This window comes from Canis lupus, chromosome 13 (assembly GCF_011100685.1).
Source record: "Canis lupus familiaris isolate Mischka breed German Shepherd chromosome 13, alternate assembly UU_Cfam_GSD_1.0, whole genome shotgun sequence".
Classification (NCBI taxonomy): Eukaryota; Metazoa; Chordata; class Mammalia; order Carnivora; family Canidae; genus Canis; species Canis lupus.
The window spans coordinates 4705812-4849990 of NC_049234.1; the positions used below are offsets into that span (position 1 = coordinate 4705812).

General features: G+C 44.7%; 2 protein-coding genes, 1 long non-coding RNA gene and 1 pseudogene across 8 annotated transcripts; 3 read left to right on the plus strand and 1 right to left on the minus strand.

Annotated features, from left to right (window-relative positions):
- The first annotated feature begins 6396 nt into the window (after positions 1 to 6396).
- BAALC (BAALC binder of MAP3K1 and KLF4) lies at positions 6397 to 113583 on the plus strand. Of its 6 annotated transcripts, XM_038555255.1 has the most exons (6): positions 6397 to 7015; positions 7248 to 7429; positions 8987 to 9117; positions 26986 to 27092; positions 100478 to 100644; positions 111216 to 113583. In XM_038555255.1, exons 1-6 carry the CDS (start codon positions 6964 to 6966, stop codon positions 111324 to 111326), a joined length of 750 nt encoding a protein of 249 aa, XP_038411183.1. In that variant the 5' UTR covers positions 6397 to 6963; the 3' UTR covers positions 111327 to 113583. The 6 variants fall into 6 exon arrangements, 5 of the variants coding, with proteins under 5 accessions (XP_038411183.1, XP_038411184.1, XP_038411186.1 ...); XM_038555256.1 differs by lacking the exon at positions 7248 to 7429 and having other exon boundaries at positions 6404 to 7015; XM_038555258.1 differs by lacking the exons at positions 6397 to 7015; positions 7248 to 7429; positions 8987 to 9117; positions 26986 to 27092 and adding exons at positions 32160 to 32262; positions 34402 to 34450.
- Positions 27329 to 30136, plus strand: LOC111098506. Its single transcript, XR_005368477.1, has 2 exons — positions 27329 to 28774; positions 29218 to 30136. It is a non-coding gene; the product is annotated as an uncharacterized LOC111098506 (long non-coding RNA).
- Positions 66184 to 66420, minus strand: LOC119864693 (40S ribosomal protein S29-like). The gene has a single exon (XM_038555260.1). The coding sequence runs from the start codon at positions 66418 to 66420 to the stop codon at positions 66250 to 66252; it is 171 nt and encodes a 56-aa protein (XP_038411188.1). The 3' UTR covers positions 66184 to 66249.
- A 21518-nt stretch (positions 113584 to 135101) lies between the features above and the next one.
- LOC100688962 lies at positions 135102 to 135787 on the plus strand (annotated as a pseudogene).
- Positions 135788 to 144179: the final 8392 nt, after the last annotated feature.

Consider the following 144179-nt stretch of genomic DNA (forward strand, 5'->3'; position numbering starts at 1 on the left):
CTTCCTCACCCCTGGAAGGAATTCAGACTGTCCTTTGTGGGGCCTATGGACAGAACTCCAGAGTTAATGTATGTGATGTGATGAGAGCCGTGCCTGGCACAGAGTGAGTGCCGTATAAATGTCTGTCTGCTGTCGTTATGCTGTTATGTTAGGCCCCAGATGATCAGCCAGTGGTATCTGAATTTTTCACTTGAGTAACCACTCGTCAGTGGTGGGAGAGCTGGTCTGAACTCTATGCAGGCCACCTCTGGGCAGATGGTCCATCTCTACACCAACCCCTGCTAATGTCATGTGACTAGATCCTTCTGCTGCCTGTTTTAGAACTGACCTTCTAAGTGGAAGAGGATGGGGGAAGCCCCCCAGCCCCATTCCTTCCTCAGAGCAGGGCAAAGTGGGGACATGAGGTGTCGGCCATGAGTAGTTCTGGTTAGCATCCATGTAGCAAAGAGCCCCAAAGACACCACAGGTACAGAGGTGCAGCAAAAGGAGGCTTGACTCTGAGGAGGTGAGGAGGATGGAGGTTCCTCTCTGGAGAAGATGCTCTGGAGCAATCAAGAAGCATCGAGAAATCCCGTGATTTCCTGCTCTTAGAGAGCATGCCCCGTGATTATGCAGAGGGCAGCTCTTCTCATGTTCTTAGCAGTTGGGGAACTGTTCTCATGGGTTAACCAATCCTCCTGAGCCTTACTAGGATTCCTTGAAGGCTCCCAAGAGTTTGTCTGGAAATTGGATTAAAAAAAATACAAAAACAAAAACCAGGTAGTTGGGGGCTCCCCTGACAGCAGGGGGCTCCAGTCACGCACATGACAAATGTAAAAATAAATGTTCTCATTATAAGAGCTTTGTTTTCGTAGCATATTGGACACAGAGTTTAAGACATGCTTAAATATCCTTCACTAAGGAAATCTTAAGAAACTGTCAGGATAGAAAGTGCCTAAAAAGTAAGACTGGACCATCACAATATTCAGTATCTACTGGATAAGTAGCATGAGACACTTATTGAAAATTTATATTATCATCAGCATTTACAGAGGGTTTAAAAAGTGCCAGTCTCTGTGCTTAGTGCTTTACGCCCTTTAGTTATCTCATGTCACCTCCCTAGCAACCCTGTGATGATAATAATCATGAGGGACTGGATGTCCCTCAAAGTCACACAAGCTTGCCTCGGCCCCAAAGCTGTGTTCTTAGAACCGTTAGAATTCACTGCTTGGGAAATCATTGTTTTCCTTATGAATAGTCTCACAAGCGTTCTGGAAACCATTCAGGCCTTTTATAGGAAGGCTCTCATTTGGGACTTTGATAGGCAGGGAGAGAATATTTATCATAGTCTGAGGTATAAGGAAAAAAAAGAAATGGTCTGATTTCTTCTGAAGTCACACATCAAGTGGTCGGATCATTTCAGCCAAAGTGGATTTTTGTGTCTGTTCACTTGACCCGCCGCAGGGATGCTTGGGGGCCCATGTTGTCAGACCCGAAGCTCCTCTCTCCTCTCTTACTGGTTCAGGAGGCAGGGAGCGCAGATTCCAGCCAGCAGGGCTGCTCCCTCCAGCCTCCCCCACTCCTGGCCTTCTAGCGTGTGACGTGGGGGTACCAGCACTGCCTCCTCAGAGCTCAGGTCAGCAACGTCAAGTGTTGCACAAACGTGCCCATGACTGTTGTCAGGAGGATGCAGAGGGAGAATTTAGGCAGCGGGCAGAGAACTAGCTGTACGCAAGATCAGCAAGATCCCCTCAGCCTTCCCTTCAGGGAGGCCTGGGCAAGGGAGCAGGCGTGCTGCTGAGAGCGGAAAGCTCCACTGAGGTATATTTTTGAGACTGATGCAAAATCCCAGGCAGTGACGTTCCAGTGACTCAGCCTAGTAGGTGGAAGTGATTTTAAATAATGGCAGTATCAGTCGTCGTCCTCCTCCCGCTGTGTCACACATCACCAAACACAAGCGCTCAGCCCGGCGCCCACTGAGTCAGCTGCTCCAGTGAGACCGACAAGGACGGAAGGACCCGCGGATCACAGCGCATCCCTCTGAGCCCATGGGGTAAAGTGAGGCATCCATGGAGCAATGTCCTTCTCATCCCCAGGAACAAGCCCAGATAAACAAGGGGTGACAAAAAGGTCACTCTGTACATCCCCCAGGTTTCAACAGTCCCCCCAGAGTGAAGTGAGCGTAGCTACAGCTGCCACCATCAGGGGAGAGGCCACTTGAGTCAGTTACGAGGGGAAGTTAAAAGCATTTAGAAAGTGGTAGCATTTTAGAGAGAAAGAAAGTGCAGTGACTGGATTGGCAGCTTCAGATGTCTCTTTGTAGACAGAACAATAGGGGGATCGGCTCAGGAAAGGGGGTGCAGGTCGTGCGGGGGTTTGGAAATAATGAGTTTCTCTGTGGCCGCCGGTGGCGGTGGCGGTGGCGGTGGTGGCGTAGAGGTGGATTCGTTGAACCGCCCAGCCACCGTGCCTCCCCGTGCTCTCCTGGACCCCGGGTGCCCCTGAGGCGAGGGGTCAGTCGGGGACTTCGCTGGGGCTTCTGGAGGACTGCACGCACCAAACAAGAATCAAAGCGCTTTGAGCTAGCAGGGGGAGGAGGGGCGAGGGTGGTTTCTTAGGAGCAGCCACCTAATGAGTAAGAATGAGATGGGAAGGCTTGGAGAGAAGAGGGTAGCCCGCAGAGTCCAGCGCCGGAGGCCACAGGGGTTTGAAGCCTTCCGTTCCGTCCCTCAGCTTTACTCAGCCAGAGCCAGAGCCCCCAGATTGGGAGTGAGGACCCAGAACGATTTATTTTGTGTGCATCATTTTAAGGACACCCAGTGTGTACCGTTGGGACAAATACACATTAAAAACAGGTTCAGTTTTCTCTGCTAAAAATAAAGGAAGAGATTTCCCTTTCTCTCTCTCTTTCACTTTCCTTCTCCCCAAGCATTGACTTTAGGAAATTTGCCATGTGAGTACCTTCTCTCGTCTGAAAAATACACAGATTGTTTTGAGGATTAGGTTGGCATTTTGTCAGTGCTAGGGCCCAGGAGTGTCTTCCTCGGGGACCCAGGTACCATCTCTTTGAAATGTGAACATTGAGGGACATGGTGTTCTGTCTCTCGGCTTAGGGGGGAGGTGGGAGCTTCAGTGGGCACTTCCCTCTGAGCTGCAAAATAACCTCCTGTCATAAAGTAGGAGGAGGTTGTTTCTCCTCTGGTTAAAGCCAATTAGCTAGTGCAGAAGGTCCTCAATTACCAGGTAAAGTTAGGATGAACCACGTGTGACCAGTGGCGCTGTCCAGTCCCCTTTCTTGAGGACTAGTCATGGTTTATCTTGAGAAAATGTATGGAATGCGTGGTAAATGCACAGCTCTATGAAAAGGTGAGATTTCTTTCTTTCTCTGCAATTCCTAGTGGGTCGTCTATGCTGTGCATCACATTCTGGTTTAACGCTGATTCAGTAATAAAACTGATCTTGTTCTCTATATTACCTTTGTGGAGAGAATTTCTGGGTTGAGAGGGGATCCTGTGTTTGATTGCATTTCTCCATCGATACTCACTTTATATCTGTTCTGTGTCTGGCCTCCTGCACTCAGTCCATATTTCTAAGTGCAATATATGGCACCTTGGCTTTTTATAGATGAAGTTCTCTTAAAGGACCTAAACGTTTGCTAAGAGATGATTTTAAAGCTCAGTGAAGAAAGGATCAGATATAACTACTTTCATGTTGTGGTGGTTGCATAAGGTGCGGGGCTGGTCCGAGTTCATGCGGACTAGAGAAAGGTAAGGAAGCATTAAGTCCCTGTACTCTGGGACACTCCGTACCTGCTGCTCTGTCGCCTAGTCCACAGGAACCCACATCACTTGATTTTCACTGTTACAGCATTATAATTTTCTAATCACCTGCAATATTCACATATCCCCCAAGTTCCTGATCATGATCTGCATCATCACATTTGATAAATTCTTAAAAATGCAATTTGTGGGGCACCTGGGTGACTCAGTCAGTACAGCATCTGCCTTTGGCTCAGGTTATGATCCCAGGGTCCTGGGATTGAGCCCCATGGTGGGGAGGCTGCTTCTCCCTCTCCCTCTCCCTCTCCCTCTGCTGCATCCCTACTCATGCTCCCTCTCTCAAATAAATAAATTAAATCTATCAAAAATGCAATTTTTTCTCCTGGATGTATGTACAAGAGAAATAAGTGTATATTTCCACAGAAAGGCTCACACAGTAATTTTTTTAAAAAGATTTTATTTACTTATTCATGAGAGGCAAGACACAGGCTGAGGGAGAAGCAGGCTCCCTGTGGGGAGTCTGATGCAAAACCTGATCCCGGATCTCCCCAGGGCAGACACTCAACCTCTGAGCCACCCACGAATCCCGGCACAGTAATGTTCATAGCAGTTTTATTCATGCTATCTATGCAATGGGATGCCACTCAGCCACCAAACTCAACTCAACTCCTGTTACATTGATACATGATAGTGAATCTCAAAAACATTCCACTGAGCTAAAGGAGCCAGATACTGGGGCACCTGGGTGGCTGGGTGGTTGAGTATCTACCTTTGGCTCAGGGAGTGATCCTGGGGTCTTGGGGAGCCTGCTTCTTCCTCTGCCTGTGTCTCTGCCTCTCTCTCTGCGTGTCTCTCATGAATAAATAAATAAATAAATAAATAAATAAATAAATAAATAAATAAATAAATAAATAAAACCTTTAAAAAAAATAAAGAAGCCAGACACAAGAGAGCACACACTGTGTGATTCCACTTACACCATATTCTACAATAAGTGAAACCAACTTCTAGTGATAGAAAGCAGCTCAGTGCCGGCCTGGGGTGGAGTGGGAGAGGTTGACTGTACGTGGGCACGAGGGACCTTTGTGGGATGGTGGAAATGTTTCTATTTCTCGATTAGGGTGGAGGTTGCACAGGTAAATCCATTTGTCAAAATTCGAACTATATACATAAAATGGCTGTAGTTAACTGTGCGTAAATAATTCAGTGAAGTTTATTCCAGAAATAGATTTTCCTGTACGCACACCATTTGAAATAAAAACACAAAATGCCGTTTGCTTTCTCAGCCACGGCGACCCGGTTGGCAGGAGGCTGGGAGCCGGGCCCTCTGGCAGCCCGTGCTTGTGGTGCTTGTGTCACAAGCCCAAGGCCGGGTTGTGGCCACCCTGGTCCGTGCGGGTCCGGGAGGCGGCAGAGGCCGGCTCACGGGAACGCGGCGGGAGCGCTGTGCGCCGGGGCCTTCCCCAGGGGCAGCCGGTGGGAAGAGGAGCGACACCCCCAGCCCGCAGGTCGGCGCGAGTCCTGCCGCTTTCACAGGAACTGCAGGGCCCTGATCCGCGCGCTTCCCAGTTGATGGGAAGATTAAGGGCTCCCTTCCCCAAGCGAGGGGGGACTGAGAACTCTCTTTAAATATTACATTTCTTTCCCCCCCCAAATGTCATTTGAGCTCCTCCCCACTGATTCATTTGAGAGAGATATGTCAGGTTCTGTATTGGTTGAGTCAGATCCTTCCTCAGAACAAAACCCTGTAGGGGACTGAGGAATCCCCACGTCTTATGCCTGTTTACCAGACGCGGAGGGAACACGTGCGTCCCTGTTACCTGAGCGGGGCCTCCCCCCGCCCCCCCCCCCCCCCCCCCCCCCCCCCCCCCCCCCCCCCCCGGGGCCGGGCAGCCACGAGGCCCTCCTCGGGTTGGTTTTCCCACGCTCCGGGGTCTGGCAGGGAAAGACCGGCCGAAGAGTAGCTCATCAGGGGGCTCGCCGATGCCAGCATGGGATCCTCAGGGGATTTTTATTTATTTTATTCATTTTATTTATTTTTTAATTTTTTCTCGGGGGATTTTTAAAGAGGCCTCTGTAAATTCATCAACTTTCCTTCTGTCTCGGGAAGGCTTGGGGGAAGAAAGAGACGAAGGGGCGATGGGGGCGCTGCACCCACGGGCTGGGGACCCCGGGATCCCTGGCTGTCACCAGAAGCCAGCAGGGAGGCGGGCACAGCTTGGCCCTCGGAGCGCTCAGGAGCAAGCAATCCTGCCAACGCCGGATTTCAGACTCCGGCCTCCAGAGCTGCGGGGGAATAGTCCCCGTTGCCTGAGCGCCCGGTTTGTGGTACTTTGCCCTGGAAGCCCTCGCGAGCTGGTGCAGAGGGAGAAAGAGAGGCTGTGTGTGAGGAAAGGCCTAGGCCGTCGTAGCTGGAGGGGACGCGTGAGGACAAGGCCTCCGGCACCCTCCCTCGGGCGGGGCTGCGGGCGGCTGTGACCGGCTCGCGGCCGGCTCCTGCGCGGGAGCCTCCAGCCCCGCCCCCGGCCCCGGCCCCGGCCCCGCCCCGGCCCCGCCCCGGCCCCGCCCCGGCCCCGCCCCCGCCTCCAGCCCACCGGGCCTTTTACCACAGGAAGAGCTTTCAAGACTCATCCAAGAGACTGAGCAGAGCCCTGGGTCCCTCTCCTCTGGCCGCCTGGAGCTCTGGAGCTCTGGAGCTCACACTCCCACTTTGCCGGTCTGTAACAAGGCGGCGGGGCAGGGGCGAGCGCGACCATGCCGGGCCTGCCCATCTCCCTGGGTGCTGGCGGCGGACACAGGGAAGTGTGTGTGAAAGCGTCCTGTGAATCGCGCCCGCCAGGGAGTTAGAGGCACCTTCTGTTGTTTCAGAGCTTCGACAGAGATCCCAAAGGGAAAGAGAAAGAGGTGGCCGCTTATTTAGGCAGGGACACTAAGAGGTTATGAAATCAGCTTTGAGAGCTTCGGCTTGTCACCAACCTGGAGACCATAGAAGAGGAGGCTGGGGGTGCAGCTCGGGACAGTCAGAGAGCAGCCTCCGCGCGGGAGCTGTCGAGGGGGAGGCGCTGCTTCTCCCCCTTTGCCTCAGCCCATCCCCACAATAAGCCTAGTGAGTCTCTGTCTGGCTTCAGAGCCCACAGGAAGCCAGACAGGTGCCCTCTCGAGTTGGAAGGACAAAGGGACTGATACTTAAGCCACATTGCAAACCATGAATGCAGAGCCTGGTTGGAGCCGTCTGTGGTGGCAGGACAAGGAGAGAGGTACAGGGCAATGAGGGCCCAAAGGGGGGCTACTTACAGCTGCTTGAGGACCCCACAGAAGTGAGCTGGTACTGGCTTTCCTTAAAGGGGACTCTGCCCTGAAGGACCATTTGCAAGGCAAGGTGACCCCAGCCGTGTGACTCAGGATGGGGTAGACCTCAGAAGCCGGGGACCGGGGATAGTTACACGTGGGCAGCTCAAGGAACATCCCCTGTCTGATATTCCTTCACAGAGAGACCTCCGGGGAATCTGCAGAAGCTCCATGTGGGGCAGAGTACCCGTTCAGGCAGGCCACACCCCTGGGCCTTGGCCCCAGACGCGAACCGACCAAGTGCTGTCCTGGGGCTTGCTACCCTTCACCACTCCCCCGTCCCTGTTCCGAGTCTGGGGGTGCCAGAACAGTTCTGGAGCATGGTGAGCAGTGGGGGGAGAAGTCCACCATGTTATTCTTCTTCTGCTTAGAGTTTCTTAGCCTGGGTCTGTCCTGAGTTTTAAACTGGTTGTGGGATTATACCTTTGATAGTAGACTGAATTGGACTTTCCAATATCTGAAGAGACTATTCACCAGTCAACAGAGTGACTGGAAAAGCTGTGGGACTTCTCTGAGTATTCATCCAGGGACAGGGAAGCACAACCCGACAGCAGTTGCTTAAAGAATCAAGATTTTTTTCTGTTTGTACCATATCTTTCAACTTATTCTAACAAAGAGGTTATAGTTAGATAAATGTTCACCTTAGAACCTCTTTTCCTGGGAATACAAGGATCAACAGAGCCCACTCTTCTTATTGTAGCTAAGGGAATATCCACATAAAGGGCAGGCCATTAATTGTCTTTAGATTGAATCCTGAGCTAGCAATGAAAACATAGGTTTCCATTAAGCATTTCTATTTGCATTCAAGGAAGGAAAAGTGACTATTCCTTAAATTATACTTTGCATGATGTTTGTGATATAACTGGATAAAATTACAATTGGCATATGTTTTTAGGCAATTTGAAATGGATAGGAATCCATTAAATCATAAAATAGTGTTAGAACAGCCTTATGTTTACAAAGAATCTAATGTGTGTGTTAAGTACCACAAATTCTAGTACTCACATCTGGTAATGTATTACTCTTGGTGTTAGTCAAGACTTCTTTGGTTGGGAGTAACAGAAACCCAACTCAGACTAGTTTCTGAAAGAGAAAGCATTGGTTCATAGAGATGGGAAGTCCCAGGGTGGATCTGGTTTCAGACATGGCTGGATGTAGGGCTGCTTCTCTCTCTCTCAGCTCTGCTAGTTACGCTTTCACTTCATTCAACAAACTTTCTCCAGTGTGGTGGGAGAGAATATCTCCTGGCCCCCCTCTATCCCCCATGCTCAGCCACCACAGTAGACAGTGAACTGGTCTCAGCAGTGTCCATGTAGCCATAAGCCCCAAAGACAACCAGGTCATATTCCACCCCAAACCAACCTTGTTAGCTAAAAGATGGGAAGCTCTGATTGGCCAGCTTGGGTCATAGGACCATCTCTGTCAAAAGAGGCTGTTGCACAATAGTTGATGGTCCATTAGGAACTCACAGAATGGTCAAAAAGTTACTGGTAGAAGGGGTGAAATAGTATACTGCCCTTAGCACATGACAAGCTCTATTTTCTTCTTTATCCACAGACTATTCAGTTAGCACTTTCTAGGTCTAGAGTCCAAGTGACATCCCTTCACCCTGTGCTACTGTTTTCTGATTCTACTTAGAGGCAGTCTACCCATCTGAGCCCAAACCATGGAGAGAGACCCTATTTTATGTATGTGTAGCTTTCTCCTTAAAAACATCAGAGTGTTATCTTTTAAATCCATCTATCATTTATTTATACATTATTTATACACATTTTTAGTTTTCTGTGAGAACAACTCATATAGTTTGTTTTCCTGACCCAATTGAATGATACACATCTCTAGGGCTGGCTGTGAATGATGAAATTTTGTTCTTGATTCAGGACACCTCCTCTCAGGGCTCTGGCTTCCAGATCTCCCTGCAGCTACGTGATGCCCCAGGCTCCACACCACCCTGCCAACCTTCCATTCTTTCCTCTCCATCAGCCACACCCAAGGGGCTTCATCCTGGCAGGTAACTATGCCTGGTCACAGATGTTGATAAGGTAACCTAAGCCCCTAGTTTGCTAGCTAGTTGAAATATTTCTCTCCCAGATAACCTACTTCCTTGGTTTAGATAAACAGGCTTCTTAAGAAGGCCTTTAGGGGATGTCAGAGATGGAGGAGATCCCAGTCCCAGGAGCTAACCAGTGGCTTCCATGCGCTTAGACACAGTTATCTACTCTGTCCACGTGTGACACAATATGAGGGTGCTTGCGTTTTCCTTCCTCCTTTGACACCTTCCCATTTGGGCCAATGGGAAGGTTAAAGCACAATCAGGCTAATGCACTGTGACATTGGTTAGTATGCTAGAGCAAGGCTGCCAGAGCCTCAAAGATGTTGTTAGAAATAGAACATTGTTTTTAGCTGGTACAGATAAATTAGTTTAATTTTCTCAAGCAGTTGGTTTGAACAAAATTTACTAAGCTTTGTTTTGAGTAATTCAATGCAATTTGAACTATGAGTTGTGTGTAACTCTTGTACATTTGATCATGAGCAACAATCCCTCCTTCCCCTTTTGGTGGAAAAGGATTTTATCTTCTGTGATTCTTTCAGATCCCCCATATCATGTCTATTTTCTTGCTCAGCTCCTAAACCTATAATTCACTCAGCCAATTCGGTGTTTAAAAGTATTTCAAAATAGTATATGGAAGTCACAAAACACATGGTAGGTGCTCAGTAAGAACACTGTGTCAGATTGTATTTTCCCAAAATGGTCATAATAGTCTTTCCCACCCCACATCTTCTTTGAGAACCTTGCCACTCCCCCATCAAGAGGTAAGGACTATGCTCCCTCCCCTTGAACCTGGATGGGCTTTTGTGATTGCCTTGACCAGAAGAGTATGGAGGAAGAGATGCCCTGAGACTTCTGCTGCTAGGTCTCACTCTCTCTCCACTTTCTCTGGAGCCCCAAGTCTCCATGTGAGAAGTATGGCTTCTTGAAGCCACCATGCTGGAGAGTCCATAGAGCAAATAGACACATGTCTCATGGAGACGGAATATGGTGGCTAAGGAGCCCTGCTCTTTCGCTGTTAGCTCTTCTTCCAGTCTTCCCAGCCCACGTGTCAGACACATGAGTGAACCTCCACGGGGTTCTAGCACCACTCACCATCTGGCTGTAACTAGCCAGGGACCGGACCCTAAGGGAGAACCCCCAAGTCTGTGAGGTAATGATAAATTATATAATATTATATAATATATAATATATACAATTAATAAATATAAATTAAGCTTTGGGATGATTTGCCACGTCACAATGGCTGATACAACATTTAATATTTGGCAAGTACTGACTGCATCAAGCCTTGTGCTAGGTACTTGGTAGGGATTACTTCATTTAAGCCTGACTATTTGTATGAGAGAAGCATTTTTACTCACCCTCAGAGAAGCTAAGTGATCTGTCTAAGATCACACAACAATGGATGACAGGAGGACCAGGGGTCCAAGCACCCAACCACCAAGACCTGCACATGTAGCATTCCCTTTGTTTATGACTCTTCTGCTGGGTGGTAGCATCTCCTCTGACCTCATGCATGTGTTGCTCTGTCACCCAGCAGCTAGAAGCAGAATGTGTGAGCAGAGGCGGGGTCAGCAGGGCCTCAACAGATCCAAGGTGATCACTTCCAGCGAATTCCCAAACCCCAATGTTATAGTTTTATACCTTCAGCTTTCAGACTGTGCGTAGTATTTTTTTTTAAGATTTTTTTAAAGATTTAAAGTCTCATGACTTATTTACTCATGAGAGACGCAGAGAGGAGAGAGAGAGAGAGAGAGAGAGAGACATGCAGAGGGAGAAGCAGGCTCCACGCAGGGAGCCCGATGTGGGACTCGATCTCGGGTCTCCAGGACCACACCCTGGGCTGAAGGCAGCGCTAAACTGCTGAGCCACCCAGGCTACCCTGTGTGTAGTATTTTTTAAAAATCCCAATGGGTGATGGCATTGCGGGGGGGGGGGGGGACATATTATATCATATTAGTCATTTATACTCAGCAAGGCTGAGTTTATAGGAAGCTTTCCTGTTAGAAGATTTTATTTTATTTTATTTTTTAAAGATTTCATTTATTTATTCATGATAGACATAGAGAGAGAAGAGAGGCAGAGACCCAGGCAAAGAAGCAGGCTCCATGCCGGGAGCCTGATGCGGGACTCGATCCCAGGACTCCAGGATCATGCCCTGGGCCAAAGGTAGGTGCTAAAATGCTGAGCCACCCAGGGATCCCCTGTTAGAAGATTTTAATGGCAGCTGGGGGTAAAGGAGGGAAAGAAGAAGAAGGAAGGAAGGAAGAGAGAGAAGGAAGGAAAGAAATAAAACGGTGAAAATGTGGAACAGATACTGAAGAGGAAAATGATTCAGAGATTGGGGTACCAGAGACAAAGATTCATTACTGTATGAATATATTTATTCACTGTCATTCATTTTTAAAACTTTTATTTTATTGTCACTCAAAAATTGTATCAAATGTCCACAATATGCCCAACTGTACATTAAATGTGAAGCATGGATATTTCCTACCCTCAGCTCATAGGAATAGAGATGCTTACAATGTATTACTGGAACTCTTCCTCTTCGATAGGCAGAAAGACCAGGGAAGGTTTCCTGAAGGAGGTGACAGCTGAGCTGAAGCTTAAAGGACAGACAGCAGTTCAGCAGGCCAACAGGAGGTGGAAGGTATCAGGTGGAGGGACCAACATGAGCAAGGGCATGGAATGGTATATGTGGGGGCCACGAGCAGTTCGGAGGTGCTGGAAGGTAAGGTTCGAGTCAGGTTGTGCTGAGAGATGAGCCTGGCTCAAAGGTCATGGAGAGGGCTGTGGCGGTCATTTACAGAGCTTGAATTTTGTCCTTGAATGATGTGGAGCTGCTGAAGTGTCTTCAGGAGGCTCCAAAGAATCACTCTTCACCAGCTCTCCCTCCCACTTCTGACAAGCTTTGCCTGACAGGATTTGTTGTCCAAATTTTACAAATTGAAGACCTCCTCTTAAAATCAAACTTGTTCAAATTCTAATGGCAAAATCAGTGGGGACTATGACCTACCAGGGTGAGGAAAGTTTCCCTGCAGTGCCTACAGGTCTTATTCTGTAAGATCAGCAAGCCCAGCTGGGTGTCCACCTAGAAGAGATGGTGTTGTTTCTAACCACTAGCATATGTCTCAAGGCAGGGCTCAATGCACTTTTACACACTTAAATGCTCAGAGAAACAAAAAAGAGGTTATTAAAAACCAGCAGCACAAATGAGATGAGGAAAAGCTGGGATATGGGCACCTGGGTCCAGAGAATCAGCCACATACCAATGTAGGGAGGGCTGGGCAAAGGGAGGTAAGGCCCCAGCAGCAGGCCCTACGAGATGGGGGGCTGAGAGGGAGGGGAGACAGAGGTAAACCAAAGGGAGGAAAGACCTAGAGTCTCAGATGACAAAGCCAAGACTGTCGAGGCCTGAGATTGGTAAACCCTAGTTTCCAGGAGTTTGGCTGGAGCAAGCCACCACACGGATGCAGTCCGCATGCTGGGGTATCAGGCTTGGCTCTCTTCACCTCTGAGCTGTGGAGGCTGGTGAGTGTAGGATGGTGGCTACAGGTGTCCATGGCCCCTTCTTCAGCTTTTCCTTCTTTAAATTCCTTTGACAATACCCCAGTCACCCATTTGCCACTTATAAAGTGTTCCCTTAAATGGTTAATTAATTTTTTACTATAGCTGGTTAGTTGACCTTTTACTATAAATACTAACTCTGGGACTAGACCATAAACTCCTTCAAGGCAGAAGTCTTGCTTTAAATATTTTGTGTCCCCATTCATCACCGGTTCAAAATGAGGTATGCCGGCCAGGTAGGCTCTAGGGGGCTGGATTATGGAGAAGGAGCAGGTCTACCCTCAGGCTGCTCATGATCTGCCTGGGGAGATAGGTAAGCCAATGGAAGACTTTGCCTGTATTTGCTTTGGGCTACACACTCGTGGTTTGGGCCATCTTGGATCTATCTCTCCACCGTCTCTTGGAAACTGTGTCTTGCCCTGAGGGGTTTTCTCCATCCCGCATCAGAGGGGGCACCCATAGTCTAGGCTGCGATCCTGCACTCATTTCCATGATTAGGCATGTGACCAATGGGGTTGGCCTGTGAGGGGTCAGGTGCCTGCTTTCCTGCTGAACTTGAACCTGGGAGGGAAGGAGGCAGGAAGCTGCTCTAGCTGCATGCCTCCCGTGCTGGAGCCTGTAATTCTTCACTTCTAGTCAGGCTGAGTTGAATTCTCTATAGAAACCAATAGAAAATATAGAGAGGTATTATGAGAGGAGGTGTTACGGGGTCATATACAATTACACGTCACGAGTGTATGTGTATGTGTGTGTGTGAAAAACTGTGTGTGTGCGTGTGTGTGTGTGTGTGTGTGTGTGTGTGTGTGTAGGTTTCTGGGAGGAAGTGATACCTGACCTGAATCTTGAAAGACTGGTAGGAGTTAAACAAAGCTGTTCCAGTCAGAGTGGCAGGTCTGCGCTTGCATCCTCAATGCAATGAATCAGTGGAGGTGAAATTCCAGAGGCTTTAAGGGCCTCTGCACTGTGTTCCAGCTCCAGCATGTCCCCAAACATCCATGGAGGGGAAGTGCTTTCAAAAGACGGGCTGAAGGGCGCCTGGGTGGCTCAGTTGGTTCAGCGTCTGCCTTTGGCTCAGGTCATGATCCCAGGGTCCTGGGATGGAGCCTAGTGTCGGGCTCCCTGCTCAACGGAGAGCCTTCTCCCTCTCCCTCTCCCTGCTGCTCTGCTCACTTGTGTGCGCACTCTCTCTGTCAAAAAAATAAATAAAATCAAGAAGAAGAAGCAGAAGCAGAAGAAGAAGAAGAAGAAGAAGAAGAAGAAGAAGAAGAAGAAGAAGAAGAAGAAGAAGAGGAGGAGGAGGAGGAGGAGGAGGAAGAGGAGGAGGAGGAGGGAGAAAACTATGAACAAAATTGCTCTACTTTGGGCTTTGCTGGTTTTCTCTGGGCCTTTAATATGTAAATACGCATCCAGCAATAGAATCCTTTGTCTGCGGAGCACAAAGTATGCTGTCTGTGTTGAAGAGTTTTAGAAAGTTTATAAAGTGCACTTTTCTATGAAGTGTGGAGTAATCATTCAGTAACACCTCCTGCCATTCTGGGTGTAATTGGTGGCATTGTTGCAAAACTTTGATTACATTGTACCAAAGACAACAATAATGTGATTGAGCAGGTAAGGAAGAGCATGATGGGTTACGGAGACTTGTCAATAGTTCCTGCATAATTCAGCCTTTCTCCATGTTGCTTATGAACGGCTCCGACGCAGGCATTATTCCGAAATCCCTGGAATCCAGTGTGGATGGCCTGGACCGCTGGAATGTGCCATGACAGGGGATGCATATTGGCTCAGCTGGTGGAAAGCTCCTAGAGATGAGCCCATTTTTATTAATTATGCTACGGGCTTCTGCAGAGCCCCAGCAAGAGATTGTGTAGAGGGACAGGCAGTGGCAGGATCCACCAGTTGAGATTTCATCCTCAGGGTAATAGGAAGCCTTTGGAGGCTCTTAACCAGTGGGTGTGATAATCAGGTATATTTTAGAGGATGTGAGGTGGGGCTGGTGCTAGAGACAAAGAAACTAGTTAGGAAGCTATTTCAGTAATGGGGGAAGCAATCATAGAGGGCTGAACTGAGTAAGTGGTGTTAGGAATGGGCAGAAGGCACAGCCTGAGACATTTAGGATGCAGAATTAATTGACTTGGCTCTGGAGCAGCTGTGGGGATGGTGAGAAGGGGGAAGTGGGGAGTGGGAGGCAACCCACAACTTCTGGCTCGTTCAACCATGTGGACAGCTGTGGCTCTACAGTTGGCAGGCAGCCTGGTATGGAGGGAGCACGGCACAAAAGAGCTCAGTTTGAATCCTGGCTGTCAACTACTTAGTGCAAGTACGTCAGCATCTCTGTGCCTTGATTTCTTCATCTGTAAAACGGGACGGTAGTCCCCCTATCTTGCCAGGATAAAATGGCACACAGTGTGCTGGAGAAGTGGAGGCTACTGCTCCCAAGACAGGAAGCAGAGAGGAGAAGCGGTTTAAGGAGAGTGTCATTTTAGAGACGTTGCCCTTGAGGTGACTTGGGCGGCAACATGGGGATGTCTGTAGGATATGAGATATCTGAGTATGGAACTCAGAAGAAGGCCTGGCTGGGCAGAGAAACAGGGAGCCATCAACCTTTCAGAATTAGACCAAGGTAGGGCAGTAAAGGAGAACAGCCCAAGAGAGAACCAACAGGGCCTACTGTAGGTTCTAACGGAGGCTATGGGGTGCACCACCATTTGGGGCCACACAAAGGCACGGACAGGAGCCCCCTCATCCATGGTTTCACTTTCCGTGGTTACAGTTCCCCAAAGTCCACCGTGGCCATGGGCAGATAGATGATCTTCCTGGGGAATCATCACAGGATCCATAGTAGCCTAACCCTGCATCACTGTGCCTGCGTCATTGACATGACTTCATCTCCTCACGTAGGCGTTTTATCATCTCCCATCCTCTGAAGGACAGGAGTGAGTACATGCAGTAAGATATTCTGAAAGAGAGAGACCACATTCACATAACTTTTATTATAGCACACTGCTGCAATTGTTCTATTATTGTTGCTATTAATCTCTTGCTGTACCTGATTTATAGATTAAATTGCATCATAGGTACGTCCCTCAGGAAACGCCATGGTGTGTATAGGTTCAGTACTATCCTCCGTTTTAAGCATCACTGGGGTCTTGCAGGGTGGCCCCTGCTGATAAGGGCGCAGCTACTGTAACACTGAGGAATCAGAAGGAAGCACAAATTGGAGTCCGAGGGCCTGGATTTGAGTCTCAGCTCCCCTTCTTACTGGCTGTGTGGTCCCAGGTAACCCACGTAACCTCTCAGGCCTCAGTTTTCTCACCTACAAAATGGGAATGCTACTGATAATAGCCACTTCAGGAGACTGTGGTAAACTAAGGTATATGAGCTTGTGTTTTAAGCTAGAAAGCTTTATAAGCGGTTCCAGGTGATCATTTCCCCCCTGGACTGAATCAGCCTGGTTCTAAGAACAAGGTAACTTTAAGAGGGACTCTGTGGCTCTGGCCTCCCTTGCTTGGTAGGAGTTCCAGTCCATTTAAATTCCTCCCAAGCAGTTCTGAAATCACTGGGCTAGAGGTGCCACCAAAGCACCTGTTTTGAGCAGCCTGGGTGGCTCAGCGGTTTGGCACCTACCTTTGGCCCAGGGCGTGATCCTGGAGACCCGGGATCGAGTCCCACGTCAGGCTCCCTGCATGGAGCCTGCTTCTCCCTCTGCTTGTGTCTCTGCTTCTCTCTCTTTCTCTGTGTCTCTCATGAATAAATAAACATAATAATAAAATGTCAAAGCATCTGTTTTGCTCTGAGCAAGGGGTTCCAAGCCCTTCCAGGGAAATGGCCCCTTATACACAGGCCCTCCCATTCTCACTCACTTGACCCTATACCTTGGCTACACCTGGTGGGACTAAGGGTGGGCCCTGCTCCCAGGGTATCTGATGGGTCCAGGCACTGGAGCCCCTGCCCCTCTCCTGTGCAGAGACTGGACTCAGGTGCCCCAGATGGAAGTGGGAGCCTGGGGGGCAGAGTGAGGGTAGCTCAAGGCACACCTCACCCCCTGTGAGGGCAAAGGCACCTGGTGCCTGGGAGAAGCTGCTCTGCCTCCTGCTTTCCTCCAGCTGTTTTCAGTTTCCCTTCTTCCCTGCCTTCACTGTGAACTCCCCCTGTATGGGGGAACCTCAAGGTACTGCTGTCTGTTCCAGCTTATAGGAGCCTGATTGCCAGGAGATCATCTCAGGGGCGCTCCGGAGCTGTGGAGTTTGCTCAAATAGCATCAGCTACTCTATTTGAAAAATGGAAACACATGAAGTGTGCTGACAGGGGGCTGGTGAACAGGATCACAGCATCCACGCACAGTAAGATCTTACAGCTGGCAAGCAGCACAAGGGAGCCCTTCCCGTACTGATACAGAGTGGTACACCGAACATTTTCCTCAGCAAAAAGTGTGAGGTTCAGAACAGTATGTATAATCTGCTATCACTTGGGCAGCAAAATGAAATCCATGTAATATCTCTGGAATATCACACATAATCTAGTGACACGAGGAGGGGCTGGCTGGCAGTAGTGGTGAGAGAAGGAATTTTCATTGAACATCCATCCAATAATGACTTTTCTAAATCTAGAACCCTGAAATTAAATCGCCCACTTAAACAATCCAATCAGTAAAAAAAATCTTAAAAATGTGCCTTATGAAGTTCAGTGGTCCTGGGTTCGAGTTTGGTTTCACAATTTATTGAATTTATTCTTGTGTATTTTCAAACAAGTTACTCGATCTCTCTGAGCTCTGCTTTCTCATCTGTAAAATGAGAACAGGTATGCCAGCCTGATGGGACTGTTGGAATAAATACTCTACCCTGTGTGGCCCATAGTTGCTATTCAATGTTGATTGGCTATTGTCATCACCAATTTGCCCATGAGGCAATTAACATGCCCCCCCTGGCCTGTCCCATGCTCCCGAAGATGCAAAATTTCAAAGCAGCCCTGTGTTTGTTTGCATTTTTGTCCATTTTGTTTGTTTGTTTTTGTCCAATATTCTCCCCAGGATAAGGGCCGTAAGAGTTGGGCCAAGTAAATTAGAATCTGCCTCTGTTGTACTCAAAATTAGTCTTCTATTTGAAATGGGCTTATTGCCTTTGTACCCAGCCTAAGCCTGTCTGTCTTCCTTTGGAGTGAGTTCTTTAGCCCCTGCTTAGGCCCTTCTGCACAGTCTCCTGAGAGCCAACCCCTGGATTCTCAAAGCACTTCTAAATGCCTGGTGAACCCATTAAGCTATGATGTTAATTATTAGGGTTCCCACTTCCAATCTGCTTCAATCACAGCATGTTATGCATTGTAGTCACTGAAGTGTGACCAGGACTCCAGCAGACTAGGGCCATATTGTTTCTAACTGGAGAAAGACAGGATCCAAGCCGACTCGGTCCCTGTATCTTGCTGGCACTAGGGGGTGCTATCGTGTCTAACCATTTTCTTAAGTTCTTCGTTAGCTTTTGCATGATGGGCCTGCTGTCATCACATCTTGAAGGGTGGGTAGTAAAAGCCACAGGAATATGATTGAGGAAAGGAAGGCCAGGTCTGTGTGTCTGGTTTTCTCTCTCTGTGGAGAGTGGGTGTGAATGCAGATTCCCAGGCTCAACCACCCAGAGCCCTGGGGTTAATTGGGTCTGGACTGGGACCCAGGAATGTGCATTTTAGTAACTCAGGTGATAGCAGTATGTGTGTTTCAAAGGCCAGACTTGAGAAAGCACAACACGGGGGTTGGTTGGTTGTTTTAATCTCCTTTCCCTATCTTTTCAGAGAAGGCACATTTTCATAAAAATGTGTCTGCTGCCTCTCACTCATGGTAGTGTTGCCTCTCCTGGGCCTGCCAATCTCTGGGTGTGTACTCATCTTCATCTGTGGGAATCTTCCAGGTTTAAATTGGGGGTGCTCTCTTCAGGAAGGATTTGCATCTGTTTCTGTCATGCGCTGCTAACTTGGAACCCCTCAGACATCTTCTAGAATAGTAGCCTAATGGAAGAGTCCAGGATTCCACTCCTCCTCCTGGCCACAGGCTCAAGGGTTAGTATCTGGATCATGCCACTGCAGTCACCATTTGCACAGAGGACAGGTGTGTTCTTCCCTGACTGATCACTGCTTGAAGCTCAAATTTCCACTTCTGGTTTGCTCCTTTTTCTGGGGAGGGGGGGTCCCTTGGCAACTTCCCTGATTTCCTACAAGCCTGGTATTTCATCAGTAAGTATGCTTTCTCTGGAAGGTAGTCATTTACAGCAGGAGGGCCTCCCAGAATATTGAATCCAGCATATTACCAGTGGAAGTCTTTATTTTCAAATGTAGACATGCTTATTCCTGTGAGATTAAAGGGTAATCCAGCCATGGTGGGAGAGTTATTCATCCAGTAGAGACAGTTTGGCATCCCACACGGTAGGAGGGTTGAAGGAGCCAGGAACATGGGGGAGGGGGGATGGTCTGTGCATAGATAATTGCTGCTGTTGTGTATTGGGTTCCACTCTGGGTATCTTGCTGAGGCCTGATGAGGCAAGAAGCAGGGTCACAACAAATTCTACAGTGTTATTTGTGTCTGCATCTATCTTTTTCTTCCCTCTTATTTCAGGGAAGGAGGTGTTCCTCCCATATTAACTTCTGTCCCCACCCTGTGGTTTTGGGATTCCATCCCTCTAGTCTTCTCAGGGATTTTGCTCCTTCTAGAATCCTCCCTCTGCTGCATCATCAGCCTCCCCCACCCCCCCCCCCACACCCCTTGGTAGACAATTTTCATGCCCAATGCGTGCCATTTCCTATCTTTATAAAACCCACTCTTGACCCAAGCTGCCATCCCTTTTAGAACCAAATTCCCTTTAGAACCAAATATCTCCAAAACACTTGGCTCTACATGCCCCTCTCACTTCTTCACTTTCCATTTACTTTTATTTTCTCTTTGGTTTTTATTTTTAGTGAGGTAATGCACCCACACTTTTTAGTCAAGTAGTTCTATAAGGCTTGTTATGAAAAAGTCCCCTGCTCTGCTTCCCCCATCAACGAGAGCTACTTATAACTCTTTTGACTGATTTTTTTTTTTTTTTTTTTTTTTGTATTTAACTCTGTGTTTTTAAATAAAATGCTAGTATCAAGTTACTTCTTGGTCCCTCAATTTCAGGCACTCTTAGGCAATTTTGTTTACTGACTCCTGCTTTGAGAGAGTGAAGACTTGACTTAGTTTTTACCATCATTCCTTCCTCTTGCCACAGCACTCACATGTACTCTTACATCAGGGTAAGGATATGGTCAGCTTACAGTTTTGCTTGATTCACAAATCAGTGTCTATTATGATATCAAAAGCTGAGTCATGTTGTAAATCTAGATGGCTTTTTCTTTCTTATGCAATCTTTAATTCTCCTTGAGAATGCCTTTTTTTATTTGCTTAGTTTCCATGTACTTATCACCAGTTCAACTGCAAGCTGTCACTATTTAACTCTTCTCTCAAACCTTTTAGCTTTCACTATCAATTTTGTTTCTTCTCTTGAGGAATTCTCTCCCAGAGCCTTGTGACCTTTGCAAATTTAGATCTTCTCCAGCTGCCTTCTTGAGTTGGTGTAGGTGGCACTGTCTTCTAGGAGGTCCCTTTACCATCAGCCTGGGGATTCTCTTCATCTGTTTCTTTGGTCTTGAGTCCAAACTCTTCTTCCTTTCTGTTTTTGTGGGACACATCTTCCAGTTGCTTCCTGAATAAAGTGGATGGGAGGTAAATTTGGGGGGAACTTGCAAATGAAACTGCCTGCATTCTAAGCTTTTGCTTAATAGGTGGTTGGGCTGGGTATAAAAAGAATCTAGGTTGAAAATAACTTCCTCAGAATTTTGAAGGCAATGTTTTAGTTTGATCTAGCCTCCAGTGTTATGAATGAGAAGTCCAAAGACATTCTGATTCTTAATCCTCTGAATGTCACCTATTTTCTCTTGGGAAGTCTGTAGGCTCTTCCCTTTGTCCCCAGTGTTCTGAAATTTTACAATGATGTGTTTCAGGATAGGTTTATCTTAATCTCTTTTGACAGTTTAACTCTAGGAAATTTTCTTGAATTATTTCATTGATGATTTCCTTCCCTCTGTGTTTTCACATCTCTTTCTGGAATCCCTATTATTTGGGTGTTGGAACTCCTAGACAGGTCCTGTAATTTCCATATATTTTCTTTCCTATACTCCATTTATTGGCTTTTTGGCCTAAGTTTTATTCTTCTAGCCCTTCTACTGAATCTTTCATTTCTGCCATCACAAATTTAATTTCCAAGGGCTTTAAGTTGTTGTTTGTTCTCTGAAGGTAAAATTACTTGCAATCTGGTTTTCTTTCATGGTTGTAGCATCTCCTCTAATATCTCTGAGGATACTAAATATATATCATTTTCTGGAAGTTTCCCTCATCTTGTATTGTTTTTATTTTCTCCAAGTAGCTCTTTCATATGACAGGCTTTCTTCGGCTATTTTGTAATAGTTGCTGTCTGCTTATGCTTGACAGTAGGGACCAAAAAGCTGATTCAAAGCTTTGTTAACATGAGCGGAGCTTATCAACTGTGAGTTTCACAAGAGGGCAATCTCACCTGGGTGTTTTCTTGGGTAACCCTGATGTAGGTATCTTGCCTCTGGACTGGACAATTTCCCAAGAGAATCTTTCCTGCCTGTGTTCTGGAAAGTGAGGAAGGGAAGAGCCCTGAGGAGTCTCAGCACACATAAACATACAATCTCTTTATCTTTCTGCTTGGTGCCCCAGTCTAGAGACCCATTGTTTTATCTTTCCAGAGAATGAAGCCTTTGGGAGGTGGGGGGGAGAGCCAGCAAATGACTCTTCAGCACGTGGTGGGGGTTTTGCAGATACAACTGTTTTTAGGACTGCTTTCAACCAATTCTCCTTGTTCTAATGCCAATTCCTAGCCCCCTTGCCTTACCTCCACATTTAAAGTTTCCTGGTGCCACCAGTCTCTGAGACTTTGAAGTGTAAATGGTGTTGGTTTGAGGCTTCCTCACTGCTGACTTGGGATCCAGCTTTCTTCAACCTACTTAATCAGCTAAAACTTATCTATGTGATTGTCAGCTTTCACAGTGTTGTGGTAGTTCTGTGCTCTCCCCTTCTCACCATACTTCTGGGTTTATAGTAAAGATGATCATGTCATTGTTGTTTATGTGGAGTGTCAAGGGGGAGTCAAGCTGGATGGGTGTGTTCACACCCTTATTAACCTACCCTCTGGGGGCACCTGGTTGGCTCAGTCAGTTAAATGTCTGCCTTCTACTCAGATCATGATCCTGGAGTCCTGGAATCAAGCCCCACATTGGGTTCCCTCCTCTATGGGGAGCCTGCTTCTCCTTCTCCCTCTGCCCATATGCCCACTCATGTACACGGTTGTGCGCCACACACACGCACACACTCTCTCTCTCTCTCAAATAAATAAATAAATAAATAAATAAATAAATAAATAAAACCTTAAAAAAAAAAAAAGCAAACCCCACCCTCTGGCTCTACCTCCACCAACATCTCTCTACCAATGTCACCAGTGACTCTATGTTCCCAAACCCAACACGCTGTTCTTCGTCCCTGACCTGAAACCTCTCAGCAGCGTTTGTCAGAATGAAACGTCCTCTTCTTGGCAGGTTCTTTTCTCTTAGCTTCTGAGACACCACTTCCCATTTCTCTGATGTCCCCTTCTCAGTGTTCTTCTAAAGTTCATTTTCCTCTACTAGTTCTCTGAAGAGTGGATTCTTTGGGGTGGATCCAGGCCATCCTCTCTTCTCTCCCTGTACACTCTCTTCTTTCTCCTTAGGGAATCCCACACTTTTGTTTGTGGTTCGAACACTGACCTTCCTTGATCTCCCATCTTCTCTCACCTCCCAGCGATGTTTGACTTCAAAGCATCTAAAATGGAACTCCTGATATTTTTTCTCTAAATTTATTTCTTATCAAATTTTCCTTACCCACCCCATTATACAAGCAGAAATCTGTCGTGTTTTCTTTTCTTTTAAAGATTTTATTTTTATTTTTTTACTCATGAGAGACTCAGAGAGAGAGAGAGGCAGAGACACAGGCTGAGAGAGAAGCAGGTTCCATGCAGTGAGCCCGATGTGGGACTTGATCCTAGGTCTCTAGGATCATGCCCTGGGCGAAAGGCAGATACTTAACCACTGAGTCATCCAGGTGTCCCCATTCTTGTTTTCTCTATCTTCCTTACCCCAGCATCCAAGACATCGGCCAGCTTTCCTGATTCTACCTCCATAATGTGCCTCCAGTCTACCCATCTTCACTGCCACCTTCCTTAGTCTCTAAGCTGCTGTCATCGGTCTCTTGCTTTGATGATTGCCAACAATCTGCACACTGGTCTCCCTACCTTTTTTCTCTTGGCTCCCTAAAACCAGTTCTCTACACAAGTGATCTTTTAAAAATGAAACAGCAGATTAGTTTCTCTTCTGAGAAAAATACTTTGTGTTGCTCTAACAACAAAATCCACACTTGTTACCATGTCTACACTAGACGTGGCTTCTCTACTGGGCACCCCTGCCACCACTTCTGAGTGCTGCAGTCTCCTATAGAACACAGAGCTCTAGGGACCCCTGGGTGGCGCAGCGGTTTAGCGCCTGCCTTTGGCCCAGGGCGCGATCCTGGAGACCCGGGATCGAATCCCACATCGGGCTCCCGGTGCATGGAGCCTGCTTCTCCCTCTGCCTATGTCTCTGCCTCTCTCTCTCTCTCTGTGTGTGACTATCATAAATAAATAAAAATTAAAAAAAAAAAAAGAACACAGAGCTCTAGACATGCTGGAGCACATGTCTTTCCTATTTTTCTATATGTTTTATCTGGTTAGTAGAGTGCCGAAGGAGTGAAATTTATGCCCTAATATCAGACCACTGCAAAATTTTAAAAATCTTATTTACTGAGGTATAACTGACATATATTAGCTTCAGATGGACAACATAGCAATTCCATGTCTGTACACATTGTGAAATGATCACCACCAGAAGTCTAGTTACTATCCACCTACACTCAGCTGTGTTTAAATATGCAATACAGTATCATTTCCTATGGTCACCATGCTCTACATTACATCCCCAGGACTTACTTTATAACTGAAGTTATGCCTTTTGACCACCTTCACCTATTTCACCCACTTTCCACCCCACCACCTCTGGCAACCACCACAGGCAGGTTTGAGTGGAACTATTTTCTCGTTTTGCTTCCAGCTGTCTCCTTTCTATAGGCTTTGGGCACAAGTTCATAGAGGAAGAGAGCTCAGAGGACTGGGGACATGCGTGAGGTGGGAGGCGATCTGGATAACCACCGTGAGGCTGCACCAAGAATCTTCCTTCTCTCTGACAGCTATGACCTTGCTTTCTGAGCAGGCTTGCTTTCCCCAGATCTTCTTCGCAGGAGGCATTCAGTCTCCCTGGAGCTTTGTCCGGAAAGATTTAACTATTTAGCTTTAACTTGTTCTCACCACGACCACTTACTTTCCTTTAATTCTCTAATCATCCTCCCACCTCACACCTTTTCCCCCTAAAATGTCTCTCCATACATTTTTGAGCCACCAAAAGAGAGACACTGTTTTGCCTGTACAGGGTTTATTCAGTCAGGCACCTTTTTTCTCTTTTTCCCCCCCACAACCCTAATTCTATTCTTGTTTGAGATGCTCTGATAAGCATGAAACCACCTGCTTTCTGACCTGTGATAGCAGCAGTTCCCTGAGGTTCCTGAGTAAGTTGTTTGCTGTTAGCTGAGAACTTGAAATGCACATCAGTTAATTCAACCTTATGAAGGAATCTATCAGGAGGTAGAATCAACAATGCACATAATCAAAACATTCCACCAGCCCACACATAATTTTTACTAGCTTGTTTCTCCCTGGTGCTGCCAGGATAAACACCCTATGCAATATAGAAAATCAACATAGAAATCAAATCCTTGTTCTCCTATTCATGCTTGTTCCTGGATTTGGTCATGTGACTGTTTATGAGGGAGTTTATTAGTGTGGAGTATTTTTCACCCTATTCCAGTAACTATTCTATTTTTCTCAATTCTGAATAGGATTACTATCCGCATAGACACTGCTTGGAATTGGAAAATTTCTCCGAAGGTCCTAATAATCTTCATTTTTCATCCTGTGAATAGTAGGAGCACATATAGCTTTCCCAAATGGGATTGCCCTTGGAGAAGTCCTCTCCTTAGATGTTTGCAGGTAGCCAGTCCCATCCGAACGGCTTTCTTTTTTTTTTTTTTTTTTTTTTTTTTTTTTTTTAAATTTTTTTTATTTATTTATGATAGTCACACAGAGAGAGAGAGAGGCAGAGACATAGGCAGAGGGAGAAGCAGGCTCCATGCACCGGGAGACTGACGTGGGATTCGATCCTGGGTCTCCAGGATCGCGCCCTGGGCCAAAGGCAGGCGCTAAACCACTGCGCCACCCAGGGATCCCGCCGAACGGCTCACATAGACCCGCGTTTAAATCTTGACTTAGGTATTATGGTTGACATGGGCGAGACACTTAACCTTTGTCAGTCTCAGTGTCTCATTATAAAAATGGGGCTTTAATATCACCTACCTCCCAGCATTGCTGTGAGGATTAAATGAGCTAATCCATATGCAAAGTGCCTATTATAGAGGGACTGGGACATAAAAGTGCTCCATAAATGTTAGCTAGAATTAGTCATAGGAGCTGGGTGGAGGACACTGCCTCCCCCCAAGTGTACCTGTTCCAGTCTGAGAAGCCTGTCGGTATGCACCAAAGGTCTGTCTGATACACTGTTCATCAGGTAGGGCGTCCTTGTGGGGATGGATGGTCACCCTCCAGAGCCCCCCGTTGGTTTCCACGGTCACCTCTGGATGCAAAACACAGCTGCATCTGTGCAGAAAGCTGATCCTGCCTATGAGCTCTGCCTCTCTGGCCAGAGGTGGAAACACAAAGGGAGAAGGGCCTCCATACTCTTGGAGCCCCCTTGGGGTTAACTTAACTTGTTCTTGCCCTGTTTTTATTTAAATAAACAAAATAAAATCTTTAAAAATAAATAAAAACAGTTTGTTTATTAATTAATTAATTAATTTATGTGAGAGAGAAAGATAGAGACAGACAGAGACAGAGACAGAGATAGTGAAAGAGCTGGAGGAGGGACAAGAGAGAGAGAAGCAGCCCCCTACTACCTGCCCCACCCACTCACCCCAGCAGGGAGCCTGCCTCAGGGCTTGATCCAGAGACTCTGGGATCCTGACCTGAGTGGAAGGCAGACACTTCACCAAGACACCCAGTAGCCCCAAGAATAAAATATTTTTAAAGATTAAAACAATAGCTAACCTCTACTGAACACTAGCAACACCATGAAGCATAGGTAGTGTGCTTATCTCCATTTCATAGATGAGAGCAAGCACAGAATGTGCCTCTGCTCTCACATGAGCAAGCATCAGAGTCCAAACTGGAGCACATGTTCATTCAAGGGGGAAAAATGCAAAAAACATTCTAAATCCTTGATTTAATGACCCTCAAATGCAAGCAGAGTCAGATCAACCTCCCTCTCATGGGCAATGTATTGGGAGCTTCATGCAAATGGACAACTTCTGTTTTCCAAATGCCCTGCAGGCTGCCTCAGCTTCTCTGCCATCTCTCCCAAGCTGCCAGCAATCTCAGGAGGCAGAATTTTTGCTGGGTTATTACAAATGAAAGACCCGTTGTCTGCCTTGCTCATTTTTCCCCCCTTCCCTCTCTTTACTGTAATCAGGAAGTCATGTTTTTCATTTAGGATAAGGTGATTACTTTTCTATTGACCAAAGACAAACAGAAAGCTTTCCATGTTAATTTTACAAGACAGGATTGAGAGATGGCCTGACTTCCCTGCGTCCCAGCCCTGTCTCTTACATCTATACCATATTTGATGAAGGCGTCAATCCCAATAGCAACAATCAAGGTGGCATGGACAGTGTAACTGACTGTGGTCCTTTTCACCCTTATCTGGGAAAGAATGAATAAAAGTCACCATCTGTCCCCCTGAGCTTTGCCATGCTGTGGTCTGACTTTATGCATGAGTACAGTTAACAGCTTGCTCCACCAAAGGAGTAATATAAGTATGAAAATTAATTTGCACTTTTTCACTTGCCCAGGATTCATTTTTATTTGCTCTGACTCAGTAAGGCAAGCAACTCTTTGCAAAGGGAAATGAATAAGATATACCACATCTCTTTAATGATTGGAGGTCCAGGTTAAGGGTCATATAGGTAAGCAAACAGCAAACAAAAAATTGTGCTTTATTTTCTTTCAGAGAAAGAGTCTCAAGTATCTGGTCTACTCTGTGCTACAGGAACATTTCTGAGAATGGTCAAGAGCCGAAGCCACAGTTTGCCTCCATGCTCCAGACCATGGTCAGAGGTGAGGAGAACATTCTGTTCCTGTCCTTGAGCTTGGCCTTAGAAACCCTGTACTCCTGGACTCCTGGACTCCTGGCATTGTAAACCAGTAGCAGAGGACAGAATCTATCCCATCTCTTTTGGTTCCTCTCTTTTCATCACATTATATTCTGAAGTGCCTGCTGATTCTCTTTTTTTTTCCCCCCAAAGATTTTATTTATTCATTCATGAGAGACAGAGAGAAGCAGAGACACAGGCGGAGGGAGAAGCAGGCTCCCTGCGGGGAGCCTGGTACAGGACTCCATCCCAGGATCCCCAGGATCATGCCCTGAGCCAAAGGCAGACGCTGAACCACCAAGCCACCCAGGTGCCCTGCCTGCTGATTCTCAAACTACTTTTCAGATTCACATGCTGTCAAAATCCTCTTGGGTTCAAGGTAAAGCTTCAGTCAGGAGAACTGATGCACAGAACTGGGATCATTGTTCTTAATAAACACTGTAGACAGCACCATGCAAAGCCATAGAAAATGCTTTCTCCAAGCTTGGGAAGAAGTTACAACCTGCCCTTCCTTTGGTCTAAAGAGAAGGAAGCCTCCTTGGGTACAGACTGAGATGTAGGCTCCAGTCTTCCTCCTCCCTACATTTAGAGTAATGTTTGGCAAATGATTCAACCTTACCTTGTTTCAGGTGAAGAGGAAGTACAGAGGCAATACTGTGAATTCACCCAGTGTGATGCTAGGGGACATAGAGAAAGATGGTGCTAAAGGGCCCTAGGAATATGTTGTGCTATGTGCACGCTTATTCAAAGCCTCCAGGCTTTCTGAATTCTCTTTGGAATTAATCCCGTGGGACAGGGCCTCTCTGGATTTCTTCCCATCCCTTTTTCTTTTAACTATTACAGTCTACAATTTGAAGTTCTGTCATTTTAAAAACATCACACATCCACTTCACCAGCAGCAGATTTTTCTCTCCAGGCTGTTTCTAGAAGAATGTGGCTCATATTCCCCAGTGAGAGAACAAATCGATTATTCACTAAATTTTTTTTTAAAGATTTTATTTATTTATTCATGAGAGGCACACAGATAGAAGAGAGACATAGGCAGAGGGAGAAGCAGGCTCCCTGTAGGGAGCCGGATATGGGACTCGATCCCAGGACCCGGGATCACAACCTGAGTCAAAGGCACTCAACCATTGAGCCACCCAGGTGTTCTTATTTGTTATATCTTATCAATTAGCTACTACTTCACAGAAAGGAAATATAATGAAATCAGAAACTTGGAAACACCGGCAATTGCGTTGTCCTGGGTTTTCCTGTGGAGTATAACAAAGCACCATAGGACATTCATCCAGGCACAGAGATAAATTCTGAAGAATTTGCTGAATCTCTTTAGAATTAATCCAGGGAGCTGGCCTCTCTTCTCCTGAGAATTACTTGGTTTAAAGATTCATGGGGATAATTTACAGTGTTTAGTTTCACATTTAAATTTAATCTTCTCCATCTGTGTTTTGGGGTAACATAGGCAAATTTTTTTTTCCACTTTCACCCTTTCTAACCTCTTAAACCAAGTCCAAAACTCATTAATCTTCTTGCTGTTACAATATTTCAGTTTCTCTTTTTGGTTTTCTCTCTGGTAGTCATGTTTACCCTGTATCACTTGAACTCCAGTGCCACATAACTCCCCAAGGATGGAGTCATTCTTTAAAGGTGAGAGATGAGGAACTGGACCCATGTGACACTTGTCAGCTTTTTTTTTACCCAGATGTGAGGAATGCAATTAGATTTTGTGCTATGGGGTGTTAACTTGGAGCTATTTTCCTTTACAATAAAATTACAATCTGTAGATCAATGAGGATGTGTCAGCCAGTCAAGATTGGAGAACAAGAGGGATGCTCAATGGGTACTACTTGATAATCCTCCAGACAAAGGGCATGGAGCTACACTTCTGGTTTGCTCACTAATTTGGAATCGTGGGATACTCACTGAAATTTGGTATTCAGGATTAAAGAGATTTATCTGGGGTCTGCATCCTGTTGGCCAGAATTATTGCTGCTATAGTTGCTGCTATTGCTGCTGCTATTTGTGTTACTTTTTCACTTGGAAAATTTGAAACTTATAAGGCAGTGAATCTGTCTGTACTCTTTTTTCAGATGACTGATCCTGCGGGCAGGTTGAGGGTCCATCTGTTCTGTGACTGTTTCCATGGAGGTCTCCCTTCTTCAACTCGTGGCAGTTGGGCAGAGCCCTGTGATGCTAGGCCACATAAATAAGATCCGTAGGTGGAAGGGCTTTGGTCCCTAAAGCCCTCTGCTCCAGTTTCCATAGAAACAAGCTAACGGTGATACCCACCACAGGGCTCTTAAAGCCACAGATACTTTATTCTGAGAATTCCATTGTGTTACAAATACCACTCAACAATAGTTTTTTAAAAAAAATTTTTAAAGATTTTATTTATTCATGAAAGACACAGAGAGACAGGCAGAGACATAGGCAGAGGGAGAAGCAGGCTCACTGCAGGGAGCTTGATGTAGGACTTGATCCCAGGACCCCGGGATCCTGCTCTTAGCCAAAGGCAGACGCTCAAACACTGAGCCACTGAGGTGTCTCTCAGCAATAGCTTTTAAAGGCATAATCTACTTCATTGCTCTGGATGGGTTTTGCTAAGGCTTTCAATTCCTTGTTGCAACCCTACCTCCTTTAAAATAATTATTTTTGTTGTTGCTTTTATTTTATATATACATGTATGTATGTAGGCTCCATGCCCAGCATGAAGCCCAATGCAGGGCTTGAACTCACAACTCTGAGATTAAGACCTGAGCTGAGGTCAAGAGTTGGGCATTTAACTGATTGAACCACCCAGGCATCTCTGCTGTTGCTTTGAAACTTCATGGGAAAAAGTGACCATTTCATGCCAGTTGAGTTATAGATTCTGAACAGATGGTTTAAGATAATTTATTATGCCTTATGTATTTACGTTTATTACATTTGTTCCTAAAGTTTTGGGAGAAAATTTAGTTCCAACTAAAGAGTCATAATTAAAAGAGCAAAGAAAAAAAAAAAAAAAAAGAGCCAAGAGCCAGCAATCAGAGGTCCCAAGTGTACTGATTGAAAATTCAGTTCTGCCAGAGATCACACTTTACTTTGTGATTTTGGGTGATACCACAAACCTCTCTGGGCTATGATTTCCTAGTTGGTAAAATCAAAGGACTAGATCAGATGATCTCTAACTTTTTCTAGATTCAAAATTTCTCTGAATTTGTGGTGTTATATAGTAAAAGAAGAGATTCCATGAAAAAATAGGATGTTGCTCTGTCGATGATTATGCAGGAATGGTGGTAAGAAATTTGCAGGAAGGTTGCTAGTAACATCATGGAAAAAGGAAGGAAGGAAAAGAAAAATATCATTTTCCTAACTTCTGTGTGGTAAGAATTTCACAGACATTATCTCATGTGAAAATACATCATTTCAGTGATTTCCTCCTTCAGGGATGCCATTTTTGCTTCTTGCCCCAAATGTGCATGATAGCTAACAGTGATTGAGTGATTGAGTGTTTTTTGGTGCCAGGCACTCTTCCAAGCACTTTACACATACTAAGACAATTTATTATCCCCATTCACAGAGAAGAAGCTGAGGCACAGAGAGGTTAGGAAACACGCCCAACGTTGTCCAGTTGGTAAGTGGCAGAGCCAAGCTCCAAACTCAGAGTTGGGCCCTAGGTCTGTGCTCTTAACCACATCCCCATATTGCCTCTTGTCATTTATTCATTTAAAAAATATATATATGAGAGGCACCTGGGTTGCTCAGTTGGTTAAGCATCTGCCCTTAGCTCAGGTCATGGTCCCAGGTTCCTGGGATCAAGTCCAGCATAGGGCTGCCTACTCAGTGGGGAGCCTGCTTTTCCCTTTCCCTCTGCCTGCCTCTCCCCCTACTTGTGCTCACTCTCTCTCTCTTTCTCTCAAATAAATAAATAAGATCCTTTAAAAAAAGAAAATATTTGATGAACATTGATTATTTGAAGGTAATGCCCTAGAATTGGTCTATCTACTGGATGCTACATAGTATAGGCAATGTAGTCTATATTCTATATGTTATGTATTACATAGTGAATACTACCCCTTTATTCTTTATACTTTATAAGATGTATTAAACAGTACACACTACAGTCTATATACAATGAGTAATATACACAATATGTTACATGGGTATTATATATATAGAAGTGTTTTTCCATAATATGTATTTAGTAAATATATATTGAATGAATGAAAACAATACTCATTCAGCATCATGTTCTGTTCTGGCAGGGCTGGGTCATTGAGGATTTATTCTTCCAATTCTTACCTTTTCCTAGCTCTCACTACGGGTAGTTTCCTTCTTTTACCAGGTGTTCCGGCTTCTTTGGGACAGGTAAATTCACTGGCCTACCCAAGTCCGAGCTCTAGTGTGCAACAAGTTGCTAAGTGTGCAACTTAGCAACTTGAATGAATGGAAGGCTGACAGCTGGGCAGTGGACACAGGGATGTCTAGGCTGCAAGTGGGACTGGAGGGAAGCCAGCCATGCCTCCCAGCCCCATCCAGAGAGGGTGTCCTGGATGCTCAACAGTTCCTGGTCCTTGTTTTGCTCTCTTGAAAACAAAGTTCAAAGTCACAAAACTGGAAAGGTGTTAGTGATAGAGTCTAGTCCAACTTTCTCAGAGATCATAGGCTCCCCCTCCTACTCTCCAAACCAGTTAAGACCAGGCAAGGGCTCTGTTTTTTAAATTCTTGTGGCATTACTCTCTGCCCATTTGGGGGGCTTGTCCTCAGCTCTACCGCTTTGAAACAAGTGGTGAGAATGCTTGGGATCCTTTCCCAAGGGCTTCATCTCTCCAGAATAGAGGAATGGGAGGAAGGGAGGAGAAAAGGGATGAAGGAAGGAAGGAAGGAAGGAAGGAAGGAAGGAAGGAAGGAAGGAAGGAAGGAAGGAAGGAAGGAAGGAAGGAAGGAAGGAAGGAAGGAAGGAAGGAAGGAAGGAAGGAAGGAAGGAAGGAAGGAAGGAAGGAAGGAAGGAAGGAAGGAAGGAAGGAAGGAAGGAAGGAAGGAAGGAAGGAAGGAAGGAAAGAACGGTGCACGGATGAATAGGTGAACAGATGAATGGACGGCCCGGCGGGTGTGCGGACGGCTGGGTGCGCCGGCCCCTGGAGGCGGTAATCCCGGTAATCCCGCCCTGCGGGGCCGAAGCCCTCTAGGGACCCCCGCCTCCCTCTCATTCCCCGGCCGCCGCCCCGGAGGGGGAGGGGGAGGGGGAGCGGGAGCGGGAGCGGGAGCCGAGGCCGAGGCCGAGGGTGCGGGTGAGGGGACGCGAGCGCGGGAGGGAGGGCCTCGCAGGCGAGGAGGAGGGCGGGGGGCGGCGGGCGCGGCTGGAGCCGGGAGCCGGGAGCCGGGCGGGCTGCGGGCTGCGGGCGGGCGGGCGGGCGGGGACGCGATGTCGCCGCCGCCTCGCCGGCCTGGGCTGCGCCGCCGGGGCTGAGCCGCCGGGGCTGAGCCGCCGCCGGAGCCGCGAGCCGCCGGGCCGCCGGGCGCGCCCGCAGCGCGGGAGGATGGGCTGTGGCGGGAGCCGGGCGGATGCCATCGAGCCCCGCTACTACGAGAGCTGGACCCGGGAGACCGAGTCCACCTGGCTCACCTACACCGACTCGGACGCGCCGCCCAGCGCCGCTGCCGCGGACAGCGGCCCCGAGGCGGGCGGCCTGCAGGCGGGTGAGTGAGCGGGAGGGGCCGGGCGGCCGGCGCCGCGGCGCGGGGGGCGGGAGGACAGACCGACCGACGCAGGCCCAGGGCGCGGGGCAGCGGGACGCCCCTGCGGCGGCGGAGCCCATCCCCGGAGCCCCGCGGCCCCGCAGCCCCGCGGCCCCGCGGGGGTCACCCACCCGGCACGCCCCGGCCCCCGGCCCCCGCCCCTCGGTCCCGCCACGTCTCCGAGCACCGGCTGCTGGCCCCTCCCTCTCTGCCGCGGTTCCCAGGCGGGCGCCTGACCCCGATCGCTCGGCTGGCGCCTTCCGTCCCCGCAGGGAGGCAGTTCCCTCGGGCGGCGAAAGCCCGAAAACCGGAGTTGGGCCCCCGCTCGCCCGCGCGGCCCTTGAGCCTGCTGCTCCATCACTCGGTCCACGGCACGGACCTGCCTGCCCACCTCGTGGTGCCGCCGTGCTCCCTGCGAGGCAGCATTACGGCTGTGGATTACATGCCCGGAACAGCCCTCTCTAGCAGAGAGCTAATAGAAGGATATGCAAAGAACTTTCTGGTCCAGTCACAAATCAGAGGGCTTTTTTTTTTTTTTTTTTTTTTTTTTTAAAGCAGATGCTAATAGCTAATAACCGTAGAGAGACTTACCTTTAGTCCTAAACATGTTGGTGGAAAAGGACAAACACGTTGTCAAAAGTCAGATCATTATTTGCATAAAAATATTTTAACTGTTTCTGGATCCCTTTACGTTGTTTTGAATTTTTGAATAATGAATTCAAAATTTTTGAATAAGGAAACCTGAGCTAGAAAATAATGTTAAAGGGCGTCTGGGTGGCTCAGTCAGTTAAGTGTCTGCCTTAGGTTTCAGGTCATGAGCTCAGGGTCCTGGGATCCAGCATGTTGGGCTCCCTGCTCAGGGGAGAGCCTGCTTCTCCCTCTGCCCCTCCCCTGCTCAAGCTTTCTCTCTCTCAAATAAATAAATAAATAAAATATTTTCTAAAAGAGGAAAACGAGGTTAATTTGAAGCATACTGTAAATTATAAGGAGGAGGAAAGAAATGTGAAAAGTTCAATAATCTTATATCCATGCTTCCTACATAAGAACTGCCACTTTAATCTTGAGAATCAGTCTCTCCATCTTTAAGGATCAAAGCTGGTTCCTTGTCCACATGAACTTGGTGATTCCCTTTTTTAAAAAGCAAGACTGTCAGTGAAAACAGTGGAAGACATAACACTGTGTCTCTAATTTTTCTGACACAGCGGCAGGCGATCATAATGGTTACTTTGTGTTGCTGGTGCTTTCAGCAAGTTTTCAAACCATGCGTTGACTCAGCTCAGTGTCAGAAACAAGGATAAGACATAAGCCTTCAAAAGGGACCTGGTAAATGTTAGATTTAACAGCATTTCCCAAGAAGGTGTGGTGTTTCTCAGCAGAGTCAAAGGCCAGAGCTGCACTCCAAGGAAAAATGGTTAAAAAGATCTAGTGTGAAAAAGAACAAAGTACAGCTTCAAGGCAAGGTTGCCCTGGTGACTGGGAGTGTCTGGTGTGTATGGGTATGAGATGCTTATTATGGGATAGCTAAATGTTCATCTCCGGTACTCATTGCTTTTTAGTCTGCCATCTTGACACATCGTGCCTCATCGGATTGGGTCCCTGCAACAGGTGCGGCCTGGGACAAGCATGCTCATTTGTGGTTCCTTGCTAAATATGGGGCAGCCTTGCCAGGCAGGTGGTCTTGAAGACGTCCTTGCTACTGAAGTTTGCCCATTTGGATCCATTTAACCTAGATTCTTCAAAGTGCCTTTCTCATCCCACAGCTGTTTTTTTTGTTTGTTTTTGTTTTTTGTTTGTTTTGATTTTTAAGAGGGAGAGAGCATGAGCAGGGTTGGAGTGGGGTAGGGAGAGGCAGAGGGAGAGAGAATTTTAAGCGGGCTCCATCTCAGGACTCTGAGATCATGAGCTGACCTGAAATCAAGAGACAGACGCGTAACCAACTGAGCCTCGCAGGCCCCATCCCGACAGCTGTTCTTTAAAACTGTACCTATTTCCTTGAAATACTCAGCCCAGTTCAAAGATTCCATTTCTTCTGTAGCACTCCCCAACCATCAGCTCCATACTCACGTCTACTGAAAAGTCCCATTTAAGTCTGTCTGCTTATCAATCTTACTTCAGTTTCTTCATCCAGTCCAGACTGAGGGCATGTCACATGACAGTGCTTGATAAATATTTGTTGGATGAATTCTGCATTTTACTGTAGGAAAGGGGCATTTTTTTCTGCCAGTCCTACAAAGGAAAGTAGATCCTGAGCCTTTGGTGCCTGTTTTTAAAGATCCTCTCCACTAGCCAGCAGAATTCAATTAACTTCTTAGATTTGGCTATTTCATAGCCTGGAATTGAAGACTTAGCTGAAACCACGGTATCTGCTATTCATTGCTTACCTGTGTCACAGCAGCCTGTTTCTTTGTTACAGGAGGAAATTAAATTGGTCTGACATGATTTAGTCCTCATAAAATCAGTTTGCTGGATTGATTCTTACTTCTGTTATCTGATGGGGGTCTTTCAAGGAGAAAAAGAGTCCCTGGGGTTGCCATACCCCAGCCTGCTCAGCCATCCTGTACACGATTAGCATCCCAATATTACTTTGATCACAAGTTCCTTAAGTTACACCCTTAAATATCCCTTCTTGTACTGTTAGGTATTTTCCTAATTTCTTTAGGGAATAAAACAATAATATAATAATTTCTCTAAAGTCCTTCTACTTTATAGTTTTAAATTGCTACAATAATTACTTAGGTAAATGAAAGATGGAGGATTATGAAATTAGGGACTCACAGCAAAATGATTTACCTAAATAAATTGAAATATGTAAAATAAAATGAAGAGCACTCAATATTACCATCAGCTAATGTTTATTGATGGCTTACCAAGGGCCAGGTACTGTACAAAGCAGCACTTAACGTAAATCATCTCACTTAATCCTCATGGCCAGGATGAGGTAGGAACTGCAACCATCTTTCTCTTACTAGTAAGGGAATGAGGCCTAGAGTGTGTGAGTGACTTTTTCCAGTCTAGTACTGGGATCCAGCTCTGCCTGAATCCAAAGCCCACACTCCTAAATACTGCCTTTCTGATTAATGGGAGATTAACTATAGAATTCTTGCTTTTACAGTTGATGGAACTCAAAGTCTACTGTGATCTCTTGATATTCTAGTCTGGTCTCAGCATAGTTTTTTTTCTGGAGCATCCCTGAGGATGGAATGTGTCTTCCCTAGGGAAGGAGGCCTCCTATACCTTAGTGGAGCAAATCCTCTTGTGAGACACTCTCTTGGTTGCTTTGTAATTTCTACCTGGTGAACTCCATGCCCTTGCAGTCAAGTCTTGTGCAGACAGCTCTCAATGTTTGAAGATGGCTGTTGCATCTCCTCTGACCATTGGTTCTCCAGTCCAAACACATGCAAATCCTTCAGTCATTTTTCAGACTTGTGGGGACCTGACCATGTTATTCCAGATATGCTGTTTGGTTTGTCAAAGTCCCTGCTGATACAAGAGACCTGTGGTTAGCGCCAAGTTCTTGGTATAGGGCAACATGTGGGCTCTCTCCTGGTGCTGGCAAAATCAGGTTAAGATTTGTTTTCCTGCTGTTGCTGTATTATCTTGATGACTCACATTAAACTTGTGCTTAGTTAAAACTCTTAGATCTTTTTTTTCTAGTCAAATTTAAGTCCTGTGAATTGGAGACATTGCCTGTGCTATATATCCAGCACCTGGAACAGTGACTGGAACATAGATGGCATTCAGCAAATGTTTGCCAAATGAATGGCTTTTTCCCCCTCATGAATCCTGCCTTCATATTATTGATTTCAGTAACCGAAAGTTGAGGTTTTTTAATTTATTCCTATTAAAACGTATCTCTTTGGTTTCAGATTAATGTTTAAACGTGCTGACTTTGATTCATTTTGATAGTGCCATTAAGATGATATTCTAGGTCTCTGTTTCCCTGTGTTGACAGACTAAAGATAAAAGACATTTATTCACTCTCTTATTCATTCAATACACATTAGACACAGAGTAGATTAAGGTATGTTCCTTGAACCGTAAGAAATGAATAATATAGTGGGAACAGACACACAGGTGGACATGCTTCAGGTCAACATGTAGACCATACTGGAACCACATGAGGGAAAGATGCTGGAGGACTACACACGACTGAGTAGTTCATTTTGCCAGGGAATAGGGGGCAAGGAGCAGTGTGTGTACAGATCCTGAGGAGGCTGGCAGAGGAAGCAGGACTGTTCTGCAGGCCCTCACTGTGGGGCAGGTGAAGGAAGGTTATCCTGCTTCCTTCCTCCAGAGAGAGTCCCAGTAGAGAGCTCACCTGGGGCTTTCTGGTGGACAAGGATCCTCCCTCCCCACCCTCCTCCCTCTGTCTACCTGTTATACTTGTGGTTATATTTTCAGATGATTTATCAGCTAATGCTTATCCCCTCAAGCATGACAAGGTAAGGGGGTCTTGTTGCTCATCATTGGATTCTTGTGCCTAACGCTGTGCCCGGCTATAGTGGGCCCTTTCTTTCTTTAATGACTGAATCTCCTGAACCTTCTCTCTGTCCTTTCTTTCTCCTGTAGTCTTCAGAGATGTTTTCTTTCCTCAGAAGTTCCATCTGTGCATCTTTTCTGGGTTCTTGTCTACCTGATTGGTTGCATAGTAAGAAAACACCCCCACTTTTCTCTGCCCCCTTTGTCAAACATAAGCCTCTTTGTTACAAGGGTTGTTTTGCAGAAATCACCTACAAAAACAGGTGGGAGCAAACCCAGGCCGTTCATCAAGTTAAGGAAGTCTCATGGGCTCATGGCCCAGGACACACCGGGGTAGAGTTATATACACCCTGCTGCAGGCTCTCCAGGGACTTTGCATAATGACACCAGTCATGCTGCATTGCTGAAGCTTGTTCATGCCTCTGTCCATCCAGTTGGCCTGTGAGCCCTGCCAGCTTGCCAGCAATCACTGCATGCCTGATGGTTGCATGCCTGCCTGTAAAAATGTAGAGTTGGACAAATGATCCAGCTGAGCAAATGAAGTTTTATCCTATCTCCTCTTTCCTGAGTCTTATCGTAGATGATTCTATCTTAGAAATCAGTCCACTGAACTGTCTTTGTTAGATACCAGATAAACTATTCTAACTCTGACAAGAGATGACTTTAAGGTTCCAAACTTGGGCCCCACTCAGAGGAAGATAGTCCCCTCTCGGCCAGCACCACGGAGTCTTTTCCTGGCTTACCATGTACTCAGCAATCCCTCAGGCTGAGACCCATAGTGGTCCTGCCTTGGCCTGGGGATCTATTTACCCACAACCCCTTCCTGCTGATAAGGCTGTTCTGTCCCTTCTGTTGGATGCATGAGCCTCTTGTCCCTGGCCAATGACCTGGGCTGACATCCCAGGAGCCCTGTGTGTCAGACCCACAGCCTCTAGCCACTCTCAAAGACCATTTGCTTCTGTTGTAAAATCCTATCTCTGCTGGGACACCTACAGAGACTCTCTGGCTAGTCTGAATACCTCTTGGCTTTCATCTGGAGAGGACACTGGATGGTGTATCCTGAGCCCACATTATGATCTAGCCCCTTCCAGCTTAGCTGCCACCAACATTCACCTTACATGTTCTCCTCCCACTCTGCCCCCCAGCTGTCTCCATTGCTCTGTTGTTAGAGGCTCAACTGTCTGCCCCCCAAATTTTAACATGAAGTCCTGACCCCTGGCACATCCAAATGTGACTTTTCAGCAATAGAGTCTTTACAGAAGTTAAAATGAGGTCGTTAATATGGGCCCTAATCCAGTGTGACTAGTGTCCTTATAAAAAGGGAAATTTGAACACCTAAACAGACACACAGGGGGAACACCATGTGAAGATGAAGGCAGAGGTCAGGGTGATGCTTCTACAAGCCAAGGAACGCTCAAGACTGCCAGCAAGCCACCTGGGAGCTAGGGGAGAGGCATGGAGCAGATTCTTCCTCACAGCCCCCAAAAGGAACTGCTCCGATCTCAGATTCCTCATCTTGGACTTGTGCAACAATAAATTTCTTCTGCTTAAGCCACCAGTGTATGGTACTTTGTTACAGCAGCCCTGGAAAGCTAATATAAATGTATTTATGAGCACTAACACTGTGAACATTTGGAAGTAATAAGAGAGAGGATTTCTGGGATCCCTGGGTGGCGCAGCGGTTTGGCGCCTGCCTTTGGCTCAGGGCGCGATCCTGGAGACCCGGGATCGAATCCCACATCGGGCTCCCGGTGCATGGAGCCTGCTTCTCCCTCTGCCTATGTCTCTGCCCCTCTCTCTCTCTCTCTCTGTGACTATCATAAAATAAATAAAAATTAAAAAAAAAAAGAGAGAGGATTTCTATTGTCACTACCTCATACTTCCTTCAGAGATTGCGTCTATTTCCTTGGTCATTTAAATTCAATTAGCATTTATTGAGCATCTAATGTATGTGAGAATTTTTCTTTGGGACATTAGTTTACATAACTCTCTAAAATAACCTTACAGATCATTGTAACCTCCATTTACTAGATGAGGAAACAGATTCAGTGAGATGAAGAGATCAGAGTAAGGTCACCCACCTAGGAAGTGAAAGAGCCCTCGATGGGAATCAGGTGCCTTGTTTCTAAACCGGGGGCAATGTCCATCATGCTATAACTGCTAAGCACGGATTTAGTGCCCTCCTCCACCCCATCTGCCTTTAGCTGTTTTGAAAAACTACTTGGAGTGGGAGCCTCCTGCCAGCATTTACAAGGCTGAGGACTGGGAACCCTTGAGCAGACCAGGCAGGCCTGGGACACTACTGCTGCACCCTCCCTGTCCTGAGCACCCTGAGAGAGGCTGCAAAGGGTGCTCTGAAAATCACCTGCTTCCCAGTCACCTGGTGGGCTTGTTAGAGATGAAGTCTTGAGGCAGATTAATATATTTTTTTTCTGGTTTCAAATGCAAGGATGTTTCTTAAGAAACTTCAGAAAGTGTAGAGAAACAATGCCTCTGTCAGCATTAGAGTTTTACCCTTCAGGTCCTGCATCTAGGTGTCTATGGGGCAGCCGTAGACATTTACTGTGGGGATTGTGTTTAAGTTTGAGGGGTAGAGGAGAACTTCCTCAAATTTCTTGGAAGCTCAGAGGCTGAGAGAAAAAAAAAAAAGTTGCTTTATTTGCATTTAGGGAAGTATTTGGAGGTAGTGGCAGCCAAAGGCTAGTCTGAATGGAGGAAGAGGTGAGGGGTGGGGAAGGTCATGGATAAGTGAAGGGATTTTTCTCCCCTGAGCAAATATAGTTGAATTCAGGTGAATTACATAGGAAGCAAATGCATATTGTGACTCCATTGTTTATAGTTACCGTGTCCCCTGTCAACTCACTGCCACCCCCAACGATTGGCTCGGGCCAAGTTTCATATTCTTCCCAGCTGTTTTCTGGGATTCCTGGTTGCTTTATGAATGTACTGACATGGCATGTGGGGTGTGTGTAGGGACCAGCTCTCTGTCTGAGCCTCAAATGCCCGTGTGGCACGTAGACGGGCTGCCCAGCGATCTGGTTTGGGTAAAACCCCATCCCTACCAGCTCCGGATCGGGTGCATAGGTGTAGAGCGTCTACCTGCGTCTTGCCACATGGTGTCTATATAAAGAAGCAAAACCAGAAGCCTTAGATATTTCTTAATCCAGCTTCATCTTCCTTCTAGATAGTGCCAATTTCTCTTAGATTATGGAATTAGGTTATCTCTTAGTCTTCATTTTGGGTGATTGTGAGTCTGGGTCTTTGTCTATCTTCCTGGGCATTTTAGTGGTGATTTGCACAAGACTGAGTGGGTAGCTCATAGCCAGAGGCCCTTCAGCCCCAGTCCAAGCCAGAGCCACTGCACCAGGCTGTAATATGTCCTCACCCAGAGACCACCCAGCCTGATGGGCTGTCCATTTACAATTTCATATGTTTCCTGTCCTTCAATGAGCCAGCTTCTCATACCCATCATGACCTCCAGTCTCTGGACTTTTCTGGGCTCTCTTTTTTATCATCATCATCTTCCTCATTATTTTGCTTGAAGAATTATGTTTCTGTGATTAAGGAATTAGACTTTGAAAGCAGATATTTACCAGATTTGTGACCTTGAACAAGTTTAGCTTGTCAGTTTCCACATTGTAGGATAGGATCATTGTAGAATGAATGTGTCCACAAATATGAAGTGTGTGGTCTTTTAATGCTGCTGTTCTTTTTTTTTTAATTATTTATTTATTTATATATGATAGTCACACACACAGAGAGAGAGAGAGGCAGAGACACAGGCAGAGGGAGAAGCAGGCTCCATGCACCGGGAGCCTGATGTGGGATTCGATCCTGGGTCTCCAGGATCACGCCCTGGGCCAAAGGCAGGCGCCAAACCGCTGCGCCACCCAGGGATCCCGCTGCTGTTCTTTTTAAAAAAGATTTTATTTATTTGAGAGAGACAGAGAGTGAGAGACCACAAGCAGGGGGAGGGGCAGAGGAGACACAGAGCCCCACTGAGCAGCGAGCCCAATGCAGGGGACCCTGAGACCAGGACCCTGAGATCACGACCTGAGCTGAAGGCAGATTCCTAGCCGATTTAGCTACCAAGGCACCCCCAGTGCTGCCATTCTTGTACCCAGGACTTCCTCACCTCTCAGTCTTGCCCTGGGCTCAGGCTCAAACCTGAGGTCATTCTTCCCTTGTCCTCCTTACAATCCCTGGTGCTGAGCTGCCTGGCATTGCTGGAGCAAGTCATGGGTGTTGGTAATTGCACCCAAAAACAATTCATGCTCTAGAACTTCAGTATTCTTACCACTTCTTGGCAATTCTGTTAATTCCTTATTAACATGCCGTGACAGTCCCTGTGTAAAGCTCCCAACACTATGCTGTTTTTTCCCTCTGAATACTAAATTAAAAAAAAAAAATCAAAGGCTTTCTGTGAATTTTCCCATGTTTCCCTCTAGTCACCTGTTATATGTTCTTCTGGGCACCTCAGCGTTTTAAAAACGTGTTTAGCTAAAAACAAAAAACAAAAAAAAGATGTGTTTAGCTACCCTGTCCTCTTATCTGCCTGTGTGGATTCTAAGTGCATTCATGAGGTTGTTCTTTGTTGTCACTGTAGGTGAGGACACATCACAGGCAGTCCCATTCCACAGTGAAGGGCTACACCACATCTCCAGCTCTTCCCTGAGCCCAGGCCACCGTCACGTTTTGCTTGAACCTCAGCAATAGCCTGCTTCTGTTCTTGCCCTTGACAAGTCATTCTTCATGTTAGTGGGAGAAAAATCTTTTAAAAACATATATCAGGTCTTGTCCCTCTCTTGTTTAACAGCCTCTGGTAGCTTCCTAATCTATTATATGTAGAATAAGACCCCAGCAACCCCTTTCCTTGATCTGCTTACACACACACACACACACACACACACACACACACACACAGTTGTCCAGCATGCTGGCTTCTTCTTTGTTCTTTGAACACTGCCACCACTTTCCTGGGGCACTTGCTGGAGGGGGGCCCCTCCCCCGCACTCTTTACCTGGTTGACTCCACCTCCCCTTTCAGCTCCCAATTCAGATGACCACCTCCTCAGAGAGACCAGCCTTCCCCAGTTACCATCTGATTATTATTATTATTTTTTTGTCCAATCACCAAGCCTGCCGTTGTCTTGTTCATTTACTGTTTATTTCTTTACTCCTTCATTCCAGGAGGTGAAGGGCTGCCGATCATATTTGCTTCTATAGCCCAAGTACTTAGCAGGGCATTCAGCAACAGAGTAGGCACTCAAAGAATATTTGTTGAATGGAAGGAACTCTCCTCATTTTTTGTATCGGTATCGGTAAGGAATTGCTTTTGGTGGTAGGGACAGAAACCAGAGGAATGTGGTTTAGCAAGTGGAGGCTTTAAATTCTGCACTTCATAGAAAGTCTGGGGGTAGATAGCTGCACTGCTCAGGAAGGCTGTCAAGGACCTGGGCTCTTTGAGTTTATTACTTTGCCATCCGTGGTATGTGGATTTCATCCTCATAGTTGCAAGCTGTTATAGCATCTTACTTTAGATAGGAGGAAGGTGAGGAGAGATGCATTCTCCCTGAGTCTGTTCCTTTTTATCTGTAAAAGTGATAGCTTTCCCAGAAGCCAGTAAGGTTTGCTTCAGTCTCGTTGGCCAGATCTGTGTTGCATGGCCACTGCTGGCTGCAAGACAGTCTAGGAGATCAGGAATTTTAGTTGGGCATACACCATTACCCTGAAAGTATCATGGTCCTTTTGGCAAAAAAGGGGAGGGAGAATGGATATTGGGTAGGCTGCCAGCAGGGTAACTACACCTTCCATTGTAAGGCTACCTCAGAGGGGAGAGAGGATTAGTAGGAGAAAGGAAGGAGAAAGGAGAAAGGAAAGTGAGGAGGAGGAGGTCTGCTAGAAACCAGAGCAGCATGATTTTTGGTATTAAGATATTAAGATTTTGCAGTAATAATAATAATAATAATAAATAGCATTTTTAGCATTACTGTGTGTTGAGTTCATAAAGGTTGATATTTTTTTTAAAAAAGATTTTATTCATTTATTAACGAGAGACATAGAGAGAGAGAAAGAGAGACAGAGACACAGGCAGAGGGAGAAGCAGGCTCCATGCAGGGAGCCCGACATGGGACCCGATCCCAGGCCCCCAGGATCATGCCCCAGACCGAAGGCAGCACTAAACCGCTGAGCCACTGGGGCTGCCCAAAGGTTGATGTTTGTTGAGAAAGTTTCATGTGCTAATACTGAACTGATTTTAGAAATAATGCAAACAATAGCTTAAATTTAAATATTTGGAATATTTATTTATTTATTTGAGAGACAGAGAATGAGTAGGGGGAGGGGCAGAGGGAGGAGAAGCAGACTCCCTGCTGAGCAGTGAGCCCCGCCATCCATCCCAGGACCCTGGTCTCATGACCTGAGCCCAAGGCAGCCGCTTAGCTGACTGAGCCACCCAGGCTCCCCTATATTAGTCCTGTAGCATCAGACTGTGTGGTGTACATGAGAGGTACAAAGGACATTCCTTTGTTTTCTGAGTCATTTTCCTGCAAAGTTAATGCCAGCCAGAAACTGACGTGCCAGCTGATATTCCGTGGCACCTATTTCCAATCAGCAGGAATGTTTGTGGAGGTTGGCTGTGCACGGTGACACTGATGCTCAGGCTGGGGCTTCTGTTGGAGAAGCAACAGGCAGCCAATTGGCTAATTTAAAGACTTGACGGTATTTCCTGCGGAAATCTACAAAACCTACCCCGCTATTGTTTCTGGGGCTTGTGTACTTGGGGCAGGAGGAAACTGAAAGGATTTGAAGCAAACAGCAGGGCTGTTTGGGAAACCGGTCGTCATAACAACAGGGCACAGCGCAGCGGCGACAATGGTGGTGGCAATTGCCTGCGCACCCTTCATAAGGGGGACAATCCAAGTGGGAGCACGAAACCGAGGCCTCATGAAATTACTACGTGCAAGAATCACTTTTTAGGGACCGTCTTCGGAGCAGCCAGGCTCAGGCGTGCTTAGCTGGGGTGTAAGTGGTGTGTGTGCAAACACAGATGAACACAGCCACTGCCTCGCGAGCGTGGCTTTGGTGAACTGTGTGCCCGGCATGTGCCAGGCACTGAATATTCATTACCTTAGCCCCCCCACACCCCGTTGGGCAGGTGGGGAGAAGCCAGAGAGGCGGGTGACTGGCTAGGACTCCAAGGCCCCAGGGGCTGAGGGGGGGTTGGAACCCAGCTCGGTCGCATTCTGAGCCCTGTGCTCTTCCTTTCATGCCGCCGCTTAACTGACCACTGGCTCTGGCCCTCATTGTCCATCAGCTGGACATTTGCAATGGCTTTCTGACCTGTCCCCTGACCCCCAGTCACTGCCACTCCAGTATCTTTCACACCATTGCCAGGTGAATATTCCTGAAGCATTACTGGGATCATTATCGTGTTATTCTCCTGCTTAGAGCCTTTCATGATTTTTCTTTGCCAGCTGAATGCAGCTGTCTTAGCCTGGCATGTAAGGCTTTCTCTTCAGCCTTATCGTCTACTAGCTGTCTGCAGGTCCCCTCCACTTAGCCTGACTCAGGGCCTGGCTTTGCCTGAAGCACCTTATCCTGTTGGGCCACCCCCCCACCCCCCACCTCTGAAAGCCCTATAGCTCCTGTGTGCCTGCCTCAGGTGCGTGTTACCTGGTAGCACACACCTAGCACGCTTACTCTGTTTTGCATTTTCTTACCGATGGCCATGTCATGTGTACGATCGCGCCATATACTCTTACAGACCGTCAGGAAATAGACTGAGATGGACTTTTACTGGGGAGAGCTTTAGGGAACAACAGGCTTGAGGGGTGAGGGGGGTGGGACTGGGCTAAAGGAGAAGTTGAATTGCTTGGGGCTTTGGAGCAGGGATGGCCCTTCAGATATTGTAATGAGAGGTGTTTTCACCCTAACCCAGCCAAGTATCAGCTTCGGGCTGCACCCAGCAAGGGGAAGTGACCTTGGGTGGGGCCCCTTCCTCCCACAGAGGACAGTTCCTAGAGAGGCGCTCAGCTGTGAGTGGTCACCTCTCCCTGCCGGCCATCAGGTGTCAGTCCTGCAGGGAAGATCGTTTTTTTTTTTGGAAACGGCCACTTTAATGAGGGAGAAACGTCGGCTCAAAATGCTAAAAAACCATCCCCGGGTAACTCAACAAATACACCTCAGAAGCTGGACACTGAGCCCAGGGCCTGGAAAGCAGGCAGGGGGAGAAGCAGGCTCCATGCAGGGAGCCCGATGCAGGACTCAATCCTGGGACCCGGGATCACACCCTGGGCCAAAGGCAGATGCTCAACCACTGAGCCACCCAGGTGCCCTCAGATTCTGCATTTTTAACAAGGTCCCAGGTGATGCTGGAGCTGCTGGCCCATGGACCTCTCAGAGAAGGGGTCCTAGACGGCAGATTGGCAAACCCTCGCTGTAAAGGGCCAGCTAGGAAACCTTTTAGGCTTCACCGCTCACGTGATCTTTGTTGCAACTACTCCACTGTTTTCAGTACCAAAGCAGCCATGGGTGATACATAAATGAATGGCTGTGGCCCAGCGCCAAGGCCCATTCCTGTCCTGGGTGATTCTGAGGCTGGGCTGGGTTTAAGAGCCACTGTCTTTAACCCTCAAGGCAGCGTGGAGGAGAGACAAGAACAGGGCTTGTAGTTACTAGTCCCAGGCCTCAAACGCACCACTAAAGAGCTTGGCACATGCTGAGCCCTTAACAATGGTGGAATGAACAGATATAAACGGGACTAAGAGTCTCACCTTGAAGGCGATTTCTGAAGGCGCCACCAGGAGTAAGGTGCTGGTTTCTCTGGGGAACAATCCCTGCCCCAGACCTCCAGGAATTGAGACTCTTCATCCCTCCAGCACAGGTACCCCTGATTCAGTGCTGTGGTTGCTGCCTTGGAGATGCATTTCTCAGCTGGCAACTCTTCTAAGGGTGTGGAGCTGCTTTCAGGAGGTGTGAGAAGAGTCATCACCCTGGGGTTTCTCTGAGCTTCACTCACCCTTCCTTAGTGCTCAGTTTCCCCCACAGGCTGTGATGCTGGAGCTGGGAGTGTTTATTTATTTATTTTTAAAGATTTTATTAATTTATTCATGAGAGACACCGAGAGGGGAGAGAGAGAGAGAGAGAGAGAGAGAGAGAGAGAGAGGCAGAGACACAAGCAGAGGGAGAAGCAGGCTCCATGCAGGGAGCCCGATGTGAGACTCGATCCCAGGACCTGAGCTGAAGGCAGATGCTCAACCACTGAGCCACCCTGGCGTCCCAGAGCTGGGAGTGTTTAAAAAATCAGCACACGTCTGGTTGGTTGTGAGTCTGGGCAGCTGATGAATGGGACGTTGTTTTTGATGTTTGCTTTTCTGAGTCAGGTGTTCCTTTGTAGAGACAGGGGCTTCTAGCCATTATGTAAGACTGCAGAAAACACCCAGTGAACTTACAGAAGAGGGGTCATTTAAATAGAAGCTGCCAAAAACATTAACAAAGAGACCCAGGGAGAATGAGCCCAAGCTGGTTAGCTTTATTTTTTTTTTCTTTTGCACAGGAATTCAAAATTCAAACACTGACTCTTGTTAGAACCCTCAAATCCCACAGCCACAAGCAAAAAATCAGTGGGAAATGTAATGAAAACTTGTGTGAGAAGGTGATTTAAACATACAAGCAGTCACACACAGACACACACACATGCACACACAAGCACACCTGCACACACACACACACACATATACACCCTAGCAATATCTTCAACTGAGCATTGCTCCTCCCAGCAGATACCAGCTGCTTGCAATTGCTCAAAACAATTCTGGAATCCCTTACCTGTAGCCTCAGGCATTTTTTGTAACATAACATTTCAAACATATATAAAAGTTTAAGACCTTAAAATGACACACACGTATTTCAAATATATAAATTAATTAGGAGAATAGTATAACAAGCCCCCACATATTCATTACCCCACATTAACAATTATCAATGTGTGGCAAATCTGATTTCCTCTCTACCTCCATTCCTTTTCACCAATTGGACTAGCTTGAAGCAAATTCCAGAAGACATGTTACTTCATTCATAAATACTTTATATGGATCGCCAAAAGTTGGGGACTCTTTTAAAAAAGATATAAGATTAAACCATATGAATGATATGGTCATTTAAGTTGAAATGATGTTATATCAGCAGTTCTATATGCTTCAGCCTTATAACCACAATACCATTATCACATCTAAAAATTAAAGAAAATTCCTTAATCCTCTAATATAACCCAAATTCACTCATGTCCAATTTTCACCGATGGTCCCATTGATGTTTTTTCTTAAACTAGTTTGTTTTAGTTGAGATACAAAAAATGTCCACATATTGTGTTTCATTTATTTCTTTCTTCAATTTCCTTCAATTTATAGATTTCTCATTTCCTCCTTCCCCCTTTTTATTTGTTGAAGAAACCTGGTTTTTTGTTCTGTAGAGTTTCCCTTTTTTTTTTTTTTTTGGATTTTGCTGATTATACACCTATGGTGTTGTTTAAAATGTGTCCCTGTGTTCTCTGTAAACTAGTAATTAGAACTGCAGGCTTACTGGGGTTTACATTCAGTTTGGGGGGTAAGAATGCATCATAAGTGATGATTTCCTTCCAGCTGCACACATCAGGGACCATGTACTATCTGGTTATCTCTCGTTGCTGTGAGGTTACCATCAGCTGTGCCAACCCGATCCATCTCTTATAAAGTATCTTAGCTTCCCATTGCTGATAATTATTCCCTACATCAATTATTTTATTAGAAATTGCAAAGCAGTAATATTCTCACATTTCAACATTTATTAGTTGGAATTCTTGTATAAAAAATGACTTTTGCTTGTTGCCCATTTGGTTTCCATGAAAAGGTGGAGTAAATGCCCTTTTCTTTCCCTTTGATGATTGGTTTTCTGTGCATTCCCTAGTTTCTTCAAAGGGGATCAATGGACGCCTGGGTGGTTCAGCGGTTGAGTGTCTGCCTTTGGCTCAGGGCAGATTCCTGGGATTGAGTCCCGCATCGGGCTCCATGCAGGGAGCCTGCTTCTCCCCCTGCCTGTGTCTCTGCCTCTCTTTCTGTGCCTCTCATGAATAAATAAATAAAATCTTTAAGAAAAACAAAAACAAAAACAAAGGGGATCAATGGTTATTCCTTAAAATATCATTATGAATTTATGGGTTTTTAGCATACTTGAGTGAGTTTTAATTCATGACATTTGTTATTATTGTTTTGTGCATGTGCTCAAATTGTCCGTCTTTGACTAGTGAGAGCCCCTCAGGTTGCTTTCTGACTCCTTTTTGCGCAACTGCACTAGTCTTTGATCGTCCTTGCTCTCTGGCATGACTCACTTTCTTAGGCTCAGCTTGTAGATTTCCTATGCTAGACTTGAAAATAGCCATTTTTCTAAGAAGCCCTGGTTTCTCTAATTGAAATATGATATTTCGAGACAACAGCCTGGGCACTTGGGATGCTCATGGCTACCAGGTTGGTTGTTGTGTATAGATCTTTTTTGTGGACAGAGCTAGGAGTTATTTATTTTCTTTTTTAAAGAGCTGGTATATTTGTGTTGATATTATCAATACAAAATTTTCAATTGTAGTGCTTTCCCTTAATTTTTAAATTTTCTATTTTTTCTTTGTTGTAGATGCTGAAAATCTTGGTTTCTAACAGAAACAAGATCCCCTTTCTTATATACTTTGTCCTATAATTCATCCAACAATGTAGTTACTGAAAATGTTTTAAGATTTTTGTGGGCTTTTTTTCGTCCTTAGTGTGTATCCCAAAGGGATGTATAATTAGAGGGAGGAGGAGATGAGCAGACTCTCTGTTGAGCAGGGAGCCCAGCATAGAGCTGGATCCCAGGACCCTGCGATCATGACCTGAGCTGAAATCAACAGTCAGATGCTTAACCCACTAAGCCACCTGGGTGCCCCTAGATGACTGTTTTAAAGTCACTTGAAATAATTTCTTTCTGTGTGGTTAAGCCTTCAACTTGCAATATAGGTAGGTTCATTTGTTTCATTTTGCTTTTGTGGTAAATTTGTTTTTGTTTTTGTTTTCATTTCAGTTTAATTTTGTCTGGCCTTATATTTGGGTAAAGAATTTACATGGTTCCAAAGGCAAATCTACAAAGAAGTTACATTTAAGAAGTCTAATTTTCATCTCTACCCCCTCTACTCTGTTTCGTTTGTCCTTCTATGGGTACTCATTTTATTAGTTTTTTTTTGTTTATCTTTTCATTTAGAAAAGTATATAAACATACTATACCCTTTGTTCTGTACCTTTTCACTTAACATATTCCAGAGATCATTTCAAAGCAGTATACAGATAAGCTCTTCATTCTTTTTTTTTTAATTTTTAAAAAATATTTTATTTATTTATTCATGAGAGACACAGAGAGAGAGAGGCAGAGACACAGGCAGAGGGAGAAGCAGGCTCCATGCAGAGAGCCCGATGTGGGACTCAATCCCAGGACTCCAGGATCACACCCTGAGCCAAAGGCAGATGCTCAACCGCTGAGTCACCCAGGTGTCCCTCTTCATTCTTTTTTATAGCTACAATTGTGTGGTGCTCAATTGTGTGAATATGTCATGGTTTATTAAACCAGTCTCCTCTTGATGGCCATTGGGATTGTTTCTAGACTTTTGCTACACAAATATTTTTATCCTTATGTTTTTTCATTTTTGCTAGTGTTATCTTTAGGTAGATTCTTAAAACTGGGGGTAAGGGGGTTGGCCAAAGGCTGAATGCAAGTGTAGTTTCGCTCGATATTGCCAAATTCTCCTCCTCAGGTCTGTACATTTTGCATTTTCACCAGCAGTGATGACAACACTTGCTTTTCCACATCCTTGCCATCACAAGGGAACTTTGTGTCAAACTCAGGGGGGCTTTGTCACTTTCACAGGTAAGACATTGGAGCTCAGTTGGTTTTACTCTGCATCTCTATGAGGAAGAGTGCTGTCTTTTTACATGATTGTGGGCACATTGCCTTTTTCCTCTTGTATATGATTTGTTCATATCTCTAGGGCTGTTCTTTTGATCATATTTAGTAGCTGCAAATCTTCATCTTTTGACATTGACTGAGATATTTTGAAAAGCAAAAAAAGTCCCTAAGTTATTTGGTAAATAAAATTGTTGGGTTTTTGCTATGACGCAGAACAGCTGGGGGCTGGCTGGGCCTCTCTCTCTTCTGGGACTGTCCAGGGGGCTTCTCTATATGGGGCTAGTTTGGGTTTCCTCATAGTATGGTGGCCTTCAGGGCAGTTGGGCTGTTTACATAACTGCTCTGAGCTCCAGCACAGTCCCAGCTAAAAAGCAGAAGCTGCCTTGCCTCTTGGGACCTAGCCTTGGAATTAAGCAGTGTCACTTTTCTCCTGCATTCTTTTGGTTACAAGTGAGTCGCAAGCCTGCCTAGATTCAAAGGCAGGGAATTAGGCCTCACCCCTGACGAGGGGATGGCAAGGTTCTAGAAGAGCATGGCAGTTTTAAGAACCATGAAGGGTCTGAGATTTTACTGGAGTAGTTAGCCTATGAGTTTCTTGGAAGCTGGTGAGACACAAGACTCCTGGGTCAGAAACAAAGGCACAGCAAGCCTCTCAGGTGTCAGCATGTTTGCATCTGATCCCCTTTCCCAAGTGTCACAGGAGCCAGGTGGACACCTGCACATGAAGCAGACTGCATTATAGGTGATTTGCGTGCCCACTGATCTGCTGAAAGTCATCCCCCAAAGTGCGGTGTTGTAAATGCAGCCAGGGCTCCCTGTGAGCTCTCTGCAGCTTTCTTCAGCTCTGTTGATCTGGCTCATCTCCTCTGCCCACACTCTCCTCCCCAGTTTGGAAATTGGCTTTTCCCCTTGGTTTCACTGCCCCCACTGTCAGGGACTTTCTCTTCTACCTCTGATTATGTCTTCTCTGCCTCCTCCTCCTTTCCTGGCCCCCTCCATCCTGGTTCCTCCTCGCCCCCACCCTTGGAGATGCAACTCTTCACACCCTTCAGCCAGTAGACTTCCCTCATTCAGCCTTTGCTCATCCATTCTTCTGACTTCAGATATCCCCTGGTGGTGGCTCTGTGATTCTCTCCCCTGACTCCAGATCCTCATCTCCAGCTGCTTACCAGACATCTGACTACAGTGGGCCAGGTGCATCGAATTCACCTTGCCCCAGGCCTGATTAAAGTCTTCTTTCATACATCAGCCCCTGCTGCTGTGTGTTCCCCCTCAGTTCATCATAGTCCTCCTCTAGTTGGCCAGGTACAAGACTTTACAGTATTTTGCTTTCACTCCCATCTTTCTTTATCTCTCTGCACATCTAATGTGGTATCAAATCCCACAAACTGTCTCTGAAATGTCTCTTGTAATGAATCATTTCCATCTTTTCAACCCCAGGAATCCTACCCTAGCTCAGGACCTTGGGAATGTTCACCTTCCAATTGTTTCCCATTGACCTTTCTGGATGTGGGAGCATCTTGACAGCTAGGCAGGCATCCCCCTCCTCTCTCATTGCTCCCGCTTATCTCTCCCAAACCATAAGCTCAGTTTAATTTTAGGCATTTCTCAGATAGAGAATGATCTTTTATTCTTCTACTTTTCCTTCCTTTCTACAAATATTCTTCAGCACCCAGTGTGGGGTGGGCACTGTTTTAAATATTGTAGCGGTAGAGAAGATGGCCAAGACTCTGCTCTTGGAGCTTATATTCAGATTGGGGATAATGCTTATGGGCCAAGAAATAAATAAGCTAGATAATTTTAGACATTGGTGAGCACCATGGAAAAAAAAACCCCAAGATAATGAAACAGAGAGTAACCAGGATGAGGATGAGTTAACAGATTGAGTGGTTGGGGAAGGCCTCTATGAGAAGTGTATTTAAGTTAAATTGTGAATGAAAAGCAGGGATGGACTCATGAATGTGAGGGGCCAGAATGCTTTGGAATTTTGGCCAGGAAGAGCCAGCAGCAAGTGCAAAGGCCCTGAGGCTGGAAGGAGCTTGACATGATTGAGGCACAGAATGAGGCCAAAGTGATGGGAGAGACCAGAGAGGGAGTGTGTGGGAGGAGAGGATCCATGTAGGGGGATGGAATATATAGGGACTATGGACGATGGGCAGGAGTTTGGGCTTCACTTGAGTGGTGGTGGGAAGGAGGGCTAGGCCTGCTGGAACTTGAAGCCTCTTACTTAGTTCTGATCTTTCTTTTCTCTGGTCATTCCTCATACTCCTGCCTGACCATAGATGTGATTCTGTCACTCTCCTGCCCCAAAACATTTTATGACCGCTGTTTCCTATTGGACAAATGATGACATTTTCAGCATGACATTCCAGGCCCTTGGCTGTCTGGCCTGAACCTTCTGTCCCTACCAATTCCACATTCTTGAGTCCTTACTATTTCCTAGGCCTGCCTTTCCTTTCTGTTCTGTCATTACAGTTTCCCCAGATGGAACATTTTACCTTCATACTTCCTCATCATGCAAGTCTAACCCAAAGGCCACTCATCACCTCTGTAAAACCTCCCTAAGTTCTCCTCAGGTGGAACTAATCTCTGTTTCGCCATTGCCCCATTCTATTTTTTTGTCCTTTTTATCATTATTTCCATGGTTGCATAGTCAGCCTTGTGTACGTATGCACAGGCCCACCCTTCTGGTGGAATGAGGGCTTCTTGGGGATAAAAATCATGTCTTGCTCATCACCTGTCCCTTATGAAGCCTTGCATGAAATAGGAGCTCCATTAATATTTTCTGAGATTGATAAGATGGGCATGCACAATTTGTTATTCTATCTTGCCTTTGAAGAAGGTGATGGGCTGTTGCTTGGCTATAAAACTGTGAGATTTCAGGCATGGCTCTAAGTTGGGTGGTTGCCCAGATATGTAACTACATGCTCCAATGACCACACCGTTGCTTTGCTGCATGATTGCATAGCTGTGTGACTGCATGGCTGCATAGTTGTGTGGCTGTTTAGCTGCATGAATTTACAGAAACATAGCTGTTTAATTCATAGTTTGCCTGGCTGCATGATATGGCTCCCTTTAAGACCTCAAAATGCTCTTGTATATTTCTAAACTACCTCTCTCTCCACCTAAGACATTGAGATCATGAGCACAAGGAGAATAAAGTGAAAATAGAGTTACAAAGAAATTGTGTTGATCAGCAGAAGTTTACAGCTGAAATGGATCCAAACAGACCCTGAGGTTTTTATGAGATGGCCAAGACCTGGGAGCATAGGGCCTTCCTGACACCCCAACGTGTCAGCAGGATGCAGACTAGAATGTATTTTCTTACCTGTGATCTGCAAATTGGAGATTTACTTGTTTTTATATAACACTTATATATTTTACTTTCTTTGGGCCAGACACTATTCTAATCATTGAATACTTGTAGCAACCCAATGAGGTCACGTTACCCCCAACTCCTTGCAGGTGAATCCACATGGCACTTTCTTTATGACACACTTGTCTTAGAATAAAACACAACCTTAGAATATTGTGGGGCAGACTGAATGGTGTAACATATGTCAAGGACTCAACTCTTGGTACGTGCTCCATGAATACTAGCCATTGTTTATTATGGCTATAACCCTGTCCCCTGTGCTCTTCCCAAGTACATTGGGAAGTTCAACTCCTTTTAGATGTTTAGGTCTAACTGTCATCCAATGAGGGCCTCTCTTGTTTGCTTTATGGGTATGGGACACAGATCTGTCTTGGGGAGAGGAGATCATCTTCACATAAGGTTTTTTAGGGACCCTTAATTTAAACCTCTGCCTTTTGTGTCCTGCTTGGTTCTTAGAATCCACTTGCCTTCTATAACCACAGAAGCACTCATTTCTGCCTATCTGCTTCTGAAATGCTGCAGGGCTCCCCTTTGGTTGTTTTTGTTCCAGAGAGTGTGAGAACAAGAGAGAAGGGAGACAGATAAAAAGGAGGCAGAAACAAAATTCGTCATTGAGAAGAGAGTAGGAGAGAGCCCTACTTTCCCAGACTGCTTCTGCAGGCTTCACAGATAGTCTATATTTCCAGGGACCTCCTTGAATCAGGGCTTGAAATGGAGAAGATATATGGATGGGTGGGGGTGGGAAGTGGGGAGGAAACACCTGAGGGCAAATACCATTTTCTGGAATGGGCATGTATACCGGTCAGGAGACTCCCATAGCCAGCATGGTGGGAAGAGGCAGGTAGTGATGTACTGTTATTCAAAAATACCTGGTTTTATTTCTTAAAAAACCTCCAGAGTGCTTATTTTTATTTATTTTTTAAACTTTTTAAAAATTTATTTATGATAGTCATACAGAGAGAGAGAGAGGCAGAGACACAACAGGCAGAGGGAGAAGCAGGCTCCATGCACCGGGAGCCTGATGTGGGATTCGATCCCGGGTCTCCAGGATCGCGCCCTGGGCCAAAGGCAGGCGCCAAACCGCTGCGCTACCCAGGGATCCCCAGAGTGCTTAAATAAATATATTTGAATATATCTCTAGGTTGTTGAATTTGTTCAAACCCAATGAACACATTAACCATTAGTGAGGTACTTGTCCCTCTTTGAAAGCCTGGTAATAATCCTCTTAAAGGGAAATCATACCCTCTTAATCTCTTTTTTTTGTGTGTAATGCTAAATACAGCATCTAAACTGGATTTATACTCTACGATGCCCAAAGTGACTTAGCTTGCCAGACACAAGGCACATTAGGGTGGTTAAAACTAAGTGGGCTCTGAAAATACATGTCTTAACAGTTAATTCTAATGATTAGTTCATAAGACAAATTCAGAATCTCATTCTAGGAGTGATAATCCTTTTGAAATGTAATCTTTTTGCCTTCATGAGTCACTTACCTACCCTATTTTGCCTCAAACAGTGCCCTAAGTATTTATTTAGTTACCTAGGTTTTAATTTTCTTTGGTCCAAGTTTGCTGTTGGGCTAATAATAGAAATAGATGCTATCAAGGGGCTGGAGACGAAGATGGATCAAATATCCATATCCTTCCAGTTAGAGGAATGACCTTACTTTTTGCTCTGTATGAATGAATGAATTTGTTTATTCAGCAATTACTTAGGGAGTATGTTCAAAGCCCTTAATATAGTCCTAGGCAGTCAGGAGATATCTACAAAGAGCCCTTGGTGGAGTTTACAGTCTAGTTCAATACTGTCTGATAGAATTTTCTGTGATGATGGAATGTTCTATATCTGCACTGTCTGATACCCTAGCCATGGCTCTGGATCACTTGAAATGGGGCTAGTGCAGCTGAATTTCTCATATTCTTTAATGTTAACATAAATGTACATAGCTCAGATGTGGCTACCATATTGGACAAGGCCTGTAAAAGAGACAATAACCTGATTCACACGATTCATTACAATTGTTGTAAATGCTATAGAGGAAAAGACAGGTACTATGGGCAGATGAAACTGGGAAACATAACCTAATCTATGGCTCGGCTGAGACTTTTCTGAGATCTTGATGTTTGTGTTAAAAACTGAGCTGCTTGGGATTCACTAGGTTGCAGTTAGTGTGGGCAACATTTTTAGAAAAAGAAAGAGCATGCACAAAGGCCTTGGGGCAGGAAGAGCTTGGACCCTCTCCCACCAGAGTGATTGAACCATCACGAAAGCAATGTATGAGAGGAGGAAGGAGAGGGGCTGGAGGGCAGGAAGTGTTGTGGGGTGAGGAGTGGAGAAGAGGTGCGACTGGATCAGATTAGGACCCATAGGCCACAGTAAGCATCATGGACGTTTTCCTAATAGTAGTGAGAAGCCCTGAGAAGGAAAGTAACTTGATCCAATGATAATCTCTTTTGAATGTTAAATATTTTCTAGTTATACATATGCAGACTTTAGAGTCAGTTTCTACAAGGCTTGCTATGAACATTAACAAGTCCCCTGCTGGGCTTCCCAGTTTTCGAGTCCCTCAAGGTAACTACTTCCGGTTCTTTCAGTTGATTCTCTTGGTTTTTTACTTCTATGTCTCTAAATAATATGCAAGTATTACTCTTTCTCAATGTTGCAGTTTAAGACCTGGTCTACTGTTTACCCACAGGGAAGGTGAAGATGCCACTTTCACCATCACCCCCACCACTCCCAATAGAGTTGTAACATGATTTGGTTAGATGGATGGTCAATGTTTGTATGAGAATGACTTTGTAAACACTATTTGCAGCTGAACCATATGATATATAGCGATTACTTCTCCTTTCACACAATATTTTATTTTTGCACTAAGAATTCTTTTAAAAATTGGAACTCATCACTAAATCATGTTAAACTATGCTCTGGTTATGTAAATCTCTTCTCAATGTGTTTAACCACATTAGGAATTCCATTGATTTTTTTTTATCTTTTTGAAGAAATTGCCCTTGGAGCTTTCTGACTTGTTCCAGTCTGGGATGCTTGCTTTCCAGGCTTGCTGCACAGCCCTTGGCTTAGTATCTTTCTTCACCATTAACCTGAGGATCCTCTTAGCCTCTTTCTTGTGTTGAATTAGTACCATATTTCCTGGACCCTGTGTCTTCCTCTTTTTCTTGGTTGGTTATTTTATTTGCTCAAGGACATGCTCTAGTAGCTGCCTGCATGAGAGGTAACATTTTTGAGATTGTATTAAAAGAATTTATGTTTTTTTTCTCTTTAACTGATAGTTTGGCTAGATGTAAGTCTGGTATGGAAATACCTTTAGAGGTCTGAGGGTATTACCTCATGTCTTCTAAGTTCCAGTGTTGCTGTTGAGAAAATTTCATTGTATGTCTTCTTCCCCTTCTTTTTGTCCTTGTGAGATCCCTTACATTTGTTTTCGTGGGGTTGGGGAGTGGAACAGAGCTAGGTGCAGTTACAATGATAAAATTCTTCTTTAAATTGGAATTCAATGAGCCTGTTTTATTTTGTTTTAAAAAACACCTTGGCTATAGTTTATAAAATGGATTTGGTGGCTCCTGGTCATTTTGTATTACATGAAGTACTATGTAGAATTTGTCCCCGCAGGAAGATATGTTCAAATCCTAATTTCCAGTGCTTGCGAATATCACCTTATTTGGGTACAGGATCTTTTCAAGTGTCATCAAGTTAAGATAAGGTGATACTGGTTTTAAGCAAGCCTTAATCCAATGACTGATATCCCTATCAGAAGAGGATATTTGGACACAGAGAGGAGAACACTATGTGAAGACAGAGGCAGAGATTGGAATGATGCATCTATAAGCCAAGAAATACCAAGGATTTCCAGGAACCACCTGGAAGCTAGGAGAGATGCATGGAACAAATTTTCTCTAGGGCCTCCAAAAGGAACCACCTCTGCCCACATTTTGATTTCAGACTTCCAGCCTCCAGAATTGTGAGAGAATACATATCTGTTATTTTAAGCCACCCAGTTTTGTGGTATTTTGTTACAGCAGCCCTATGAAACTAATACGGGTGGGTATTAAATTATGTAATTTAGTGTTCTTAGAAATGGAAGGTGCTTGGAGAAACTTTGTTTTCTTAGAAATTGAATGTGCCTTCAGAAATGAAAGGTGATTTTCCCTGAAATAGGAATTTGTTCTTTATATCATTATTCTGTCAGTTTTGTTGAGTATTTGTCTTAATTTTTCTTGAACACTATAAAAATTGTCATAGTGTAGTACACATCTGTATCTATCCTGTTTTTCTGGCTAACTTTTAAAATGCCTACCTGAAAAAAAAAATAAAAATAAAAATAAAAAAATAAAAAAAATAAAATAAAATAAAATAAAATGCCTACCTGATTTTTTTGGAAAACCATCAGGTCAAACAGAGCCATCTAAAGCTTAGGAAAGCCAGTCAGAAAAAAGAGAAAGAGGGGCACCTGGGTGGCTCAGTGGTTGAGCGTCTGCCTTTGGCTCAGGGTGTGATCCTGGGGTCCTGGGATCCACTCCCACATCAGGCTCCCCGCAGGGAGCCTGCTTCTCCCTCTGCCTGTGTCTCTGCCTTCCTCTTTGTCTTTCATGAATAAATAAATAAAATCTTGAAAAAAGAAAAAAGAGAAAGAGTCCAAATATATCTCCATTCCTCTTGATCCAAGCACTGGATCTTCCAGCAACAAGGAACCTGGTGGGACTTTCTCCTCACCTGCTGCTGCCTCTTCCTCCTGAGAAGGAATCTAAGTTGGGTCTCCCAAATTCTCCCAAGCAATCCAGATTCTAGTACCCCCGCATGGATTTTTTTAAGGATCTGATATTAGCTAATTCTGCCACCATGCCCAAGTCCTTCCTGGTGGCCATTGCAAGGATTTTTTCAATTATCTTGGGAACATTCGTTTTATTTTTTATATGTTAATTCCAGTATAGTTAACATACAGTATTATATCAGTCTCAAGGTGTACAATATAGTGATTCAAAAGTTACATGCAACACCCGGTAGTCATCACAAGTGCCCTCCTTAATCCCCACTGCCTATTTCACCCATCCCCCACGCACCCCCCCTCTGGTGACATCAGTTTGTTCTCTATAGTTAAGAGTCTGTTTTTTGGTTTGTCTCTTTTTCCTTTGTTTATTTCTTTTGTTTCTTAAATTCCACATATGTGTGAAATCATACGGTATTTATCTTTCTCTTACTGACTTATTTTGCTGAACATAATACTCTCTAGCTCCATCCATGTCGTGGCAAATGGCAATATTTCATTCTTTTTTATGGCTGAATAATATTCAATAACGGAATAATATTCCAATGGATATATATATGTTATATATTGGAATATATATGAATATATATATATATATATCACAGCTTCTTTATCCATTCATCGATCAGTGGACACTTTGGCTTCTTCCATATCTTGACTATTGTAAATAATGCTGCTATAAACATGGGGGAGCATGTTTCCCTTTGAATTAGTATTTTTGTATTTTGGGGGGAAATACCCAGCAGTGTGATTACTGGATCACAAGGTGGTTCTATTTTTAACATTTTGAGGAATCTCCATACCATTTTCACAGTGGCTGCACCAGTTTGCAATCCCACCAACAGTGGGGGCACTCATTTTAAAGAACACATTAGTAAATGCTGAGCAACCACAGGAACCCACGCAGAGCAGAGAGCAGCAACAAGAAGAGATGAGGAGAGATCTCACCAGCAGATTTTGGGCGTCTCCCATCTCTGTTTACTTCTCAGATCAGAGTGAGGACCTGGCTGAAGTCAGGAAACCTGGGCAAGATGAGTTTCCCACTCCAAATTGAGATTTCACATGAGAGAAGAATTGACTTCATCAGTCCAAAGGCCAGTTTTCCACAAGCCGATTTGCCAGGTAGGAAATCCACTGAAGGTCTAAGGGCTTTCCCCCACTGGGGTCCTGCCTCAACTTTGCTGCAGCTGCTTTGTGTTGGAATGGTTAGTTTGGGATTGTTTTAAGTACAAATAACTGAACTCATTTTTGCTGTCTGCACTCCCTCTTTGGACTGCTGCTGTGTTCCTGTATACACTCTGACTCCTGCCCCGCCCCTGCCCCTGTCTGCTCTCCTTCTGTGTAGGACCACGTACAGTTCCAGCAAACTTTCCTAACTGCATTTAAAATTGTTATCTGATAATGCTAAGGGGATCCATCATTTGGCTTCCCCTCCGCCCCCCAGTGTAAAGAGTAGTTGATCAACTAGCTTTTGGCAAATTGGTCTTTCAGTAAATTGATTTTGGGCGAATTATTTTTTTTTTACAATATGACCCAGAGGCCATCTTTTGCTTTAGGAAGTCAGTAGAAGGTTGTGAGCATTAGGTGATTAGGTATCCTGAATTCTGTTCTGCTTGCTTCTTATGACTGAGGCAAATTTCCACATCACCTAGGCTCCAGATTACCTATAAAATGGGAATAATAATGTCAACTTCTTGGATGCAAAGATTAATTGACTTTAGAGATAACCAAAATAGATTTTTAAATATATATATATATATAATCTATTTTAAGACTGTGCATACTAAACTAGGTAAAGCTACTCCTTACAGCTCATAGTCATAAAACAAAAGCAACTTACAAAGGAGAGACCTACAAACTAGAAAGCCAATAATGTTGTGAATAATACCAGTAACATTATGAATAATAGCATTAATTTAGCAGATAATTTTGTTTTGTAGAAAATGAGTTACACTGTTGATTTTAGTAGTAGAAAGATATGTTCATTTGTTTTTTATTTCACTTTTGTGCACTTGATGCCTTTAATTTGGGAGCACAGTACTCCATCAGATGAGTCATCATCATCATCACAATTATTTTTCATTTCAAACATGATGCCAGCTTTCATCATCCACTGTACTCTCTTCAAGTCAGTACTCCGAAGGATGGGAGTTGCGCACTACATCTCCTTATGATAGGATGCCATCATTTCCAGCTCAGCACCCGGTATTACCTTGCGTTGATTGATTATTCAACTTTCCCACTCTCTCCTCTATTTAAATGACTTGGAAGACTTCATCTATGATGTCATTTCCCTTTTATGTTCATAGTGCAGAGGTCTCATTTATACATTTTCTTTGCATTTCAAGACTATTAAGGGAGTTGGTGGCAATACAGCCTTAAAATCAATACCAACTGGGGCACCAGAATCATGGAATTCTAATACATCCATCTGGATGATCTTAAATATGCAAATTATATATTTTTTTCACAATTATCATCTAGATGGAAGCATGAGAATGTATCCTCAGTTCCCCTAGGAGTTTGCTGACCCCTCTACTTTTAGGCAAGTTGGCCAAAATACAGGAAAGTATCTGGCGTGTAGAAGGTACTTGGTAAAGGGAAATTTTTATGAAATGTACATCAGAACCAGGGTGCCTGGGTAGATTACTTGGTTAATCTGCTTTCAGCTCAGGTCATGGTCCCAGGATTCAGAGATCGAGCCCCCCCATCAAGCTCCCTGCTCAGCAGAGAGCCTGCTTCTCCTTTTGCCCCTCCCTCATGTTCATGCTTGCCCTCTGTCTCTCTCTCTGAAATAAATAAATTAAATCTTGAAAATAAAAAAAGAAATTTACATAGAACCATCCACCAAGGCCAGAGATCACCAACCTGTATCTTTAAGGTCAAATCAACTGGATTTCAATGACCCTACATTCCAAAAGATTAATAAGTTATTAGGAAGAATATTCCTCAAATTAAACCATGACAAAGTTGAATCTGAAGCTAAAGTAACCGGTAACAGTAGTTCCAGAAGTGAGTAATCTGAGGAATACAAACGTAGTTATCATTCTTGCCCTACAATCTTACAGTTCTCAAAGTAACCAGGAGGCCCTTGAGAAATTTCTTTTAAAAACCTATCACATGGGGCGCCTGGCTGGCTCAGTCAGTGGAGAATGCAATTCTTGATCTTGGGATTATAAATTTGATGCCCACATTGGGTATAGAGATTACTTAAAAAAAAAATAAAACTCTTTAAAAAAAATAACCTTATCACATAAAAAGAAGGAAGGTGCTGTGAAGAGGATCATCAACTGTCCTTGTGGAGAATACTGGTCCCCCTTGTAGAGAACACTTGATCCGTAAGAAATCCAGAGAATGAAAAATACTAAGTGCAGACACTGCACAGCTTTCAGGGGGTTGAAACTCCAGAAGCAGATACTAGTCTAACTAGTTTAACTAGACTCTGAAAGGGGGCTGGATCCTGAATCTACTCCTCCAGCCTTCTCCCCCAAGATGGACTTTTCTATTAGAAAGACTCAGTTTGGTCTACTTCCTGTGTGTCTCCTTTCCTACTCACCCAGAACACTTTACCTCTGACAGTTCTGGTCACCAAATGTGTGGGCACTGATAGCAGTTTGGAAATAAAGACTTGTCTCTTTTGTGAGTTAAAAAAAAAAAAAAAAAAAAGGCCCATTCTTGATGGCTTAGTCTTCCTACCCTTGGAGCTTCAGGAAAGCCCTGCTTAGGAAGAGAACATTGTTGGATTAGGTTACTGGCATCCCATCTCCAAGAAATCATGGCCAGCCAGAGAAACTTAGATGCTTCTCATTGAAAAGACATTAGGACACTTTTATTGATAGAATGCCTGTTCCAGCATAGCTTTTACCACTTTGAGTACAAAGAATGTTTTATAATATCAAAAATGTCAGTATTATAATATCCCAAACTTTCAGTATTCACTGATTGAGAAAAAATGACTCAAAAATTTGGCAAAGAGCTATTATGGATGCAGTAATGTTTTTAAATGGGTTTTCTTCTTTGAGTCTGTATTTGGAAAGTAGCGGTTAACATGTGAGACACAGCGTTTATTCAACATGTAGACCATGCTTAATATACTTTGAGTTTGCGGACTTTGCTGCAATTCCTCCTGAGCAGGGGTCCCCAAACATGGCATGTGGCCCAGTACCCTGACCAAGTTATCATTGGCTTGTAGTAAGATGAGAAACAGAGCCAATGCGCGGAGCTCTTCGTAATCTCGCTCCAATGTGAGCCCACGAGGGCAGGGCCCACGTCTCTGTCTATGTCTACTACTGTATCCTCAGCCCTAGCACAGTGCCTGCCACACTGTCAGTGCTCAGTGGTTATTGAGTAAATGAAAAACGTGTACAACTTCGAAGACAGCTCTTTATTTTGATATTGCTTTCTTAGTGTGATAGTATATAGTAGTTTGGTTTGTTTTCTAAGTTTTATGTGACAAAATAAAAAGTCTACAACCTCTGTTGTTTTCTCTATCAGTCAGGATTAGGTTTAGCTGTGAAGAAGAAACTGGAAGAGCTGTGTTTTGCAACAAGATAGATGTTTTTCCCTCCAGGACTAGTAGTGTGGCTCTAAGAGTTCTCAGGGCCTCAGGCTTCTTCTCCCTCACTGTTTTGCTGTGAGCTTACTGATCTGCTTGGGGGGACCTTTGGACTCATAGTCCAGGCGTGATGTCACCTTCCAGGATAGAGGAAGAGAAAGGGAATGACCTGCCTCCTGCCTTGAAGGAAACTTTCTGGTGTTGAATTACTGTGTTGTACACCTGAAATGAACATAGTATGTTATGTTAACTAACTGCAGTTAAAATAAGAACTTAAAAAAAAAAAAAGGAAACCTTCTGGCAGCATCCAATATCACTTATATCTCATTGGCCAGAATTTAGTCATAGGACCACATCAAGCTGCAAAGGAAGATGGGAAATGACTTTTAGCTGATTGGCAACACACAGACTAACAACCAAGATTCTGTGACTAGGGCAAAGCAGAGGCTTCCTTAGCAGTATGATCACTGTCACCCAGACTTTTTGGAATCATTTAGAAAACATGGGAACCACAGCTGAAGGAGGCTTCTCTCTCTGTCTATATTGCCTGGAATTATACAGGTTGCTCTCTACCCAGCAAAGCTCCCCCCTAAACACTGGAAAGCCCAGAGAGTTTTCTGTCTCTTTGCTTTGACTCAGTTCTTTATCTTTCTCACCTCTGGCTTCACCTTCTCTCTGTTTCCACAACCCTCAATTTACTCATTTTCCTTTACTAACATAATTCTACAATAGCATGAACTTCAGCGAAAGGCAAGTCATACTTGAATGAAAGCAAAACGCGAAAAACTGAAAATGTGTGCAAATCAAATTGCTATAAAAGAATTCTCATTTTCTTGCTTACTTACATTCCAGTTTCAGGGTTGTTTTGTCATCATTTCTGAAAAATATCCTTTTTTGGCAGTGGTTTCTGACCCGATTCCTCTCTTTCCTAGTTATACTGAGGAGAGGAATTCATGTGTAAATCTATTACTTTCTAAGAGTCTCAGAAATCACCACCCTCACACAAATACACTGACTCCAACAATTTGGAAATTGTACCTTGAAACCTTTTGATTTTATCACTCATATTGACAGCAAAGGAGTTGAATACTAAAGTAAGATTATGCTAGGAAACTGCCTTTAGGTACCCTTTGTCCAGCTGGGCCCAATTTATCAGGCTGTGGACCTGGAGCACAGAGTGCACCCCCCCAGTCAGGCTTTTGCGAGGAGGCTTTGGTGGGAAGGCCTGCCTCGGCCATGCCGAGCACACTGCTAAGAGTCATTTATTCACTGAACTAAACTTACTTGTACCAGTCCCTATATATGTCATCCTCTCAATTACTAGTTGCATTTTGTAGGTCATGAAACGGGGGCTTAAGGGCACTGGGTGGCTCAGTCAGTTGAGCATCCAACTCTTCGTTCATGAGATCAAGCCCCACCTCAGGCTCCGTACTCAGCAGGAGTCTGCTTGGATACTCTCTCTCCCTCTGCTCCTTCCCCTGTTCTTGCTCTCTCTCTCTCTCTAAAAATCAATCAATCAATCAATCAATCTAAAAAAATGATAGAAAGCAACTTGCCCAAGATCACACAGCTGGTGGAGACAGATTCAAACCAAGCCTGCTTTCCTCTAAAACCCTTCCTTGAGGCCTTAAGAGTCTCTTTTAGAGAATTCATGGGCCAGTAGAATTTTAAAAAAATTGTAACTTAAGAAATGATGTTTATGTGTACATGTTGATATAGAGTAGCTAATTTTTTCTTTTGCCATGGGGGCATGATAAAGACTCTGTCATTAATTATTATTACCATTTTGTTGGGAAGAATATCTCTCTGTCTCTCTCCTCTTTCTCATACACACATACACAAACACACACACACAGAAAACATTTCTAAATTAATTCAACAAATATTTATTGAGCATCTATTATGGGGCCAGACACTGTTCTAGGCACTGAAGAATAGGGTAGTAACAAAATAAGCAAAAATTTCTCCCTCATGCTTAAATACTAAGTAAGGCATGATATAACTAAAAAAAGAAAAAGAAAAAAAAAGAAAAGAAAAGAACACATAGTATATTAGAAATAAGTGCAGTAGGGGAAAAATAAGGCAGAGAAGAGGGATACGACTGTGTGGGGGAGGAATGCCCACTACATGATGTCATTTTTCTCACTGTACCACACACTGGGGACCTCGCCTCTAGGACCTGACATGTGGAACCTCCTACCCTGTGCTGCCCTAGCGCCGTAGAAGTGGAGATGGGAGGCAGTGGTGAGGGCGGTTCCAACTCTGCTTCCGGTTCATTTCCCCCCAGCCTTTTCTAATCATGGGTTTCCAGTTCCTCAGTTATTGATTAGCTGAGGTTTTGTCTTGCCTAAGACATGATTCAGGAAGTTTTTCATTATGCCTCAGAGCAAATCAATATTTCCAAGAAAGAACTATGAATCAAAAACTTTTACTTTTTTGAGGACAGAGGTTCTGGGGCCTTGTCCTGCCCTTCTACTGTGCTACCTTCCCTTTGCTAGACGGGCTGAGTCTGAGCCTTGTGAGTATCCATGTATTCTCCCCATGTGTTTCCAGCTTCCTGTGGGAAGAAAATTTATGCAAAATCCTTTCATGTTCATGTTAGGAAGGTTTTCCTTTGGGTTTTGTTGTTGAAGTGTACGTTCAAAGGTTTTTTCTCAAACTCTAGATATAAGATGGTGTTTAGATCTCAGCAGTTCAGTTTCTCTCTATAGCCACCTCATCCCATGCAGTGTTGCCCACCTTCTCAGCAGCCTGTGTTCCTCTAGAACCTGAGTTTCTGTCTTTTTTCTCTGAGTACAGTTGTTCCAAATTCTCATGAAGTGAGTAGGGCAACATGGCACCTAGAATCGCAGAGCCCAGAGTTCTAATCTTAGCTCTGCCTCTGACTAGGTTGTTACCTTGGGAAAGTGACTTGAACTTTCTGAACCCTGGTTTTCTCAACTGTTGTACTGAGACAATAACAGTATCTACCTCATAGAGTTGTTGTGAGTATTAAATGAGAGCAGGCACTCTAACTAAAATATACTGAGAATATATTATGTGCCACACACTAGTCTAAGTGCTTTGTGTGTTTTGCCTAGGTGACTTCTCCATGAACTCCTTCTAAGAGGAGCCATTATTGTCTCCATTTTACAGAAGATGGAGCTGAATTGTAGGAAAGTTTTTTTTTTCATAATTGGAGCATTTTTATTTTATGTACAATGAGTCAGCATTAAGGTAGGTATCTTGGATGACCCATTCAAGGGAGTTCACTTAATCCAACTTAATGAAGCCTATATCCTTGGCGTAATGACAGAAACACTGGTGGCACATATTGAGGCCGTATTTCTGGATCAGACGGTGCAGGTTTGAACAGATGCGGCAAGAACAAGAGCCCTGGCCAAACTTCCTCCCATGGCTCCAGTAGAGCTGCTGGTGACCCATCTTGCTCTTTTAGATGCAACGAGGCAAAAGCTGCAGGGAAGTTAAGTAGTTTTCTCAAGGTTACTCTGTGTTCCTCAAACAAAGAGTGATGGTTTTCATTAATACAGTCTCTGGTGAAGGAATTAGGAACCATCTGGTCTATGCTTGTCTTCAGAGCTCAGCCTGGAGCTGCTACTTAATAGGGTAATTTGACTAATGACAAAGGAATATATCAAGGCATGTTTCTCAAAATGTTAAAAACTGAATTCTCATACAAATAGCGAGCAGGTGTCACTATCTAACTCATTAATGAGGGTCGTAGGAGGATGATAAAGCCCAGTCAAAAGAGAAGATCAGGGTGTGGTTATTGAAAAGGCAACATGAGGGCTCCTTGTGGTGATGGTGATGAAACTATTCGTATCTTTTTTTTTTTTTAAGATTTTATTTATTTATTCACAAGAGACACAGAGAGAGGCAGAGACATAGGCAGAGGGAGAAGCAGGCTCCATGCAGGGAGCCCGATGTGGGACTCGATCCCAGGACTCCAGGATCACGCCCTGAACCGAAGGCAGACGCTCAACCGCTGTCACTCAGGCGTCCCAGAAACTACTCTGTATCTTGACTGTGGTAGTGGTTACAAGGCCCAACACATGCGATGAAACTGTACAGGACTAAATACTAATACATAGAGGAGTCCAAGTAAAATTTGAGAAATATGAATAAGATGGGTAGATTGTATCAATGTTGATATCCTGGATATGATCTTGTACTGTAGTTCTGGAGGAAACCGTTAAAGGACATACAGATCTCTGCATATTATTGCTTACAACTCATCTCAAATAAAAGGTTAAAGGCAAAATGAAATAAATAGCTCCGAAAAAAGAGAATGTGAGAAACTGTTTTTTTTTTTTTTTTAAATAGGCTGTGGAAAGAAGGAAAGTTGAGATAAGATTGCTAAACTAAATACAAAACTCATTATATTTTATGGGGCAAAAAAGAAACCCCAGAGACTTTGGGTTTATCCTCTCTAGTAGATAGAAAAGAAACTCATCACACACGATCAGTTCATAGAATTGTAATATACTTGGGTCACAGTGAAATGTGTGAACAGAGTTGTACACACTAGAGCAGGATTTCTCAATCTCAGCACTATTGACATTTTGGGTCTGAAAATTCTGTTGTGGGAGGCTGCCCCATGCATTGTAGGATGTTTAGTGGCATTCCTAGCCTCTATCCACTAGATGCCAATAGCTTCTCCCCAGTCAATAACCAAAATGTCTCCAGATGTCTTGGGGGTGGTGGTGGTGGTGGTGGTATAAGGCCGTTCCTGGCTGAGAACCACTATGCTAGGCTCTAAGGGCCCACAGAGCCAGAAGACCTTTAAGTGAGCTTGTTAGGAAGTGCTCCTTTCAAGACATAAATCATCTTTTGGCATTATTCCCAAGTTTTGGATAATTGTTCACAAACAAAACCACCAATTACAGGGCCATTGTGCTGGACAGAAGCACAGGAGTCCTAGACATTTAGCACAAAAAGAGCCGTAGAGATTCACTAGGCTTGGTCCAACCTCCTCATTTTATAGCTGGGGAATGTGAGTGGAGATGGCTTCCCAAAAGGCAAAGAACTAGTTTGTGGCAGAGTATGTTCAGTTAAACCCTCTCTTGTTCCAAAGTGGATTTGAGGCAGTTGTGATGGAGTCATTAATTTTTTTTGAGCACCAATTATGTGCCAGGTACTGTACTAGACTCCAGGCTTGGATGATGACTAACACTTGAGTTCCTGTCCTCAGAGTATGGAGGTCTTACCAGGGAGATGGGGCTGTGGGCAAATCATTACTGTGAGACTTGGAAGTGGTATTGAGGTGGGTGGGGGCTGGCAGAGAGTCACAATGGCCTTAGGGTCTCGGGGCTTAGGGACGTCTAATGAGGCTTACACTTCAGAGATCCTGATCAAGGAGTTGTGGTCAGATCATCCACAGGAACCCAAAGTTATTGCTCCTGGCCCCCGGGGGGAACGTGAGGTCTGGCAGTGATCTGCCCACAAGGCTGCCCTGGGCCAGGTTCTGGGATAACTGGGAGCCAGAAAAGAATGCTGAGAGAGGGGATGCAGAAATGGGACCCGTGAAGAACGAAGGAGAGCAGGGAGCAGGTTTACAGCAAAGAGAGGAAGCCAAAGGTAGGACAGGGTGGGCTAGTGGGAGGAAGGCCATCCCTGGATGGAAGCCGAGGACAGCTGGAGGCCAGGAGGATGCAAATGCGGTCAAAGCACAGCGTTCAGGCGCCGCGATGGCTGGTTGCTCCTGCCCATGGTGGGCCCGCAGGGAGCTGCCTGCAGGAATCTGAATCTGGGAGCCTCGTGCTGCTGCACCAGGGCCCACACGGCGGCGAGCACAGGAGGAAACTGCCTCTGGAACCGCGCCTTGGATGCTAAGCTCCGAACGAGAGCCTGGCGAGGAGGGGGCCCGGGGCTGGCAGGGGGGCTGCTTCGAGGTATTTTACACGCAAAGCATCAGCCTCTCACATTGTAGCCGCTAGAGGAAGGAGGCTCCACCTTCAGCCCTTGCCTCCTTCCTCGCTGATCACTGCAGGGTCAGCGAGAGGTAAAGTGGGAAATAGGCACCGTGGGGGGGTTTCAGGAAGGGCTCAGATGGAACAGGGAAGCGCGAGGGGTGCAAGATGAGGCGCTGCCTGGAAGTTCTCTGGCGTGCAGCAAGTTTTCCTGGATGAGAATTCTTTCCACAAAGAAGGAAAATATGCTGAGGTGGAATTGCAGGGATTATATGAAGGTAAAGATAGCACCGCAGGGCACCTGGGTGGCTCAGGCGGTTAAGCGTCTGCCTTTGGCTCAGGTCCTGGGATCAAGTCCCACATCTTTTCCCTCTTCTTCTGCCTCTTTCTTCCTCTGTCACTCATGAATAAACAAATATAATCTTTAAAAAAAAAAAGTACGAAAAAAATAAAAAATAAAAAATAAAAAATAAAAATAAAAAAAAAAGTACGGCAAATGAGTCAAGACGGAGATTTTCACATCCCCAGATTTTTATTGGTCCAACTTCTTTAGGCTCTGGCTGACCAAGCATCTATGTAATTAATGGTTTTTCTACTTTCCTTTCCTTTCTGGATGCTCAGAGTAGAAAACCCTGATAAGCCTCAGTAACCACATCCCCCAAAACAAAGCTTAATAGGGGAAAAGGGGAAGACAGTTGGTTTTCCTCTCCTTGGGATAGAAGATTTAGGCTCCCCTGTAAGGGTCCCTCCCTGTCTTACGGAAGTGGGTTGGTTATGCTGTGGGGGTGGAAAAGGCAGGAATCAGTCGGTGGGAAGTTGTCATTTTAGAGCATTAACCTTTGCAAAATTTTCCTGGGTGGGTCAGGCCGTGTCGTGGGAGTTGTATGAGTGGTTTGTGGTAACTCCCTGCTGCTAACTAATAAAATTCCCATGTGCTGTGGCTAAATGGTATCTATCCATCTTAGGGTATATTGATTTCCCAGGACCTAAAGGCCACAGCTACTGTGGATTTGGACCTAATAGCCATAACAGAATAAATGAGAATTTGGTTCATAGTAGCTAATACAAATACTAACATTTCTTGGCACTTCCTATGGGCCAATTCAAGCACACTGTATGGATTATTTCATTGGATTCTCACAGCCATACTATGAAGTAGGTGCTATCATATACTCGTTTCATAGATGAGAAAACGGTTAACAAGATAAGCAAGTTGCTGGAAGGTCCCGCAGAGAACTGAAAGAGCCAAAATTCAGACCCTTTAGGAATGGTGGTCTCAAAAACAAACAAACAAACAAACAAACAAACAAGCAAGCAAAGAGGAATGGTCTCTCTGCTGCTTGGAAGGTCACATTGCTCTCATGCTTTGTCCCATTGCTGTGAGGCGTGGCCCACCAGACCAGGATGAAGCTTGTTCAGACACTGCTCTGTGCTGCTGTGCACTGGGGAGAGGGCCCGCTTGGTATTGGGTTAACCTGGGACTTTGCAACAAAGGGAAGCTGAGAACCTCCAAAAACCTATGCTATAAAATAAACGCTGTTTGCTAAACATGAATACCTGTGACCATACTTCATATACCTGCTGGATTTTGCAGTGTTATTCTGGGGCCGACTCCTGATTCCTCCTCACAAAGATTTGGGGTGAGGCACTGTTTCTTCCAGAGGCTTTTCTCCTTGCATCCTCCTCATTTTGCATCCTTTGCAATCTCCTATCCCACTTTGGTTTGCCACAGAATTGATTATCATTCAAGAATTCCACGTTTCTTCATCTGCAATCGCCAAACATCTACACTGCAACCACATTTTTCCGAGGCTGTTTTGTGAGGCTCCAGTCAGCTCCCTTCCCAGTATGCTATTGTTTAGATCCACGAAATGCTAGAACATTTGACTATTTATACTCGCCTTTGAGGTGAACTCTGCAAAGTGCCGCTTCATCCACTGTTATGCCCACATGGTTTTTCTTGTTCTTTACCTCATTCTGTGCTGTAAAGGGGGATAGTGACACTCAGTGGGTGATTATGTATGAGCCACCAAGGCTTTTAAGAGCACAAATTTGCCATCAGGAAATCAATGATATCTAGTAGGACTGAAATGTGAACCTGGGGAAGAGGCACTGGACAGTGATACAAGGACCAGGTGATCCATACCTTGGAGAGCCCCTCTGGCCCAGGTGTCACCAGGCACCTTTCCTTGCAACAGGCAGACATGTAGGCTTGAGTACAGCTGCCACAGAATTGCCAGCAGTTCTTTTCCAACTCAGAGGTTGGGATGACTGACTATGCAGCCCCACCACCCTTACTCCTTATTGCCCCACTGGGAAGGCATCTAATTACCCAGATTGGTCCAAGGCATAAAAGTCACAGTTGTCACTGGATTGGCTATGTTTGCAAAACAGGATGGGAAAACCCTTGCGATACCAGGTATATTCATTTCCTGTTACTGTTGTAAGAAAGCACCACAAATGTAACGGCTTAAACATAATTTATTCTCTTCTTGTTCCGGAATTTAGAAGCCTGACCTCCTCTCACTGGGCTAAGGTGTCAGCAGGCCTGTGATCCTCCCTGGATGCTCTAGGGGAAAATTAATTCCTTGCCCTTCCCAGCTTCTAGAGGCTGCCCTCATTTCTTGGTTTATGGTCTTTTCCTCCATCTTCAACGCCTGTGACATTACACCTCTTTCATAGTCCCATCACCCTTTGCTTCTTGCTCTTCTGCCTGCCTCTTCCACTTTTTTTTTTTAAGATTTATTAATTTGTTTATTCATGATAGACAGAGAGAGAGAGAGACAGGCAGAGACACAGGCAGAGGGAGAAGCAGGCTCCATGTCAGGAGCCCAACGTGGGACTTGATCCCGGGTCTCCAGGATCACTCCCTGGGCTGAAGGCGGCGCTAAACCACTGAGCCACCCAGGGATCCTCTCCCTCTTCCACTTTTAAGGACTCTCATGATTATACTGGACCCCCTTGGATAATCCAGGATCGTCTATTTTAAAGGTCAGTTTAAAATAGCTGCCTTAATTGGATTAGCAACTGTAATTCCGAATGCCAAGTAACTTAATGTATCACAGGTTTTGGGGATTGAAAGTGGGCCTCCTGGGGGGCTCTTGGGCATTATTCTGCATGTCATGCCATGTCCATAGTCAGAGATGTGGTCAAACAGAGCTGCAGAGGAAGCGGTCTGCCCTTTAGCAAGTGCCTACTAGGTGTCAGGCAGTAACCTTGGTGCTTTATACATTATCTCATTTAGTTTCCCAACATTCAGTCCTTCATTTTCAAGTGAGAAAATACTGGCTCTCAGAGGTTTAGCGGTTTGTCCAAAGTCCATAGCTGGCGACTGTGCAATTCTGTCTGTATGTCCTCCAGTCCGTGCTGTATCATGTCACCCTTTGCTTCCTCCCACATAGGCCCAGAGGCTTCCAAATGTATGTGAGCACATGCGCACGCGTGTGTGTGTGTGTGTGTGTGTGTGTGGCTCAAGGCCAAACACCCCATGAGAAGTCACCTTCTGAACTTGAAGCTGAAGAGAATCAACTTCAAATAGTTTAGAGCAGGGGTGCCTGTGTGGCTCAGTGGTTGAGCATCTGCTTTTGGCTCAGGTTGCAATCCCAGGGTCCTGGGATCGAGTTCTGCATCGTGCTCCCCACAGGGAGCCTGCTTCTCCCTCTGCTTGTGTCTCTGCCTCTCTGTGTGTCTCTCATTAATAAATAAATAAATAAAACCTTAAAAAAAAGTAGATGAGAGCAGCAGCCAGAGGTAGTGACTCATCCGAGAGGACTTGTTGGCTCTCTAGCTGCTGATGACAAAGGCCCATCGGGGGCCGGCTCAGGAGACCCATATGGACTAAAGCACTGAGAGCGGTCATTGACTCAGCTGGTCTGCAACTCGCCTGATGCAGGGGTACCTCTGGAGTATGATCAAGGGTGAGACTGGGTCCTAAGAATGTCTCCACTGTTTATCCAGCCCTCTGTGAAGGCACAAGGGTCACGATGGAGGCTAGAACAGTCTTCCTGGCCGTGGCTTCACCACTCCCAAGCCTGGTGCAACAGCCCCTACACCTCTAACTCCTTGTGCTCTGATTCTGTCCTCACCTTCGGCCCGATGTGCTCTCTTGCAGCGGATCAGCTCTCTGGCACAACCAGGATTCTATACCTCGGCCCAGCCCCGGTTACTGCACGTGGATCATTTGATTCCATCCCTGCTGGCCTCTTCTCTTGTTAGTCTCCTCACCCACCATGAGCCTTCAGGGCCTGCGGCCCCCACCCCCGCACTCAGGGTGGGTTATAGCAAGCACAAAATTCTCCTGAGCTTTCTCCTCCCAGCTTTTCTATTTCTTTTCCTCTGTTTTCCAGTTTTTCTCCCAATTCTAGTTTGGAATTTTTACATTCTCTTTCTATCCTTGTGGTTATCCTAAAGTTTTCACACATATGTCTCATTTATCAAAATCTGACATTTGTCTATACCTTTCCTGCTCCTATATTAGCTTCCTTCCTTCCTAGAAAAAAAGACACCTGTGCTTGAGAGCAACACACGGGGCTGTACCTAGGGCCTCAAAGTTACGAGACCCCAAGGAACTGGCCAGGGATAAGCCAGTGTGTGATCTGGGGGGATGGGAAAGCAAACTATAAGGGATTCAGTCCCCTGCCACCACCAGTGATTCCTGTTAGTCTCTTCGTTTTGGTTACTGAGTGTGTGAGTTTCCCAGGGCCCCTTAACAAGTACCACAGACTGGGGGGCTTACCTCAGCAGGAATCTGTTCCCTCCCAATTCTGGAGGCTGCAAGTCTGAGCTCATGGCATTGGCAGAGTTGATTCCCTCATGGACTGTGAGGGAGAACCTGTCCCCTGCCTTTCTTCTAGCTCTGATGGCTTGCTGGCAATTTTTAGGGTTTTTTGGTTTGTAACAGCATCACCCCAATCGCTGCCTTCATGTTGTTTCTCCTTATGTGCATGCATCTGTGTCCAAATTTCCCTTTTTTATAAAGGACACCAGTTGTCTTGGATCAGGGCCCACTCCAAAGATCTCATCTTAACTAATTTCATCTGCAACCATCTCCAAATAACGTCCCATTCTGAGGTCCTGGGGATTAGGACTATAGCATTTGAATTTTGGAAGACACAATCCACTATACAAATATACTACGTTTATTACTAAGTATAATAAGTATACTAATACTTTCCAGGGCATTTGTGAAAAAAAAATTACAGTGTATCTGAAAGTTACTTTTAAACCTAAGGGTTTGACCTCAATGGTATTGATAAAGTACTACAATTAATTATTTTTGTAGCTTTATTGAGATATAATTAACATGCACCACTGTGTAAGTTTAAGGTATAAAACATTACAATTTGATATATGCATATATTGTGAAATAATTACCATAGTGAGATTAGTTAACACCTCCATCACCTCATATAGTTACCTTTTTCTGTGTGGTGAGAACTTTTGTGATGTACTCTTAGCAATTTTCAAGTATGTAAGACAGTATTATTAAGTATAGTCACCAAGCTGTATATTAGATCCCCAGAATTTATAATCGGAAGCTTGACCACATTCACACCCCCACCCCCAACCCCCACCCCCACCCCCATTTCTGGGTGTTCTGTTTTTTGTTTGTTCATTCTAGATTCCACATATAAATGAGATCATACAGTATTTGTCTTTCTCTAACCTATTTAATATAATGCTCTCAGAATTCATCCATGTTATTGACAATGGTAGGATGTCTTTCTTTTTGTGGCTAATATTCCATTGTGCATATATGCACCATATTTTCTTTTTTTAAGATGTATTTATTTATTAACATTTTATTTATTTATTCATAGAGACAGAGAGAGAGAGGCAGAGACACAGGCAAAGGGAGAAGCAGGCTCCATGCAGGGAGCCCGATGTGGGACTCGATCCCGAGTCTCTGGGATCACACCCCGGGCTGGAGGTGGTGCTAAACCTGCTGAGCCACCAGGGCTGCCCGCACCATATTTTCTTTATCCATTCATCCATAGATGGATGCTTAGGTTGTTTCCATGTCTTGGCCATTGTAAATAATGTTGCAGTGAACAAGGGGTGCAGATATCTCTTCAAGATAGTAATTTCCGGGATCCCTGGGTGGCGCAGCGATTTGGCGCCTGCCTTTGGCCCGGGGCGCGATCCTGGAGACCCGGGATCGAATCCCACGTCGGGCTCCCGGTGCATGGAGCCTATTCTCCCTCTGCCTGTGTCTCTGCCTCTCTCTCTCTCTGTGACTATCATAAATAAAAAAAATAAAAAATTAAAAAAAATTAAAAAAAAAAAAAGATAGTAATTTCCTTTCCTTTAGTTATATACCCAGAAGTGAAATTGCTGGATCATATGGTAGTCCTAATTTTAATTTTTTGAGGAAGCTCTATACTGTTTTCCATGGTGGCTGCACCAATTTACATCCTCCCCAACAGTGTGTGATGGGGCTCCCTTTCCTTCACCCCCCATGCCAGCACTTGTTATCCCTTCTCTTCCTGATACTAACCATTCTAAAAGGTGTGAAGTGATATCTCATTATGGTTTTGATGTGCATTTCCCTCATGATGAGTGATGTTGAGCACCCTTTCACATACCTATTGATCCTCTGTTATCTTCAGAAAAATGTCTAGATAGGTTATTTGACCATTTTTTTGTGATTCGGTTGTTTGTTTTTTACTAGCCCCCTTTATTAGCTCCTATCAGATACATGATTTGCAAATATTTTCTCCCATCCACAGTATGCAATTTCAGATACTAATATCTTCCTTTGCTGTACAGAAGGTTTTAGTATGATGTAGTCTCAGTTATTTATTTTTGTTTTTATTATTTGTGCTTTGGATGCTAAATCCAAGAAATCATTGCCAAGACCCATGTCAAGGAGATTCTCTCCTATGTTTTCTTGCAGGAGTTTCACGGTTTCAGGTTTTACACTGAAGTCTTTAATCTATTTCGAGTTAATTCATATGAGTTAGTGTAAGGCAGGGGTCCAGTTTCATTCTTAGCATATGAGTATCTAGTTTTACCAACACCATCTATTAAAGACTATCTTTTTGCCTTATAAAGCATTATTCTTTATGTCAATGTCTTCCCATCCAACTAGCCTATACTACTATCTCATAAGTGGCATGCCCTCCATCAAAAGCCAGGTGTGTACCCTACCCTGCTGGGCCTCTGTTCTGGAAGGTTAGCTGCATTTCTATGAAAGCTGTCTTACCTCCAGGGAATAGTTAGGTATTACAATTCCTTAGGTACCATATATGCTTACCGAGTGGTTTGTTTTATTAGGTGTAGCTGACTTAAAGTTGTGTTTCTGTGTCCTTCCCAAATCCACCTATGGCAAATAGTGCCTTTCTTAGATATGGTTGAATGATGGGACATCTCAATCCCTGAATTCTCTTTTCCATTAGAACCGGAATGGAAACCCATCCCTCATCACTTAAAGGAGAAGAACAGACAGGGCAGTTTAAACATCAGTCCCCACTGGCATCATTCAGTTGGCTAGAAAACACCTTTCTATAATTCTCAAAACTTTGCAGGTTGTGAGATCATTTTATTTTATTTTTTTTTAAGATTTTATTTATTTATTCATGAGAGACACACAGAGAGAGAGAGAGGCAGAGACACAGACAGAGGGAGAAGCAGGCTCCATAAGGAGCCCGCTGTGGGACTCGATCCCCGGACTCCAGGATCACACCCTAGGCTGAAGGCAGGCACCAAACCGCTGAGCCACCCAGGGATCCCCGTGAGGTCATTTTAATAACAGTTTTTAAGAGGAAGAAAACACTGAGCAAATTAAATATGCACATCAATTTAAAAATATACCCTAATTTCAGAAACAAAAATGTGTTGTTTGGAATTCAAGATATTCATTATTTCAGAGTATTTTCTAAGTGCTGATGCTAAGAGTTATAATGGAGAAAAAAATCAGACGCAGTCCTTATTCTCATAGGGCTTATCCTCCTACCCCGGAGACAAACATAACCAAGTCATTAATAAGATAGTCTCAAATGTGCCAAGGGCTTTGAACTTAAAATACAAGGTACTGTGGAGGTAGCCACCACGGAGGCCGTGCGTTCACTAATTCATCTCCTTTCCCATTTAGTACATGCCTACAGAATGGGGCCCACTTTCCATTTCTTTTTTTGTTTTCTAAGATTTTATTTATTTATTTGAGAGATACAGAGTTAGGAACAGAGATAGAGAGAACATGAGTGTGGAGGAGAGGGAGAATGTGGGGCTCAGTCCCAGGACCCTAAGATCACGACTCGAGCCAAAGCAGACGCCAAACCGACAGCCACCCAGGCGCCCCTCCTTTTGTTTTTTTTTGTTGTTGTTGTTTTTTTGTATGAAATGTCTTCTGTTGCCAGGGTCTTGCATTAGTCCTTATGGTAGCCCGCACACCCAGTCCTGTACTTGCACACAATTTAAATATTTGTTGAATGGGACTGAAGAATGAGATGTCAAGCCCCTTCAGTCCAGGGGCCAAGCCTCATTCATCTGTGGCCCCCAGGGCCTGCCCCAGAGGCTGCCAAGCCAATGTCCAGGGGTTATTTCCTGCTTCCCTTTGTGGAAGGTCAGCTGTGTGGGGCAAGGCACCTACTGTCAGGCCTGCTCTTGCTACTTTATTAGATGAGGAAACTGAGACTTTGAAAGTGACTTGCCTAAGATCATTTAACAACTAGGAAGGGGACAGTGAAAGCATTGGACCCCAGTTATCTCTGGTGGCGAAGCCGATTCTCAGCACCAGAAGTAGAGGTTAAGAAAACTGGTGAATAAATGAATCTGGTTCCTTCTGGAAATTCCAAAGGTTTTGTTTCTTGTCATCAAACTCGGCTTCTATTGCCCACAGGGATTATTTCCCCCGTCTGCCTCAAAGCCTCCTATTCACCCAAGCTAATCTTCCTGCTATTCTGGAGATTTTTGATCAAATTTGCCCTGAAGGTACCTCTCCACTTTCTCTGGTACACATACCGGAAGGCCTCAGCCCCAGAAGTCGAATCTAGAATTTATCCCCCTGTGGCTGTGGGTAAAGTTACTTCTGACAGAGAGAATAGTAGTAGGTAATTGTGAGCTAAGCTATTTGACAAGGTTCAGAGTTATAGGATTTTTCCAAATTTAATTCATATATCCTCAGGCCTCACTGGCCTTTGGGTACAAATAGTTTCCTCTGAAAAGCAAAGAGCCTGTGGCACTGTTTCTTGCCACTCGTGTTCTCTCAGGAACCCTGCTCTTTTGCAGTTTATCAAAGTAGTTCAGGGGTCCCTGGGGTGTGTCTCACAAATGAGATGGGGCCAGCTGGTTTTCTACTACTATTGGGGAGGGGGGGTGTCTGTCTTTGCTTTTTGTCTTTTAACATCCTGCTTTGGAGACTGCCTCCTTGCTCACCGTCCCCACTCCCTCCCCGGCCACACACCCAGGGCACTGGTCTATTTTCCAGGCACATTTCTTTTTGTGGCTGGGCATCACCGCTATGTTCAGTATGCTCTGAAGCCCCCCTTTGCTAGTGCCAGGACTACTAATATTCTAAAGCAGTTGTTCCCAGACAGGCAGTTTCTCTCCCTAGGGGACAGCTGGCAAGTAGGGGGACATTTTGGGTTGTCACAGCAGGGGGGCAGGTGCTCTGCGCATCTAGTGGGTAGAGATCAGGGGTGCTGCCAAACAACCCACGATGCTCTGGACAGTGCCCCACAACAAAGAACGATCTGTCCCCAAAAGTCAATAGTGCTGAGGTTGAGAAACCCTGCTCTAGAGCCAGGATATTCATGAAAAGCAGAGTTATAAAGTAGGAAAGAAAACCTTTGCTCCCCACTTTGTGTTATGCTGTAATTTTAGAGGGGCCCCCACATACTGTTGCATGTACCCCTCTGTCTTAGATAATTTTTTGAAAAGCAGATTTCTGAATTTTTGCTTATGGCTCATGTCCTTTCCGTGGGGTCAGGTTGTGAACAGCAGACAGATCTTAAGGATAAGTACTGATTGTCCTTAAAATTGTTCCTTCCTCTGACCTTGAGGCTTGGCTCTTCTTACTGGGTAAAGCCTGCTGGGCCTGGCTTCTCTTCCCTTAGGCAAGTTATTTTTGGGAGGCTTTTTAGGCCCTAAGGCAAATATGCCACTGGCTCCCACTAGTTTGTCCTGCTGTGTCTGGACTCCAGTGCAGATTCCAGCTTTAGCACAAATAAGAGGATTTCTTGTGAGTTCATGCCCAGGTGCTACAGAACTATTGAGCACAGCCGAAGGGTAAAGCTTTGGTTTACTCCCTGTGTAAGTTAGGACTCTTGGTGGCAAGTAATAAACCAACATCCACCAAAAAACAAACAAACAAACTCTAAGCAAAAACAAGGGACTGTATTGGTTTGAAGTGGGCTGGGTCCTCTCCTTTTAAGCCCATTCTTCTGTGTGGGCTCTATCCTTGGAAAAGGTCTTCCCTTGTAGCAGTCAGCCCACTGCCACAGGCCCACCGACCCACTGTGCAGTTCCCAGACTCATATCTACTGGGAAAGAGACAAACTTGATGATATTCCAAGATGTATTTAACTGTGATGAGTACTTATATTTTCTATATCTTAATTTGTTCATGTTTTAGATTTTTCCTAAAACTTAAGAAACTCGCATCTTTATTTCAATAGATAACTTTCTAAAACAACATTTCATTATTTTCTTTGTAAAGTCATAATGTGGCAATTAAAGTACTTTTAATTTCCATTAGACTTTAAAGTGCATTTCTTTAGCTTCATATCCAAGTACTTTTTTTAAGCATAATTTTTAAGTAAACTATTTTTAAGGATAAAAATGCTTTTATGGTTATCTCAAGATAGTAGTGAGGCGTTAAAAAAGCACCCAATTCAGTGTCTTACATGCAGTGGGCTCTTTATAAATAGAAACTCCCTTCTGCTCATTTTTAGAACCGTTAAAAATCTCTGATGAAAAAAAAGTATTCACTACAGTTTGTAGAGATGATGATATTCATGTTTGCCAAGAGATTATAAGACTTGAACCTGCCTTATAATTTCACTTTAAATAAAATATATCATTTAATAATTAAAAATGAATTAAGGAGGGACGCCTGGGTGGCTCAGTGGTTGAGCTTCTGCCTTTGGCTCAGGTCATGATCCCTGGCTCCTGGGATCAATCCCCATATCGGGCTGCTGCTCCCTCTGCCTCTCTCTCTCTGTGTCTCTCATGAATACATAAATAAATAAAACCTTTTTAAAAAGGAATTAAGGGGCAGCCCCGGTGGCACAGTGGTTTGGTGCTGCCTGCAGCCCGGGGTGTGATCCTGGAGACCCGGTATCGAGTCCCATGTCGGGCTTCCTGCGTGGAGCCTGCTTCTCTCTCTGCCTGTGTCTCTACCTCTCTCTCTCTCTCTCTCTCTCTCTGTGTGTGTGTGTGTGTCTCTCATGAATAAATAAATAAATTTTTTTTAAAAAAAGGAATTAAGGACAAATTATATGAATTGGTCACAAGTTATTGTTTTATTTCCCCACGCCCCATTTGAGAATAATATAGGTAAATGAAAGCAAAAACCAAAATGCCAAAGCTCCCTGGAGATCTTTCTTCTTCCCAGGGTAGTAGAAGTAGCTGCGCAAAGTAGTAGATTTTATTCCTGTAAAAATGAATGGCCTTGCTGAAGAGAGAAAACCTGAATACTTGGAACAAGCAAGGAATCATTTAGCACTACTGTGTGATGTTGACTGCAGACTCCTAGGGGAGATCAGTGTTGTCCCTTACCCGGTTGGAAAGAGGAAGGAGGGAGGAAGAACACTGCAGGTAGGAGGTCATCGTGAGCAGGAACACCCAAGCAAGCACAAGCCTGGCACTTATGGGGCACAAAGGACACTAGCCTACCTGGAGGATAAGGTGTGTAATTAGAACCAAGACCAGATAGTTACATTGAGCCTATTTGATGGAGCACTTGAAAGTCGGGCACAGGTGTTTGGATGTGATGCAATGAGGAAGAAAGCCATGTTTGGGAAGGATTCATCTCCTATCATGCCGTGGATATTCCAGACAGTGGAGAGAGGCTGGAATAGAGGCCAGCTGTAGACTACCATAATAATCTAGAAGTGAGGTGCATTAGCCCTCTCCAATGGGAGCATAAATGGAGGGCAAAGAGCTATATGGAAGATGTGTCGAAGAAGTAACAGGGTTTAGGGTCAGACTTGATCATAGGGAATGAAGGAAAAGAGAAAGGAAATAACTGACATGTTTTTAAGGCCAGAGGCTAGAATGTTGGTGGCATGTCTGACCTAGATGAGAGAGTCAAGCAGTAGAACCAGATTGAAGGTAATACATTTAGGTGAGCATACTGAGTCTAAAGTGACTTGAGGGACTTCCAAGTGGAAAAGTTAGGCTGTAGCTGGTTCTGCAGGACCACCAACATCTCTGTCTCCATCTCTTCCTCTCTTCTCTCATCTCTTGAACACATTCTGTTCCCCATTCCATTGTTCCTTCATCACCTCTGGCCTCTAGAGAATGTAGTGGTCTTGACCAATTTTCCTTCCTCCAGCCTCATCCTCTTTAATCTGTCATTTTCCGTGTCTTTGAGCTTTTTATCTTATATTCATTATGCCCATAATTTCATTTTCCAGATTACTAATTCAGTATTTTTCTAGGGATAGTACAAGTTGTTGCAGTGGATTATGAATGGAACTCCCTTTGCTTTTCTATTAGAAAAGCAAATAAAGGATTTAGATTACTTTCTAATAACTTATGAGTGTTGAGTGTTGTTTTCTTCAGTACAATGGCATTCTGAGACAGGACCACAAGGATGACTTGATTTATATGGACTGCATTGATTTATGCTTCTCTCTCTTTTTTTTAAAAGATTTTATTTATTTATTCATGAGAGACACAGAGAAAGAGGCAGAGACATAGGCAGGGGGAGAAGCAGGCTCCAGCTTGACACAGGACTTGATCCCAGGACCCCGGGATCATGATCTAAGCCAAAGGCAGACACTCAAGCACTGAGCCACCCAGGCACCCTGATTTCTGTTTCTGAATCTCTCACTAGAGGTGATACTTACAGGGTCAAGTATGCCTCTGTGACTCACCCTGGTGGAATGTCTGGCATGGGTTGGGATTCAGGGAATACAACAGATAAGATAAACAGAACAGAGCACTGGGTATCTGATGTGAGCTACACAAGTGAAGACAGACATAGTCTCTGGGAGAGGAATGTATTACTAGGGAACAAGATTTTTAGATAAGTGGCCATCTTCTCAGTGATGCTTCAATCACCAGGTACCATTTTTTTGAACAGAAACTACAAAGCCATGTGGATTAGTAGTGTGAGGCCTGAGTAAGCCAGTCCCAGTACTGCATCTGTGGTGTCCCTGTGTAAATTTAGGATTCTTGAACTTTTCCACAGGGCGAACTACCTTCACAAACATCCCTGAAGTCTGAGCCAGATATTTTGAATGGGAAAGCTAAAGAAAAATCCATTTTGCTTTTGTTTTACACTGAAGAAAAACTCCCTTGAAGAAAAATCCCTGGAAGGAATTTTGATTTTTCTGTCTTCACATCCCCTGGTTCTAGGATGCTGAACTAAGCAAAAACAGTTTCAGAATGGAATCTGTGCATTTAGGGTAGGATCAGGTTACACAAACAGGTTACTGACTTTACAGATGCTGTCCAAGCATCATTGCAAAAGCCACCTCCTCCTGTAAATACCAAGAATAGTAATATGATTTAAACAAAGCCAACTGCTCCTACTCCCAGAACCTTGCAGGAACTTGTTGAAAGGGGGCAGCTTGAACTTGACTTCTTAGGAGAAAAAAATAAGCTTATCCCTGCTTTTATCTGGGGAAAGCTGCACACACAGGAACCAAGGATCTAAGAGCAAGTTACTGCATTTCAGAAATACAAAATCAAATTGGCCCATTTGGAGTTTTTAAACAAACATATGCTTCCTATAGAAAGCCCACCGCATCTCTGTCTTCTGAGACTGCTACAGAAGAGGTTTTGGGTATTGCCAATTCCTTAAACACTGATAGTCAGCTACGTAGTGAGTAGGTTCTCGAGCTTAATTCCATTCAACCTTTTGAAATTGTTACCGAAATCCTTTTCATCTAGATTGTGGTTACAGATGATTATCCTATTAATTTGCTATTAATTTCCTCTTTTTTCCCCTCTTTCTCTCTAAATACTCTATTGCACTTGTCAGATGTGTGTTTTGGCAAAAGCCGTCTTTCTGAAGTGGCTTGATTACCAGTCACAGCCTTCTGAGAGTGGTTTCCAATTTGGTGAGTGCAGCTGGGAAGATAATCATCTCAAAAATGCATTCAGATGGTGAAGGGAAGCTCTAGAAGGAGGCAGATCCCCAAAGGCAAGGCTCTTTTTACTGGACTCCCTGCCTCCAGGCTTGAGTCATTCACCTGGATCCCCTACACTGTTCCAAGGCTGCCACTGCCCACAGGACGCCATCCAAACTCCTTAGTAAGGTACATATGGCTACCCATGATTTGACTTCTGCCCTTCTTTGACCTGGTTGTACTGTGCCATCAGCAATGCCCATTGGCCATCTCTCTTCCCCACATCCCAGTTATCACTGCCAAAGGGCAAAGGTGGAGCCTCCCTCCTTCACTGCTGTATCCCTAGCCCTAAAACAGAGCCTGGCACATCGAAAAGATGCAGGAGGGGCACCTGGGTGGCTAAGTCGGTTAAGCGTCTGCCTTCAGCTCAGGTCATGATCTCAGGGTCCTGGGATTGAGCCCCACGTCAGGCTCCCTGCTCGGCTGGAAGTCTGCTTCTTCCCTTCTCTCTGCTCCTCCCCCACCTCCTGCTCTCTCTTTCAAATATATAAATAAAATATATTTTAAAAAGACATTTAGAGTCTTCAATGTGATTTGATATCCGTTATGAAAGGATCCCACCATTGAATTAATTAGCCCATTCCTCACCTCACATATTTACCTTTCGTTTGTGTGCGAGAACACTCAAGCGCTAGAGTCGTAGCAAATCTCAATGACACGTCCAGTGTTATCAACTGCAGTCACCACGATATACATTAGATCCTCAGACCACTCACCTTACAGCTGAAAGTTTGTGTCCTCTACCAACCCTTCCTCTTTCTCCCACTCCCAGCCCCTGGCAGCCACTTTTCCTGCCTTTTTTCCCCCCCAGATTCCACATAGAAATGATACTATTTGTCTTTCTCTGTCTGGTTTATTCCATTTAGCATAATGCCCTCCAGGTTTAGCCACATTGGCACAAATTGCAGGGTTTTGAAAGTTTACTTTTGGTGCATAACAAAACCTTTTTGAAATCTTCTCTCAGACATTTTTTTTATACAAACCAGGCAGTGACTTCTCTCCCTCTCTCATTTCTCCTTCTGTCCCCAGTACCTCTCTTCTGCTTCCTGCTCCTTCTCCACCTAAACCCTATTAAGTAAATCAACTTAATGTTTCTGTTTCCTTTGACTGCTTTTCCACTGTTTTGTTTTTAATATGGATTCTTAAACCCAGAAGCACCTGTGAGATCATTCTAGCAAACAAGAATTTGAGAGAAGGGGTAAGAAGTAAATTTAAGTTACCATATCTCTCCTGGAATTAACTACATTTTAAAAAATATTTTTTATTCACAAGAGACACAGAGAGAGGCAGAGACACAGATAGAGGGAGAAGCAGGCTCCCTGCGGGGAACCCTAGGTGGGACTTGATCCCAGGACCCCGGGATCACGACCTGAGCCAAAGGCAGATGCTTAACCATTGAGCCACCCAGACGTCCCTGTTCTAACCTATTTGAAGTTGATTCTCTTTAGCTTCAAGTTCAGAAGGTGACTTCTTACTGGGTGTTTGGCTCTGAGCCTCACACACACACACACACACACACACACACACACATGCACGCATGCGCTCACATACATTTGGAAGCCTCTGGGCCTATATGGAGGAAGCAAAGGGTGACACAATACAGCACGGACTGGAGGACAGACAGACAGAATTCCACAGTCACCAGCTATGGACTTTGGACAAACCGCTAAACCTCTCGGGCCAGTATTTTCTACCAGGACCCTGGGATCACGACCTGAGCCAAAAGCAGACATTCAACCACTGAGCCACCAGGTGTCTCAATTACATTTTTAAAAAATTTTTATTTATTTATTTATTTGACAGAGAGAGAGAGAGAGAGCAAGAGCACGAGCAGGGGGAACAGCAGGCAGAGGGAGAGGCTGAGCAGGGAGCCTGATGTGAGGCTCCATCCTAGGACCCTGGGATCATGACCTGAGCTGAAGACCAGCGTTTAGCCAGATGAACCATCCAGGTGCCTTGAATTAATTAAATTTTAAAACTTAGTGCTAATGATGGTGTAAAAGATACTGTCCCCCAGGTAAGGAATTTCAAGCATCAGCAAAAAGGAGGGAATGTTTTAAAGGCTGGAGGGTCCTTCCTTTTCTACACAAAGTTCTCCCTGGAGACCTTCCATCCTGGAATCAAAGGCCCAAGGGTCAGGTCCTCAGCATGTCTCCAGAGCCCCATCATCAAAGCTCCCCTTTCTAGCGGTAGTGCAGCCATCTATAGAGAGAAGAAGGGACAGTCCAGTGTGACTCACCTCTTGCCTGTATCATTGCCAGTCCCCAGGAAGCATTGCCCAGCCCTGTCACCAACCCTTCCTATGCTGGGTTCAGAGAGACTTTCCTGAGCTGAGATTGTTGGAGAACTGCTTTCCCAGAGGGCTGGGATGTTCATAGCAAAATGCCATCCTTTCTTTCAGCAGCAGAAACCCCCAAAGTGGAAATGGAATCTGGGGAGACCTACAGTACTGCCTTTGTCTTTGCATTTAGCCCTGAATCCTGGAAAGGTGCCAGCCTTGATTGAGGGCCCTTGGGAGCCACAGCAACATGAAGCGGGTATGGGGAGAGTGATCTGCATCATATGACAGGTCTGTCATGATGGAGGTGATTTCACTATTTACATGAACTCTTTCCTTCACTCCCTGATAACAGCGCAATAATTGGAACAGTAAGCACAGTTCACATTTGTACTTGCTTCCTTTGGAAATTCAGCCATTTGGCACATAAGGGAGAACACACTTAACACATAGAGGTCTATACGGCAGCTTCTTCTTGCGATGATGATACTAGCTCTGGCACCCTCCTCAGTGGTTCAGGACCCTTTCAACAAATATTTCCTGAAAGCCTAATGTAGGCCAAACATGGTCATGAACAAGATAGGCATGGGCCTTGTCTTCATGGAGCAACCAGGCTAGTGGGACAGGCGGCCTAGAACAACAAATTGCAGCAGGGCTGGATGCTCCAAAGAAGTACAAGTTACTATGGCACAGAACTAGGGGAACCCAGCATAGTGTGAGGAAGGAGTCTGGGAAGACCCCTTGCCCTCTTTCTGCAAGGAAGTCATGTTTAAGTTGAGGCAGAATAGTAGCCAGGCCAAAGGAGGAGCATTCTAAGTAGAAGAGATGGTGTGGTAAATGCAGTGCAGTGCCTTCAATGTCCAATAAGGCTGGAACATAGAGAGAATGGTAGGGAGAGCATAAACTTATGGAGCCAGGAGAGGCAGGACTGCTCACATAGAGCTCTGCAGGACATGTCAGGATTTGGGACTTTATCCCAAAGGCATTGAGAAGTCAGTGAAGGGATGGGGTAGGATCAGATGCCTAGTCCTAAAAGATTGTTCTGGTTGTGCAGTGGGGAGTGGAATCCATAGGCCATGATCCCTGCTCTTTGTATCAGACACAGATGGCCTCTCTCGTCCCCTTGATTGTATCACCGAATGTCTGCAACACTCTGGTACTGTGTGCTTCCCTGGAATGGTTTTCTATCTTAGAGCAAGTAGTCATGATCCCACCTGGAGAGGAGATTGACCAAGGCCAACTGATGTGCCCCTGAAACGGGAGGTGTTGGGTGCAAAAAATGATCCTTGGCAGTGTCTTCTTCTGAGTGTTTGAGGACAAGTGATGAATGTTTAATGGGTGACCCAGAGGGTTGAACAGCTGTCAGAACAACGATTTCAGGGTTGGAAGAGTGTAGAAAATGCACCAGCGTAGCTTAATTCAATACACTCATCCTCTCCCTGACTCTACCTCCTTGTGACCCACTTGATTCTGCTGGCAAGTTACTTGGATTCTGAGTATTCTAAAGACCAGCTCTTCCCCGAGGAGTAAGACCTCTGAGCTGTGGATTATCTTTTAATCCACAATTAAAAAGCCTTTCATTTATTTTGATGGTATCATACATCTCCATTATTGCCTAGCCTTGAAAAGGGAGAACATGATTCATTGCAGGTTTGGGGGTTTCTTGGTTTGTTTTTTTATGATATGAGTAAACACAAATGCATTGAAAGCAAGGGTTTTAGAGTCTGACAGATCTGGGGTGGAAGCCTGGCCCTGGCCCCAGCTGTGGAATCTCAGGGAGAGTATTCAATGTCCGGGAGCTTCAGTCTCCCCTTCTGAAAAAATAAGGGATCGTGACACCTATTTACACAGTTGGTGTGACAGTGAAGTAGAGTTGGGAATGAAATTCCAACGCCATGCTCTGAGCTACCAGTCATTTCAGGAGTCTTCCTGTCTTTATATCCTTAGCTGGTAGCATGGGCTGGCACTCAACAGGAGCCCACAAATATGAGTCTCCTTTCATTTCTTTTATCTTCCCATCAACAATGCCCAGTCTTTCCTTTTAAGCACTGCCTAATATCCCCTCCTCTGTGGGGACGAAGCTTGGCTGGTTTCAGTAATATAAGTAATCCCAGGGTTCTGACCGATATCTATCATGAGTTCATCCACATTCGCAGTTAGTATGCCCCAGGACATTGTCTGCCGGCCTAACAGAGTTCCACGTCTCATCCCTTGATTGTAGGCTGGTTGGCCTCTCTTTGTAGAGTGGGCTAATAACAATGTGTTAACGCTCGTGTGCTGTTCTTGTGTGTCATTATATTTGATTACTATCTTTGATAGTGTATTTGATGATGAAATGTAATCTAATAACTAAAAGATAAATAGCCAGATATTCTAGGTAGGTCCAAAGCCATGACTAATGAGAAAAGGCAGAATATGGGGTGCCTGGGTGGCTCAGTGGTTGAGCGTCTACTTTTGGCTCAGGGTGTGATCCTGGGGTCCTGGGATCAAGTTCTGCATCAGGCTCCCCACAGGGAGCCTGCTTCTCCCTCTGCCTGTGTCTCTGCTTCTCTCTCTATGTCTCTCATGGATAAATAAATAAAATCTTAAAAAAAAAAAAAAAGGAAAAGGCAGGATATGATATAGCTCTATTTTTAAAAAATCATTTTTATTTCAGAAGTAATATATTTAAAAAGTAGATATGTTATAGATAAGGCCCTATTAACCACCCTCTGATCTTGGTTCCTTGCCTTTTCCTTAGAGACAGATATTGTTATCGGTTTGTTGGGTATACACGTACACACATCTATACATACACATATACGTAGACATAGAAATACACATATACATACATAAAGCTATATATACACAGGTGTGTATTGCCATGCAAAAAAGTATAATAATGTATATAACGCAGTGTTTTTCCTACATAAAAACTGTCATTTTGCATACTTATCCTCTACTTGCCTTATTCCACTCATTATTACATTATGGACTTCTATCTGTATAAATATTTATACTTCTAAATTGTATAGAATTCTATAGTATACATAAAGCACAATTATTTAGTAGTTACCCAACTGATGATTGGTTCTGTTGATTCCAATTTCACTGTTTCAATGGTATAGTGTCTTCAGCAGGTCTCTTTGTGCAGTGGTAAGAGGTTTTCCACAGGATTCAAATCGCTGGCTCATAATGGTGTTTGCATTTTAAACTTGAATAGATTCTGCTAATTGTCCCCGAAAATTGTTTTATTTGCTCTCCCACCAGCAACATATGAGAGAACCCATTAACCCTCACCCTTTCAGCATTGAAAATGATCAGATTTAACTTTTGCCATTCAGAGAGGTAAGAAATAGTGTTTTGTTTCTTAAATTTTACATGGCTCTCTTTTTCAGTAATTTTTAAATAAACTGTTAAGTTTCCAATGAAGTGACAGAAGCATGAAGAATTCGGGTAGGAAAATATTTTATATCCACTAAGAGCAGTCCAGTGCTAGACAGTGTGGGCACTCATAGGTGCTACAGGATTGACTGATAGATTGCTTTGGATGATTTTAAAATTTTAAGAATTAGAACAATACAATTAACTTAAATCTCCTAATTCTGATTGACCCACATATACTTCTGATATCTAGTAAGGATGTATCACCTAATTTCTAACATCCACCTGGGAGGACAATTTAGTGCCAGCTATGCTATGGCCAGCCTGGAAAGACCCTCCTGGAGAAGCTGATTGTGCTAAACTCAAAAAGTGTCAAGGAGTAAAAAAACAACCAGGAAATAAGTTGCTACTTTCTGAAAGGGCTCATCATCCCCCCAAAATAAGCAAGGAATAAAAGAAAACAGAGAGGAAAATTTCATTGGGAGACTCTTTCCCTAAGGAAAAATTTTACTAAGTAAAAGAGTCTGAAGCATAGGCCATGAAGATCAGCATGGGGCCAGGTACCTTTGGAGCCATACAAGGGTGCAGCCCTGGGTTGTGTTTAAATCTCTAATTGATTAGATCTGCTGACTTTGTGGGAAGAAGCCAGGCCACATACCTTGTCTGCACACATAAGGAAGTGGGGTAGGAATAATAGATCAAAGTAAGCCTCCCCATTCGAGCAGAAATGCTCGATGACGGGCAAGGCCATGGCCAAGGATGGTACCAGGCACTGGAGGGGCCTCCTAGGACTCCACCCTATTCCTGGGGCTTCCTTTCCAGCCATCGCTTTGTCCCCCTAGGAAAGTGTTCCATGCTCAGGGCACCACTTGTCACGAATTGCCCAGAATTGCTCAGATAAACAGTTCCCCGAGAGGCAGTTTCAGCCTGAGTAAGAAGGTGGGATCTGGCCTGGGTCGCATGGACAAGGAAGGGAAGGTGGATACATGGATGGGTATGATGCACTGTCTTCTAAATGTTTGCTATCTTGCTCCGCCCTCCATCTGCCACAGTCAGTTTTGTCAAGGCCAGTTCAAATTGTTGTCTTCCATCTCCCCCAGCCAGCGGGAGTTCAGCCCTTGCCATCCGTCTCCCACTATCCTGGAGGGTTTCATGCAGAAGGAAGAAAGGGAAAGTGGCAGAGGGGCGATGGTGCCCGGAGACTGCTGTCCTACCGCCCTGGGAGCCTCGGGTGTAACCCAGCAGCCCGCACGGGCCTGGCACGCGGTAGGCTCGGGACAAACGTGTGTCAAATGACTGGCTCATTCAAAGATGAAGATAAAAGAACAAATAAGTGATCTATGATGAGGAAGAAGCACGTAAAGGAGGGGATCAAAGGAGGGAAGATTCTAACAGTATCAGCACAGAGTAGGAAGGGGAGACCTTGAGCTTTCCTTGTGGCTGCCTCATTAGCTTGTTGGTTGTCCTTGGGCATCTCTTTGGAGAGCAAAGAATTCAGGTCTGCCTGAATTCACCAAGGATGGACTGACTCCCTTTGCTTCTTCTCGGGATCCTTTCAGGTCCAGCTGTCGCTCTCAGCAGGTGTCTTTCTGGCACACTGCTGGGTACCAGTGGGAAGCCATTCCCACCAGCAGTGGGCCAAGGGCGGATGTGCGAGGCTGGCAGCTCATCTCAGGGAACAGGGGCCTCCAACGGGGACCACGGCCTCTGGCGTCTGTTAGGCTAGTACTGCTGTTATCACTATGGACTGTACAGGTCTCTTGGTCAGTCTCTCTCCCTGACCATTGCTGTTCAAATGTGCTCCTTTATTTTCTTTAGTCAGTATTACATTCCAAAATGTGTTGCTGGCATTTTTAAAAATCATAGCTTTATTGAGCTATATATAGTTCACATACTACCTAATTGACCTGCTTAAAGTATGCAATTAAATGGTTTTTACTTTCTTCTCAGGGTTGTGCACAATCAATTTTAGAACATTTTCATCACCTTAAAAAGAAATCCTTAGTCTGTTAATGGTCATTCCTCATTTCCCCCCAACAACCCCAGCTCCAGGCAATCACTAATCCGTTTTTCTATGTAGAGATTTACCTATTTCTGCACATTTCATGTTAATGGAATAGTATAACATGTGACCTTCTGTAACTGGCTTTCACTGAGCCTAATGTTTTCAAAGTTTATCAATGTTGTAGCATGTATTAGTACTTCATTTTGTTTATGGTCAAATAATATTCTGTTGCATGTGTATACCATATTTTATTTATCTGTCTGTCATTGTTGGATATTAGGGATGTTTCCACTTTGCGGTTATTATAAATAATGCTGCTGTGAACACAGGCCTTTGTGAATGTGAGTTTTCATTTCTCTTGGGTACACACCTAGGACTGGAATTTTTGGGTCATATGGCAACTCTATGTCTAACCTTTGGAGGAGCTGCCAGACTGATTTCTTAAGTGGCTGCACTATTTTACCAGCAGTGAGTGAGCATTCCAAATTCTCTACATCTTCATCAATGCTTGTTATTATCTGCCTTTTTCTATTAAAGCTATTCCAGTGGGTGTGAATCAGTATCTCATGGTTTTGATTTATATTTCCCTGATACCTAGTGATGTTGAACATCTTTTCATGTGCTCATTGGCCATTTGCATACTTTTTTGAAGAAACTTCTATTCATATCATTTGCTTATGTTTTCATTTGATTATTGGTCCCTTATCAGATAGAAATTTGCAAGACTTTTCTGTTTTGTGAATTGTCTTTTCACTTTCTTTATGATGTCCATTGAGGCACAAAAGTTTTAAATTTTGATGATACTCAATTTATTTTTGTTATTGTTTATTTTTATGGGATCATTTTAAAGAAACCATTGCTTAATCCAAGGTCATAAAGATTTATACCTATGTTTTCTTTTAAGTGTTTAATAGCTGTAGCAATTACATTTAGGTTTTTTATCCATTTTGGGTTAACTTTAGTGTATGGTATGGGATAGGGGTCCAATTTCATTCTTTCAAATGTAGATATCCAGTTGTCCCACACTTTAGTTGGAAAAAACTCTCCCTCCTCACCACAAAAAAAAAAAAAAAAAAAAAAAAAAAAAAGAAGAAAAGTAAAAACTCTTTTCCATGCTTAATTGTCTTGGCACCCTTGTTCAAAATTAATTGACAAAAAATGTAAGTTGTTCGCCATTTTTAAAGGATTTCCTTACATTGGCCTTACAAAAAGCCACACAACAGCTTCTTAAACATAGTACGTGCTCGAAAATTACTTACCAGATTGAAGAAATGAGAGATACCTCTCCATTTTAGTTCACTTGGAAAAATAAGGAGACAAATTCTAAGTGGCTGGGCAGTTGCGATTTATTTAATATATACCTCAGTACAGACAAGATTATCATCAGCCATGTGTTCAGGGCCTGAGCCCAGACACTAATGAGCCAGATGAGTTTCATCTGATGTGACTTTAAGAGATTCTTCCCATATAGACAGGTAGTGTATTCTACTTTGGTTTTCAGTCACCGAGGGCATGACTTGCAGGTGGTTTCAATGGCTTTGGACACTGTGATCACCTTCACCAAAGAAAGCCAGGTGCTTGGGTTACAGAGGAATTGCCCCTTGTCCTGCTCTCCACATGGCTCCCAGCTATCATTTTTAATTTCTATGGGCTGCCCTCCTCCCAGCTTCATTTCCAAAATAGCAAGAAACTGGCAAGAACTCATTGGTTGCAACTTATCAGCAAGCTTTGGACACAGCTGTTTCCCATCTTTTGGCAAAGTTGGTGATTTGGCTTATCTTCTGGATGGAATGAAAATTTTGTGAAGGATGTCACAAAAGGACATTCCTTAGGGGCATACAGATGTCCCTCAATTTACTACTACAGAGTTCCCTGTGAAAAGAAATACCGTTGGGCATTTTGCATGGTACCCTCAAAACTAGCATAAGCATCAGTCTCCATGTCAGGAGCCTAAAATGCAGACTTTAGAATTCCATGTCTCAGAATCACTGGAAGTGGGTAGGGTGGAGGGAACTTGTTAAAATGCATTTTCCTGGGCCCCTACTGAATCAGGAGTTCTGGGGGTTAGACATAGGGAACTGCATTTTAATGGAGGGTCTCATGTCCACTAAAATTTGAGAACTGCCTACTTGGGATTTTTTTTCTTTCAAGGATATGTGATACTTGCTAAGACCACAGGTTTGGATATACAGAACCTGCACTAAAACTTCAGTTTCTTCTGCTGTAAAATAAGAGTCACTCTTTCATCTTTCAGGCTGGAGAGGGCTGGCATGGAGTAGATTTGCAGGTGCAGCTCAGGGTTAAAACAATACAGCTTTCACAACAACGTCTGCCCCCCCCTCCCCCGCCTGGGGCACTTGGCACCCAGTAAGGTGGCGAGATAAAATTCAGGAATTTCAGAAAAACAACAATAATTTTTTAATATAAGTGTGGCAGTAATGCTGAGGCCAGTTTCCAGGGTCTAGGGCTTGGTAGGGCACACTCCATGGAGGGATTTGGGACATTGTGCCTAGATAGATATACCCTCTGTGCCTGAACCTCCAAGCCTTCCAGAAAGTCTGAGAGCCTCCCAGGTCATTTAAATGAATTGTTTTTCTACTTTAATTCACTGTAGTCAATTTCTGTTGCTTGTAGCTGGGAACCCTGACCGATGCAGCATCTGTAAGTAACTTTCTACTCAACAATGTGCCGTCTGTCCTCTGTTCCCACTATTCTGAGCCTTCCCAGAAGTCATCAGGGACCTCTTAATTGCACTGTCTCTCTGGGTTTTCTTGGTTCTGTACATTTTTCTGGTGGAGGAGTGTATAAAGGACACAGGGGGGATCCCTGGGTGGCTTAGCTGTTTGGCGCCTGCCTTTGGCCCAGGGCCTGATCCTGGAGTCCCGGGATTGATTCCCGCATCGGGATCCCTGCCTTGAGCCTGCTTCTCCTCCCTCTGCCTGTGCCTCTCTGTGTGTCTCTCATGAATAAATAAATAAAAATCTTTAAAAATAAATAAATAAAATAAAATAAATTAAAAAAAAAAAGGACACGGGGCACTCCTGGCAACCCTACAGAGAGGGAGTTAGGTGAACAGAGACCCAACCTCACTGTGCTACTCTAGACTCCTCTGCTCAGTAGCTAGTGGTGCCCACTGACAAACCCAAACAGAAGCCAGTGCACAGGGAGCCTGTTGACATGGTTCGTTCAGGTCAGTGTCCTGGGTCATAGAACAGGGTGAGAGGAAGGGAGAGTGAGTGTGGAGGAGCAGAAGGAATATATCGGGCATGCAGCATATATACACTGTCCTGGGTTTGGTTCTCTAGAAGCAGAGCCTGGGGAGGGGATTTTATGCAAGTGACTCCTGGAGACACTATTGGGAAGGAAATTGTTTGAGGAAGCGAGAACAGTGAAGTAGGATGGACAGGGGAGGGAGCTGGGCAGGGATGAGGTTTCAGGATTGGTCTCGCCTCAGCCTGATCCAATGGGTTGCTGAGGAGCAAAGGAACAGAACTGTCCTGCTCAGCGGCAAGGGGGCTGGGTGTTGTACGGCCCTCCTCTCCCCCAACACTTTTAGTTGGTTATCGGCCCTGAGCTGTGCCTGAATGTAACCAGCCAGGCCTTTCCTGGTAAGGGGACGCTTCTCTCAGCCAGGGGCAAGCCTTAGGAGAAGAGGGCAGCCAAGAGCTATTAGCTGCCAACATCCACTGCAGCTAGGGGATGGGTGCAGGGGCCAGGCAGGTGGACCTGGATGGACTCCAATAGCATCTGCTAAGACATCTTACCCCCCTGTTAATAGGAGACAGCTCTGGATGATGAGGTAAAAATTATTCTTCCCTTATGATTTTCTATAGTTCACTAATTTTCTGACATTGACTATTATTTTTGGAACTCAAAAATACAAGTTAGATTAAATCCATGCAGCATAATCACTTGTTTTATTGCAGGCAGTAGTAACAGTAAATGACCCCATATTCCTGACCCCTTGCTGTTATCTCTTGACCACAGTGGGCAGATGACCCCTGCTCACTGTTAGCTTCTCTGCTTATTTATCAAGCTCAAGGTGCCAGTCTTTTGGCACTACATGGGCACCAATTGTATGACTCACAAATCAAGTTTGTACTAATGTGGCTAGTGGAGAGGGGCACCATGCCGAGACAAGACAGCTGATATTGGGACATATAAAAATAAGTACAATGTATGTGGCAAACATGTTGTAATCTTTATATATGTCATCTTATTTAATCCTTACAATAGCCTATAAAGTAGGAATTGTTATTCCTTTTTTTTTTTTTTAATTCTTATTCCTATTTAATCAATGAGGAAGTCCTGGATTGGGGATTAAAGAAATCAGAGTTGTAATTTTCAATTAGCCACCAATGAAAATGGAAAACACTGGACCAAATGAATGATTTTACAATTGTGTTTCTAGGAACCCTGAGGCTCAGCAGGGATGCCCAGGGAATGGAGGAGCTGCTGAGAATGAAGGAGTGGCCTTTGTACCTTAGCCACAGCAGCTCTGCTTTGATCTTTGGCAGGCCTGGCTTCATGGGTGTGCCACCAGCTGCTCAGCTCAGAAGGGGCTCTGTGCTTAGAATTTAATGCTCTGCAGCATTCTTGAATTTCTTAAGAATTTTATCTTTTATTTTGTGTCTTGTAAGTGAAATTCTATGGAACACTGGAGCATTTGCCAGAGGCTTAGAGCTCTGACTCATGCTTGGTTCCACTTCCTTTTGCCTATCTGCCTTCCTGGGATGTGTTCTCCACTGCCTGCTCTTGGCGCCTGGTGCCCTCAGCCTCCTTTTTCTGTCTTTAAAAAATATATTTTTTTATTTATTCATGAGAGACACAGAGAGGCAGAGACATAGGCAGAGGGAGAAGCAGGCTTCCCGCAGGGAGCCCGATGTGGGGCCCGATCCCATGACCCCAGGATCATGACCCGAGCCAAAGGCAGATGCTCAATGCTGAGCCACCGAGGTGCCCCTCTTTTTTATGTCTTGCCTTCCTCCTCCTCAGTTAGCAACTAGATTGCATAAGGAAAAGGGGCTGTAAGGGCGGTAGGGGGAGAAGGAAGGGAGCTGTATTCCATGTCCACTAAACCCCACAGAGGCCTGACCATGGGCATGGGGAGGATTAGGGTCAGATACATGTCTTGAATGTCTTAGAGTAAGACAAGGGGATGGCCATCCCTATCCAGGCTGGAAGCACCATGGTACATTCTGTGGGTGGCTCAGTAATGCCTCTTACCTACCTTTAACCCAAATACCAAGTCATGCACAGCATAGAAAATGGTAACATTCATATGGCCCACTGTGGTAAGCAGTCAAGGCAGTACTAGCTAGCCTTGAGTCCCACTTATTAACCCCAAGAGCTGAAGGCAGTTCTACCCTAGACTAAGGTAGGTGAAGCTTCTGTCTTCCTCCTTTCTGCCCCTACTCCACTTGGCCCCACTCTTCCCTGCAGGGCAAGTTATCCATGGGCCCAGGGGATATATCTGACCAAGTCCCCAACCCTCCTTCAGGATCAGTTGCTTTTCCCCCCGTAAGCCCGTCACAGACAAACACGTCGTCTTACTATGCATGACTAACACTTGGCTCACACCACTTGGGACTCACCATGTAAGTTTGCCAGCCCTGGAACTGGTCTATCTCCTATTAAATCAGAGAAGTTCAGTCACACCGGTTCATCTTCAGATGTTCCAGCAATGTCAAGTGCCATAGAAATTTCTAAGTGCTCGCGTTCAGTTTTTAACTTAAGCCGCAGCAGACCAGCAATAACAGTTTCGTCCCTGGACCACAATGAGAAGCTCTATTCGAGACTCTTCTGCCGGTGCTGGGACTCTGGAATTACCAGCCCAAATCGCACCAAGCCTGCTTCCTGGATTTTCATGGGCCTCTTCTGATTCATTCTCCAGGTTAGCGTTCTGCTGGGCCAAGGGGCAGCTGTCTGCAGGAAGCAGCAGAGATGGAGAATGAATATGTGTGCTAGGGTGTCCATGCTGGTGCATTTGAGGCCCTTTGGGTGTAACATGGAGGGAAGATGAGAAGGGACGGGAGGGCAGGCTGATGGAGGAAGGGGCCACAAAGATATAGGGCAAGCCAAGCTGAGAGAATCAATGTCTCTGCACATCGGGAACACATCCACGGTGTCCCAATGTATCCCAGCCTGCCAGCCAGGAAGCTCGAGCCCAGCCATTTTCTGTTGTGATTTTTGACATTTTGAATTCTGATTTCTATCCCATTGCCACAGTTGAGAGCCTCATAGCATTTTGCAGAACAGGTGGGTAACATGTGGACGTGTGTGTTCCCTGGGTCACTGTTTCCCCGGCTGTGTCGGGACTGTGACCTCACCAGCTGTGCCTAGTCAACCAACCCCCTCTCTTTGTGAATCAAACGTACTGTGTTCCGGTGCGTGCCTCCCGGCAAATCATTTCTCAACACTCTGGGAAAGGATTTGGTTTGTTTCCCTTAAGTTTAATTAGGAGCAAACCCAGGCTAACACCCCCAAAGAAAGATAGGCAAGTGACTCAGCAATTTAAAAAAACAACAACACAATTAGCCAATAGGCATATAAATAATACCTCTAGTAAATCAAGCCATGTAAATCCAAGCAATGAGATACTTTATTTTGCTTCTTAAATTGGAAAAGATGAAAAACAAAAAAAGAAAATATTCAGAGTCTGTGATGGTTCGGGGAATATTGCCATTTCATATACTGTTGGCAGAGGGCAGTAGGGTAACTGGAGAAAGGTTGGTAGAGGCAAATCTGGCAGTATATTGCAGAAGATTTTACAACGTGCATATCCTTTGAAATCTTGAAATCACTGTTCCATATTTTCTTACATTCATTGGTTGTTGATTAGAAGTCTAATGTCAATCTCATTTTTGAGATTTTTTGTTTTGTTTTTGTTTTTGTTTTCCCTCTTCTGAAGCTTTTCTTGTTATTGATAGTGTTTGAATTATAAGATCTGTCTGGGTTGGGTTTTCTTTTTATTTGTCTTGCCAAGTGTCTGGTAGACTCGATTTGGGGTTTCACAGCTTTCTTCAGTTCTGAGAAATACTATTATATATGTGAATATTGCTTCCCTTCATTTTTCTCTACTCTCTCCTCTGGAACTGCTATTAGATTGAGATTGTAATGTCTGGATTTTGATCCTGTGTTCCCAACGTGTTTTTCATACTCTCACTTGCTTCTTCCAGGAGAATCCCTAGGGCAGCTCACTAACTTGCTCTTTATGTTTTTCCTGCTATTCAGCTCTGCTACTGAGTTTTTAAAAATTCATCTCAATGGTTAAAATGATTATTTCAAATATCTCTATTTGAACCTTTTTGGTCACTTTTGTCCTCATTTTGTGTTTGCCTTATCTTCCCCTCAGTTTTTTTTGGGCAGATTAATTACACTCATTTAAAATTTGCTGCTGCATACGTTGTTAGCTACATTTCCTGTGGGGTCTCTGCCCTAAAGTTTGCTGTCTCTCTTTTACAGTGTTGGCCGCCTTCAGATGTTTGTTTATTCTTGTTTTGGTGCTAATTTCTGTAACTGAAATTTCCTGTGAGCATGTCAGCTGCACCTACTTGAGAAGCCCACTTGGAAGGCAGGGTTGGAAACTGCTACCAGCCTAAGCCTTGGCACTGTTTTCAGAGAGCCAGCCTTCGTGGCATGGATTTTCTCTTTCTTGTTCTTGTTCTCTCAGGTGTCGCCAGCCCCTAAGAGTCCTGCCCTTCTCTCTGAGCCAGGCACCTCTCTGTACTGTTTCTACTTACACTTCTGACACCAAACATGTGGGATTCCCCCCCCCCCAAATCAACCAATTCTCCAACTCTCTGGACACCACAATTCAGTTCAGTTCTGACACCCACTGCCTAGAGTCAGCACAGCCCCCACAGGTGAAGGGCCTGTCCCCACAAGACTGCCCCCCACTTCAGATGCCAATCTTAAGTCCTAGGTTGTCACCTGTACTTCTGACCAGCCAGCTATATGTTGGGGTTCTTTAGCCCCTCCTCAGGTTCAGTAATTTACTAATATGGCTCACAGAATTCAGGAACACATTACTTATGTTTGCCAGTTTATTGTAAAGGATATTATGAAGGATACAAATGAACAGCTAGGTGAAGAGGATATAGGGCAAGATCTAGAAGATTCATAAGTGCATTCTGTTCCTGTGGAGTTGGTGTTTGTCACCCTCCTGGCACATAGATGCTTTTGCCAACCTGGAAGCTCCCTAAATATTGTTATTTAGTTTTTTGTTTTTTTTTTTAATTGGAAGTTTCATCCATGTAGGCATGATCAAATGACTCAGTCTCCAGCCTCTCCCCCATCCTCAGAGTTTGGGAGGTGGGGCTGAGAGGCCCAAGCTCCTAGTCAAGATTAGGTCTTTCTGGCATGAGGCCCCTATCCTGAAGCTATCAAGGGGACCCTGGAGAGTTGCTTCATTAGAATAAATGGTGCTCCTGTCTCCCCTCTCATTCGCAAAATTCTAAGGCATTTAGGAGCTCTGTGTCATGAATTGGAGCAAAAACTAAATGTTATAACAAAAGATGCCTCTGTCACCCCTGTCACTAAGGAAGGAACTGGGGGAAAACACCAAATATGTATTTATTATGTCACCATATGCCACCTCACAGACTGCTCCATGACTGCTGACCAGCCTGAGCAGCTGGGGGTGCGGGGTAAAATGGCCAGTCTACCTGGTTGCCACTGGCCTCCCTGTGGCTACTGCCGAGCATCTTCCTGCTTCTTGCCTCACACCTGCTCATGCCCCTGTATCCTGGGCCACCTCTTGTCTTTTCAGTCAGGTGCTCCTCATCCACGTACTCCTCCATGTAGCCCTCTTGCTTTTCAGTGAGGCTATTTAAGCCTCATCCTATAATGTCCTGTCATTTGTTATGGAATGAACATATTCTCAGTCCAGTTGTGTAAAAAACTCTGTATCACCTTCAAACCAGCAGTTCCACTTGTAGGAATTTACCTAAAGGAAGTAATTAAGAATAAAGCTTTACCCCAAGGAGTTTCAATCACAGTCACATTTACTGTGAAAACAAATAACCAACGAGAGGGGATTAAATAAATGATGACACGGGGTGCCTGGCTGGCTCAGTCAGTAGAGCATCCAACTCTTGATCTTGGGGTCATGAATTCAAGCCCCATGTTGGGCATAGAGCTTACTTTAAAAGAATAAAAAAATAAACCGATGGTGACACATCCATACAATGGCAGATTAAGTGTGTGAAAACTGATGGCAGATTATTGAATTGCATGGAAAAATGTCACTGATGTATTTTTAAATAAAAATTTCAGGTTATGAAATTATTTTAGGGTCTCATTTTTGTCAAAATCCCCCCCCCACACACACACACAAAGGGGTGTCTGAGTGGCTCAGTCGGTTAGGCGTGTGTGACTCTTGATCTCTGGATTGTGAGTTCAATCCCCACATTGGCTCCACCCTGGGTGTAGAGCCTACTATAACATATATGTGTGTATTATATATATACCGCACACATATGTTCTTTTAGAAAAGAGTAGTTCTGCATGGTGGGATTCTGTGACTTATTTCCTCTTTGTAGCTTTTTCCCCACATTCTTGGGGATTGTTTGTAGCAACTGTCATGTGCCAGACTCCAGTGCCATTCTCTGTTTCCCTCCCCAAGGTGTGCTGGAAGATGGACTGTCCTCCAATGGTATACCCCGATCTGCAGCCCCAGGTGGAATATCCAACCCGGAGAAGAAGATGAGCTGTGGGACCCAGTGCCCGAATCCCCAGAGCCTCACCTCAGGCCCTCTGACCCAGAAACAGAATGGCCTTCGGACCATGGAGGTAGGTCACAGCCACAGAACCCACTTGGTTCAGGAGAAGGGGGGAGCTGCTCCTAGAACAGGGCCCAGCTGAAATGGTACCCAGGGAAGGAGCAGTGATGGCTCACCTTGCCAGTGGAGATTTTCTACCCCACCCATGTGAAAATTGTTACAAAGAAGATAGCAGGACCCCACCATACCCCAGCCCCTGCCTTGAGGGCTGCCGTGTTTTGTTGAATCAGTAGAAATGGGCCCTTACTATCTGCACTCTAAAGGCAGCATGTGTTTGCATAAATATAGCTTTGTTCGAGGATCCCTTCAGCACAGCTCTCACCATCTTGACACTGAGGATTGTACTGGTCACAGGAACCAGTTTTGGGCCAGGCAGTCAGCAGGCTCAGGGTTGACAGGGAAGGAGAGAGAAGATCGGTGTGGTGTGGCAGGAGACAAGCCAGCATCTTACCTCCTACCCTCCCCACCAAGGCAGGCAGTGGGAGAGTCCCCAAGGGGGGCTGTCATTGCAGCATGTGGTGCCAGCATCACCCTCAGACTGTTAGTGTTAAAGAAGAAGCAGGGCTATGGCATCCCAGAGCCAGCTGGCATCCTTTGGATTCTTTCCTTTCTCCCAGAGCTGCTGTGTGTGTGTGTGTGTGTGTGTGGCAGGGGGGGAGGGTGCTCCCCACACTGGCCCTGGCTCCTCCCACCAGAAAGAATGCCCTTGGTAGGCCCGCCAGGATCTGCTTTCTCCTCCTCCTCCCCGCCCCTCTTCCACTTCCTCATCTGCACCATGGCCCACCCTCCAAATCCACTGCTTATCTGGTGCTGATTGTCCAAACCCACACCCGTCAAAATTTACTGGTCCTGTCCCCGCAGGCCAGTGCCAGCTGTTTCCTGAGGCCACAACTGGTTCTCTAATAATGGAATTCTTGTCACCTGAGTGAGTTACCTCTCTAACCCTTGGTTAGAAAACCTGTTGCAAATTCAGCTCTAATGCTCCTTAACTAAGTGGCCTGGCAAGAACCGCTTAATCTCTGAGTCTCAGGTCCCTTACCCACACAATGGAAATACTACCACCATGAGAGAGCAGATGGGCCTGCTCTTTGTAAACTGAGAAGTGCCCTAAGGAAGCCAGCAAGGATTAGCAGGGCATGGTTAGGCACACAGCACCACAGCCCAATGGAACCAAACACCGGTGATGGCTCTTCGGAGCAGTCCCCCAGCACACACGCGTGGGAGAGCGCTCCCCCAGGGCAGGGGGCGAGGGCCTTTGCCCCCTGAGCAGCTCAGCTCCAGGAGCAGGTGACACCCGCTGATAAGCCGTCCACGCAGGTTGTTTTCACAATTCAGTGAGCAACGCCTGTGTTGTAGCCACTTCCCAAATAAGAGCAGGGGGCAGAGAGCTGAGTTCTGAGTGTCCAGACATTTGCTGACGTCCTGGGATCTCACCAGCCACCGGACGTCTTGAATCCCTCGAAAGCCATGGCAGAGGTTTTCTATCGACAGTGTCAGTTTACAGGACAAGTTTACCTCTGACTGAAGCTTCCGTCAGCAGAGCTATCTTGTATCCACACAGCTCTCAGCTATGAATCCGCTCAATGAAAATCATTTTCTGCCTGAACCCTTCGGGGCCTTTGACATCTTATCTCTTCCTCGCTGGTCTCCTATACTCTGGGCTAAAGCTTCCGGCATTTTCAGTGACTTCCCTCTTCCTCAGCTCTCCCAAGATGACCTACTACCACTTCACAGCGTTCTCTACGTCATCCAGCCACCGGGCTGATGGTTTTTTGGCACTTCTTAAGAGCTTTTTTTCTCTAGAAAAACTTGTCATGAAGCACGAATCTTTATGCACCTGCCTAAATCTGATTTATAAAACAAGTCTGCGTGTTAAAGGCAATCCTTGCTAGACCTGGAAAACGTTCTCCTCAGGTCCTATAAGCGCTCCTTGGACTCATTCATGTCCTCTTCTTCCACCGAGTGCCTTCTAGGTTTCCAGGCACTTTTGTGATGCCAAGGATGCGGGAGTGAAAAAGGAACACAAGCCCTTTGCTCTGAAGCAGCTGCCAATTTTAATGCGGGTGAAGCTGGGCACGCAGATAATACAGAATAAATGAACAAAAGCTTTGCCGATTTGAAATAGTGCCATTTATTTCCAGGAAATAAAAGGCCAGGAGTGGGGGCTAGCAACTTCTCCCTTCAACATAGACGCCTTCCCACAGTTCAGATTGCTTTCCGAAAGGTGATGGGGACAACTGATGGTGCTAATGGCTGTGAGCAGCAGCATCTCCTCTTCTGACCCCCTCTCCACTTCGTGTCCCATCAAACCAACCATAGCTTCCCTCAGCCCCTGTCTTAGGCCTGGTGTTAATAGGTGCTACCTGGCAAAAGGAATGTGACAACCACGATCTTTAGCAAATGGGACCTGTCTCGGGGAGGGCTCTTTCTCTTTCTGTACTGTGTCTTGATTTCTTCCAGTCACTTGGGACCTTTCTGACATCTCCGCATCTGAGAAATCCTTGACTGGGTCTCCTTCCCTCCGGCTCCTGCCCTGAGCTCGACCAAAACGCAAGAGGAAGTTCTCCAGCTGCTTATCCTCTCCCGCTGGTTAATTGCTCAGGAACTCGGGGCTGCCTCCAAACATTTGCTTTCAAATCTGAAAGTGCCATTTCCTCAGCCTTGGGACTCTGTTTTCCTCCCCCTAGAACTATCTCCTCAGGTATTTGGCCAAGGTGGAAGTGTATGTGTGGATACAGCTCTGAGCAGACAGGGCTCGAGCCTCCCAAGGAGCCCTCATGTCTTCCGAAGCTGTGTCGTTTTGAGTTACTTTATTGTCCTTGGCCAAGTGGCCAGACCGCACTGAGCACTTCACTGATGTCCCGACTGACTCCAGCCGAGAAGCTTCCTCCTTCTGCTCCCGCTCCCCCCACACCCGGGGTCTGGGTGCCAGCGAGGCAAGGTCCGGTCCAGGAAAGATGGGAGAAGCCTTGCAGAGATGGCTTTGGCCAAACAGGGGGGCCTCATCCAGCAAGGAGGGTGGCAGAAGCCCAGAATTTCTCCTGGGTGGTGGCGATAGGAGATGCACGAGAAGAGTTTGGAAAGTAAATAGGAGTTTCTCCTAGGAAAACACAAACGTGACATTAAAAGGAGGGAGAGAACAAAGGAACCCATTGAAGAAAACCAGAGAGGGGTACCTGCCAGATGGGCACTTTGATGCACGTTCTAGCTCGATTCTGGGAAAAGGAGGCAATTTAGCAGTATAGGGATGTGGAGGGTGTGTGTGTGTGTGTGTGTGTGTGTGTGTGTGTGTGTATGGTGATTCTCACTACCTCCACACATGCAGCTACCTTATACAGCTGAAGAATTTCAAGACTCATCATCTGTCTAAGGGTCTGTAGAAAAGCCAATTCTATTAGAAGACTTTCAGGCTCCTTTGCCCCCGGAACCACCTTCATTCAGGATTATGAAGCTAGAATATGCTCACGAACTACATGCTGATGGAATGCTGGTGAGCACTTCCGGAGGATTAGAAAGGTTTCCCAGGGCACCAGGCCCACCCAGCCCCTCCAGCGCCACCATCCTGTGCTTGAGGACTGTTCTATGGGATCCCCAGTGCTTCTTTCAAACAGATTCTGCTGCCTTCCTGGTGTTTGATCTACCTGAGGTTCAGGTTGAAAGGCAGTAACTCCTTTGGCACTTGCTACCGTACAGGTCTAAGTACCGTGCATGGGGCTGTGATGGGCACAGGATTCACTCCAGGCTTGGGGAGTTCTGGAGATTTTTGCCTGAGGCGTGACCTGACCCCTGCCTTTGGAGGCTAGCATCCTGGCCCTCAGTGGAGTCATCAAGATCAAATGTTTTCTGATGACCTCGAATTAATGCCATGAAACAGCAGCAAATAAAATCACAGAATTTGGGAACAGCTAGATGTTAGTTATTGCTTGTCTCCCTTTAATAGGGCTTGACTGAACAGGAGAAAGATGTCTTGAGTTGCAGCTGACAAGGCTCGGTCTTTAATCTTTTGGGAAGGAAGAGAGGAGGGAGTGTCCACAATGAGCCAGGCACACTGCATATGGCATCATCTTTACTCCTCACTCTAAGGGGGAAGTAGCATTTCTCACTCAGGAAAACAGGCTCAAGAAGGTTAGGTATTTGGCCAGCATGGCACAGGGAGTAGTCATGTGACTGTGTTGGACTTAAAAAAAAATAGAGGGATCCCTGGGTGGCTCAGCGGTTTGGCGCCTGCCTTTGGCCTGGGGCGTGATCCTGGGGTCCCAGGATCGAGTCCCACGTCGGGCTCCCTGCATGGAGCCCACTTCTCCCTCTGCCTGTGTCTCTGCCTCTCTCTGTCATGAATAAAAAAATAAAATCTTTAAAAAAAAATAGGTACGTGCACTCTTTAATTATGGTTCATTTTGTCTTTAATGGAGTACCATAGATATGTAATCATTAGATACTTATCAATCATTAGATACTTATCAATCATTAGATTACGTATCAAGATACCATGATATGTAATCATTAGAAACTTCATATTATAGATTCCTGAGTCTAGGACACAGCCACTGTATCTAATATCTTCTAATTGGATATGGATGAAGGAATTATGAAGGAGTTATTTACAATCACAATAAATTATTAAACCTAAGCCACTATCAAATTAAACATGCATTTGTTTATTCTGAAATGCTGCAAAAGTAATAGATACAAATGTAAACCCAGATCTGTTTGCCTCCAAACCCCATGTTCTTCCTTCTATTACCAAAAACAAAACAGTGGAGAATTCAGAGTAAGCTTTGGCAGAGTTGTGGGAGGCTGGATGTGGGACCCAGTTCCACCATCTTCAGTTCAGCCTACTGTCTATATCAACATTGGCCTTGTGCAAATTATGTTGGCTTGAGTGACTTTCACTGCCTCTTTGGAAAAGAAGAAGTAGCACCATTTCTGTCTCTCAGGGACAGCGTAAGAAACAATCAGTTTCTAGGAAAGTTACAGGGCAGGACAGTGTAATGCAAACAGGTGTGCTATTCCCAGGGCATCTCTTCTCTTCTTTCTAAAGATTTCTTCCCATGTATGTGTTCACCAAGTTATTTATTGGGTATCTATTATGTGATAGGCACTAAATTATATTCTGGGGATATATTCTGGTCAACACAACAGACTGGGTCCCTACCTTCTTGACATTTATAATCTGATGAGGGTGTAGAAAATATATGAGTAAACAAGCAAATATATAATTCAAACCATAGTTAAGGCCAGGAAGGAAGTAAAGAATACTGGGAAAGAGAAATCATTAGCTGTGGTTACCCCTGGGGAAAGCCCAAGTGTGGCCAGAGCAGGGGAACAATATTACTTTTCATCATGCCCTTTACTCTTTGAATTTCTCTACCGTAATTATGTACTGGTTTTATAAGTAAAAAATACACTCAAATAGGAAAATTGATGTCTCATAAATCATAATCCCAGGGGCTGCCTGGGTGACTCAGTCAGTTAAGCGACTGCCTTCGGCTCAGTCCGGGGGATCCAGTCCCACGCCAGGCTCCCAGCTCAAGGGGGAGTCTGCTTCTGCCTCTCCCTCTGCCCCTCCCCCACTTGTGTGCACTCGCTCACTCTCTCTCACTCTCTCTCAAATAAATAAAATCTTTTTTTAAAAATCATAATCTTAGTAAGCCTTGCCTTTCTTCCTTGTGTGTGAGGAACTGTAAAAAGGTTCAGGTGATCCCATGTCAGGTATAGATATACTTCTGGAGTCAAAATAAAGTTGGGAACATCTATATTCCCATTTGAGGGGAAAGTGAGAAAGGGTTGAGCAGACTGAGCTGCAGCCTTGACCCCAGGCCTTCGCGGAGCAGCCACGCTGCCCCCATTTCCACTGGGGAATGGGCCAGTTGTTGACTTCTAAACCCCAAGAGATTAAGTCCATCTGGGTTTGAAGATGCCAGGAAGTGATCACAGTCAATCTAGTGACCCTTGAGAAGTGGCAGCCAATGAATTACTTTTAATTAAAGAGGCAGGGTCAAGAGAACTAAAGTCCATGATTCACAGAGTTCTAAACCTGCAGAAATTAAAATGAGGCAGAGGGAAGAAGAGAAGAGCTGTAAAGCTGAGTCCGAAACTAGAGGTGGCCCATTAACAAGAGTCAGTGGTGATAAACCTCACAAAACAAGGATTTTAGAACTGGGGGAAGGATTGAATTAGCAGAGAGCCACAAAAGAAAAAGATGCCAAATAGGTTTCTCTCATCACTGACTTGGGACCATATTTGTTTTGTTTTGTTTTGTTTTGTTTTTAAGCCAGTAATTGCAATTGGGACAGATTTTCTTTGCCTGTAGTTAAATCAAGGGAATGGGATATTAAATAAAAAGGATTGGTTGGGTTGCCTGGGTGGCTCAGTGGTTGGGCATCTGCCTTTGGCCCAGGGCATGATCCTGGAGTCCCAGGATCGAGTCCCACGTCAGGCTCCCTTCATGGAGCCTGCTTTTCCCTCTGCCTATGTCTCTGCCTCTCTCGCTCTCTCTCTTTCTCTCTCTCTCTCTCTCTGTGTCTCTCATGAATAAATAAATAAAATCTTAGAAAAAAAAAAGGATTGGCTGGTTAAGAGCCACATCAGTGGGGAAAATACCTGTTATACACAGTATCTGAAGAACAAAATGGGATAATTGTTCCATGTATCTGTATAGCTCTTCTCTTGGAGGAGAGCAAAGCAACTTCTCAGGGCTTTAGAGAAAAGAGCCTGGCATTGTCATTCTCTTTCTCATCTTCTCTCTCCCTCTCATTTGGGCTTGAAGTCTGAGATTTCCAAGTTGTAAGTAGATTCTAGTCAAAACAGACCTCCTGAATGTCCGCGCTGCTGTACAAGAGGCAATGCCTTTCTGCTGGTGTCTCAGACTCGAAAACTTCTCTTTTTCTAAAATACTTCCAAGAGAATACCTTGTTGGTCTAATTGTTTAACTTGATAGAGTTAATATAGTGTGATTGTTTGAAGGTGGACTTGTTTATGGCTTAGAACCTGTACCCATCACTGGAGTACAACACCATAGTTGTCCTTTAGCCAAATGCATACCTCGCAGGATTACTGTCGGTGTTGTTTAGAAGTAGCAGGATCAAGAGCCATAGTTCCAGTAGAATAAGAAGGTTTTCTGTTCAAATTTAGTACGTTTGACATCATCATTTTGCAAATAGAATTAATGTTAGCTCTGACTGGGCTGACTATCTTGGTTTGCAGGGGCCTGAGCAGGTTTCCAGAATGGAGGACTTCAGTTTTAAAACAGGCCAGCTGGGGCATCTGGGTGGTTCAGTTCATTAAGCATCTGCCTTCAGCTCAGGTCATGATCCCAAAGTCCTGAGATTGAGCCCCAAGTGGGGCTCTCTGCTCAGTAGGGAGCCTGGTTCTCCCTCTCCCTCTGGCTCTTGCTCTCTCTCTCTCTCTGTCTCACCCTATCTCAAATAAACAAATAAAATCTTTAAAAAAATAATAAAAATAATAAAATAGGCCAATCTTTGGCCAACTGGGAAAAGTTGGTCACCCTATTAATGCTGAGTGACATGCTTAATTCTCTCAAAATCCCCACAAAGAATCAGGCATTATTTCATTTTTCAGGTAAGGGAACTGAGATCCAGAGGGTAAAGTAATACGGCTTGTGGCAGCTAACTGGTAACAAAGCCTTGTCCTATGTCCAGGTCTGTCAGGCTCCAAAGCTTGTGCTCTGAACCCTGTCACTAGGTGGGCTTCGGATATACAAATTTAAGAAATTGCAAAAAGGAAAAAAAAAAGAAATCACCCCATTGTGCTTGAGATTAAAACTATACATATTCTGTAGCTGTTCTGGGAATGACTATTTTGTGGCTTTGGACTCTTAGATAAGGAAATTAAGAATCATCCAGCTATTGAATTTTTGCTTATATTTTTAAGCTTAGAAAAGCAGACTAACACATAGAGCAGAGCATTTTCTGTGTGTAATCTTTAATAACCTTTTCTGAAATCTTGCAGTATCTCTAGAGACAAGCAGTTATACCATTTGGAAAGTTTACATTTCTAGTCTGGAAAGCTCTCTTACTGCCCACCAGTTCAAGCGGAATGCTGCTGTCAACTTCGCTCATTTTAAACAAAGCCCCTGTGTCTCTGTCCCATGCCTCATCCTCAAGGCTTGTATGCAGTAACACCCGAAATGCAAATCAGGTGGAATTGGCCTAGTAATTGCCACACTTTTTTTTTTTTTTTTTAGTGCAATTGGTTGTGGGACTTTAGGAGTTCTCTGCTTTTAGGGAAAAATAAACCCATCAAAGTCACTGCTTGCTCTGCTGCCAGTTCAGGCTTGGAAGAGCTGAGTGTAAGCCTGAATCCTTAAACAGCATTGACTTCTGTTTGTTCAAACAAGGATGCGTTGACAAGCATAGTGTGTTCATTCATTCATTCATCCACTAATTCAGCCAAACTGAAATTAGGAGCCTGCTGTTTCAGATGGTGCCAGGCACTGAGAACATGAGGGGAGGAATGATGTCCTAGCTCATGACATCAGCGGTTAAGACTAAAATTGCATGTAGTCAAAATTATCCCTTAAACAACCGTCAGATCACCCATAAAGTATTCTTAGGTCAGGTTTTCTGGAAGCAGAGCCCAAGATGAGGATTCTTGTGCAAGCAGTTGATTGAAAGAGTCATCTCAGGTGAAGCCCATATGGTGGTAAGGGAAGCAGGATGGGAAGGAGACCCAGTCCAGCAAATACGTAAGCCCTACTGAATCCCGCAGGGAGCTTGGTCCTATGGAGGCTCTGGAGCATGGAGGTGTCCTAGATTTATATCTCCTTGAGGCAAAATGGCCAGCATTTTGTATCACTAACAATCAGGTACTGGCTTTGCGCTGTCTCCAGGAATTAGTGTGTGACCTCTGTAGCATTTCTGAGCAAGGTGACTCCAATTAGATGAGGGCAATTCTCAAAATATGGGTGCTGCTCTGAGCAGTAAGCTGCTGGAACTCACAGCCATTGGGGGATAGATGCACCAGGCACGGAAAGAGAATTTAGAGGGAGCATCACCAGCAGCTACTGCACAGGATTTATGTGACAGGTTACAAACTACATAGCATTTGCTAGTAAATAAAACAGGCCCATGTATTTTTCTCCAGGGATGCAACAGCCCATCATTTTTTTGGATGCACTACAGAGAAAGTAGTTGGCTTGTATTCAGGGGTCATGTTATATGAAAAACATGAATCTATCAACACTCACACCCAGCATGGGGAGGTGCTCACGCCCTGGGAGATGCTCCCTCAGATCTGAGGCTGACTGTGTTTTCCAGGAAGCAGACCTCAAGATGTCCTTATATAAGATGTTCATTGGGCGTCAACCTCTGTGGAGAGGAGGTGTAGAAGCAGGAGTGGGCAAAGGGAGCAGGTGAGCCAGGTGCAAGCAGCTGCAGCTTACCCCACCCCATGGGGAGCTCTGGAGCCTAGTGGTATGTCAGAGCTTTGTGCCAAAATGGCCAGGCCTTTGTATCCCCCACATTGGGCCACCATGGCAAGGGCGTGACCCGGGGTGAGGTGGCTTTCTGCAGCTGCGCACCCCAGTGGGACATGTGGAAGTCATTCACTGACTGCACTTCCAGAAGCAAGGCAGCAGGTCTTTCTGGACTGAGGATGGGACAACACATGTCTGTCTATCCACTATGGAGACGACTCCCAAGACCCCTCTCGTGCTCACTCCAAGTATATCGTTGAGCAGAATGGGCACAAAATCACTCCCCACTAGTCAAAGTTTACTCTTGAGGGGTTGGAGAGCCTACAGTTTAGTCAATGCTTTAGTATTTAATATGGATTCTGGACTTTTATTTTTGGTTTATCGTCACTTAGAAGTAGATAAGCTATCTTTCTACTTATTATATTTACTAAATCTGTTTTTGGTCCGTTTTTTTTTTTTGTGTGTGTGTGTGTGTGTGTGACAGGCATTATGTTGAGTACCTTAATGCAAGACTTTATTTAATCCTTACAATAATCTTGTGAGGTAGGTACTGTTATTATTCCCTGACTTAGGAGGAGAAGACTGAGGGTTAGCTTGGAAAAAACTTGCTCGTGGTGAAATTATCTAGTCAGTATTTAAACCACAGAGTCTGGGGATCCCTGGGTGGCTCAGCGGTTTAGCACCTGCCTTCGGGGCAGGGTGTGATCCTGGAGTCCGGGGATGGAGTCCCACGTCAGGCTCCCTGCATGGAGCCTGCTTCTCCCTCTGCCTCTCTCTCTCTCATGAATAAATAAATAAAATCTTTAAAAAATAAAAACCACAGAGTCTGTCCAGTTCCAAAGCCCTACTCCTTCATTGCTTTACTAAAGCTAACTGTGAAAGCTTCCACACTACCTTTTGATGGAACTTAGCCAATTAATGCATTCATTCAACAGTGTCTTACTGAGTACGCCTTATGCCAGGCTCTGTGCTAGGTCAGTATTAGAGTTTCAACAGAGAAATGAGGAGTTTGAAAAGGAGTGTATGTGTGTGTATTCTTGTGGGTTATTCTTCCTGCCTGTGTGTGTGTGTAACAATCTCAAGAGATGAATGCAAATTTGGATATTTTCTTCTAACTCAATTCATGATGTTAAACTTTTTAACAGGTTAAAAGAGACGCTAAGCGAATGTCTGCAAAAGAAGTTACCATTAACGTGACAGAAAGTATCCGACAGGTGGACAGAAATCGAAGGATGGCGAAGAACTGTGTTAACTAGCAGAGTGTGCTACTAGAAGGGCAGATGGACTCCTTTGGTGCCCTCCACATCCTGGACCCCATGAAAGAGTCTTGAAGAAGGGTGTGACCCTTGCAGAAGATGAATAATGCTGCTGCCTTGAGAGACTGCCTTCCCCAGCAGGCCAGTGGCTGCCTGGGCTTTGGGGACATTCTCAGCCTCCAATTACCACGTAAACATTTTGGCGCAGTACTTGTGTATGGTAATAAGCTCCAAATGTGCAATTAGTTTGCCTCTTTGCAACTCCTGCTCTGTGGTCTGATGTGAAAGCGGTGTGCAAAAGCCACAGGTGGGTCTATGAAACAGAAGTAGGAGTACACTCCCTGGGGGAAAGATGCTCACATGGATTCTAGGCTCCCCTGGCCATGGTAGCGTGCGCTTTTCCAGTCAGCTTGTTCTTTCGTTCTCTCTTGCTGAAAACCACCATCAGAAAGCTTACCGTGTTCACTTAAAAGTTGTCTTTCACCCAACGGTAAATCCAGATAAAGGAGAAATTGAGAAACAGGAAAATTTCCTGCTATACATGTTTCCTTAGCTCAGTACGAGATTCAGATCCAGTTTCACACAAACTCACTCCGTCAACACCCACAGCATGTGTTGGGAGGTCTCTGTGAGGCAGTCACACCCATTTCTCAACTGTCTTCCATGCACCCCATCCTGGTGTCCATGTCAGCCTCCACACCGCAATGTCACGGTCACTGTGGTCAACGCATCCAACCTAGGATGCTTCCCGGGGCTCAGCCAGACACCACATTTTCAGAGCTTCCCAGTTCTCCTTGCCTGCACTCTTGAGTGTTTGTTTTCTCCAGTTGGGTCATTTGCGTGGACACAGCTCACCAGAGGGAGATAACCTAGCACACGTACCAGCAGCACATACGGCTTCCCCGTGGCATCTTGTCCTCAGCACCAGGACTATGTCATGTGCTACCCGTGAAGGAGTCACTTTAGAAAGCCCGTACCTGGTTGGTGTGCATTGTTAACCTTGTTGTGTTGACATTGACGTTAGACTGATGCACACTGGGTCAGAAATCAGAGGCAGTGAAAAATGTCTTGATAGATTAAAATCATCTAACATTTCTTTAAACACATTAAAGGGGAAGTATCTTCCTCCAAAGTAATGTAGCATGATTTTTAAAAGACTGTTAACACACCTGGATTGGGAAAGGTAGGACTAAAGTTGTACCAAACAATAACAATAAACTCCATAGTTAGCAGAAATAGGCAGAATAGGTGGTGTGTGTTTATATAATGTGGCCTAGAGAATTGACATGCGTTGGTTAAAATTTAGAAACTTGGCCTCGTTACCTGCCAATTTTGTTATTCCTCAAACACAGACAAGTACTGCTTCTGCTTCCTCCCTCCTCCCTCCCTTCGGTACACTGTGTATTTATCCATTAAACACTAAGTACCAACCCTGCACCGGGCACCTTGCAGATGCTAAGAGATTTGGAGTCTGGCCAGTCATCCTGAATGTAACAGCGGATTTAATAACTAGGGGATGAAGCTTGACCCTAAGGTGTAGGGTGTGTGTAGTGAACTGCTCTGCAGCAGCACTCACTTTGACATTCAGAATAGGTTTCTCTCTTACACTCTGGATCTGGGTGTTCTCCTAATCACGGCCCAAGCCTTTACCCTACACAAAACTAGTTTTCCCAAACTTCTATCGTTTTGTGGTACTTTGAGAAAGGGCTTTTAGGGAACTTCATGTTCTGAAAATTAAAAAGTAATAAGAAAATAAAAGCCAAACCTGTGACTCCCATGGCCCCCCCCCCGGCATTACTCAGCTGAGCCTTCCGCTGCCAAAGGTTGGCAATGATCCTGCAAGCTCAAGGGCTCATTCTCCCAGGGCACATGTGTCGTGTTTCTGTGTGGGGTGTTCCTTCCCCCTTCACGTGCTGTCAGTTATGGACGACACCAGTTTCTCTTTACATCCTTGTTTTTTTGCATCACTTCACTGCTGCAAGTTGTTTGGGATTTATTAACTTGAAAGGGTGTCTCTGTTTTATATAGAAACAAGGTCTCCCTCCTGGGGGAGAAGGGAATAAAGGACATATATGATCTGCCCCTCCCTGGAACCATCTGGATTTCACAAAGACAGTGATCAGAAGTCAAACCATGTTACTGGAAACTCATCTGGCAATTTTTTCCTGTGTGTATGATACAAGAACTGATTCTTACTATCCTATTAACACTTTCTATTGCAAAGTTTGTGTCAATAAAGTCATCAATTTCAAACATATGGCCAATATGAGTCTTTACTGGAACCTTAAATTTCTATTTAGAACTATTTAGTTTTTTCTTCTTTTTAAGATTTTATTTATTTATTCATGAGAGACACACAGAGAGAGCAGGGACACAGGCAGAGGGAGAAGCAAGCTCCCAGCAGGGAGCCTGATATGGGACTTGATCCCGGGACCCCGGGATCACGCCCTGAGCTGAAGGCAGAAGCTCAACCATTGAGCCACCCAGGTGTCCCTAGTTTTTTCTTCTTTTTTTTTTTTTTTTTTAAGATTTTATTTATTTATTCATGATAGTCACAGAGGAGAGAGAGAGAGAGGCAGAGACACAGGCAGAGGGAGAAGCAGGCTCCATGCACCGGGAGCCCGACGTGGGATTCGATCCCGGGTCTCCAGGATCGCGCCCTGGGCCAAAGGCAGGCGCCAAACCGCTGCGCCACCCAGGGATCCCCCTAGTTTTTTCTTAATACAAAGGTCTTTTATAGAAGTGACCTCTTCAAAAAACCTTATGAAGTAGGTAAGGAGAACACCATGTTCCAATTGTTGGTTACAAAAGTATTTGTAGTCACTTAACTAGTAAGCAACGGAGCAGGGATTCAAGGGAGGGAAGTCCGCTTGCAAATCCAGTGATTTTTCCAATATATGTGGTGCCTTTCCTGGCGCAAAGGTCTAACGTAGTGGGGAGACTGAGCCATTTCAAGGGGAGTCATCACATCCGAGAGGAGGCTGAGAGAGTGACAGCAGTGACTGCCCAGCTGGTGAGCTTGGGGAGTCTGGGTCAGGCCCAGGCTTCCTTGCCCTACGGCAAGGGTGACCCTGACCTAGTGCATGAGGGTACCTTTGGTGAAGCTCAGAAGGAGGAGAGACCTCACGATTTGAAGGAGATGGAAAGTGCACTCTCCAGAAGAGCTGCTAAGACCTCAAGGTGAGGGAAGTGGGGGGCAGCCGAACTCCAAGCACCCCTTGGGTAGCAGGCCACGGACCGTACCTCCTCACCCTACCGCCACCTCCACGGTGCTCCCCCTGCCCCAGGCTACCTGGGCCACTGCTGTTCACCCTCCCTCTTGAAACTCTGTTAACTTTCACCCGTTTAGGACCCTCACCAGCCTCACTCACAGGCTACCGCACCTACCACAGAAAGGCTTCCCATCCATATTTGCTCCCTTAAGCAGGGGTCACAAAACAAGCAGTTCCTCTGCTGAACCAGATGGCAGACATGCTTCATTTGGCTGGCATGGTGTTAAAACCTGGGAATTTCACAGAAAAAGCGAGCTCTGGCAGAGACTTCTAGTTTAGAACTCCAATATCCATTCTCCCCTTCTTCCTTAGCTGGGCCCATGTCCACTTAGAAAAAAAGACTATATTTTTCAGCCTCCTTTGCAGCTAGGAGTAGCTGTATGATTTCGTTCTGGCCAATGAAATGAGTAACAGTGGGGCATGGAAGCTTTCAGCAAGTCTCCTTATAAAAGAATGATCAGGCCCTTTCTTTTCTCCTTTTCCTTCCTACTTCTTGGAATGAGGAAGTAATGGCTGGAGCCACAGCAGTCCACTGGCTCATGAGGCGTCCTTGAGAATGGAAGCCATGTTGAACTGAGCAATAAATTAGAAGAAGCCTAGGTCCCTCATTCCACTGACCCTCCATGAGTCCAGGATTGCACACCCCAGACCCCTTTTTGTGAGAGACTTCTACCTCACTTAAGCTACTGTTTTCAAATCATTACTCACAGGCAAACCCAATTCTAGTTGATACACAAACTTCCCATCTTCTTTTGAAAACTTGGTAGATCTTACACCCCTGGGCTCTTATTAACAAGCAGCCACAGTTGGCTAGAGCTGATATGGCTGCATTAGCTGAAGTCATGGGGTCTGTAGGTTGTCATGGCCCCACCACTCATTGTGGCTTACACACGGCAGCCCCCAGATTGGTGTTACCTGCCTGAGCCCTGAGACATTGGCATTTACAAGCCCTCCTCCCTATTATGTTCCCAACATATTGTTCTCATATTCTTTTCAGGAGTCATCAAAATATAGAAGGTCCTTTTCCTCATCCCAGTCTGGGAAGCCAATCTCATGATAATTTTCTGGGTAGACAACTTACAAACATGACTTAATATTTAAAGTTATGTATTCACTCACACTTTCATTTATTCCTTGTGTATTTATCAAGAAGATTCAATGTGTCAGAGACTGGGATACAGTGAGGAGTAAAACAGACCTGGCCCCTGCCCTCATAGAGCTGGCATTCTAAGGAAGGAAATGGACTATAAAAACAGACAAAAAGAAATAAATCAACACTATAAGATGGTGATAACTGCAAAAAGAATATTAACAGGAGGGGCTCCTGGGTGGCTCAGTCGGGTCAGTTGGGCCGCAGACTCTTGGTTTTCGCTTAGGTCCTGATCTCATGGGTTGTCAGATGGAGCAGAGTCCAACTCTGGGTTCAGTAGGGAGTCCTCTAGAAGAGTCTCTCCTTCCCTTGCGGGCATATGTTCCCTCTCTCAATTAAGTAAATCTTTCAAAAAGGAAATAAATGAAAGAACATTAACAGGAGAATGGACTGGAAGGAGGCAGGAATGCAAGCAGGAGACCATTTAGGAAGCTCCCACAGTGGCCCGGGGGAGAGATGTTAGCGGCAAGGAATAGGGTAGATGGATAGAAGTTTCTATTTTGGAAATAGAAACATTAAGATTTGTTGATGGAATGGGTATAAGGAAGTGAAAAGAAGGAAGGAATCACGGTGATTCCCAAGGTTTTGGTTCATTCAACATGGTTCACAGTAAGACAGGTTATGACAGGGTGAGAGAAATTTCGTTGTTAATAGTTCACCCAGAGGGCTGTCTTTCCCAGTCTCTCTTGCACTGAGCTCCTAAACTATTTCAGCCATTTTTAAGTCTCCTTAAATCACTTCAGATTGTTTCCCTACACCACTCTCCATGGAAGACTGTCGAAACCAGCACCAATTCTCTTAGGAATATGGAATCTATTAGAAGATCCTGACATGATCAGACAACGGATCACTCAGATTTTTTAACCCAGCAGGGAGCTATGTCTGGGCACTTATTGCCAGATTGAGCTTTGCAGTTTTAGTTTCTTAGCTAGGCCTTCTCCAGGTAGAACTCCACTAAAGCAAAAGGGGTAAATAAAATTGCCCTTTCTGATCCAATAGCCTTTTTCATAATATTGCCACATGCTGGAGAGAGAGCCCCAAATTTTTGTTTGCCTTTTGATTTTATTTCGTTATCCATAGAGCCCAAAATGTCTGTTTGCCTTTTTATTTTAGTTCATTATTTCTGTTCTAATGGATAAATCAGCCATGGGCTGGCCTATGAAACAAGGGCTGGCAGCCAGACGGCCAGGAAAAACAGACACAGGCCTCAGGTGCAGGAGACAGATCCTAACCTGGCACCTTACAACTGTGCACCCCGGCAAATTGCAGAGCCGCTCAGAGGCTCACTTCCCTTCAGTGGAAATGATAGCATCAGAGGGTCTGTTGTGAGGATTAAGTGAGAGGACAAATGTAGGTAAGGCGGTGTCTGTCACCTAGTAATAATTGTGGCCCTGTACCGAGTCCGGTGCCGAGCGGCGAGCACACACCATCGCTAGTCCTGCCAGGGGAAGAAACGGAGACTTGATTAGGAGGCGGCCACGGCTGGCAAGCGGGGAGCTGGGAGAGGAACCCACGTCTGCCTCTCTGTGGAAACCCATTCTCTGTCCACTGCACCAGGAAGGCGAACCTCCTTCCTGTCACGACGAAGGAGTGACTTCAGGTGACTTCACAGCCCTTTTTATAGCATCCATGTGTTAGCGCTTCCAGGCTGTCAGTGCTAAGGCCAGGATCCATGATTGCACCCCGCATACGAATCTGTGAATCTCACCCTTGTTTCTTTTCACTTTCTCTTTTTTTAAAAGACTTTATTTGAGGGAGAGAGAGAGAGAGCGCGCGCGCGCGCGCGCAGGATGGGTGGGGAGGGGGGCGGGAGGGAGAAGCAGACTCCCGCTGAGCAGGAAGCCCCGCACGCAGGCACACAGGCTCTCTGCCGGGCCCCCAGGGTCATGCCCTGAGCCAAGGCAAATGCTTAACAACTAAGCCACCCAGGCGCGCCTCTCTCTCTCTCTCTCTCTCTCTTTTTTTTTTTTTTTAGATTTTATTTATTCACTCATGAGAGACACAGAGAGAGGCAGAGACGCAGGCAGAAGGAGAAGCAGGCTCCATGCAGGGAGCCCGACGCGGGACTCGATCTCAGGACCCTGGGATCACACCCTGAGCCGAAGGCAGACGCTGAACCACTAAGCCACCCAGGTGTCCGTCTTTTTTTTTCTTAATAGCAACAAAGGCAGTGCCGTCTTTTGAATTCTGCTGTAATATTAAAGTTCCTTTGAAAATAACACTAACACATTTGGGGAATCTTTCTAAAATGTATCATAAATCTAAGTATTCTAGATCTACCATAGTAATCACTCCTTCCTTTTTGTTTCAGGATAGTAAAATGATGGCCTGAGACAGCTGGGTCCTCGAGGAGAGGGTAGCATGCAGACAGCGCCAGGCGCAGCCGCCTCAACCACTGCTTGTGGAAAGGAACAAAATGGAACTTGTTTCTAGTTTTTTTTTTGTTTTTTTTTTTTAAGTCAACGGGTGGAAAGAATTAGGGTTGCTTGGCACAGGTGGTTTACAATTGGAATCACCTGGGGGGGTTTCAAAAATGATTTATGCCTGAGTCCCACCCCCAGAGATTCTGGTTTAATCGGTCTAGGGTGCAATTCTGGCCAGGAAGAGGTTTCAAAATTCCTTAGAGGGTTCTCATGCACAGCCAGGGCTGGGAACTACTGGCTTAGCTGATCGCAGACAAAATTAGTGTCTCCAAAACTCTGTGAGGGAGACTTAAATCTGAATCCCTGGGTTTGAATCTTAGTTTCACCACTTACTAGCTTTGCGACCTCCAGCAAGTCACTTCACTGCTTCTTCTTCTGGTTTGCACATTTATAAAATGGATTTAGGAAGCTCCCAAATGCACATTTATAAAACTATAAATTGCACATTTATAGTATCCTGAGGTAATGGGGATTTAGTGGGGATGTATCTGTAAAGCACTTAGCAAGGTGCCCAGCATAGAAACACAAAGTCATTAATGATTGTTGAACTGTGCTACAACCCTGAAATTCCCAGGACTTGGGCAAGGCCCGGCATATAAAACTCAGCTCAAGGATAAATGTATCAAAAAGCTGGGTCATGATTTAAGTACATTGTATCTTCTAACTCACGGCCAATGTGCCATTTTTCAAGATAAGCACTCCTTATTACAAAGGAGATTTCAAAATGGGTGGGCGCCTGGGTGGCTTAGCTGGTTAAGCCTCTGCCTTCAGCTCAGGTCATGATCCTGGGGTCCTGCTCAGTGTGGAGCCCGCTCCTCCCTCTCCCTCTGCCTGATGCTCCCCCTGCTTGTGCTCACCACTCCGTGTGTGTGTGTGTGTGTGTGTGTGTGTGTCTCTCTCTCTGTCAAATAAATAAATACAATCTTTACAAAACAAAACAAAAACATGAAACAAAATGCAGCAAGAATCCTAGCTGAATCTCTTTTAAATAGGATTGGGAGGCCTTAAGGGAGGAGGAATTTATGTAGGTCCTCTTCAGAGAAACTGAACTTCTTGCCAGCAGCCAGTCCTCAGCAAGGACCCGATTCTCTCCTCACCTCACTGTGACATCTGACTCCCCCACATTCCTCACTTGGAAAAGAGCCCAAGTGATTTGACAAGTTTCATTCCCTCATTTGCCTGTTAACCCAACCAATTCCGCAACACAGTTTCAACCCCTGTTTTGCATGCGATCTAAATGGGAACTGCAGGTAGGACCTCGCCTGCCCTTTGCCTTCCTCGGAGCAAGGGTCAGGTTTGCCTCCAGGATTGCGATTCTAATTGCCCAGGTAAATGCCTACCTACTGAAATTTTCAGTGAATTCTTTCTTGGTCAACATTATTCAATACAAAATGTACTTTGGGCACGGTAGGATGAGGACAACAGCCACCTTCAAGAAATCTTCCTTTTTTTTTTTTTTTTTTTTAAAGATTTATTTATTTATTTATGATAGAGAGAGGAAGAGAGAGGCAGAGACACAAGAGGAGGGAGAAGCAGGCTCCATGCCGGGAGCCTGATGTGGAACTCGATCCCAAGACTCCAGAATCGCACCCTGGGCCAAAGGCAGGCGCTAAACCGCTGAGTCACCCAGGGATCCCCTCAAGACATCTTCCTAAGGAACATGTCCTTGGCTGTGGGCAGAAGCACCGACTCAGGATAATGCAAAAGAAGAAAACTTGCTTCCCTGGCTTTAGGCTGTGGAGGCCTGGTGTTCCCCGTAAAAGTGTCTGAGCTTCCATCTGCAAGCTCTCTCGAGTTAAACTGGTAACTAGCAAGTGAGACGGGATTTTAGGTGTAAAGGAGTCTCACGTGGGGAGCTGGCAGTGGGCTGGGGATGTTCACATTTTTCTTTTGCACCACCAATAAATTGTCCCGAACCTGGCATCATAGATGCAATGTTGTCCTCTGGGAAGGGAGAATGCTCCGCTCCGGCATGTGTGACAAAGTTGGCGACACCCCTGCAGACCCAGGGCTGGCTCATTTGGTTCTTTTTTTTTTTTTTTTTTAATTTTTATTTATTTATGATAGTCACACAGAGAGAAAGAGAGAGAGGCAGAGACACAGGCAGAGGGAGAAGCAGGCTCCATGCACCAGGAGCCCGACGTGGGATTCGATCCCAGGTCTCCAGGATTGCGCCCTGGGCCAAAGGCAGGCGCCAAACCGCTGCGCCACCCAGGGATCCCCTCATTTGGTTCTTCTCCTCCGTTCAAGACCTTCCAGCTGTCCTCCAGGCCATCAGAACCAGGAAAGACCCAAGTTAATATGTATATTCAAATATACCACTTAAGGGGATGCACAAAATCAAATTCTCTTAAAGAAAAGATCCTGGGGTGCCTGGGTGGTTTGGTGGCTTAAGCGTCTCCTTCTCCTCAGCACGTGATCCTGTGGTCCTGGGATGGGGCCCCACATTGGGGTCCCTGCTCAGTGGGAGCCTGCTTCTCCCTCTCCCTCTGCTGCTCCCCACCCTCCCCGCTGGTGCGCTTGCTCCTTTGCTCCTCTCAAATAAAATCCTTAAAGATCCTTCTAATACAGCTTTATTTGAGATCCCTGAAAGACAAAGAATAGTGACAATTCACCTAATTCTTGAGTAAAATCAAGGCTAATTTTTGAGACACAGAAAAGCCTCTGGACAAACAAGACCAAGGAGATGAGACTCTGGTAACCCTACACCTCACTCTGTAGCCTTGATCACATTTTACAGCCTCAGGCCAAAGGCCTGGAATCCAGCACTCTGGCTTAGCTCCAGGCTGGGCTACTCTACTGTCAGGCAGTGTAATAAGGTAGCACAGCTCCTGGGATGTGACCCCAATATGGCTTTATTTTGTCTCTGTCTCTTAAAAATGTATCCTAAAAGGGAAAGTTTTCCCTTGCCACCTACAGCAAGCCTGAGACTTTTCTGGGCACTCTTCCGGACCAGAAAGCCAGAGTCACTGGAAGTCCCAAACGTGGTCTCAATTCAGAAATCAGAATGGCAAGTCGCAGGGAAGCTGTGACCACGGGCCTCCGTGTTCGCTGACATGCGGCTGGTGGCTCCCTCGGTCGGGCCTGGGGGAAGCGGCCAGCCTGGCGGGGCAGAGGTCCCGGTCAGCTCCTGACCCTTAGTTGTTTACCCTTCACTCCTCCATTCCAAAGCATGTGGAAGGATGAAGGGGAAGGGAATCAGGAGGTCTTATTTCACATTTCCAAGTTTGTTTTCAGGGGCATCTGGGGGGTGCGGTTAGTTAAGCATCTGACTCTTGGTTTCGGCTCAGGCCCAGATCCCAGAGTCCTGAGATGGAGCCCTGTGTCAGGCTCCGAGCCTGCTTGGGATCTCTCTCTCTCTCTCTCTCTCTCTCTCTCTCTCTCTCTCCAGTTCTCCTTGCGCTCCCCCACCCCTGGAAATAAAGAAACCTTAAAAAAAAAAAAGTTTGCTTCCAATTCTCAAGGGCTTCTAATATTTAACACTCTTATCTTTGTTTTGGGTTTTGTTTTGTATTGTTTTGTTTCGTTTCATTTGGTTTTCTGGGCATTTTCTGTGTTCTCATAAAGTCTCGCTGGAGACTCCGGCGGCACCTCCTGGGCTGGGAGCCATGTGGCTGCTGCTCCCGCTCTGCCCTGGTTCCGGGGTCCGCTGCAGATGCTATCACTCTCTTGAGGCCCATCTCCCCCCAAGCTGTATTCTGGGCACGAGTCCAAATGGCTCAGGCCCAGCTCCGGCTCCCCTGGACAGCATCTGCCCTGGCACAGGGTGGATGGTCAGAGCTGGCCCCTGCAGAGGGGACATTTGAGCCGAGACTCGAGAGGCTAGAAGGGGCCAGCTGCACAAAGCTGCCATTTGGGCAGCGAGGAGTCCAGGCAAAGTGACAAACAAGTGCAAGGGCTCAGAGTGCAGCCAGGGGGCAGGGAAAAGGCAGGATGGCCAGAGCCAAGGGAGAGAGGGGCTTGGGGCTCGGGGCAGGGGTGGGATGAGAGGGCAAGGCAGAGGCCAGATCGGGAGGGCCTCATGGGCCGTAGCAAGGACTTGGGGTTTTATTTTTACAAGGTCCTCTGGCTACTATTTGGAAAAGTAGATGGATTGGGAATACGTTTTAGAGGTCGAACCCACAGAACTTGCTTTTTGGCCTAGAATAGAGACAGAGAATAAATGAGGAAATCATAGATGATTCCTAGGTTTTTGGTTCAAGCATTTGGCGGCTTGGTGGTGTCATTTACTAAGAAAGAGAAGCTAGAGGATGAACAGGTTTGGGAGAGAAAATCACGAGTTCTGTTCGAAACTTGCAATGTCTGCGGGCTGTTACACGGTGACAAAGTTGGGCAGGCAGCTGGAAATTCAGGTCTGTAGCTTGAGGGTGACAGGATGGTCAGACCCGGAGGTATAAATTTTGGAGTCATTTGATCCAATATGTGGGGTTTTTCTCATATCACCAAGCAAGTCTTGACCCCACTTGGGTGTTCCACAATTTAACTCAGTTTTGACTGTCTCCCCAAGGAATTCAGGTTAATTCAGTTCCACAAGACTGTCCCCACTCCCCCACCCCCACCGCCACTTCAGGTGCCAATCAAAAGTCCAGGGTCTCACCTGTGCTATAGATCAGAGGTTCCCATGACCCAATCCTTGGGTTCCATTCATTTGCTAGAGCAGCTCACAGAACTCAGAGAAACATTTTATTCCCTATATTACTGGTTTATTATGAAGGGGCATCAATCAGGAACAGCTAGATGGAAGAAATGCAGAGGTCAAGGTGTGGGGAAAGGGGGTAGAACTCCCATGTCTCTCCAAGTGTGCCACTCTCCCCAGTCTCCACAGTTTTATAGCCTGGAAGCTTTTTGAACTCATCCTTTGGGTTTTTATGGAGCGTTCATTACATGGGCGCGATTGATTACAACGTTGACTACTGGTGATTCAACTCAATCTTCAGCCCCTCATCCATCTCAGCAGGAGGGGTTGGCGGTGAGGGGCTGAGATTGAAATTCCAATGATCTGATCACACAGTTGGTTCCTCTGGCAACCAACCCCTTTTCAATGACCTAAGTGATGTTGGAAAGATGTTAGAGTTAGGGGCTGACAGCCAAGAAAGAATTCTTGAGATGTCTTTGGCGCAAAAAGGTAGTTTTATTAAAGCCTGGGGACGGGACCCATGGGCAGGAAGAGCTGCATTGGGGTTGTGAGAGGTGGCGATTACACATACTTTCAAGTTGGGAGGGGGTTAGGGACAGAACAAATCTCCAAGGAATTTTGGACAAAAGGTTTCTAGGACCCTGAGGGGGCTACTAGCCTATTTTTGGGAAGATCATTTATTAATGTTTAGTAAACCCTCAGTCATGAGACCCTTGGGATGTATGTCAGTGAGTCGTACTCTTGGAGGGTGATTCCTAACAGGTATCTTGGCGGATGGGAGAGGTGGTGTAGAGAAAAAGAGAGCTTCTGAAGGAATTTCTATATGTTTAAAGTAGACTCATAGGATCCTGGGGGGTCAGGCGAAGATTGCCTTTCGCCCTTAGGAAAGTGTCAACATCAATGCATCTGAGCTCCCAAGAGGAAGGTCACTCTGCCTGTTTCTAGGACTTGTCAATGGGCTGTAGGTAGTAATAATTTTCATTTTAATTGATAATTAATTTTAATTTAATTTTAATTAATAAGTTTTCTTCTGCCTGTGTTTCCCACATCACTAAGGATTTTCCAAAGTCACCTCATTAACATAAAGACACCTTTATGGCTTGCATCACTTAGGAAATTCCAGAGGTTTTAGGAGCTCTGAGCCAGGAAAGAGGGTGAAAACCAGATATATATTTCATATCATAATACCACAATATCACAACAGCAATACATGATGTCTAAATTCATGGGACTGAATGAACTCACCTGGCGAGGGAGAAATGTACAAAGAGAAGCCCTTCCTCTCAATCTATGGATAAGAAAACTGCTCAAAAAAGCTGTGTGCCAGGTTTTCACAGCCAACCAGCAATAGAATCAGGATTAGGATCCAAGTCTAATTTCTGGCCGAGGTGACTCTGAGGGAGTCTGGGATGGGAGACTCTCAGTGCTAACTAAAACCATGGCCATCCCAGGCAACCCAGGACAACTTGATCACCCTATTCCCAGATCAATTGTTTTCTGGTCTTTGGCAACAGCTGAGACAGGAGTGATTATAGTCAGCGACTCTGTTTATTCTTGTCTTTGAAGGAAGATTGTTTTCATTCTGTTCAATTTTTGTTCTATATCAATGAAATATCATATTCATGTTGAAGGAGATTTAGCTTTTCCTGAGAGGAAATGAGTGGTAATGGCCATATTTTCCTGCTTCTGTAATTATCAGAGCAGGAAAGAGAATCCTTCTGAATGGTACCATACGACTGCCCCTCCAGACAATGTTGAAATCCAAGCTAGTGGGGGAGGCAGGGGAGCGAATGAAGTTCCCCAGAGTCCAGCCTCTTCCCCAGCTCAGCAACCCCTCTTGACTCTTCTGCTTGTATTTTGGCCACATCCTTCCTCTCCCATCCTTTGCTTTTATCTCTCCCTTCCCAATGCCACTCCCTAGGTCTGTAAATGTGTCCTCATCAATGTACCTTGCATCTCACCGTCAGTGGCCCTCTCTCCACCAGACTGCTCAAAACAGAAACTCTGGAGTCACCTTGACTCTACTCTGTCATGGAATCCAGTCATACACCAGACAAGTGTCTCTTCCACTTGTCTTTTCCACTCATTCCTCCCAACCAATCACCTTCACCTCTAGGCCACCACACTTACTGGGTTTCTGCAGACTTCTCCTTACCTCTCTGCCTACCTGTTTTGCCTCAAACCCAGACTCTTCACTGCTGCCTTATCTTTCTGGTATGCAATTCTATTCAGAGAGTTTGCTGCCTTCAAGATCCAGACTCAATAAGAGAGGCTTATTAAATACTCATGTCAAACTCTGGCTCCTTCTCCTACCTTTAGCCAGTTTCTGCATTCACATCAGAAAAATCCTTTAGCATCTTCTCTCGGGGAAAATAGGAGACCACCTTATGTTTGAAATCACTTTATATGGATGCCTGGGTGGCTCAGTGGTTAAGCATCTGCCTTCAGCTCAGGGCGTGATCCCAGGATCCAGAATCAAGTCCCACATCAGCCTCCCTGTGGGGAGCCTGCTTCTCTCCCTGCCTATGTCTCTGCCTCTCTCTCTCTCTCTGTCTTTTGTGAATAAATACATAAATCTTAAAAAAAAAAAAAAAGAATCACTTTATGTGTGGCAGCAATTCATTGGATGTATATAAAGGAAACTTCAGTCATTTCCCTTGGCTGGCTTCCCTAGCTTCAGTCTCCCTGGTTCCAGTCCAGCTTATCCTATGACATGATGAACCTTCCCAAGGAATGGCTGTGGCATGATGGGAATACCAAGGACCTCTGTAGGTTTCCATCCCTGCCACTTTCAATCTGGGCAAGTATTTTAATCTGTCTGAGCCTCATTTGCCTAATCTATAAAACAAGGACATTCAATAAACATTGATTATCGTAGTCCACCCTTATCTGTGGTTTCACTTTCCGCCGTTTCTGGAAGCAGAAACATATCCATAAACTACTGACATATCCTCAGAAGGTCAGTAGTAGCCTAATGTCATGTTACAGTGCCTGGGTCATTTATCATTCATGTCACTTCATCTCCTCACGTGGGCATTTTATCATGTCACATCATCACAAGAAGGGTGAGCACAGTATAGTAAGACATTTTGAGAGAGGGAGGCCACATTCATACAACTTTTATTACAGTATATTGTTATAATTATTCTATTTTATTATTGTTGTTGTTAGTCTCTTACCTAGTTTGTAAATTAAACTTTTTCATAGGTATAGAGGTATAGAACTTTTTCATAGGTATATATTTTATACGTATATATGTAAATTAAATTTTTTCATAGGTATTTCCTATATACATAGGAAAAACCATAGTTTATATTGGGCTCAGTACTTTCCACTACATCCATTCAGTACATCCATTAGGGGTTTGGGAACATATTCCCCAAGGCTAAGGGGGACTACTGTAAATCTGAAACCTCCCTGCTCAAAATTTCCAGTAGCTCTCATTGCCTGACTTATGAACTACTAATGTCTCAGTCTTTCAAAGCCCTCCTTGTCTTTGCAGCTCTAACCAACTTGCACATATTTTGTGCTTCAAACCAGGTTACTTGCCCTCTGAATGCCCATCACACATTCTGTCTTTGGCACAAGTCTCTGGAGCATCTCCTCTAGAGTATCCTTTCTCCACTGTGGTTGGAATCTTACTCCTCTTTCAGGGTTCAGTTCCAGTGATAACTTGTTCTTTAGTGAAAATTTCTTACTTCCTTTAACCAAACGTTATCTCTCTTGCCCCAGAATGCTCCAGGGCTCTCTCTAGAGCTTCTGGCACCAATCTATCCATGTCACAGATGTTCTTATGCTTGTCTCTAAAGTACTAGGATACTTCACTTTATGGCAAGGGCCTAGCTCCATAGAAGATACTATGTTGAGCATTCTATATGCTCAGCAAATGTTTATTAGACTGAAAGCACTCAAGGGACATAGGCATTGGCAAAATCCATGACCTAAATGCTTACTTAGGAAGTCATGAATTCATTTGTCATTTATCAAGCATTTACCAAGTGCTTTTAAGTCCTGTGGATATAGAGAGAATTTTATTTTATTTTTATTTTTTAATTTTATGTATTTATTCATGAAAGACAGAGAGGGAGAGGCAGAGACACAGGCAGAGGGAGGAGCAGACTCCATGCACGGAGCCTGACATGGGACTCGATCCAGGGTCTCCATGATCACACCCTGGGCTGAAGGCAGGCGCTAAACTGCTGAGCCACCCAGGCTGCCCTAGAGAGAATTTTATTTTTTTAAGATTTATTTTATTTATTTATTTATGATAGAGAGAGAGAGAGAGAGAGAGAGAGAGAGGCAGAGACACAGGAGGAGGGAGAAGCAGGCTCCACGCTGGGAGCCCGATGCGGGACTCGATCCCAGGACTCCAGGATCACGCCCTGGGCCAAAGGCAGGCGCTAAACCACTGAGCCACCCAGGGATCCCCCTAGAGAGAATTTTAAACAGAGATCCAACCTCACTCGATCTCATAGCCTAATCAGACAGCTAAAACAAAATACGATAAACATGTAATCGGAAACCAGAAGATAATAAGCACAAGTATAAAGACTTTATTATTGCTGATTAAAATGAAACTCCTTAAAAGATTCTATTTTAGTCTTTGTAAAATCCCAACGTTTAGATATATTCACCCAGCCATAGTAACTTAGGAGAGGGAGCAGAGAATTTTTATTTCCAAAGGCCCACTAAGGGCCATGCAATGCATGGGCATTATCTCATTGTCAGAGATCTTGTGGGATATTATTAGTATCTCCATTTTATAGATAAGGAAACTTAGTTTAAGATTTGTTGTACAGGGACGTCTGGGTGGCTCAGCGGTTGGGCACCTGCCTTTGGCCCAGGGCTTGATCCTGGAGTCCTGGGATCGAGTCCCATGTCAGGCTCCCTGCATGGAGTCTGCCTCTCTCTCTGCCTGTGTCTCTGCCTCTCTTTCTGTGTCTCTCATGAATAAATAAATAAAATCTTAAAAAAAAAAAAAAGATTTGGTATAACTTGGGGAAGATCGTACAATTAGAAGTTCTTATCCAGCTTTTAAACCTAGGACTCTCTGATATCGATTGGCCTGTGATATCCTTTTCCAGGCAGCAGTCAGGCAGCTACCTGAAGGCCTCGGAATGGCCTAGACTTCATGCAGGTGTCTGTTCTAGAAACTGGAACTACTGTTGTGGAGCTGTGAGAATTTGCTCCTTGACCGGAGGACTTGGGTATCAAAGGAAGTAGGGATATTTGGCCCAGAGACAACAAAACCTAGAGGGATTATTTTACCAGAAAAGGGAAAGCATTCTGGGTGACAACTTAGGAAAGAATGGTCATTTTCAGACCTGAACACAAAGTGCCTCTCTGAAATCCAGCCTTTGAAAGCACCACTAAGGGGCCTCAGAAAGAATTCAAGACTTGTTCCTGGTCTAAGTTTTTATTCACTGACCTCAGCTTGCACCTGACTATTTGAACAAGAGAAGACAGGGAGGGGAGTCTGGGTGATTGTCAGTTGGGCATCTGCCTTTGGCTCAAGTCATGATCCCAGGGTCCTGAGATTGAGTTCTGCTGAGCAGGGAGCTTGCTTCTCCCTCTGCCTCTGCCCTCCCCCCTGCTCATGCTCTCTCTGTCAAACAAATAAATAAAATCTTCAGGAAAAAAATCCCCCCCCCCAAAAAAAAAGAGAGAGAGAGAGAGAGAGAGAAAATGCAGGGAAACTAAAAGCATAGGATGAGGCTGTATGGAGTCCCCTAGAGAGGAACACCAAGCTGTGATGTTGCAGAATTTAGGAAGAGAACGAGAAGCTAAACATTCTCAAGGCTTTGTGGACAGATTATGAAGATAGCTTTCTGGAAATGTAATGACTCCTAAAACAGATTTTTTTTTTTTACCATTATGGTAAAAATCTTAGATAGAAATAAATTATATGATGTGAAAATGTTTTCACATTTGTGTCCAAAAGGTGAGGAGGTAAAGAGCAGATTTTTATATTTTCCTGTCTTTACCAAAAGGCCTCTAAATTCCATTTAAGAGGGGTTCCAGGGTGGTAGAGTTGGTTAAGCATCCAACTCTTCATTTCAGCTCACATCGTGATCTCAGGGTTGTGAGACTGAGCTCTGCATCAGGCTCTGCACTTGGCGTGGAATCTGCTTGAGATTTTTTCCCTCTCCCTCTGCCCCTCTTCTCTCTCTCTTTCTCAAATAAATAAAATCTTTAAAATAAATAAATTCCATTAAAGGTATGCTTGCCATTGTGGGGAGGGCAGAGCTAGGCTGCACAGCCTCATCTGAATTCACACAGAATCACTCCTTTGGTTTAGAAGGCCTAAGTTAGAAACTCTGCCTTTACTCCACAGGAAGAGAAAGCCCTTCCAAACAGTTCTTGTCTCTTCTTGGCACCTGCAGACTGAAGGGCAGTCAAAGAAACAAGGATGCTTCCAGAGTATTCTCCATTCTTTAGGACAGAGTCTTCTCATCTCTCTTCCCTCTTCCCCATAATAATTCCTTTTCTAAGCACTCATTTCCCTGTGTCTCCATGCTGTAGAACGCTCTCACTACAAGAACATTTGGCTTCTATGTCCTGATACCTTTGGAAGATCCTGAGAGGGAAAGATGACAAGTGAGAAATGTCACACCTTCCTGCCACTAAGGACCCATGTGTAGCATGATGGTTTTTTACAACTAACCTTCAATTCTATGGATGGAAAGTTGGTCGAACTTGTTAGCTCTTGCTTCCTTCTTAGTAAGTTCTAGTTACAAGCTGGGGCATAATTTCTGTAGCTTTTATGAAGTCTTTCAGAAATATGAGTGTTGAAATACAGCACTGAAGATGTTTTCTACTTTTTGATGGGAGGCAATACCTGACTTGCTGCTCGCTCTTTCTTTCTTTCTTTCTTTCTTTCTTTCTTTCTTTCTTTCTTTCTTTCTTTCTTCTTTCTTTCTTTCTTTCAGATTGTATTTATTTATTCATGAGACACACAGAGAGAGAAGCAGAAACATAGGCATAAGGAAAAGCAGGCTCCCTGCAGGGAGCATGATCTGGCACTCGATCCTAGGACCCCGGGATTACAACCTGGCAGATGCTCAACCGCTGAGCCACCCAGGCGCCCCCCTTTCTGCAAGTTTCATGATGCATTGGCCTCTGGTCCTTGGGACTTGATTTTCTGGACCATGCTTGGCGACAATCAGCAGAAGCTCGGGGCTCCAGGGATTACACAAAAGGCCGAAAATTCTCATTCTCCTGCCAAATTCTCCATTAACCACTGAGGTAACCTGGAGAAAAAGCTTGAGACTTTGTGCTCAGTTTCCTCGTCTGGACTCAAGTTGGCAGAAATAATTCTCATTACCTAACAGAAGCAAATAAATTTGGAAGTCAAGCTCCTTTGGTAGGTCAAAGAAGTTTTTGTCCGAATTAAGGAGTATGCCACACACTAGTCACACATAAGGTTTGGATCTGTAATAATTTGGGTGGGAGCGGGACCAAGTCTCTGTGTATTTTAAAAAGCTCTGCAGGTGCCTCTGGTCTGCAGCGGGGTTGAGAAGTGCTCCCAGAGGGAAAGGACGCAGGCTGTGGAGTCGGGTGGATGTGGGTTCAAATCCTTAGTCTGCAATTACTGGGTGTGTGACTGAAGGTGGATTTCTTAATAATTTTAAGCCTCAATGTTTTCCTGTTTTCCTTTGTCAAGGAAGATGAAGTAGAACTATTAAGTTTTGCATTAAAGATTAAATGAGTTAACTAACATACATCAACTATGAAATTACCTGGCACAGAATGAATATCTTATAGATATCTGTGCTTTTCTCCCTTTAATATGTAATAATTTTTACTAGATTCAACTGATAATCCTTTACAGAGAAGGGGGCAAACCCCATCTCCTGTCTCTTAAGAATGAAGTGAGAGCACATTGGTATTGACCTGGGTAGAAAAAGGGAGGATGAGGTCAAGTCTCATTTTACTCTGGTGGATAATCATATAAAGGGCTACAAATCACAGCTCTCAGAATATTCTATTGTTACTGTTGTTGTTTTTCAATTAACTCTTGCAGCACCCTACTGCAGAATTTTTTTTCAGAATTTATATTTTAAAGTAAACATCTAACAAACTTTTTCTGAGGTTATTTTTAGATATCAAGAATTACTTGGATTTTCTGCTCCATTTACTTTTTTTATTTGCTTGTTCGCCAGTGGCGGCGGTCAGTAGGAAGTTCACAGCATTAAAGAGCAAAACAATGCTTTGAAAATACCCAGTAGAACAGGACAACTCTATTTAGTTCTAAATTGGATAATGTGGAGTGGAGCATGGCCCAGCAGATTGGTTTTGAACAACTGTATAAAAACTCTGTTGGATGTCAGCTGAGCACAGGGTCAGAAGTCAGCTGAGCAGAGGGTCAAACAATCTTTTTCCTTTTGGTGCCAAAGACTGAGGAGCTTGCTTAGCCCAGGAAATGACTCAATGTTGCATTGAGCCCTTCTTTTTTTTTTTTTTTAAAGATTTTATTTATTTACTCATGAGAGACAGAGAGAGGCGGAGAGAGATACAGGCAGAGGGAGAAGCAGGCTCCATGCAGGGAGCCCGATGTGGGACTCTATTCCGGGTCCCCAGGATCACGCCCTGGGCTGAAGTGGGTGCTAAACTGCTGAGCCACCCAGGCTGCCCCCTTTTTTTAAAGATTTTATTTGAGAGAGCACAAGCAGTGGGAGAGGCATAGGGAGAGGGAGAAGCCGGCACCCCACTGAGCAGGGAGCCATCGAAATGGGGCTCAATCCCAGAACCCTGAGATCAGGATCTGAGCCGAAGGCAGACGCTTAACCTACTGAGCCACCCAGGAGCCCCCCTTTTAAAGAATATGAATATTAGGTACTTAATGAAAACAAAAAATCATGTAGCCACAAGAAAACCACCCAGGTTTTCAGCAGAGCAATGCTCAGCTCATAAGAAATCCCCAATTCATATTTTTCTTGAAAGAAAAGAGGTTAACATTTTCTTATAAAAGCTATGTACAGGGATCCCTGGGTGGCGCAGTGGTTTAGCGTCTGCCTTTGGCCCAGGGCGTGATCCTGGAGTCCCGGGATCGAGTCCCGCGTCAGGCTCCCGGCATGGAGCCTGCTTCTCCCTCTGCTTCTCTCTCTCTCTCTCTCTATCATGAATGAATAAATAAAATCTTTAAAAAAATAAAATAAAAAAAGTAAAAGCTATGTACATATGTACTATACACACAGTATATACATATATATATATATATATATATACAATATATATTTTATGTCCTACAGCGCCGTCTAAGTGGGCTCAGGAGGACCGATGTCTATCCAACCTCAGCCCCCCAGTTACTAGCTTTGTAGCTCTCATGCTAAGCCTCAGGTTCCCCATCTATGGAATGAGAATGATAGTGCAAATCTGCATTACAGATCTGGTGTGAGCATGAGATGCTGGTGCTGGACACAAAGCAGTCACTCCAAGTGAGCTATCGACATTAAAAATAGGGGGTTGGAATTATATATTTGAAATTTATGGTCTGCAAAGCACTTAGAACAGTGTCCGCATAGTGTTGATTAAGCCTGAACCATTATCGTCAGTGGCCCTGCCCTCCTCTTCATCACCATAGTAACTGGGATTTCATTACCTGTAATGATACTTCGTTCCAAGTTACTTTTGTGATGCTTTTCTTCTTTTCCCTCAAATTGCCAATGAATTTCTCCTCATATGTATGATACTGTTCTGTATAGATAAATGTTTTTGTGATTTGTCCTGCATAACAGACCACCGGGACCCGCATGCACGCAGGCAGGCCAAAGAATGTTGTTTGTGAGACTCATGCTGTGTGAATAACTTTGGGAGCCTAATTGTTTAAAATATATTATCTGGCCTCTAGATCAGAACTGGTCTTTCTGTTCTGGGCGCCAAGAGCTACAAATCTTGTCTCACATCCAGCACCTGCTCAGGGCAGGGCTGGCCCCTGGAATGGAATCCTGGAGGGGAGACACACAGAGCCCAGACTCCTTGAAAATAAGAAACATGATAACATGAAAATACAGCTTGCTCCAAATTACACTTAGGCGAACAACTGTTTTGTTTCAAGCCCTGTTGTTTGCCCTCTAAATATGGCCCTTGTGGGGATGGTTGGTTGGAAGTCTCATCTGAGGGGAGGATTCTCTGCCCAGGCCTTCAGCCTCCATCCAGACTCCATTCTGGCTGTTTCTGTGGGGCTTCCCCAGCTGAGGAGGTTGGATGTTACAGAGGCTGATTTGATGTAACTTTGCCTTATTCTCATTTATTGCCTCCTGTTACCTACATCTATGTGTAGATTCTTTCCCTCTTCTGTTTCCATTAAGTTTCTATAATAATAATAATATTCTTTCCTATTCAAAACTGAAACACAGCTGTTGTGAATCTTTTGTGCAAAACAGATATTTATCCCAATTTTACCAAAGTGACTCACAAAAGTGTTAATCAGCTCCACATAACCATGAGACAATATTGGGCTCATGGTATTCCACATGCATATTTGTTAGTTAGTATTTTAAAATGTTATTTCTAGGGATGCCTGGGTGGCTCAGTGGTTGAGCGTCTGCCTTCGGCCTAGGGCGTGATCCTGGGGTCCCGGGATTGAGTCTCACATCGGGCTCCCTGCATGGAGCCTGCTTCTCCCTCTGCCTGTGTCTCTGCCTCTCTCTCTCTGTGTCTCTCATGAATAAATAAATAAAATCTTAAAATATATATATAAAATGTTATTTCTATCTACTATCAGTCATTCTACCCATGGTCTGACAGTGGGACAGAACATTTAGAATTGAAGCTTCCCCAAATCATCCTGACTACATTCCGGTGGTACAGAAATGTATTGTACTTGACTAAGCTTTGTTATTGAAATTCCTTTCTAATCAAATTTTGCTGTAGGAACCCATTATATGCCTCCATTTAGAGATGGAACGGGTGTCTCCTCAGAAAGAGTCCTGCTAGAATCCTCACTAGCGCAGTAGAATGCCAGCTTTCCTCCTGCTTATCTGCTTGCTAGAACCTCTGATCCCTGTCTATACTCCAGAGCCTTACAAGAATGGATAGCATAAGTCTGATCTTTTACTTCTACTGAGTCCCACTGAGAAAATGGACATTTACTGGTCATTGGCTGAAGAACTAGCAATTCTCCTCTAAGTACTCTAAATGCTAGTTGTATCGCACTGAACCCAAGACTATCCGTTAATGTTAAATTAAAATAATATTTATTAAAAAATAAAAATAATATTTATATTATATATTACACATATATGGTATATAGGGTATATATGTTAATATTAATATATAATAATATTATATTAAAATTACAACATTATATTAAAATAACTGATGTTTCTTGACCACTAACCACTACTAGGCACTATGCAAGCATATTCACTATCTCACTTAATTTTCAAAATAATTATTTGAGGAAGTTTCTTTTACAACCCCCTATGGCTGGCACTATGGCTTGGCTACCCAAAAGTCATTTATATCCCTTTCCTTCTTCTTCATGACTGGAATGCTGATGTGAGGATGAGGGTGCAGCAGCCGGTTTGCAACCATGGGACAGCAAGCATGAAGATGGATGCCTCCATGCTGAGGATGTCAAAGCAGAAAGAGCCAATGTTCATGAAGAGCTACAAGGGCCCTGAATGGCCCAAATGTGGACTTATTATTAGAATAGAAAAATAAACCCTGAAGTAACTGACAAATTTTCTGTTCCTTGGGCCAAATACTTGTCTAATTAATGCATTTCATGTTATGAATGAGGAAACTAACTCAGTGAGTTTGGGTAACTTTTTCAAAGTCATGCAACTGGTAGGCGTTAGAGAGGATTAGTACCCAAATCTGCCCAAGACCAACACACGTGCTATTAACCACAAAAACCACTGCACTGCCCTCTCATGATTGCATTTCCAGCAGGCAATCATGGTTCATCCTTTCCAAACTGTGTGTCACAGAATTCGGAGATTTTTCACAGGTGAGCCTCAGAAGAAAAAGCTTCTCTGGTAAAATAAAAAACGCTTCACCCTATGGCCGTTTTTTTGTTTTTGCTTTTGAGAACCACAATGTATAGTATATCAAAGTTTCTGAAAAATTCTGCAACAAAAAAAACTGACTGGTTAACTCAGAGATTCCTAAACTTATTTTCATATGGAGCACATTTTTTTTTAAAAGGACAATCCTCTGAGTTTCCTTCAGAACATTGTTCCCTGGGAACACCACTTTGGGAGGTCATTCACTGAATCTTAATTAAGAGTTATTTCCTTAGCTTTGGTTTAAAGTAAAAGAAAGTGAGTCACAGCTCTCTTTGCCGCATCTATTACGAGAATGAAGATCATTCTCAGCAATCAGACTGTCAACATTCCAGAAAATGTTGACAACACCCTGAAGGGATGCACTGTGATCGTGAAGGGCCCCAGAGGAACCCTGCGAAGGGACTTCAATCACATCAATGTAGAACTCAGTCTTCTCGGAAAGAAAAAGAAGAGGCTCCGAGTTGACAAATGGTGGGGAAATACAAAAGAACTGACTACTGTTTGCACGATGTGTAGTCACATACAGAACATGATCAAGGGTGTCACACAGGGCTTCTGTTACAAGATGACATCTGTGTATGCTCACTTCCGCATCAACGTTGTTATTCAGGAGAATGGTTCTCTTGTTGAAATCAGAAATTTCTTAGGTGAAAAATATATTCGTGGGGTTTGGATGAGGCCAGGTGTTGCTTGTTCTGTATCTCAAGCCCAAAAAGATGAGTTAATTCTTGAAGGAAATGACATTGAGCTTGTTTCGAACTCAGCTGCTTTGATTCAGCAAGCGATAACTGTTAAAGACAAGGATGTCAGAAAATTTGGGGATGGTATCTATGTTTCTGAAAAAGGAACAGTTCAGCAGGCTGATGAATAAGATCTGAGTTGTCCAGCAACAGAAACAGCAAGATGCCAGATGATTTTTCAGACTTATTTGTGATACCTTAAGAATGCAATAAAAACTATACTGATTTGGGAATAAAATAAAAAGAAAAAGAAAGAAAGTGAGTCACAATTTGCTACTTTGTGAATATTCTTGAGGATTTCGTCCCCTACACAACTCAGGGCATCCTAGGTAATCCCAAATAATTTCTGGGAGAATTTGCTGCCAGGACAAAATAAGCACCTCCTGAGGAAATTGTCCGCTTCCTTTTTTCTAATAATGAGAATTATGTGACTTACTGTGTCTTCTCTTTTGCTTTGGCTTTCCGGAAGCTCAGAGACAAATGGGAAACAATTGCTGGCACAGATTCCTGGGTTTTACATATTTATGTTTTCTTTTATCTGATCTCAATTTCCTCTTTATTTTCCTTGGTCATGATTCTGTATTTGAATTTTATTGGTATTATTGCGTACATTCTTATGACAGTTCGTTCTTTGTGGAATGAGGTGGAGTATAAACAGTCGAAAATCAAGACTGTCATGAAAAAAATATGAGTCACATGGTCTCCTTGTCAACATGGTCAGGGCTACAATGCTTATCAAAGAATCAAGTTAATTAATTTAAATTGATACTATAAAACTTGAAATTATGTCATGAATATCTAATAAAAGGAAGGAAGTAAATCTTCAAAGGAGGACTATATTCTTAGAGATGAAACATAAATACCTTTTATTTTATTATATTCTAATATAAATATAAATTATTGAATTAATTCTACTTCTCTAGATTGCTGAGCTAACTCAACATCCATACCAGCAAATTAGGTAACCAAATTAGTCACAGCTGTTGGGGAGAAAAGCTTTTTCCTTCTTCCCTGCTAGGGCCTTTGACTGGTCTAATAATTAAGTTGACATGAGAGATTAACAGGAGAAAAACACATTTAGGTTCATACATATGGGAGCCTTAAAGATATGAGACTCAAAAAAGTGACCAAAGCAGGCAACTTGCATGCTTTTTAGACAGAGAAACAACAAATTTGTGAAGAATTGGCAAAACAGTGGGGTTTGGGCTTGGGTAGTAAATTAATGAAGTAACAAAGTTTGTGTATACAATTTTCTTGGCTTTGTATTTCCTATCTCTGACCAAAGGATGACTTCTAGGGCAGCCCGCGTGACTCAACGGTTTAGCGTCACCTTCAGCCCAGGGTGTGATCCTGGAGACCCGGGATTGAATCCCAAATCAGGCTCCCTGCATGGAGCCTGCTTCTCCCCCTGCCTGTGTGTCTGCCTCTCTCTGTGTGTCTCTCATGAATAAATAAATAAAATCTTTTTTTAAGATTAATTAATTTATTTTTTATTTTTTTATTTTTAAAGATTTTATTTATTCATGAGAGAGAGAGGCAGAGACACAGGCAGAGGGAGAAGCAGGCTCCATACAGGGAGCCCGACGTGGGACTCGACGTGGGACTCGACGTGGGACTCGACGTGGGACTCGACATGGGACTCGACACCCCCACCCCACCCCCCGCTGAAGGTGGCGCTAAACCGCTGAGCCACCAGGGCGCCCCGGGCCGCCCCCTCCCTTTTTTTAAAGGATGACTTCTAGCTTCCTGGACTAGGGGGGATACCTTCACATGGGAGGTTTACTTCCTGCTTACAGGGAGATGAAGGGCGATCAGAGTGTCCTTGTAACCAGCTTTTTCTTGAATAACTTTTGTTTAAAATAATGTGCCAGAGTTAACTCTGGGAATCGAACTAGGGGTGGTGGAAGGGGAGGAGGGCGGGGGGTGGGGGTGAGTGGGTGACAGGCACTGGGGGGGACACTTGACGGGATGAGCACTGGGTGTTATTCTGTATGTTGGCAAATTGAACACCAATAAAAAATAAATTTATTTAAAAAATAATAATAAAATAATGTGCCAAAGTGGCATATTTTTGGGTGGGATGTTGTGCTTCCATTTACAACCTTGCAGAAAAATAAAATCAAGAAAGGCAGACATGCCCTGTGATATATATCTATTTGAGGAAACTTAATTTTTAATTTAGTTAACCACGATTGACTAAGCGTTACTTCCTTAGGAAGGAATAGAATTTGCTGTAATTATCAACAGAGGAGAGTAAGTTATTCATGAGGTTGATTGCTTGTACTATTCATTAAAGGGGCAACCCAACAAGCCCCACAGCAGGAAGCAAATGCTAACTAGGGCATACTGTGAAATTCAGTAGGCGATACAAAGAAATATGATACTGACATTGACTCTTCAATTGTTGAGGGGAAAATACTTGGGTGTTGAGTAGGAGCTAGGAGAGAGAGTTCAGAATATATTATTGGTGGCCAGTTTTCAAACTCCTGTAGAGCTGCTTGCAGACATCATTAAACTTATTGACAACTTTTTATTTCTCTATAAAGCTTCTCTTAGATTTTTAAAGCTCTAAATTCTAGGCTTTAATCCAAGGCCTAGTGACTACATGGATAAATTTCATGTGTGAAGATATAACATTTTTAAATATTAATATTTGCTTCTTTTTTTTAATTTTTTTATTTATTTATGATAGTCACAGAGAGAGAGAGAGAGAGAGAGAGAGAGAGAGGCAGAGACACAAGCAGGCTCCATGCACCGGGAGCCCGACGTGGGATTCGATCCCGGGTCTCCAGGATCGCACCCTGGGCCAAAGGCAGGCTCCAAACCACTGCACCACCCAGGGATCCCTTAATATTTGCTTCTTTCTCTCGATTCTTTCAGACAGCAAGAAGATGTCCTCCTCATGGTTCTCAGAAAAGAACATAAACTCAAGGAAACAGAAAGAGCTCAATTTTAGCTTTTGAGTTTCAACATAGATCTTGTAAACAAATGGCAGAAAAAAATGGCTTAAGAAAAAAGGATTTTCAGGAAAACCTCTGTTAACCTTGTAAGAGATAGAATGAAGTGCAAAGGCTTAAATAAAGTTTCTCTTTCTTTTAAAAGAAGGCTGGTGTGTAGATCTGACATTGTCACCAGATACTCAGTTTCCACCTGTATTTTAGTTCCCTCCTAGTACTGACTTACAGCCTTAGAATTACCTCCTGGTACAAAATGGTTGTTAGAGCTCCCATCATTATATTTACATCTAGGGATATCTAGGCAATAGGAACTAGGGAAAGGCAAAAAGTATTCCTTCCTGTGGAGTCAGATCACTTACCTAGGCAGCACAGAGGTCCCATGAACACTCATGCTTGTATTTCATTTGCCAGAACTTAGTCACGTGGCTATGCTTAGCTGCAAAAGAGCCTAGAAATTGTAATCTTTTATAGGGTATATGCTCTAAAATAAAATCAGAAGTAGAAAGAGAGTGGCTATAGGGTTGCAAATAGCAGTTTCTGCTCCAATCCTGAAGAACTCAAGGTATAAAATTGATGCCATAAATACAAATTGAGAGTAGTCCTTGATTATGCAAATTTTCCCACTTGGGTTGAAATAACAATTCTTTGGACTGGGGGATGAAGGGAGGAACTGAAAGTCAGTGAGGAGAAGGACATTGTGGGTCCTGAGCAGGTTCCTGTGCCAGAAGATTCACAACTGAATCCTCCAAAGAAAATTCAGACAGATTGGGGGATTCAAGAACAGAGGTTCTGTGCCTTGCTCCCAGGTGAAAATCCAGGTGACAAGCCTCCTGCAATCGCTCCAGGCCTATGTGGTGAGTTATCCGTAATAGAAATGGCAACTGATATGTCTAGGCAGATGGAGCCTGAGACAACCATAATAGATCGCCTACAACCCTGCGGTAGTGTGGGAGGACATCCAGAATGTATGTTTGTAAGCCCTTCCCACTCCATAATGAGGGGCTCAAATGTAGCTAAGGAAGGTCAGCGGGCCTGAAGATACTTTGAGATGGAGAAAAGAGGGAGGGGAAGTGACCTTCTTGGACCCACTACAGATCAGATGGAGAACCCAGATGTCCTACAAATTTCCAGTGGGGTGATGCACATCTCCAGAAATATAAGAAGGGGACATCCACCTCCCTGACCTCCAACCCTGTGGCTCTGTGAGAGCTCCTGGAATTTAGCCATAATCCAGGGAATGGGGTGGGGAGGGTGGTGAAAATCTTGAATCGAATGAAAAAAAACAAACAAACCCTGAATTGGAATTAAAACACTCTGATTTGACTGGGTTTTCTCTAAAATGGCTGGGATTAAGTTATGCTACCATACCGGGGCGGGGTGGAGGGGAAGGGGGGGCTTGAGATTAAAATTAAATTCAGTTATCGGAAAAAAACGTTGTACAACTGAATGTGTATGGCATGTGGACATTCCTCTGCAACACGTGCTTTCTCAATTTGTCATCTCACTCTCAAGTCATTCAGCTGGGAATTTTGGCACCTTCTTTCTGTGGTATATGACAAGTAGTGACAAATGAGCATTTTGCTATTTTGACTAAAGTTATTTTCAGTGAGCAGAATTTCACTGTCACTTTGCTCCGATAATATTGTCCCTTCTATCTATGAGTCACAAATCTCCCCTCCACTCCCCACCAACAAGCGTCTACACAGATGGCCAAAGATGTATTTCCCAAACTAGTGTTGCATCTGAGCTGACCACTTGGTCCTGTCCTCCCCAGGGTTTTTCAAGTTTTAGCAATGCAAGCCCCAAGCCCCACAGATCTCTTCAACAGTTCCTGGCAAACCAGGACGGTTGGTCACCCTTGCTGTGTCTATCACCTAGAGGACTTGGTTAGTACAAATTCCCGGGCTCTGCCCTCCCTCAATGCTTTGAATTCATCAGGGTAGCGGTGGAAGCCCAAGATTCTGCATTTGTATACAAGCTCTTGGGGGATTTGATGTTGCAGGTCTGTGGACTATATTGGATGGGCCCAAGAGACAGGTCAGTTTTTTCCCAATCCTTTTTTTTTTTTTCTTCAAGATTCTATTTATTCATGAGAGACACACAGAGAGAGGCAGAGACATAGGCAGAGGGAGAAGCAGGCTCCCTGTGGGGAATCTGATGTGGGACTCGATCCCAGGACCCCAGGATCACAACCTGAGCCAAAGGCAGACACTCAACCACTGAGCCACCCAGGTGCCCCAGTTTTTCCCCAGTCTTAACATAATAAAACAATGTTGATCCGTATATCTAATCAATGACACCGTTGTGGCAAAAACTTTGACCAAGATCCTAAGTTTCTCTCCTCTTCTTTTCTAGCAATTCCTTTGCCAGGTCAGTTATGTGGAGCTGAATTAGAGCTCATCCCCAGGAGTTTAGCCTAGAACCTGTCCCTCCAGCCCCTCTTGAAGTTCTATAAGCACCTAATTTTTTATATTGAATCCCTTCTTGCTAAAACAAGCAAAAGAGTGTTCTATTATCTATTACTGAATCCTGATGGATAAATCAGAGGACCCTAGAACATAGTCTGAGGAGTGGTAAAGAACAAGGGAAAGGACTTTGTGCACATTTCAGGGACCAAGGGAAAAGGAAAAACAGAGATTTCCTGTGAGTGCCAAAGCCTGTCTAGACAAAGATGTCCATGCATACCTTGGCCATTTACAAGCAAAACACTTATAAACCCAGCTATAGAACCATATCAATATGTTCCTGAACAATGACTACAGTTAGCAAAGAAATGACATCATCCTTCCTCTCAGTCAGAACAATATCCTTGCCCTAACTCTGTATACAACAAAAGCAAAATCTATTTGTCTGACAGATGAAAATGAACAGGCTTGAAGGTCATGGTGATCCCTCTGTGGTCTAACCAGCCTCCCCCAGTACAGTGTCTTACCCTAGAAGATCACAAATCTGAACGCAACTAGACATCATAAAATCACCTGAGCCCAGTGAAGACTGCTGGAACCAGAGACCCCAGGTCCTGCCGTGCTAAGAGGAGAAAGCACAGTCTAGAAGAAAGGAGTCCCAAATTTTCAAACATCTCCCAGGGGATCAACTCCACAGTCATTCCTTTTGGTTCTTTACTTAAGCCTTAAAAAATTCATTCATTATGTAAGGTAGAAAGGAAAAAGAGATGGCAAACATGCCTGCAACTACAAGGTCACTAAGTTGCTGAATCAAGCATGGTGAAGAACAAAGTACATTATGAAATCTCAAGGTAGACAATTCTTTCCTTTTCAAATTTTTATTTAAATTTTAATTAACATACAGTGCAATATTGGTTTCAGATGTAGAATTCAGTGGTTTATCTTACATACGGCACCCAGCAGTCATCACGACAGGTGCCCTCCTTAATCCCCATTACCCATTAGCCCACTACCCCTCCCCACCCCCCTCCATCAACCCTGTTTGTTCTCTATTATTAAGAGTCTCTTATGGTTTGTATCCCTCTCTCTTCCCGCCCTCCCCATCTATCTTGTTTCCTAAATTCCTCATATGAGTGAGACCATATGGTACTGGTCTTTCTTTTATTTCACTTAGCATAATACACTCTAGTTCCATCCATGTCATTGCAAATGGCAAGATTTCATTCTTTTTGATGGCTGAGTAATATTCCATTGTATATATGTACCACTTCTTTATCCGTTCATCAGTTGGTGGACATTTGGGCTCTTTCCATAGTTTAGCTATTGTTGATAGTGCTGTTATAAACATAGGGGTACACGTACTCCTTTGAATCTGTATTTTTGTGATTGATGGATCATAGGGTAGTTCTATTTTTAACTTTCTGAGGAAACTCCACACTGTTTTCCAGAGTGGCTGCACCAGTTTGCATTTCCACCAGCAGTGCAAGAAGGTTCCCCTCTCTCCACATCCTCATCAACTCAATGTAGACAGTCCTTAATATTAAGTCAAGCATGCCAATTAAATTCTCGAAATCAGGTTATGCATGTGTCAGGACTCAGGGCTAGATATTAAAGTTAATACTTCTCCTGATGAAGCAGCACTTCTTTATTTATTTACTTATGATAGACACACAGAGAGAGGCAGAGACACAGGCAGAAGGAGAAGCAGGCTGCATGCCCCATGCCTGGAGCCCGATGCGGGACTCCATCCCGGGACTCCAGGATCGCGCCCTGGGCCAAAGGCAGGCGCCAAACCGCTGAGCCACCCAGGGATCCCCTGAAGCAGCACTTCTGCCAAGACTTGGCGAGTTGCTCTGCATGCACTGATAGCCCATCCAGCAGAAGTGGCATTGACAAATGCAGGAAAATACTGCACCTTTTTTCTGTTTTATTTTCCAGCCTTATTGAGATATAATTGATATATAACATTGTGTAAATTTTAAGGTGTGCAATATGGTGATTCGATACACATGTGTACTGCAACGTGATTACCTTAATAAGGTTAGTTAACACCTCCAACACCTCACATAATTACCATTTGTGTGTGTGTGTTGAGAACATTTAAGAACTACTCTTTTAGCAAATTTCAAGTATATAATACAATACTGGTGACTCTGGTCACCATGCTGTATATTTGATCCTGAAAGTAACACACATTGCATCAGCCTGATTCTCTTATGCCTTTGCAAGTAACTTATGCTGCCATCTTTGACTCATTTATCAGAAAATCCTTTTCTGACTTGCAAAAGACACTTTGCAACAGACACTTTTGTGTAAACTTGATTACTATTCTGTAAAGTCCCATTTTAACAAGACAAAAGAATCAACATAATCCTTTTTTTGACCCCCTCAAATTTTGGCTTCTTATCCCAATAGAAACTCTTTACCCATTGGGCCATTTAAAAGGTATAAGATCATCATATGTTGCAGGTTGGTTTTTTTTTAAAGATTTTATTTATTTATTCATGAAAGACATAGGGGGGTGGAAGGGTGGGAGGGCAGAGACACAGGCAGAGGGAGAAGCAGGCTCCCTGCAGGGAGCCTGACCTGGGACTGGATCCCGGGTCTCCAGGATCATGCCCTGGGCTGAAGGCGGCACTAAACCCCTGAGCCACCCAGGCTGCCCATATGTTGCAGTTTTTACATTTTTACTTCTGTTTTTCTCTCCTGTTACACTTACAATGAAATTGTAAATATATTAATTTATTATAATTTATTGTAATTATTTCATCTATTTTTCGGAAGGCACTTTATATACAATACTTTAAGTTACAGGGTGAGAACAAAAGGGTAGAATCATTTTTTACCCCACGTTTAATAATAGAACACCCCGGCAGAAAATCAGTAAGGAAATAGAATTAAACTATACTATACACCAACCAAACCCAACAGACATGAACGAATCTTGAAAATACTGTGCTAGGAGAATGTTAGCCACAAAGCACACACATTGAATGATCCCATTTATAGAAACTGTTTCAGAATAGGCACATCCATAGAGATAGAAATTATGGTAGTGGTTTCTAGAAGCTGTGGGGAGGAAACATGACTCCGTCTAGCTGGGAAGGGAGAGGAAAGGTAGACATTCCTGTTTGGGACCCTGGTGTCAGATAACTCTGTGCCCTGAGACATGAGTTTTAACTTGAGTATTTCCCTGTAATTTTTAAAATGAAACCAATATTAATTGCCATTCATGTGTCTCTGGAGTTTTGCCAAA

Bases quoted from the DNA above. Each gene is read 5' to 3' on its own strand.
- BAALC (XM_038555255.1), top strand. From the start codon at position 6,964: ATGAATGCAGAGCCTGGTTGGAGCCGTCTGTGGTGGCAGGACAAGGAG. The intron at 9,118-26,985 runs GTAACTATGCCT...ATTTTCTTTCAG, and splicing joins AAGGGGCTTCATCCTGGCAG to AGAAAGAGTCTCAAGTATCT. The intron at 27,093-100,477 runs GTGAGGAGAACA...TCCCTCCCCAAG, and splicing joins GCTCCAGACCATGGTCAGAG to GTGTGCTGGAAGATGGACTG.
- LOC119864693 (XM_038555260.1), bottom strand. From the start codon at position 66,420: ATGGGTCACCAGCAGCTCTACTGGAGCCATGGGAGGAAGTTTGGCCAG.